General features: G+C 51.6%; 3 protein-coding genes and 1 long non-coding RNA gene across 6 annotated transcripts; 2 read left to right on the forward strand and 2 right to left on the reverse strand.

Annotated features, from left to right (window-relative positions):
- Positions 1-38,802: 38,802 nt before the first annotated feature.
- On the reverse strand, positions 38,803-60,513 carry LOC311593786 (uncharacterized protein; the record flags this gene model as incomplete). The annotated part of the gene is made up of 5 exons (XM_084775209.1): positions 60,330-60,513; positions 53,829-53,941; positions 41,042-41,164; positions 40,530-40,602; positions 38,803-38,939 (listed from the first exon to the last, which is right to left on the reverse strand). Exons 2-5 carry the CDS (start codon positions 53,841-53,843, stop codon positions 38,803-38,805), a joined length of 348 nt encoding a protein of 115 aa, XP_084631335.1. The 5' UTR covers positions 53,844-53,941; positions 60,330-60,513.
- Positions 60,514-60,672: 159 nt separating this feature from the next.
- On the forward strand, positions 60,673-109,891 carry PMEPA1 (prostate transmembrane protein, androgen induced 1). 2 transcript variants are annotated; one of them, XM_084774878.1, is made up of 4 exons: positions 60,673-61,061; positions 102,628-102,782; positions 109,017-109,067; positions 109,309-109,891. In XM_084774878.1, exons 1-4 carry the CDS (start codon positions 60,965-60,967, stop codon positions 109,828-109,830), a joined length of 825 nt encoding a protein of 274 aa, XP_084631004.1. In that variant the 5' UTR covers positions 60,673-60,964; the 3' UTR covers positions 109,831-109,891. The 2 variants fall into 2 exon arrangements, with proteins under 2 accessions (XP_084631004.1, XP_084631005.1); XM_084774879.1 differs by lacking the exon at positions 60,673-61,061 and adding an exon at positions 101,337-101,443.
- Positions 76,416-84,015, reverse strand: LOC311593520. Its single transcript, XR_014777737.1, has 3 exons — positions 82,318-84,015; positions 80,167-80,295; positions 76,416-77,366 (listed from the first exon to the last, which is right to left on the reverse strand). It is a non-coding gene; the product is annotated as an uncharacterized lncRNA (long non-coding RNA).
- A 10,073-nt stretch (positions 109,892-119,964) lies between the features above and the next one.
- ZBP1 (Z-DNA binding protein 1) lies at positions 119,965-130,013 on the forward strand. Of its 2 annotated transcripts, none has more exons than XM_084774645.1 (8): positions 119,965-120,156; positions 121,663-121,899; positions 122,653-122,841; positions 124,941-125,108; positions 126,522-126,686; positions 127,607-127,828; positions 128,921-129,095; positions 129,665-130,013. In XM_084774645.1, the coding sequence occupies exons 1-8, from the start codon at positions 120,123-120,125 to the stop codon at positions 129,693-129,695; spliced, it is 1,221 nt and encodes a 406-aa protein (XP_084630771.1). In that variant the 5' UTR covers positions 119,965-120,122; the 3' UTR covers positions 129,696-130,013. The 2 variants fall into 2 exon arrangements, with proteins under 2 accessions (XP_084630771.1, XP_084630772.1); XM_084774646.1 differs by having other exon boundaries at positions 127,607-127,822.
- Positions 130,014-141,103: the final 11,090 nt, after the last annotated feature.

Raw genomic sequence — 141,103 nt, forward strand, 5'->3', positions numbered from 1 at the left:
CAAGCTAGAAGCCTGGGGCCGAACTGGGAGGGATGCAGAGCTCAGCTGAAGAACATGAGGCATGTGCAAGGGGTGGGGGCTAGACATCTTCTCCCGAGGTGACAGAGCCTCTGCCATGTCGTACAGCACCCTCTTCCCTCCTTTTCAACATCCAGGGAGATGAGTGGAAGAACAGGTTGGGTTCCTTGAGGACGGGAGCTGATGACAGGCACTTCCCAGGCCCACTGATCGCACCCTGTCTCACACACAGCAGGAGTGTTTGCAGAACTTAGGTGAGTGAAATGTGTTCTGTGTGAGAACCAGGGTAAGCCTGTCTCTTTCGTCACTGTCCCATCAGTGCCTGGGCTCTGTCTGGCAGTGTTATTGTCCCCCATGCTATGAAACAACACAGACCTATTTCTGCCTCCCAAGATTAATGGCTAGCTACCCTACCCAGCCCAAGTTACACATGTTTTAATAGCTATGTTATGTGCTTTTTGTTTGTTTGCTTGCTTGCTTGCTTGCTTGCTTGCTTGCTTGCTTTTTTGGCTTTTCGAGACAGGGTTTCTCTGTGTAGCCTTGACTGTCCTGGACTTGCTCTATAGACCAGGCTCGACTCGAACTCACAGAGATCCACCTGCCTCTGCCTCCCGAGTGCTGGGATTAAAGGTGTGCGCCACCACCACCCGGCTAGTTACATGCTTTTAATGTTAGATTCATGGCATATTAAGAACCCGATAGCAGCTGGGCATTGGTGGCGCATGCCTTTAATCCCAGCACTCGGGAGGCAGAGGCAGGAAGATCTCTGTGAGTTCAAGGCCAGCCTAGTCTACAAAGCGAGTCTAGGACAGCCAAGGCTACATAGAGAAACCCTGTCTAAAAAAAAAAAGAAAAGAAAAGAAAAAAAAAAAGAAAGAAAGAAAACAAAAGAAAAGAAAAGAAATGAGAAACAAAACAAAAGAACCAGATAGCAAAGAGGCTCATGGCTTCTTGGAGTCCCGAAGCTCCCCGGCCAACTCCAACCACCCTAGCTCTTTGGAAATGATCCAGGCCAATACCATGCACCCTGAGGGACCCAGGCCCTGGTGTTACTTCCAGCTCAGCCCACAGCCAAGGCAGGTCTGGGGCCAGCAAGCTTCCATTCCAGACTGTAAGGAGCAAACCTTCTTCCTGAAGACCTGAGCCTGTGGAGACATGGAGCAGTTAGAGGTACCAAATGTCACCTTGTGACAGGATGTGTTCTGAGGCGGAGGTCAAGATTGGAGGTGGATGGGAGAAGGGGCAGCCCCCCCCCCCAGCCCTGCTGCAACAGTCATGCTGGCCTTGGGTCTCACAGGCACAGCAGGCCTCCTCTGTGAAGCCTCTTGGAGGAATTGCAGCAGCTGAGCTGAAGTTAGCAAGCAGGAACCCTGAGTCGAAAGGGCACTCTTCCTGATAAGATGGACCTCCAAGGAGGATTTCTACCTCATGCATCCCACAGGCCTCTCTGTTGGCATTCAGACATGCCTGGGACAAGAGGCTGAGGTGCCTGTTTAACCAAAGGGGCCCTGGCCATCAGGTTCTCCCAGCATCCCTCAGTCCCTACCTTTTACAGGGCATGGCTGGCATACCCCACCCTCTACCCTGAACTCTCCAGCCCAGGGGTGGGCCTTCCTTTTCCCCACAGGCTCTTCACTATATAATCCAGATATTTTGGCTCTCTCTCTCTCTGCATTCCGCCCCCCCCCCCCGTCTCTCTGTCTGTCTCTGTCTGTCTCTGTCTCTCTGTCTGTCTGTCTGTCTGTCTGTCTCTATCTGTCTCTCTGTCTGTCTGTCTGTCTGTCTGTCTCTGTGTGTGTGTGTGTGTCTGTGTGTGCGCGCGCGCGCGCGCGCACGCGCGCTTTCCCTCTGCATGGCAACTTCCCTGCCCCCATTCCTTGGGCCTGGTGAACCTGCCCAAGAGCTGCCCCCAGTAAACTTGAATTTATTTACTCTAATTTGGCTTGAATTGGCTCATCTCGTTGGTGGAGAATACCTATCAGTCTCCATCAATCAGACATCTGCCCCAAAGGCCTGGGGATCTGGACTGCCTTACTGGGGCTGAGTAAACTCTGCGGTCAGTCTGCACTTGGATACCTGGATGTGCACTTGAAGGGTCCTGGCATCCACAGAGGCTTCCCTCTCCATCTGCAGTGACTGGTTCTCCCAGGCAAGCCCTCACCCTCACTTACACATCAGCTGCAGCCCAGGCCTCAGGGACTGGTGGTCAGGAGGAAGCAGGCCGAAGGTCAAAGCCAGAGGTGGGTTACGTGTTCAGTGTGAGGAATTCCTAGGGAGTTCAACCACAGGGCAGAAACCATAATGGCCTCCCTGGCCCCAGTGCAAAGTTAGCTAGCAGGGGAGGCTTGTCCTTTAGTGACGTGTTCATAAATCCAACCACAGCAACAGCCTCTCAGAGTTTTCTGGGGTTGTTTGCCTCTCTGATGTCACATTTTGGCTGGGTCTTGGGTATGGACTGGCCTCCAGGCATGAAGGAAAGAAAAAAAAAACCCAACTCTTTCTGAGTGGCCTGATAGAGCCTGCTGCATGAATAAAAATCTATTCCTGGGATAGGACATGCCCCTGGGGAGCTGTGACAGGGTCCCCTGTTTTTGCTGTAGCAAGCCTGGGCCCTTGCCTAGCTTCTGAGGGACACTGACACTGCCAAGACCTTCTTATTCTTCTAGTTTGCATTGTTAAAACAAATCATACAAACCATAGTGGTGAGCACACCTGTAATCCCAGCTCTTGAGAGCTAGAGGTAAGGGGACAGGAGTTCAAGGTCATGCTCAACTTCATAGCAAGTTTGAGGCTAACCTAGGCTACATGAAACCTTGGTCTCAAAACAACAGTGAAATTCAAAATATATAGAGCAAAGTTGGGAGTTGTTTGTTTTAAATCTTATTTTCATTATTATTGATGTTGTTGTTGTTGGAGTAATTCTTTGTTTGTAGGTTGGTTTACTTGTTGTTTTTTGAGACAGGTTTTCTGAGTGCAGCCCTGGCTATCCTGGACTCACTTTTGAAGACCAGGCTAGCCTCAAACTCACAGCTTGCTTCCCTGCCTCCCGAGTGCTGGGATTAAAAGCGTGTGCCACCACGCCCGACTTAAATTTATTTTACTTAATGCACGTGGTGGTTTAAAAGACCATGGCCTCCATAGGCTCATACATTTGAGTACTTGGTCCCCAGCTGGTGGCTGTTTGGGGAAAGTTAAGAGGCGTGTCACCGGGGACAAGCTTGCAGCTTCCTCTGACGCACGTTTTGAGGAGTGAGCTCTTAAGACCCCACATCTTTGCTTCCCCATAGTGCACTCCAACCCTTAGAACCACGAGCCCAACTGGACACTTTCTTTTATAAGTTGCTGTGAGGGCTAAAGTTATGTTTTAAGTTTTAATTACTGTGCTTAAGAGATCAATGAAACAAAAATGCCTCTAACCTGTAAGGGCCGTCGCCTAAGGACAGATGACTTCCGGGAGTACTGGAATGCTATTGCTCAGGTACGACAAGAAGCCACACGTATTTTCACTTCTGTAAACAAGGTTGGTTGCCCCAACTGCACAGGATGTTACGTGATCACATGTAGGTGGGAGGGATGTGGGCAGGAAGTATGCCAGGGTTATGCTTGTCCCCAATTGGACAAGGGCAGGAAGTATTTACTTAGCCTTGGGGGTTTTGCCTTTATAAGCGTAGGACTAACATAATTCATAGGCATTGTCTGGGGAGCCCAGGTATAAACCTGAGCAGTGTTCACGCTCCTAGCCAATTCTCAATGAAGGTTTCTTCCAGTTTGTCTCAGAAATGGTGGTAGTTATTCCCAACCAGTGGGATTTATAGTGACTTCTATCATAGTGTTTTGTTATAGCAGCAGAAAAGTAACTTATACAAATGTGTGAGTGTTTTGCCTGCATGTGTGTCCATGCACCGTGTGCATGCCTGGTGCCCAGAAGTCATCAGAGGGAGTCTGGTTTGGTTTGGTTTTTCGAGACAGGGTTTCTCTGTGTAGCTTTGGCTGTCCTGGACTCGCATTGTAGACCAGGCTGGCCTCTAACTCACCTGCCTCTGCCTCCCAAATGCTGGGATTAAAGGCGTGCGCCACCACCGCCCGGCGGCAGCAAGTTTTATTAACTGTTGAGCCATCTTTCCAGCCCCTCAGTTGGGACTTGTCAATGCATCAGTGTTCTTAGAACAAGGCCAGGAGCTGCCCCAGACATCACATTCAGACCTTATCGCTTCTACCACCAACACCCGTGAGCCACACCAGTGTGCAGACCGTGAGATTCAGCAGCCACGCTAGTCCCAGGCCTCAGCAGTGAGCAGAGGCTGTGGCCTTCCAGCAGCAGAACACAGACAGCCCAGCGAGGAAGAAGCTTCAGCTGTCAAGAGTTGTGATTTGATCCAGGCCTTGTGGTGTGAATCTGTAATCTGAGCACTTGGGAGGATGAGACAGGAGGACTCCCCAGAATGTGAGGCCAGCCTGGGTCACACAGTATGTTCTGAAGGGAAAGGAAGTGTGTAGTTTCTGGTTGGTGCAGCATATTCAGTTGTCCCTTAGCCCTAGCTACATATGTGGCTACTCCACTTCCCGGACTCCAGCCTGGGGACTTTAGGTTGCGGGAGAGTCGATTCAGGATGTTAGAGCGAGGAGGGCTCATGCATAGGGTCAGTAGAGCATGGCCAGTCCCAGTGGCCCCTGCCCAACCTGAAGCCCTGTTCCTGTCCCATCTGCCTGTGTCAACACACACCCTGCACATACACACACTTTGCACAGAGCCAGGACACACACACACACACAACACACACACACACACACACACACACACACACATACACACACACACACACACACACACACACACACCTTGCACACAGCCAGGACACACCCTGCACCTGCACACACACATGCACACACACACACAGTGCACTCTGGCTGTGGTGGTGACTGTTACACCCTTCCACACTCGAGACTGGCTTGTGCGGAGACTGTGACACTTTCCCAAGCTGCCTTCAAGGCAGAACAATAAAAAACTGTTCCTGAACCTCAGCCTGCAGAATTTCTCTCGGCCTCCCGTTTCCTTCCTCTGTCACTCAGCCTCCTTCACCACACCGGAGGCTCTGCAGCCAGACAGCCTGCTCCTCTTCCTGCCAGCTGGCAGAGATGTCTGGACCTAGGTCACTCCACTCAGGGAACTATTCTCTGGCCTGGAGAAAGCTGCAAACAGGGCAGACAGCTGTACTCAGCTCCCTGCTCTCTTTCAACTTCCCCACTGCCATGGGGGAGGTGGGCTGAGAAGGCAGAGGCCAGCAAAACCCAGTACCGAGGACCAGTATCTAAGGTGAAGCTGTTGGAAAATCTTTTTGTGAGTAGCAGCTTGCAACTGCCCTGTCATCCTGGTCAGAATGCCCCCAGTCCCTCTGTCCTTCCCTACGACATCCCACCATCCCAGCACCTCTTGGTACACCAGTGACCTGCTTGTCAGCCCCCTGAAAAGGCATGTGCTGTGAGGAGAAGCAGGTTGGGGACAAATCACGATAACCTTTTCTGGTCCCCATGTTCTGGCTGCACATGGCCCAGGAGGTCCTTCCCTACAGCCTCTGTCTCACTGGCCCTTTCCTTTCCGTCAGACATATCTGGGGATAGAGGTGGGGAGGGCAGTCAGGCCCTTGGCGTGAGTTATCTCCCCATTGGTATTATGAGGATTTGAACACTGACTTCCTTTGCATGTGAATGAGTTCTGTGGCCTCAGGAAGACACACTCCAGGTAACAACCCCACCTGGGGTTTCCAGGCAGCACCTGAGGGGCCTCAGTCCTGTGCCCATGGAAATGTGGCCCAGAGTTCTCCATGCTTAGGATGTGAGAGGCTGGGTTTCATGTCACCTTGCAATCTCCTTCCCACACACAGCAAAGTGACAACATCTCTTGATGTGGGTTTGTAGAGCCCCAAAAGCTAAGTAACATCTACACATGCCCCTGCCTTGGTCCCCAGCCTCTACCTCACTGGATCGGGGTTCTGGAAGGTTCATTGGAATATGAAGGACAGAGCATGCCCTAGAAAGACAGCTTCCAGCTGTTCACATCACTGTGAGCCTGACAGACATACTCAGGGGAATCTGTGTCTCCCACATGGCTATGGAAATCGGAAATCATCTTTAGAAATCAGAAGCACACTTCCCTGAAGGAATAGAGTCTCCTTCATGGGGTCCTGGCCCAGAAAAGAACTTTCTGGAAAGTAGGGAAGCTGGCAGGCTTGTTGTCCTCGGGAGACCATCCCCAGCCGGGTGTGAATCTTCCTGCAGTCGCCCCGAGGTGGCAGACACCCCCTGCTCTGCTCCAGCTGCCTATGCAGCAATTTATTTGTTTACCAAGTGTCTGAAATGTCTAGACAGGTTTTGGGGGTCAGACACTGAAGTCCCCTGGCGGCTTCTGCAGCAACCAAGTGGAAGGCTAGGCTCTGCTGTCTGGAGCGCTCCTGGCTTAGCCGTGTGTTAATTCTCTCCCTTTTTATCAGCTGACAGCTTCCCGCAGATAAAGCGGATTTCATTTAAGCTTATGCTCACCAGGCAAGATGAATATCCCAAATTCCAGTCCTCACCCCAGGGGTGGGAAAAGAAGAGGATGTTTTGGAAATACTGTGGACCCACAGATGCAGATAAATGTCACCAGAGCCCGGGGCGCCCAGTGAGGCAGGCACCCACACACACACAAGGGAATCTGGGGACTAGGGAGAAATGGTCCTGTCCCAGTGAGGATCCAATGCACTTGAGACAATGGTGGCTTTGAAGAGGAAGCCTGGCTGGCTTTTGAAGTAGAGACCAGAAGTAACAAGCAGGCGATAGACACTATGGATTAAACATGAAATTGCCACTTTTTACCTGCGTGCATGGAAGCAGGTCTCCTCGTTTCTCTGTGCCCCACTCTCCTCAGTAGGTCTCCAAGATCAAGGGCAAACACCTCTGGGAAGACCCCTGCCACCAGAGAGGTGTCTGTGTGTGCTGTCTTTCTAAGGCCTGGGAGACCAGAAGTAATTGGAAAACCCTTTTTGCTGAGGCAGGGGCATAAGTCTGAGACACACACCGGAGCTACTGATCTCCCAGAGCCTCTGTGCAGGGGTAAGAGGTCAGCTGAAATGGGGTGGGACATAATAGGATCTGGCCATGAGGCAAATGTTTATCCAGTATCAGGGGCCTACTATAGCTACCAGCTCCAGGTCAGGGCTCCTGAACTCAGTCACACCCTCCTTGCACCTGGCCATCCGGGTGGTACCAGGGCCCTTCCAGTGAGTTGTAAAGCATGGGAACCCCTCAGATCGTATTCTGGCCATCAACACCAACCTGTGAGCCCCACTTGTGTCTTACTTATTTGTTTCTTGGTTGCATGGGTCTCAGACAAGCAGCACATACCTGTGAGGCAGGCGCTGGCCTGGAGTCTTGAGAGCATGATACTAAGCCACTTGCCCCTCCGCCTATGTCCACAGAGGATTCTGAACTCCAGCAGCCTGGGATTCCAGCTCTACCCCAAGTCCAGACAGGCACTGGATGGTAGAATCCAGTAACAGAGAATGGACACACCCATGGTCCATGGGCTAGTGTGCTGGGTAGTGGCTTTGTAAAGCTCAACACAGATTGTCTGAGGGGATGGGACCACAATTAAGAAATGCCTCCATAAGACTGGCCTTTAGGAGACGGGTGTGTTGGCGCATGCCTTTAATCCCAGCACTTGGGAGGCAGAGGCAGGCGGATCACTGTGAGTTCAAGGCCAGCCTGGTCTACAAAGGGAGTCCAGGACAGCCATGGCTACACAGAGAAACCCTGTCTCGAAAAATCAAAAAATCAAAATAAAATAAAATAAGAAAATGGGATGAGCAAGCCGCGAGGAGCCAATAAGCACCATTGCTCAGTGCTCTCTGCTTCCGTTCCTGACCTCCCTCAGTAGTGACCTGAGAGCTGTAAGCTGAATTAAGCCTTTTCCTCCCCAAGTTACTTTTGGTCATGTATTTATCACAGCAACAGGAATATAAGACAGTCCACTTGGCTCTTACCAGGTCCACACAGAATACTTCAAGAGAAACCGTAGAGCTTTTCAGCTGGAGGTGATCTGGCTCCCAGAGTCTTGACTGGGATGGTAGAGAATTGAGCCCACAGGGCAGTCACATGACTTAAAGCCATCCCCATAACACGTATAAGGATTCCCAAGGAAACCAAAAAGATGCAAAGGTGTTATTGGTGGCCTCTCTTAGCTGTGACACCAAAGTACAGCTATGTAGAAAGTTTTCACTGGAGGCACAGAGCAAAGCCCTCACGGCTCACACCGTGTTGGAGGGACACAGGGCAAAGCCCTCACAGTTCACACCGTGTTAGAGGAACACTGCGCAAAGTGCTCACAGCTCACCCCATGTTGTGGGACACAAAACGAAGGGCACACAGCTCATACCATGCTGGGGAACACAGGGCAAAGGGCTTACAGCTCACACTGTGTTGGAGTTTCTTTATTTTTTGGTCTAGAGATCGAATACAGGCAGGGTTTGCCTGTGCTAAGGCATAACATGCAAAAATGAAAATATATAGAATTGAAATGGTTTCAAAAACAGCATAAAGACTTCTGAAGTTAGCCGTCAGATGCTCTTTCATTATTGTGTTTGTTTGTTTGTTTGTTTGTTGAGACAAGGTTTCTCTGTATAGCCTTGACTATGCTGGACTCACTTTGTAGACCAGGCTGGCCTCGAACTCACAGTGATCCGCCTGCCTCTGCCTCCCGAGTGCTGGGATTAAAGACATGTGCCATCACGCCCGGCTTTTTCATTGTTTATTAATGTATTCTACAACTGCAATTTGAACAAGCTTCTTCTAGTCAAGCAATGTGTCTTAATTACTGGTGAGAGGACCAGGTGGCCAGGTGTAGACTGGTCTGTGTCTCCGTTTCTCCCTATGTCTCCATAGCTATCTGTGTGTACCTCTTTCCCTTTCTGTAGTGTTGCTTTTAGGAGGAGGCATGCCACAGGGGACGTCACCTGGGGGCAGACACAGCTGCTTTAACAGGACACCCGACCCATCCTGAGGATGCTTTGAAACAAGTCACACATGTGGGATTACTCTGAATACTAGCAAGTGTCACAACTCCAAGTCACAAGAAGTCACCAATTCATGAAGACCTCAGGCTGCCTGTTCTAGACCCAAGCTTAGTGGCAGGAGTAAGTTCAGCCACAGGACCAGGAATGTCCCACCCCCAGGAGCAAGCACAAAAATGAGGACGAGCATAGGGGATTATAGCCTGGGTTGGGGGTCACAGTCTGGGGGTGCCATAGTGTGGGGGGATCATAGTCTGGAGTAAGGGTCATAGTCTGGGGGTGCCATAGTCTGGGGGTTCATAGTCTGGTGGGTCATAGTCTGGGGGATCATAGTCTGGGGAGGGGATCCTGAGGCCAGAAACATGATGACTGTTGTCTGTATACATCCAAGAGAGCGGAGTGTAGCAATATATAATCCCACATCATAGTCAAGTAAAGATTAGGTTTTTAAGACAGGTGCTTAATATGCACTGGCGCTGTCATAGTTTTTTGTTTGTTTGTTCATTTTGCTTTGAAATCAGCTCAGGGTCCCCTCAGACCGTTTGTCATATTTTCGGGTTGAGAGCTTTTGAAATTCCTTCGCTCACAAATTCAAAACATTCAACTAATGATTGTTGCTCATCGCGTTAGTTATTTTTTAGGGTCTCACTACACAGCCCTGGCTGGCCTGGAACTCACTGTGTAGACCATACTAGCCTCAACCATACAGAGCTCCCCATGCCTCTGCACCCTGAGAACCAAGTGTGCTCTTCTTTTCATTGCTTTGCTCCGATACCCTGTGACAAAAACGAGTGAAGGGAGAAAAGACTTATTTGGGCTCCGGTTTGAGGGACACAGCCCAGCATGATTTGGCAGCAGAAGCATGAGGCAGATGGTCACGTTGCGCCCAGTCAGGAGGCAGGGAGAGGTGAACGATGGTGCACAGCTCACGTCAGCCTTTTTAATTCAAGCCCGTGGAGTGGCGTCATCCAGTACCTTGACTTGGCATCGTTAAAAATTAGTATCTTCCTCCTAAAACCCAAAGGGGAAGTGATCTAGTCAAAGAGGTCCAGTGTCTTCCCTGGGGCAGTGGGTAGAGAAGGCATGAACCCCACCTTGAAGTGAGCACTGGAGGCCTGAAGTGTCCCTAATGCAGAACTGAGCTGCTGTAACCCACCAAGCCTGCTCCATCCCATGCCTCCTTCCTTCTACACCACAGACAGGAATTAAGCTCTGAAAGGATCCATCAGAGAGCAGAGAAAGCTCTAGAAGGCTGCAGAGGATGAGCTGTGGCCCTCATCTAGCACTCCAGAAATGATCAAGAAAACAGCTGACAGGGGCATAGGATGCCCTGGGGTGGGGCCGTCCACCTGGTCCTACCCAGCTCACCCACCCACCCTGGAGTAAGCTGCTCTCTCAATTATTGTGGTAGTTTGAATAGGAAGGGCCCCTATAGGCTCATATATGTGAATGCTTGGTCATTAGTTGACAGGGATTTCCTAATGTGGCCTTATTGGAGCCTACCTTTGGGGCATAGGCTTTAGGGTTTGAAAAGCTCAAGCCAGACCAGTTTTCTCCCCCCCCCCCCCCTCTCTCTCTCTCTCTCTCTCTCTCTCTCTCTCTCTCTCTCTCCTTCCCTTCCCTCCCCCTCCCTCCCTCCCTCTCCTCCCCTCTCCCTCCTTGCAGATCCAGATGTAGAACTCTCAGCTCCTTCTCCAGCACCATGTTTGCCTGTGCATCCCCTTGCTTCCCATCATGCTGATAACGGACTAAATCTCAGAAGAGGTAAACAAGCTCCAGTCACGTGCTTTCCTTTATAAGAGATGCTGCGGTCATGGTGTCTCTTCACAGCAATGGACCACCAGCTAAGACAATTATCCTCAGAGGAACTCAGGCCACTGCACTTCCTTTGAGGAGGTGGGGCCCTGGGTCTGGCTCTTCTTCCACTTCTGCCTATGATGTTTTGGCGATGCCTCCCAGCATTCTGCCAGTCAACAGGTATGGGTACCACTGAGGGCAGACTCCACAAAAGCTTTGAACTTCAGTATCTCCAAGCCCTGACATAGCATGCGCCCCCCCCCCCCCCACACACACACACACATCCCTGGATGATAGGTGTGATAACGGAATGCGTCCATACGGGACTAACTGGATAAAGCAGGGAGTGAGGGAGACAGCTAAGCCGCACCTATAGGGCCTCTCACTATGTGCCCTCCAAAGCAAATCTCGTGGCTGCCAGTGTCCACCAGGCCAGACAAACCCCTGGTTCTGCTCCGAGAGGACTCACTGAAAGTCTTCCCTGCAGCTGAGCAGCAGGGACTGACTTTGAAATCACTTCAGAGCCACTGACCTGAAAGCTAAGGACAATGGGGGTGGGGGAGTTGGTGTGTGTGTGTGGGGGGGGGTATCGGATGGGGATTCTTTTGTATTCAAAAAGGAAGAGAAGAAAGTGCTCCAAGGATTGTTTAATTAGGTCTAGCAATTAACGCAGAAGAATCTAGATGGTGCAGCCAGCAGCTAGGCCACAAAGCAAAATCTCCCAGGAGCTCCAACACCAGGGAAGATGTTGGCTTGGCTTCTTGAGAGAAGGGTGGATTCTTGGCAGCTCCTGATGCAGCCAGAACCAGGAAGGAGAAAGCAGATGGGCAGACAGAGACAAGTGCAATCACGGCATGTTGAGGCAGGAGGACTACAGGTTGGGCCAATGTCCTGCAGCACCTCCCATGTGTTTTCTTCTAGTAGTTTTGTTTGATTTTTTTTGTTGTTGTTGTTGTTTGTTGTTTGTTTTTAGGGGTTTTTTTTGATCCATTTTGAATTGGTATTGGTAACTGGCTAAAGCAGGATATCGTCCTCGCTCTTCTGTGTATAGATATCCATTTCCCCCAATATTATTTCCTGAAGAAACTGTCCATTCCCTGGGCCTCAGCCTGGAACATGACAGGCATGGGCTACCACTCCCGGGTCCAAGGAGAGATGGATGGCCAACAAGCAGGACAGACTGTTCACAGCACCTCCAGTCAGCAGGGAAATGCAGGCTAGAGGCACCATGATAGCCACCTCCCACCTGTGAGGATGGTCATCGTCAAACGCATGGATGGCCAACAGGCACTGATAAGGAAAGAGAGAAAGGAAGAGCATCACACGCTCCTAGTGGAAACAGGAATTGGTGCAGACATGTGTGGAGATAGTGTGGCAGTCTCTGGGGGAAATCCTAAGGTATTACCTCATCATGACCCATCCATTCTCCTGTGCCCAGCCAGGCCCAAGGGCCCTCTCTGAGAAGAGAGAGTCTTCCAGGAGGAGCAAACAGCAAGGTCATGGGGTAAAAGCATGCTGAGTATGCTTGAGAGAAGAGGTTGTGTGGTGGGGGTAACCCGGTGATGGCAGTCACAGACCAGGAGGGACAGGTCTTGGGGCAGTGGTGGGGGAAGGGTCCTAGGTGACTCATGCCTGCCCCTGGAGGCAGAAGGCTCCCTACTCACCCCATCTGCCGCACCCCACACCCCCACCTCCATAGCCACAGGTCTCAGGAAAGCCTAGATTTCAGAGCAATCTGCTCAGTGTGCCCCACCCAGAGGTGTGGCACGTCATTGACCCCAGGGACTTCAAAGTTGTCCCTCTTCCCCACAAAGCCAGTGTGGAGCTCGGAGGATAAGGAGCCTCTTCCAGCCACTGATTATTCAACTCCATCTACGCACATCAATACCTGCTCTACCATATCTCAGATCATCCCAAAGGCCCCAGGCTGCCCTGAATATGCGTGGTAGACAACCTGCTTGGCCCTATTGGATGCCCAAGGACAAGATTCAAAGCCAGGGTCACACTTGTGTGACAACCATCACAGAAGAGACACCAACAGCACCCCTGTAAGCAAAGCTTGGAGCCTTATCTCCAGTCTTATACATGGATATGAGCCCTGCTGGGCAGGCGCTCGGTCCTCTCTGGGAGGCAGAGGTAGGAAGGCAGGCTAAGCTCTCGAGCCTGTGTGGAGCCATCGAGGCCAGGCAAGACAGATGGGACAGAAACATGTGCAAGAATGGGTTGGTATGGCAGTGACCCGCAAGGAACCGTCTTTACGGAAAGCACATGGGAACAGCTTCAAGCTGAATTCTACCTGCCACCTGCCCATCACCCGCCTTTCCTCAGCCCACTTGCTGAGTCCACATTTCTGAATGGCTCCCTCAACTCTAGTGACCTTCAGCACCCAGCTGTGCAGACATCATTTGGAGCTCAGATTTCACAACTTCCAGGCTCTGTGGCACACTGCCACGCCCACTTGTTCCCACCTCTTTACGGATGCTGTCCGGCTCTGCAGCAGCAGAACTGAAACTGGGTCCCAGGCTGTCTAAGCATAAAGCACACAACTCAAACCTCTCTGCTGCCCCACCCCACCCCCCCAGGGCCCAGGTGTGTCTTCTTGTCCTTCCTGCCTTCTAAGTCTTCTGGAGACGTGTGAGTGAGGGAAGGAGCAGATGACACATGGGTAAGCCGTGCTGCCTCCTAGGACTTAGGAAGTTCCCAGGAAGTTGTAAAGCCTGTCTCTACTAGCCCTCAGGCAGCCCTTGAGGGAGGTGTTGGTTGCCATCCCATTTTACTGACAAAGAAATTGTCTTCTAAAGGTGAACCAATTTCCCTGAGGGAGACAGGCAGGACTCTCACACTGAGCCGTCTGGTTCCGGAGCTTCTAACGCTGCAGACAGTTGACCTTTGAACCCTGCAGCCTTGAGAAGGAGCCACCACTCCCGCTACTCCTGTCCAGGAAACTCCTTGGCCCAGCTCTGCCCAGAGATGACTCAGTTTTGAGCCACAAAAACAAACCCAGGGTCACAAGCCTGTCTGGCCCGGCAGCTCTCACTTGACAGCAGGGAGAGGCATGTCCCAGGGACCCGGATCAAAAGGCCCCCGGCCACTGACATCTGTGTCCCTGAGGTGGGGGATAGCAGACGCTCCTGACCCACCCGATCCAGTCTCCCAGGAAGCAGCTACTCAACCTCAAGGGGCCACCCTGCTCTCACCACATTCCGCCTCATGCTAGGTGGCTGAGGCCTCACATATTTTACCAGCTAACTCTCCAGCCCCTGGGGAAACTGGAATCTCAGATAAACAGCCAGTCCTTTCTCAGTGTACCCATGAGCTCAGCGTGTCCCAGGCAAAACTCAGACATGATGACACCAAAGCAGTGTCTGGCGCTTACCTGGCAGTCAGATCCCACGGGAAGCCTGTCTTTTTGCCTGGATCCCACCAGCCACCTCCGACTTTATGCTCCTTGCTTCCCACCCCCATGTGCTCCAGCCCCTACGACCTTTCCATATCTTGTAGAACTTACCTTGCGACTTCTACCGCAGAGCTGTGCGCAGGCTCCTTTGATCTCTAGGGCCCTTCCTTCTTTCCCACCTGGCCGGGGCTCAGCATCAGTCCTCACCTCCCAGGCACACTACACTCCTAAACACACTCACGCGCTCGCACACATGCATGTGCACACACATGCTCACACACACTCCACTCCACTTCTACCCTCAGGTCTGAGGTGAGCGGGCTCACACCCAGCTCACTGACCACAGTCCTACTCTTTGTTTTTGTTTTTTGAGACAAAGTCTCATGTAACCTAGAATAGTCTAGAATTCCTGACCCACCTGCACCGCCTCCCATGTGTTGGGATCACAGGAGTACACTAACATGCCTGCACCTCCCATCTACTGTCTTTTTGCTGATGAGATGGCATCTGAACACCCAACATTAGCCTTGAACTCTCTACAGCCAAAGCTGAGGTTGATCGTGAACTTCTGATCCTCCTGTCTCTGCCACCTGTGTGTTTGGATAACAGATATGGGCCATCTTTTCAGATTTACATGTCTACTCTTTTTTTGTTTGTTTTGTTTTGTTTTGTTTTGTTTTGTTTGAGACAGGGTCTCTCTGTGTAGCCTTGACTGTCCCAGACTGGCTTTGTAGACCAGGCTGGCCTCGAACTCACACCAATCCGCCTGCCTCTGCCTCTCAAGTGCTGGGATTAAAGGCGTGCGCTGCCATCACCACTGGCCCTACATGTCTACTCTTTAAGGCAAGACCCAGAATGTCCTATTTGCTGCTGTGTGAGTCCCCTACACACTGCCAAACTCAGAAACAAGTGCCCACCAAACAGACAACCCAGGCCCTGGGCAGTGGCGACAGGTGAAGACTGATTCCAAATGCTATTGTAAGGCTCTGGCATGCTGCCACCTGACATGCTGCCACCTGTACTTGCTGCCACCTGCACATACTGCCACTTGCATAGGGACATCTAGAACCTTCTCATTGGTAGTGGCCTGGGAAATATCCTGCTTTGCATAGCTGGTCTAGAAAAATAATGTGTGAAAATTCTGCATAAACAGCTGGGTGGTGGTGGCACATACCTTGGTTGGTCTACAGAGTGAGTCTAGGACAGCCAAGGCTAACACAGAGACCCTGTCTCAAAAAAATCCAAAAAACAGAAGAAAAAAAATAAAAATAAATAAAAAAGGAAAAAAGAAAGAAAATAAAGTCAAAGCTAGAGTTTTGAAAAGACTAACAAAGCTAGGCATGGTGCTGCACACCTTTAATCCCAGAACTCAAGAAGCAGAGGCAGGTGGAGCTCTGTGAGTTCAAGGCCAGCCTGGTCTACAAAGTAAGTCTAAGACAGCCAGGGCTACACAGAGAAACCCTGTCTTGAAAAACCAAAAAAAAAAAAAAAAAAAAAAAAAAAAAAAGCCTAACAAAAATAAAGACAGAGCCTGATCACTCGTCCCACAAGCAACCAGGTTGAACACACTGGCTATTTCCAGATCCAGATTTACCAACAGAGAAGAAATAGGCAAATTCCTATTGCAATGTATCTCACCAAAACTGACACTAGAGAGACAGAAAATCCGAAGAGGGATAAAAAGCGCATATCTATGAAGGAAATGAGATTCATTATCAAAAATTTCCCTGCAGAGGTCACAGAACAGAGATGGGGACTAACTAGACACAAACGCCCATTCGCAACCAAGAAGCTCTCTCCAATTAAACATTTAATCCCAGCACTCGGGAGGCAGAGGCAGGCAGATGTCTGTGAGTTCGAGGCCAGCCTGGTCTACAAAGCCAGTCCAGGACAGCCAGGGCTACACCCAGAAACCCTGTCTCAAAACAAACAAACAAACAAACAAACAAAAACAAAAACAAAAACAACCAAAAAGAATTTCTCAAAGGAAAATTCAGTTTCTTCAAGGGAGTCTTACTAGGTATACACACCACATTTAAGAGCCCTCATGCCCAACTGTAGATGGCCAACACAAAATAAACTGAATGATATATTTCTGGATATGTATTTTATATATATTGCTTTGTTTTGGGTTTTTGTTTTGGTTTGTGTTGGGTTTTTTTTGGTTTTTCGTTTTGTTGCTGTTGTTTGTTTGCTTGCCTTACTTGTGTTTTGCTTGAATGCTATGCTTTCCAATTTGGGGGTTTTATGGGGTTTGTGTGCATGTAGGTGTGTGTATGTGTGTGTGCGCACACACATGTGGTTTTTTATGCTTTTTGTTTATTTTTCTTCTTTTTCTGGTTTGTTAATTTATTCCTTTTGTCCTTGTTTGTGGGTGGGGAGGGTCTGAGAAGAGATGAAGGAGAGGAAATGGTAATCAGAATGTATTGTATGGAAATAACTTTACTTTCTCTCTCTCTCTCTCTCTCTTTGTTTTTCAAGACAGGGTTTCTCTGTGTAGCATTATCTGTCCTGGACTTGTCTTTGTAGACCAGGCTGGCCTTGAACTCACAGTGATCTGCCTGCCTCTGCCTCCCAAGTGCTAGGATTAAAGGTGTGCGCCACCACCGACTGGCTACTTCCCCCCCCCCCCAAGACAAGGTTTCTCAGTGTAGCCCTGGCCTACTTGAACTCACTTTGTAGACCAGGATGGCTCAAAACTCACAGCAATCAGCCTGCCTCTGCCTCCTGAGTGCTGGGATTAAAGCACCACAGCTGCTGCCACCACCCAGCAAATTTTACTTCCAATTAAAAACTAAAACAAAAAACCTTCCCCACAGAGTCCTCCTGACTAGAGAACCAAACTGTACCTGGAGCTCTTGACAGGAGCAGCTCTTCAGGGACAATGAGTATAGCAGTTGGTGGCAGAAATCAAACACGATCCTGTTTCCTGCGCCGACCCAGCACACAGCCTCCATCCTCCTAGCCAGCCCAGGAAAGCAGGGCTACTGTTGTTACTCCCTTCACAGGTGAGAAAAATTACCACAGATGTTAAGTGACTTGGCCAAGATGTGTGTGTGTGTGTGTGTGTGTGTGTGTACAAGTGCATGCGGGTGCCCTAGGAGATCAGAAGAGGGCTTAAGAACTCCTGGTCAGAGAAGGACACCAAATCAGATCCCCTGAGCTGAATTTCAAGCCTGACATGACAGCTGGGTACCAAACGCCACTCATTTCACTTCCTCCTCCCGCCTTTTTCTTTTGCAGGACCCACAGCCTCAAGAACATTCCCTCTGCCACAGAGATACCAACCTTCCATAATTTGAAGTTTTAATTCCAAGCCTGGGGCCTCATGAAATGGGCTAGCCTTGAACTCACTTTGTGACTCAGCCTGGCCCTGAGCTTGGAATCATCCTGCCTCAGCCCCTGAAGGACCTAGGGATCACAAGCTTGCACAACCAGGCCCAGCCAGCATGAGACACTTCTCCTCATGCTTCCTCTGGTTTGCAGAGTACAGAAAGTTCTGGAAGTTCAGTGCAGACAAGAAGGCTGCATGGACTCCCGCTGCCTGCTCTCTTCTCAGCCGGTAAGCCACTGACCAACTGACTGTGATTCTCAGCCACCCAGCATGGGAACTCCATGGGTTTTGGTTTTTGTTTTTTTGTTGTTGTTGGGTTTGTTTGTTTGTTTGTTTAGGTTTTTAGAGATAGGGTTTCTCTGTGTTACAGCCCTGGCTGTCCTAGACTTACTTTGTAGTCCAGGATGACCTTGAATTCACAGAAATCCTCTCGCCTCTGCCTCCCAAGTGCTGGGATTAAAGATGTGAGCTACCATACCAGGCTTTAACTTTTTTTTTTTTTAAGATTTATTTACTAAGTCAGGCATGGTGGTGCACGTCTTTAATCCCAGCACTCGGGAGGCAGAGGTGGGTAGATCACTGTGAGTTTGAGGCCAGCCTGGTCTACAAATTGACTCCAGGAAAGCCAAGGCTAGACAGAGAAACCCTGTCTCGAAAAACCACATAAATAAATAAATAAAATATATTTACTTATGTATTTTATGTACATAAATGCCCTGTTGTCATGAACACCAGAAGAGGGCACTAGATCATATTATAGATGGTTGTGAGCCACCATGTGGTTGCTGGGAATTGAACTCAAGACCTCTGGAAGAGCAGCTAGTGCTCTTAACCACTAAGCCATCTCTCCAGTCCTAGGGACCCCGTTCTTTCCATCCATCAGCCCAGGTTACAGCTCTGGCTGAGAGTAAGGCAGGGCCACAGTGACCAGCAGCGTCATGATTTGAATGTGACGTGTCCCCCAAAAGTTCGTGAGTTTTCACCCTTGGTCCCTAACAGGTGGCGATGTTTTTGGGGAGCTTATGGAACTTTTGGAAAGCAAGATCTTCCCAGAGGAAGTAAGTTACTGGGAAGTGAGGCAGGTTGTTCTAAGCCACCCACACATCTGGTCTAGCTCTCTTTGATTTCTGGTCTGCCAAGACGTTAAGGAGTCCAACAACACTCTCACCGCCATGGCCTCCACCACTCCTGCCACGGCAGAGTGAAAATCACAAAGCTGGAGTCCCTCCCTCGTTGCTTCTTGTTAAATATTTGGTTAAGGCAACAAGAAGCCAACTATCGACAGCCATCCATTGTGCTCAGCACTGCCTCCACATGGAAGGAGCCAGGTGTACCCCATTCTCCTCCTCCCACCCCCAAGAGGGACTACATCAGTCCAGAACATGCCAAAGCTGCCCTGAGTCCACAAGTTCAAGTCCTGTAGATGTCCCCTTAAACGGAAACCTTTCCTATGTGGGAGTTGATAATGGGGAAAGAATGTGTTTGCCGTCGCACTGATGGTGTAGACAGGACAGCCACCAAGCCTGTGCTTGCCAGTGTCTTCGGTGGTTTCTCAGGTGACAACAACAGTGACTTCCTAGGGCTGTGCGGGTCAGAGAGGAAGCACCTACAAACACCAGTGCTTGCACATTGCACAGAGACTGTCTACAGAATGCCCCAGATGTCACCTCCTGGGAGGTGACTTTTATGTGGTGACCAGAGATGATGCTGATGCCTTTGGCTCAAAGTTTCTATGCCTAGAGGAAGCTCTAGGCTTTTGCAAGGATGAGCCACCCACACCAAGAGCAGAGGGTCCTGATGGAAGGGATGCTCTCTGCTCAGGCAGGTGCACAGCCTGCAGTCACTCCAAACACGCCCCTGATCCTCCCCTCCCACCTCGGAGCCAGTCCTTTGGAGTCCAGCCTGGACTCCTGGTCTGCTTTTAACAAATGGAATGGGTGGTGGTGACAGAGGGTTGCAGCGACTCTTCTCGTCTCTTCTTGGAGTTCTCTTTGCATCACCTGCCCTGGAGGAAGACCTGCCATGCGGTGAGGACACCAAGCACTTGTGACAGCATGGAGCAGTTCAGGATGCATGTTACACAGTGGAGGTAAGATTTGTACTAAAGCTGGGGCAGTGCTAGGCAGATGCTGAGCCCAGTCTATGCTTTCCGTGCTCCCTGCCCCAGAACATCCTGAGAAAGGCTCATGGATGCACCCAAGAGACGTGATGTCTGGAAACACCATAGGCCACGATGAGGACAGCCAACTGCAGGTGATAACAACAGAAACAGAACAAACTCATCGCCACCGACAAAACAGCCCCTCCTCAGCTCTGCTGCTGTAGATGGGCAATACTCCGGAAAGGCAGAGAGCAAGGAGGATGGCCAGCGCCTAGCTCTGACTGTGCACCCAGCACACTGCCACAGTCACAGAAGAGGAAGTGTCTCCAGGGTTGTTTATCAATAAGAGAAAGAGAAGTGTGAGGCATGGTGGTGCACACCTTTAATCCAAGCCCTTGGGAGGCAGATGCAGATGGATTGCTGTGAGTTCGAGGCCAGCCTGTTCTGGGGGGGGGGGGGGAAGGAAGAGGAAGAAGAAGGAAAGGGATGAGGAAGAAGAGAAGAGAAAAAATGGGAGTTGACAGAGGGAGGGGATGACACTCACATCACTACTCTGAGAGAAAAGGGGCTGAGAACCTAGATTTGCAGCCAGCATGAGACTCCGGAGCCTCAGGGGCCAAGATGACAGTGGGAGTGGGAACCAGACTTCTCCTGGGAGGACATTGTACCGCCTGGAAATGGCAGTGAGAGCACAAGTGAGGCTCCAAGACGGTTACCCATGAGCACACGCATCTGCACACATGGACGAGCAGTCATCAGACTGTACCAGTACAGTTGGTTGGTTCTGCCCTATCTCTGTAAGACCCAAGTCAACGAACACTAAGAAAGCAGACACCGCTGCCCAGACAGCTGGGGTGCCTGTCCTCCCAGGAGCCTCTGGTAAAGGTAACAGCCACCAACCACTGACAGCTACCCTCTCCAGAGCCCCTCTTCCTCCACAGCAGAGATGCCCACATACTGCCACCAGACGGGCCCTTCTATTCCAGACCTTTACACCAGCGAAGCACTGAGGAGAGACCTGGCCGACCTCTGGCTGTACTGTAAGGAGGCTGGACCTGGTGGAACGTCCCTGTACAGGAGCTCTAGCTCATAGAGGAAACTTCAGGAATAGTCTGCACGTTACCCCAGCTCAGGAGGCAGACACAAGTGAAGAGCCTTCCAGAAGATTTCGGGCTGAGTGAACCAATGCCAGACCCTGCAATAATACCAGGTGCAAAATCGTCAGGTTCTGCTAGGGTCTCAACCTAAGGTGTACCCCACCACCACCACCACAACGACCCCAAGTGCTCCCTGGTGGTTTATGGGTACAACTGGTTCAGAAGGATCCTTTCTTCATCCTCGGCTCAATTTGCCTTTGGATCTATAATCAGGCAGTGCTGCTGGGAGACGGTGAAGCTTTGTTGCAGGAAAGGGGTCCCTGGAGCTGAGTGTGTACAAGGTTCTTGTGTCCCTAGCCTCTCCCTGGCTCTCTCTGCTCCTTGGTTGCTTGAGACTGAGCAAGCCTGCTTTATAACGCTCTCCAGTCAGGAAGAGTTTAACCCCAGCCCAGAGCCAGCCACAGGGAAAAACAAAACAAACAAAAAACAAAACACTTCTGAAACCTTGAAACCAAGTTCTTTCCCCTTAAGCTGTCTCTTGGTAACTTTTTCCATCACCCTGACAAAACATCTGAAGGATGTAGCTTACATGGGGCGATGTTTTGTGTGGTAGGAAAGGCGCACAGATGCTGGAGACGCCTCATCTGAGATACTGGGAGTCTGTGGAATTGTCACGTCGATGCATCAGAACACCGGAGAACTGCGGCGGAAGCCAGGAATCAATACTGCCTTGAAGGCCTGCCCCCTAGTTAGCCACCCTTCCTTCAGCTGGGCCCCAAACCTGAAGGTTCCTCAACCTCCCGAAACAGTGCCACTAGCTGGAGACCAAGCGGTCAAACACATGAGCCTTTGGGGGTCATTTTAGATCAAGCCATCGCATGAACACACACACACACATACACACACACACACACACACACACACACACACTCACACACACACACTCACACACACACAACCAGTATCAGCACAGACTGACAGCAGGCCCATGAGAAGACACTCAGCCATGTGATCACTCATTATAGAAAGTAAACAGAGTCCCAGGCAGCCTAGAATTGTGATGTGTGTGTGTGTGTGTGTGTGTGTGTGTGTGTGTGTGTGTGTGTGTGTGTGTTTCTAAGTGCATAAATACACCCTTCTCAGTCCACAGAACGTTACTTGTTTACGTTTTCAGGGCTGACTATTTGGTATTGGGGAACCAGCTGATGTGTTGTTCCCCTAGGGAAGAGTACTTCTCTCAGCAGCCCTGAGTTGCCCGCAGTTCGCTGTGCAGGTCCGAGGCCTCCTGGGCTTTCCTCAGATCATGTTAGCATGTCTCTTGCTGTCCTTGTTCAGGTCATGTTTAGACAGCCTTGCCGGTGAGGCTTCAAGACTGTAGCTGCTGGCGTTCCCAGGAGACACACTCCTGTTTGTGTCAGCAAACTCCCTGCTCCTTGGGCTTTTACAATCTTTCCACTCTCTTTTCTGCAATTATCGCTGAGACTTACACGCAGGAGCTGTTGTAGATGTATCTGTTGGGATCGGGCTCCACCACGCTGCGTTTTGATTGGTTGTGCTTTTCTGTGATGGCGTCTGTCTGTGTCCTTGGTGAGGAGGGAGAGCTATGCTTATACAAGGGCAGTGTAAGAACCTTGTCTGTTGAGAGAGGCCTCTTCCCGGCCTTGGTAGGTTAGCTACCCAGCAAGGCCTCGGGATCTTCCTGCCTCTGTCTCTTGAGTGTCAGGCTTGCAGGCCTCTGTCAACTGGCCCAGCCTAGAGTTCTTTTGAATGGACAGGAAATGCTAGGGAGGGCCTGAAGATGCTGGTTCATTGTACCACATGGGTAAGCATAAAAACAGCCCAGCCACAGTGGAAGCAGCTGGCGGGGCCGGGGGAAAGGTAACTATGGAATGTGGCATGCAGCGGCTCTAGGTGGGATGCCCTGAAAGTCACTGCAGTGTGAGCTAGAAAGTTCATTTGCATATACTAATTGCACTCTAGGTTTTAAAAGTCATAAGGACTCTATAGCTATCCTGAGAAATTAGAGGGAGATTATCAGCCTGGTGAGGACACAGACCCTGCTTAGGCTCATCTCTAAAGCATGGCTGAGGGGGGCCTAACAAGAAGTGAGGTCACTCAGGTTCTTAGGGATACTGGCTCATACCCCCCACACACACACTGAGATGTGCTGTGACATCACAGGGACAAGACAATGAAGTTGAACAGTCAGAGACTGAAATCCCTGAAAGTGCAAATCTTTTTCTGCTTTTAAAGTGTTCCCTGCCTCTCACGAGTTTTGTCACAGCAACATAAAGCTGACCAACACACCTGTTTCTTCTATGATTTATTGCTGGATACTACTGTCTAACAAGGGTTTCGGTCTGCAGCAGTTCTGCAGCTCAGCAACTCTGACACAGGGCAAGAAGAACCTTCTGGAAAGTTATTCACTCACATACTCGGCTCCAGGCCTGGGTCACATGGACTGGACCCAGCTGAGTCTGGGTGCCCAAGCACCTGCCCAGGAACACTCCAGCTCTTGTTTCTTTTTTGGCACGGTGACCCTGGAGCACCCAAGTGTCTAGGCAGAAGCTCTATGCCCACTTAAAGCCCACAACGCAGCTGGCTGGCCTCACTCTGCCAGGCCCATTGCCTGCACACACCGAAGGCCCTTTCTCTTTCTCTGTGGTGGGCATCTGTGTCCTTTATTATCATCATGACTTTATATTACTTAATATCTCTTGTTTTGTGCAGGGGTCACTGAAATATTCTGTGTGGACTTAAAGAGGGGAGCTATTGTTTTATACATAAGAAAAGAGAAGTTCAGAGAAGTTAAGCCCCTTTGACTGAGGTCACACTGCTGGAATGGTTAGAGCAGGGATTTTTTTCTTTAAAATTTTTTAATTTATGTGCATTGGTGTAAGGGTGACAGATCATAGAGTTACAGACAGTTGTAAGCTGCCATGTGGGTGCTGGGAATTGAACCCAGGGTCCTTTGGAAGAGCAGGCAATGCTCTTAACCACTGAGCTATCTCTCCAGTCCACTAGAGCAGGATTTTAACCTGCTGGTCTGGTTCCTCTGTCAGGCTCTGGTCCTCTATGAGCTGCCTTTCTTTCTGCGTATTCACTTACCCTCGGACTCCCAGGCCCTCCCCTCCTCCTCCATCTTGCTCCCTGTCCCCTCCATCTTGCTCCCTGTCCCCTCCTTTGCCCTTTCTTCCCTCTCCCTGCCTTTCCTCCAGAGAGCTCCCAGGCTGGCCTTGAGGAAGGTCAGCTTCCAAGAGCAGACAAAGCTTATTTCGTTGGCTCGGGTTCCTGAAGGCAGCCCTGCTCGCAGAACCTTTAAAATTTATTTATCTAATTAAAAAAAATCTCTCAGCAGCTAACATGCTTAGAGAGTTCATATTTAACCAATAACCCATCAGGCGGGCTGCAAAGTCCAGGAGCATCCCCGCCTGGGCCTTGAGGGGGCGGGGCGACGGAGCGTGCATTCACCCGCAGAGCTGGCTCTAGCCGTGGGCACCCCGGGCAGTGGCAGCCTCTGCAGCCAGCTGCGTTTCCGGCCAATGAACCTGCCGCTCAAAGTCTCTTTTTTAATTAAGTCTATCTCAGGCGGCTGGAGCACGTGGGCAAACTTCTGTCTACTTCACTGCTAAGCCCAAGCATATCCCCACTCCTTTCTAAGAATAGAATCAGGAGACGAGGGGAGGGAGGAAGCTGGAATCTAAAAATGAATTTGAAGCCCAGAGCAAAACAACCCAGCCCAGGAGAAGGGAGAATTAGCAGCATGCAAAAGTGTACACACACACACACACACACACACACACACACACACACACACACACAGCAGGCCCGGCGGGGGCTGTCTGCTGCCATCAGGGTGGGACTGGCAGTCAGGCCTGGCAGCCTGCCCAAGTGTCTGGCAGGGATGGGGGTGGCGGGTGGCGCTGTTCATGCCAGGAGCAGCAGCTGGGGATCCCAGGGGAGTCAGCCGGGGGCTGTCTTCTGGGCTGATTGGTTTCCCCAGACAACAGGGGTGAGTCATGGGCTGGTAGGCTGGGCTCAGGGGTGCCCGACAACAGTTCCAGATGTGGCTCGAAGTTTCAAGGACTCAGAAGCCTAAATGCTTCTAAACATGGGTGGGGCCTCCGACACCAAGAGATCTAGAGGAAAAAGGATCAATCAGCACTGTTCAGGGACACTCAGGGAACAATGGAGTGGCACTGAGCTGGTGATACCATTGAGGGGACTGGGGATGTGAAGTGCTTGCCCAGAATGCAGGAAGTGGTGGTGGTCTGTCCCTGGCACCATATGGAACAGGTGCAGTGGGCAGGTCTGCAATCCCAGCACGTGGGAGGCAGAGGCAAGAGGATCATCCCTTCAAAGTCACACTAGGAGAGGTGACACATACCTGCAACCCCATCGCTCCAGCTGTTGAGGCAGGAGGATCAACTTTTTAAGCTCATCCTCTACCATATATCAAGTTAGAGGCCAGTCTGGGCTACAAGAAGTCCTGCCTCAGCCTGATATGCATACATCTATGTACATATGTGCACATAGACTATTTCAGAAGCAATGCCAATCTTGAGGCTACTGTCTTCAGCAAGTTCAGCTCTGCCAAGCACTGTGCTCTGAATACTTTGTCTCAGCCTCATGGTGTGTCGTTGCATTCTCATTACGACTCTGCTGGTGAGGAAACTGAGGCCTAAGGTTTGTGGCAGGCCCAAGTTCACACTGAGGTACACCAGGGTCTGGACCACTGGCAGTCTGGCCTCAAAGCCTGTGATCATTCTTCTGGTTTGTTTTGTTGTTTTTGGTTTTTTGTTTTGTTTTCCGAGGCAGGGTTTCTCTATGGAGCCTTGGCTGTCCTGGACTCTCTTTGTAGACCAGGCTGGCCTCGAACTCACAGATATCCGCCTGCCTCTGCCTCCCAAGTGCTGGGATTAAAGGCGTGCACCACCACCACCCGGCCTTAGAGGGATTTTCTTAATCAGATTATTCCAAACAGAAAGAGCCACCCCAAATCTGGGCCCCCGCCTTCTGGTGGTGACCCCCAGAAAAGGACACAGAGATTTTGCTTTTTGCCTGTTTGCCCTCCGATCTTTGCAAGTCTATCTTCAGATTCCAACTGAAGTTAAGTAACTCCAGGAATCCTCCCGACTCCTGCACCAGCCTGGGACTGCTGAGCCGTCCAACCTCGTGGGCCAAACACCTGCAGGGTCGTCAGTGTTTCTGTTGTGAGACGGCCATGTTGCACTACACACAGCCTGTGTCTCAGCTGCTTAGTTCCCTTTCCTCCACTCCATACAAAGCCTCACTCCTCGGTGCCTTCACCTGCACACTGGACAATAAACAGGCTGGCACAAGCCCCATAGGATGCTCAGATGCAGCACCAAGCCACTGCATGCTGCACAGACAAAACGGTCCTCCTCTTATCCCCCACTGCTGCCCAGAGAGCATCACTGAATGTCACTCCATTATTACTCCCTGAGTCTTTCTTTGGTTTGGTTTTTTGTTTTGTCTTGTTTTGTTTTCAAGACAGGGTTTCTCTGTGTAGCCTTGGCTGTACTGGACTCGCTTTGTAGACCAGGCTGTCCTGGAACTCACATGGATCCACCTGCCTCTGCCTCCTGAGTGCTGGGATTAAAGGGGTGCGCCACCACTCCCGGCCTCCTCCAGGAGTCCTGAGTCCAAGCCCGGCCCACCTTAACAGCACCGCCCCACACTGTTATCTGTGTCTATCTGTGAGCTTTTCTGTTTGCAGCTCTTCCTTTAATGTGGTTATACAGAGTTCAAAATTTACATCACTAAACTCAAAGATACCTGTGTATAGAGCCATACCATGTCCAGGATTTGTCTCGGAATAATCTGAAATGGCGAGTGAGTGAGAAGAGGAAGTGAGGGCAACCACAGGAGCGAACATATTAAGATAAGCAGAGATCTAACTTCCACATGGCATATTCTGCATTGCTATGGTACACACACGTGTGTCACATGCTCTGTACTTTATACTTTATGATGCAGGCCATATTTTGTAATAACCCTGGGGGTGCTGGTAAGCAAGCACCCAACACTGGCTTTACCTCCAGCACTCCTAAAAACCTTTTCCAATGTTATGCAACATTAAAAAGAAATGTCCTAGAGCAAAGGTTTGTGAGAACTAGGACAGGACGGCGGCTGTGACAGCATGTGTGAAATGGAAATGACAGATTGGGGTGTGTAGTAGGCTGGCAGAAGAGTCATAGGTCAGGACCCCACCTGCTCCTCCTCAGCAGTGTGTGACCCTGGTCTGTCTGCTCTCATCCCTATGGAACTCCAAGGGCAGGGCAGGAAAGCAAGCACGCCCTTCATGGCTTCTGGTGATGTCAAAGAGTTGGCCTGCCCAAATGGGCTCCGTACACATGAGGAATGAACAGGCCCAGAGCTGAGGTCCTTCCCAGGACTGCCTGAAGGCCCTTCTGTGGGGAGGACTCAGGCTGCCTTGTCTGCCCGGAGTCTGGCACCCAGGAGGGTGACCTCGCTCACTGAGCGATTTGGCTAGACGGGCTGGCCTCCCAGCAACACTGGAGTCACTGACACCCTCAGCCACGGCTAGCTTCTGTTAAGATGCTGGGTATTTGAACTCTTAGCCTCTGAGCCATCTTTCAGCCTCTGTGAAATAGCCATTTGCAATGGCTTATTTGACTGCATGTTGAAATAAAAGCATTTTGAATGTGTGTGTGTGTGTGTGTTTGGTTTTTTGTTTTTGTTTTGTTTTGTCTTTTGTCCTTTTTTTTTTTTTTAAAGGTTTTTCAAACCAGGCGTGGTGGCATCCACCTTTAATCCCAGCACTTGGGAGGCAGAGGCAGGCAGGGTCTCTGTGTGTAGCCTTGGCTGTCCTAGACTCACTTTGTAGACCAGGCTGGCCTCGAACTCACAGAGATCCACCCGCCTCTGCCTCCCGAGTGCTGGGTCTTTTGTCTTAATAGAGACAAGTTCCCAGTAAATAGCCCAGGCTGGACTCAAAACTGCTAACTTCCTGCCTCAGTCTCCCTATTACTGGGACTGTAGGTGTTCGTCACCACACCCAGCTCCAAAGCATAACTTTTTTTTTAAAAATTGCTTGTAGAGACCTTCTTCTGTGAAATACAATCTCACAGCCACCTTCCTGGCCTCTGGCTCTTACAATCTTTCTGTCCCTGAGACTTAGGTAAAAGGGTTATACTGTCGATGTAGCCATTGGAGCTAGTCATGTAACAATCAATTGACCTCGGCATTTTGACCAGTTGTGGCTTTCTGTAACGGTCTCGCTGATTAGGGCTGAGAGCTACACTAGTCTGTGGGCATATGCACATGTTTTAGAATGTGATTAGAAATTACGCTGGCTTAGTAACATGCCAGTGGTAGATTCTCCTCTGAGATCCATGACCTCTCTAGCCCACGGGTAGCTGCCCAAGTTCCCAGTGCCATGCCTGATTTCCCTCCGGTTAGACGACTGTAGTTCTGTCAGACAGTTGCTGCTTACTACCAAGATATGGGTGCCGTTATTTCTCCTCAAGGCTGTCTCTCCTTGCTGGGCATCACGGGGTAGGACTATTAGTTGCTCCCTTCCCTTGGGGGCTCACATAGCACCTTCTGGCACTACTAAACTAGCCCTCAAGGAGGAGGCTTTCAGGTCATATCCAGCTTGTCTCCTCCTCCTCCTCCTCCTCCTCCTCCTCCTCCTCCTCCTCCTCAGAGCTCTGTGTCTGAAGCACATGGTGTCTTTAGCAACAGGGAGACCCTCTGGCGGCAACAAGCGAAAGGCAGCAATGGCCTATGTGGTTTGGGAGTTTCTTATGCTACCCTGACCACCAACTTGAAAGGCAGCTGCTTGTGCCTGGTACTCCTTTATTTTTGTTTGTTTGCCTATTAAAGTGTAATTTTAAGGCTGGGCATGGTGGTGCTCACCTGTAATCACAGTACTTGGGAGGCAGAGGCAGGCAGATTTCTGTGAGTTCAAGGCCAGCCTGGTCTACAAATTGAGTCTAGGGCAGCCAGGGCTACACAGAGAAACCTTGTCTCGAAAAACAAAACAAAACAAAACAAAAAACAAACAAACAAAAGAAGCAGAAGAAAAAGAAGCAAACAAACGAACAAAAAAGTGTAATTTTGAAAGGCATTACTAAAATGAATTTCACCTGCTTTTTTTTTTTTAACATGGCCACTGGTATCGTTTAAATGCAAATGTGTCTAGGGCCATGTTGTAGACAAGAACACTGAGGGCACAAAGAATGGGCCAGGATAGGAGGCAGCTCTGGGAACATGTGACCCATGCAGTCACACAGAGGCCAAGCTCAGAAATGCCCGCCCTGTCAGCCTTTCTAAATGCTCAGTAACTCTCCAACAGGGGTCACCACAGCTGCACTTTGCACAGATCCTACGCCTGTGCAGGGAGCGTCCAACAGCTGGTCATGGCCTGGCACCAGGTGGAACACAAGATGATCTCACACCTCTGGAGGAGCCCGGCAGGCAGGAGTTCAGGCCCCGTCCCTTCCCCCACAGCCCTCTCCCTGTGGGGCGCGTGTGCACTTTTCCTCGCCTTTTGATTTGCCCAAACTGACAGCAGCTCCTTGTGTGTTCTAGAACAGTCCATCCGCCTTCTAAGTAGATTCCTCATTCTTTCCTTGGACAAAGCACAGTGAAGCAGCCTAATTAGGAGCCGTCAGTGACGGGCGGGAATAGTATCAGGGCGCCTAAAATGTTCTTAACACCTTCCATGAGCACGTTGTCTAAAAGCCTGTCGCGCCTAATCACCTTAGCCCATTAGAGTTGCATTAGCAGCCACCCTGAGATTTTGCACTGTGAAATATCAACATGTTGAGAACATTCATAAAATACAGCGTCTTAGAAAACACTCCATCGCCTCGGAGTGCCAGCTCAAGTTGGCAGGCCTTGAACCAAAAGGGCACTTCCCTGAGGATGTAGCTAGGCTCCTTGGGTGGGTGCCCAAGGCGGTGGCCTCCGGGTGGCAGAGGCAGAGGCAGCTGCAGCTGGACAGGTATGGAGCCAGCCTGTAGCTTTCATATTTACCAAACATAGGGACAGCTGTAAGGTAAAAACAGGTTTCTCTCTCCCTAAGAGGCCTGGATTGGAATTCCAGATCAGCCCTTAAAGCTGTGCGTCTCAGGGTGGAGACTTTGCCTCTTCAGGCCTTTCCTTCCATGAAAAAAAACTTTCATCTGGTAACTTCAAGAGAACCTCCGTGTCCTTCATAGCCCCTCAAAGCTCACTGAAGGCCAGCTAGGGTTGTTTTGTCTTGAGGATCCAGAGTGTCTGTACCTGTCAAACACACCAGCTTACACGGCTATGCTGTTCACAGTGTCCAGTTTATTCTAATCTTCCTTTTCACCTTTCCCTCCTTCCTAATATCCCTCCCTTCTGCCCTTCCTCCCTCATTCCTTCTGTTTTTGATCTTTCTCCTAAGTAACAGCAGATCTTGGGGCACCTTCCACCTTGGCAGTAATTGTTTTTATTCATTGGTCAGTAAAAAATTTCCGAGAAGGTCAGAGGGCAAATATTTAGCCATTGTAGCATGTTAACTTTCTTTTAAAAATAAAATTAAAAAAATATATATATATACTTTTGAAGTGTGTGTGTGTGTGTGTGTGTGTGTGTGTGTGTGTGTGTGTGTGAGTGTGAGTGCCAGTACCCCCAGAGCCCAGAGACAGGCTTTGGACACCCTGGAGGTAGAGTTATACACAGTTGTGAGCCCCCTAACATGAGTGCTGGGAATAAAACTGGGATCTTCTGGAAGAGTAGCAAGTGCTGTTAACTACTGAGCTATCTCTCCAGCCCCCATGTTACTTTTCCTATGGACACTTGTCACTGCATAACCTACAAGTTAATGAAATTCCATGTAAACAAGTGTGCTTAGTCCTGTGCCAATAAAACTTTATCAACAAAAGTAGGGCAGGGATGTCAGAGCTGAGAGTCACAGCTATGGGGTCAGCTCTAGTCCTGTTCTTGCAGAGAGATTCTAGAGTCCACCCTCCCTTCATCCTGCCACGTAACCATCCACCCGCACACCCTGCTGGTGGACGTTTAGGTCGTTTTCCAAGTCTGGCTTTTCAAATGGGTTTCTAGGACACTGGCCCAGGTGTTAGAACACTTGTGCCAGGGAGATGTGGTTCTCCCACTTGGGTGCTAGGTCATGAGTAGGGCGCCGATGTCATCACGTGATACGGAGGGAGAGCGGCACGGAGCCAGGCAGATGCACCAAACAAGATAAGAGGGATGGGAAAAAATCCGCTGACCTATCTGCTTGGAGCAGACGCCATTCCTGAAATATGGTCTTTTCAAAGTGCCCTTGGGATGTGGTGTGTAGGGAGGAAACAGGCTATATAGTCAGTGTTGACTGACAACTTCACAGAACCCCACAATCACCCAGAGGCAGGCCTCTGCCTATGCCTGTGCTTGTATGAACTGAGTTGGGGGGATAGGGTGGGGAGACCGGCCTACTGTGGGTGGCACCATTCCCTGGCTGGGACCCTGGACTGTTTGTTTGTTTGTTCACTTATTTATTTATTTATTTTAGGCAGGGTCTCTTTGTGTTAGCCTTGGCTGTCCTGGACTCGCTTTGTAGACCAGGCTGGCCTGGAATTCACAGCGATCCACTGCCTCTGCCTCCCGAGTGCTGGGATTAGGCAGCTGGGCAGCAGCGTGTGTCCATCGCTCTCTCCTTCCTGGCTGTGGGCGATGTTGCTTCATGCTCCAACTGCCTTGTCTCCCTCAGTCTCCCTCACCGTGATGAAGCCTCACCCTGGAGCTGTGACCCAGAATAAACCTGTGCTTCCTGAGATTTTTTTATCTGTATATTTTGTCACAGCAACAGCAACGTTAACTAGCACAGGGGCCATGCTTCATGGGGTGGGGGCTGAGTAGGGGGCGTCCAACCTGTCTCCTGTATATTGTCTTAAGTAGCTACAACCATCTGGCTGCATTCCCACAGCTGTGGAGGAGTGGAGAAAGGCCGACTGGGCTCCCAGAGAGTAGCCTAGGGCTGCATCTGGCCCACAGAGCTGGCTCTCTGCACTTGGTTTATTTTAACTTACTTTAAACTGGTTGCCAAAATTGAAATATCAGGACATTTCACATATAAATCAGGATCCAGTCTTCTTTTACATATCCAGAAGGCTGAGAAGTGAGGCTCACCTCCCCGTGATGGGCACGGACTCAGCCACTAAGGCTTGCACCGGAAGCCCTGCTCTGTGCCAAGCAGCCCTGTGGACTCAGACAGGCTACTATGGCTCAGCTTCCCCACAGTCACACGAAAATGCCGAGATTGCATATTTCCACCAGTCACTGGAGCTGATTCCCAAAGGAGACACCTTCTGCCTGAGGTTTTGGTCTCAGCTGAGACGAGGTCATGACCTCAGGGAGACCCTACCAGTCTGACAACACAAAGCGAGACCCCTTCCCTCCTACCCCCTCCCCTGGCTTGGTTGCTCTTTGCTCCATCTCCCTGAATGAATGCTCACATGACCCCACAATAGCCTTTGAGGAAGAGGAGCCAATCCCAGCACTGGGGAGGCAGAGGCAGTGGATGGCTGTGAGTTCAAGGCCAGCCTGGTCTACAAAGTGAGTCTAGAACAGCCAAGGCTACACAGAGAAACCCTGTCTCAAAAAAAAAAAAAAAAGAAAGAAAGAAAGAAAGAAAAAGAAAAGAAAGAAAGGAAAGAAAAGAAAGAAGAGGAGCAAGGATTTGACCCTACTTCTCTCAGTGTCATACCTTTTCCCTCACTGTGGTGGAGAACAGTCTCAACACTGGGCACGGCCCACAGTTCTGCACCAGGTCTTGACACCAGTGTCTCTGGGTTACCTCTCCCTCACCTGCACTCACACAAGAAGTTTATGAGTCAGAATCAAGTAGCAATACCAAGTCCCAAACAGCACACTGTGAAGGGTGATCGCACTGGTGGCCTCCATTGTGCTCTTGTGATTCTCTGACCCTGGCAGGTACCAAGGTCTCCAGCCCTCAGCATCCTAAGTTGATTCCCACTTGTGGACTCCTTGGTGCAACTCAATCAACCCACCCATTTATTTTATTTTATTTTTCCATTTCCGTGTGTGTGTGTGTGTGTGTGTGTGTGTGTGTGTGTGTGTGTGTCTGTATGTGTGTGTGTGGTGTGTGTGTGTAAAGTGCAAGCCAGCTACGGAAGCAAGATTGATTTTGGGAATTTTATTTGATTGATCTTTCCCCTTAGTCACTGAGGCAGGGTCTCTCTATCAAACCCAGAGCTTAATGGTGTAGCTAGTCTCACTGATCAGTTTGCTCTGGGGACCCCTGTCTTCACCTTTCCAGGGCTGGGATACCACACCCACCCTGTATTTATGTAGGTTTTTCAGGACCTGAACTCCGTTTCTCACATTCCCACCACCACAAACGCTGTAACTACTGCGCCATCATCCCTTCCCCAAATCCAGAATGAGATGAAGACCAAGGCTCAGATATGGCAGGAGAAACCTGCCCCAAGACGAGACATGGATGAGACCAGCCCAGACCCATTCCAGGGCCTGGGCTCTAGAACCTCCGTCAGCAGCCTTAGAAGAGGAGGCCTGTTGACATCATCTGAACTCGCCCACCCAAGCCAAGCGCGGGGATGTTCTCTGCCCCATGGCAGGGGTGGCTGCCCTAAGAATCCCTGCTGCCAAATGCACATGTGTCCGCCCTGAAAGATGACTATCTACCTGTGTTCACTGGAGTGGAAAGCTGTGATAGTGGGAAAAAAAGCAATCCACTAACCAGCATTCGTAGTATGGTTCTATTTTTGCCTCAATGTATATTTAAACAGAGAGAGAGAGAGAGAGAGAGAGAGAGAGAGAGAGAGAGAGAGAGAGACCCGTGTGTGCCAAGCTGCATAGAAATGAGCCTGAAGGAAAAAATGCAGCGAAATGTTAAAAGTAGCGTCGTCGCTGGGCAGTGAGATTCTGGATTCTTTCCACTATCTCCTTATAATTTTCTGTTTTGTCTATTTTTTGCCATGAGCATGTACTGCTTTTATCTTTGGGGGCGGGTGGAGATTGAAAAAAAACTTAGCTATTTTCATTTTCAGAAATGTGCAATTCACTTTCTGTACTTAGGACAAATCATGGATCTCCAGAGCCACGGAGCTCAGGCCAGGCCTCCTCCACCTCGGATACTCTGCACTCTGTAACATGGCAGCACCGTCATTTATGTGGTCTGTTGGCTGGAGTTGTGGGGTGGGAGGGGGAAGGGGAGGAGCTGTGAGATGCTTCCCCCATCTAAAGAGGCAAGAGGGTGACTGGGGGCGAGGAGTGGGCAGGGAGGGAGCAGATGGGCGGGTGGGAGGCGTAGGCCTGACTGTGGGGCCTGAATGTGCCAAGCAAGGCCCAAGCAGGAGCTCAGCCCCATGGTTCCTGCCCATCACAGCAGCCCACAGTCCCTACAAGACCAGCGGGCCACTCTAAGACTGCTGGGTCAGGAAAGCCTGTGTTGAGCATTGCTTAATGGCAGCCCCTGTCTTGCATTAAAGCCATGCTGTTCAAGGACGGACACTAGGACCCAGGTACTACTCACACCCTTTGAGCCGGCAGCCATTGTTCCCAGGGTTTCTGTGGGGACTCAGGGTGGTGTAGCTAGATGGTACCCCCACCCCGCAACCCTCCCCATCCCATCCCCCACACACACCCTGCTCAGGGCTTCTGACACTTCATATCAGGTGGCAGACAGACAGGAGCCATCTGGAGACTACACCAAAGTTCAAAGTCTCTTAAAAGACCCAAGGCGGTCTCTTAACTGAACCCTTAAAAATCAGAAAGTAGGTTATGTACTTCCATCACACAGTGGCACAGAAGCCCGTATTTGCATCGCAAAAGAGAGGAACAGGGACAGAACAAGGAAAGATCAGACCAAAGAGGAAACCCAGCAGGACAAGCACCAATCCCCGAAGCTCCATGCCAGCGACTGTAGAGGCACCGTCTGGGCACCGGCGAGCTTGGACAGGACCCTCCCTACCTCAGTGCTGTCACTTCTAGCACGCGGAGTTGTCATGAGCCACACTTGCGGCTCTCCTTAGCAGATATCATGTGGTTCTGGCATCTCCAGCATCTTAGGGTCCTCCCTTGCCACTTCATCTTCACAGCTTCATTCAGTGGCCTCCTAGGACCTCCTGCAGGGATTCCAACCCTGTCCCATAGGGTTGGACCTGAGACACTTTCTGGAACCTTAGTGCAAGTTTCCATGACCCTATTAATCTTGGGGGTTGTCTGTCTGTCTGTTTGTTTGTTGTTGTTTGGTATGTGTGCAAAACCAACACCCCGTGAAAGGCTCTGCTTTCTGCTTGAGATGTAGCCTGGTCCCCTTGGACCACAGCTGCAACAACCTCTGGGTATTGTTAGGAAAGCACTTCCTTGGGTGCCACTTGGGGGGGGGCAGAGAACCCCGTATGGTATTATTCTCATTTGGGGCTCTTTCTTTTCAAATGAATCTACATTTTTTACAGGCAGGAACCTTCCATGGGTAGTTTTGCCCTCATTTATCGTCTCTGTGCAGAATGCAAGGCTTCCCCTTAATCGTTTCTGTTTTCTTAACAATTATAGCTGCCTCACACGCACCCAGGCTGTCTGCCTGCCAAAGATTTCAATATCACTCATGCTCCCTCCCTTCCAAACTGCACACTCTTCACATCTTTCTATAGTGGATCGTCACTGTAAGCCTCGATAAAGCTGGCGAACAGCAGCCACGTCACAGCCTGCACATGATGCTGTCTTTAAACTTCCTGTCAAACAATTTAGCTCGTTTCTTTTGAGCTCAGCCTCAGTCAGATTTTTCAGGAGGTGTCAGCATGTAGCCACCCTCGTTGCCAGAAGTGAGAGGTCTTCATCCGGCATGCCGAGTTCTTGCCGGACCTCCCAACTGCCTTCTCCTCTGCCCATATTGCTCTTGGCATTCTCGACTTCCAAACTCCCACCACAACAGCCATGGTTATCTCTACTAACATAAACACCTTCTCTGGTCCAAATCACCAGACTCCTCCACATACCTCCTATAAACCAGTTCCAAAGGTTAGTTGCAGCAACAACCCCACTCCTAGTAGCAGTTAGTTCCCTCATCGCTGTGACAAAATATCTGACAGAAAGCCGCTTAAGGAAGGATTTTATTTTATTTCATTTCATTCCCCCCCCCCTTAGAGACAGGGTTTCTCTGTGTAGCCTTGGCTTTCCTGGAACTCACTCTGTAAACCAAGCTGACCATAGTGATCTGCCTGCCTCTGCCTACCCGGTGCTGGGATTAAAGGTATGTGCCAATGGACAGAACATTCTCCACAGTAGAGTGGAGAGTGGAATATTACTTTCTCACATATTCTGGTGCCTCACCTTTGGCCATGTCCCCTGGAGGGGGAGACCTGGTGGCACTCAGAGGAAGGACAGCAGGTTACCAAGAAGAGACTTGATACCCTATGAGCATATGCAGGGGGAGGTAATCCCCCTCAGGAACAGTCATAGGAGAGGGGAATAAGGGGAAAATGGGAGGGAGGGAAGAATGGGAGGATACAAGGGATGGGATAACCATTGAGATGTAACAAGAATAAATTAATAAAGGAAAAAAAAAAGGTATGTGCCACCACACCTGGCTAAGGAAAGATTTTATTTTGGCTAGTGAGCTTGAGTATGCAGTCCTCTACAGTGTGACAGGCATGGCAGAATTTACAGCACCAGGAAGGTGAGGCTAGTACTCTTCTATCTGGACAGACCTCAGAAGCAGACAACAGGAAACACTGGTTCATCTCACTTTGCTAGTTTGCTTTGTTTTCAGCCCAGGACCCCAGACCATTGTACCCACCTTCAGGGCGAGTCATTGTCAGCGAAGCATCTCTGGAAGCATCCGGCAGACATCCCCAGAGCTGTGTCTCCTAGGTAACTCCAAGTGCAGTGAAGTTGACAAGGAAGATGGATTGTCGCAGGGTCTAAGAGCGGGGGCCCTCCTGAAGCCTAGCATTCCTGCAAAGTGGCCAATGACATGACCCTGTGACTCAGAAGTTCCCTGGCAGTGAAATGGTAATGAAGAAGAGGGTGGATGGGTGGGTGGGGCAGAAGTAGATGCTGTCTGAGTTAGAGAGCAAGCACAGCTCAGAAGCCCACGCTCTGAAGCTCAGCAGCTGCACAGGGTTTGTAACTGAACTTCAGGCTCCACTTAGAGAGAAAGGAAAATGACTGAGTGGGCCAAGGTGAAAAGGTGAGACACGGCTCTGGGCAGGACAGACACTAAGGAAGGTCTTGCTTCTTGCTGGTCAGACGCCTCTCCCCTGTGGTCATGTGACCTGAGGCTTGCTGGTCACCAGTTGAATGCAGCAATGCTAGGGATGAACATACACTGGGTGTCAGTGAGATCCTGTCTGCTGCACACGTGACCAGCATATCCCGCCCCTCAGTGGCCTTGGATAGGCCAACAGCTACAGGGACAGCATCTTACCAAGAACACAGAGAAGCTGGAGGTTGATTCCTCCCAGTTTTACAGTTCTGTGTCAGGAAAGCCCACAGCCCCAGGCACCATCTTCCTCCACCTGGTAGAAGAGCTTCACCAGCCTGACCCCTGGCCCCTGACTTCACAAGCTCTTAAGGCCACAAGATCATATTCTCTAAGCTGCAAAGTGCATGTAATTTGTTACACAGTAGGAGATAGCTGATACAAACTTATCCTTGAAGATTTGTCTGACATCTCTCTGCTGGATAGGGCTATAAGAGCCAGCCAATAAGAACACACAATGTCCAGTTAGTTAAGGGTTTTGGTTAACAAAGAACTGTATTCAGTACAGCATTTGGTGTGATATTCAACACATATTTATACAAGTAAATTACTAATTGCTTATCTGAGAGTAAATTTTAACTTGGTGTCTGGTGTTTAATAACTTACCACTAGACCTCTTGATAAAGATGCCTAAGAGATGAGAGAGCTAGTCAGCTCTCTCATTGTGTGCCCACAGGGTCTTGTGGGTACTGCCAGGCACCATAAAGACAGCTGTACAGGACACTTCGGGAAAGCGCACCATATCTGTATCTCCATTTGGAATATTCCCTGCACTTTGGATCTCCTAGACTCTTAGCAGATGGTTGATGCCTCCACCCATCCAGCCTCTTGCATCATCTGGGAATAAGGCAGCCCCAGCCACACAGCTGCTGGAGGCCTGCAGCCCCAGCCCTGGGTAGGTAAGATGCCATTATCCTTCACAAGCATAAGACCAGCACAGGTCAGGGAGGGAGAGAAGGAATGAAAAGAACAGAAGGCAGGAAGGACAGAAGGAGAAAGGGAAGGAGAGCCAATGTCCTCTTCTGCATCACCCAGGGCATCATGGGAACTGGACACATACAGGCTGGGAGATGAGCAGAGGCTTCCTGGAGAAAGGGACAAGTAAGCTGCTGCCTTCTTACTCAGGAGAACACAGCAATGTACCAAACGGGTCTCATTCTTCTGGTTTTTGGACTTGCTGGATGGCAAGGTTTAGCGGAATGATACTGTTGAATGCGGGTCACTTAGGGAAGGGGATGGGAGAGTCAACGGCACCTCACAGGCTCTGCAGACAGTGCTTCTGGGCGGGACTCTGCACATGTTGGCAACTGATAACTCAGTGAGGATGGAGCCCTGAGGGCAAGAGCCTTTCAATAAGAGCCCAAGTCACAGCCCGGCGTGATTGCACACATGTTCAATTCCAGCACTTGGGAGGTAGAGGCAGGAGGATTTCAGTGAGTTCAAGGCCAGCCTGGCCTACAAGTCAGTCCAGGACATGTGAGGCTATACAGAGAAACCCTGTCTCAAAAAAACAAAAACAAAAACGAAAGACCCCCAAGTCACACAGGTACTGAGGATTGGAGTCCATGGGCCATGCCTGGACACTGTCTGGCTGGGGTTGGCACCAAGGGCAACAGCAAGACACTGACAGGTGTCTTCAATGTCCCTGTGGCCTAACTTGCAGTTCTACAAGGTTTAATAACCAGAAAAATACAAGCTGAGGTGAATGCACACCTTTGATGCCAGCACTCTCAAGGCCAGCAGATCTCTGTTAGTTTCCAGGCCAGCCAGGGCTCCATAGGGCTGCACCACCATGGCAATTCTGTATGAGAAGTAGACAGGGCTGATGTTCAATGATACTGTGAGACTTCCAGACAGACTCTTCCAGGCAGAGCTGGGACTGTGGGTCTGAGATGCAAATGTGGCTATGAGGTGCAGGATAGTTTAAGGGAAGCCTTCCATCCACCCTTTTTTCTCAGGGACCCCAACCACCGCCATCAGTGTGTTCGGTCCCTGAGGTTAAGCTGGGTCTTGCTCACCACTCCTCCTTTGGAGATCAGCTTGGCTGATCAGAACGCTCTATCTCCACAGCTGGTGACTGGGGGAGGGGGTGTGTGGGTCAATCCAGGCCAGTGCATACCAGTCAGCCTCACTCAGCTCTACCATTCAGAAAGAGGTACCTTTTGGTTCTAGGGAGTGTATGCAAGCTGGCTTTACCTTTTATTGTACTACTAGGTCCTCAGGCTGTCTCCACCAAAACAATTCTTTCCCACTCTGCTGTCCTCATGTGGCTCTCCAAGTAATGCAGAATATGCCCAGAAAGCAAACTTAAAATCAGGAGGAACATTCTAGAACAAGCCTGCCTATGTCCTCCTCTCTGGTAGACTAGTATGTTTTATAACACTTTGTTCAGTAGACCAGGTGGTACCTGGGACACAGAATGAGCAGGGTATTTTCAGACACATGTGCCCTGGGCACATGTGATGGACTGTTCGCTTGGATGCCCAGATGCCCTTTGCTCCTAACACCTGTCTGTGATAAGAAGTGACCTCTAAGCTAGGCATGGTGGTGAACACCTGTGATCCCAGCACTCCAAAGGCAGAGGCAGGCAGATCGCTGTGAGCTGGAGGATAGCCTGGTCTACAAAGCAAGTCCAGGACAGCCAAGGCTACATAGAGAAACCCTGTCTTGAAAAACAAAAACAAAAAAGTGAGCTTGCCTGACCTAGGTGTGCCTTCCTCCTCTCCACACTCTGTGTGTTCACTTCTTGGCTTCTCAAAGTCACAGCTTTCTCAGTTCTGTCAGTACTCACCCCAGCTGACATTTAGTGAGAACGTGAATAAGTGATGATGCTGGACTCTGACGTCAGGGGCTGGCAGCTGGGCTCCGCTCCTCCCCTGGGTTAAGTGGCCTCGGGTGGCCTACAGAGTGATACTAAAACCATGTGCTGTGTGCACAGGAAGTCCCAGGTGTTACAATTCAGAGTGAAAAGTTACCTTGGAATGGGACAGGGATGTCACAGGGTGCTGGTCATGTTGGTTCTGCTTTTAAAATATTTGTATTGCATGTATTTGGGTGTGTCCTTCTATGTATCTTGCTGCTCTAATTGTGTGTGTGTGTGTGTGTGTGTGTGTGTGTGTGTGTTTGTACATGTGTGTACACATGGGTGTGCACACCAATGCATGTGCATGCAGAGGCTAAAAGGACATCGGCGAGCCTCTTTCCCTGCTCTCCGCCTTCCCCTTTGAGATAATGGTCTCTAGGCTGGTGGCCAGCAAGCCCTGGTGATTTTTGTTTCCACTTTCCACCCGATACTGCTGTTAAGGCTCGTGTGGGTGCTCCCAGTTTCCAATGTGGGTGCTGGGGATCCACACTCGGGTCCTTGTGCTTGCATACAAAGCGCTGCTACCCGCTGAGCCGTCTTCCAGCCTCTTGGTGTTGTCGCTTTCTCTGAGCATTAGTTACCTAGGGATGTTTACTTGAAGGAAATCCACTCACCTGGCTGGGTGTGCTGCACATCGTCCTGTATGGATGTTAGACTTGGGTAAATCAGCAGGTGGCTGCAGTATACCTTGCAACAGGAGGAAACGTTGAAATAAAAGTGACAAACACAGCCAGGCGGTGGTGGCACATGCCTTTAATCCCAGCACTTGGGAGGCAGAGAGGCAGGTGGATCTCTGTGAGTTCGAGGTCAGCCTGGTCTACAGAGCGAGTCCAGGACAGCCAAGGCTACACAGAGAAACCCTGTCTCGGAAAAAAAAAAAAAAGGAGAAAAGAGAAATGAGACCCCAAGCAGAGCAAACTGAACAAGCACTTCACTGAACTACAGGGAAATGAAGTCAGCGACAGCTGTGGTGTCACAAGAGTAAACCGGTGGTTGCTGGGAGAATCCTATAATAGGAGAGCAGAGCCATGAAGGATGGAAGGAACCTTCTGGAGGGTACATCAGCATGTGGGGTCACTTTGTGAGGAGGCTGAGTTCATGGGTGTGTGCCTAGACCCGAACTTACCAAACTGTACAGTGCAGAGGTGTACAGGGCCTCAGGAGCGCAGCGTGAGACAGAGGTGAAACGCAGCGTATATAGGCAGGTGGGTGGATTGGGAGCAAAGGAGGTGCCAAAGGGACTGGAGACCTAGGGACAGGGGAAGAGGGTGCTGTCTTAGTCATTGTCCTACTGCTGCGAAGAGGCACATAACCATGGCAACTCTCATGAAAGATAGGGTCTAATTGGGACTTGCTTCATTTCAGAGGTTCAGTCCATTATCATCATGTGGGAAGCATGGCAGCACGCAGGCAGACATGGTGCTGGAGAAGGAGCTGCGATTCTACACCTGCATCTGCAAGCTGCAGGAACAGACACTGGTCCTGGCTTGGGCTTTTGAAATCCCACCCCCAGTGACACACTTCCTCTGATAAGGCCACACCTACCCCAGCAGGACCACACCTCCCAATCCTTCTCAAGAAGTGCCCCTCCATGATGACTAAGCATTCAAGCATAGGAGCCTATGGAGGCCATACTTACTCAAACCACCACAGGGGGTGTCTTTGAACACAGTCCTTATTTATTGCTCTCCTTTCTCTGTTTACCTGAAGACCTGTCACGTTACTCTGTCAGAGGCAGTGCCTGGGTGTACGTTGAATCTCTGTTGTCCCCCAGTGCAGGGCATTTGGACTCTTTGCAGTAAATGCAAATGTTCCACTTATGCACCTACGGGGCTCAGCACACCCTGCCCACTCTTCTTTTTTTTTCCCCCTTCGAGACAGGGTTTCTCTGTGTAGCCTTGGCTGTCCTGGACTCACGCTGAAGAACAGGCTGGCCTCGAACTCACAGCTATCCGCCTGCCTCTACTTCCCAAGTGCTGGGATTAAAGGCATAGGCCACCATGCCCAGTCTTTTTTTTTTTTTTTTAAGATTTATTTATTTATTTATTATACAGTGTTATGCCCGAACCCCAGAAGAGGGCACAGGATCTCATTGTAGATGGTTTTGAGCCACCATGTGGTTTCTGGGAATTGAACTCAGGACCTTTGGAAGAGCAGACAGTGCTCTTAACCTCTGAGCCATCTCTCCAGCCCCCCGCCCCCCCCTCATGTCCATTCTTAAGGTGCTGGTCTGTGTGTATATTTCTGAGTTCAAGTCACCTGAGGCAATCCAGGACAAGAGGCAGAAAAAAGTGGGAAAGAAGAAGAAAGAGGCTACACAGCAGCTCAGTCTGCAACACAGAGGCCGCTAGAGTGTCACCAGAGAACAACAGCTGGCGTTGAGGAGCCCTTCTGCATGGTGTCATACGACCTGCACAGCCCAGGACTGCACAACAAGGTTCCAGGAGAGTACATGCATTTGACAGGAATGGAAACTGAGGCATCGTGGTTAAGAATTCAGGCTCCAACCTACCCAGAAGCCAGAGCCAGCTCTCTACCCCTAGTAGATACTAGCAAATAAAAATACGAGGTACTCAGTGAAACTCAAACTTCAGATAAACAATGGATTGTCTTTGTAGAACAGGTGTGGAACACACTTGGGCTGTATTAATGAATACTAAAAAGCATTTGCTACCTTAAATTCAGATGTAACTAGAGATCTTGTGTTTCCCCACACAGCTATAGCCTCATAGGACCAGTGGTGTGGTATGGAGACATTTTGTTTGTCATACTGGGAAGGGAGACAGAACACAAGGCTTTGGCAGTGAGGAGGATGTCCAGAAAGTAGGTGGTCCTCAACATCGAGAGCACCAAGGTTCAGGCCGGGCATGGTGGCACATGCCTTTAATCCCAGCACTCAGGAGGCAGAGGCAGGTGGATCACTGTGAAAAACCAAAAAAAAAAAAAAAAAAAAAAAAAAGGGCACCAAGGTTCACTGTCATCTCACAGGCTATGGCAGTGAGCATGAGTAATCAGCCTTGGGAGGTGGAGGCAGAGCATCAGGAGTTCAAGGTCATCTTTGCCTACATATCGAGTTTAAGGCTAGCCTGAAATACATGATGGAAAGAGAGAGAGAGAGAGAGAGAGAGAGAGAGAGAGAGAGAGAATGATGGGAAGATGGTCAAACATCTGGGAGCTGACCATGCCTCACTTGTTAGTTACAGGAGCTCGCACGTGAGGGACACAGTGTATGAGCACGTTCAGAGATACCATGCGGGACACACAGGATGGACATACATGACAGACAGATACCATATATGATACACCACACACACAGACACAAGATAACATCCAACACACAAGCAGCACATGTGATGCGATAGACACCTTCACGACACAGAGAACCTATACAGGCACATGGTAACACACTGACATAAAATACCGGAAAAAAAATCACACATGGCCAGGTGCAGTGGTGCACTTGGGAGGTAGAGGCAGGCGAATCTCTGAGTTCAAGGCCAGCCTGGTCTATAAAGCAAGTCCAGGGCAGCCAAAGCCACACAGAGAAATTCTGTCTCCAAAACCCAACCAAAACAAAACAAAACAAAAACAAAAAGCCAACAACAAAAAACAACTCACACACAAGCCAGGTGCAGTAGCACACACCTGTAATCCCAGAACTCAGGGAGGCAGAGGCAGGTTGATCTCTGTGAGTTCAGGACAGTCAAGGCTACACAGAGAAACCCTGTCTCAAAAAAATCAAAAACCAAAATAAACAACAACAAAAACTCTCACTCAGATGACTCAGAGGGTAAGGGCACATGCCTCCAGACCTGCTAACTAGAGTTGGATCCTCTGGCCCCACAGGACGGAAAGAGAAATGACTTTCGCATGCTGTCCTCTGACCTGTCCACGTATGTCATGACAAGCGCGCATGCACACACACACACACACACACACACACACACACACACACACTCTAAATAAATGATGCTGGGGTCTTAAGACAATTAAATAAATACCAGCAAGGCCAGAATTAGCAGATAGATGGTTTTAGCATGGAGACTGGGTACAGTTTGCTCTGGGCGTCCTGGTTTCCTTGGAGATGTTGGCCACACATTAGCTGTCTTGGGCCAAAAATAAAAGATTTGTGAGAGAAGCCACAGGACGTTGCTGTGGCCACTGCTGTACCACTTGTCATTTGCAAAACAGACCATGGTCTCTTATCCTGGAGGCCAAGGGCAGTCATGAGGAGCCCTTGGGTGCACAGACAGCCATGAAGAATGACACAGCCTGGGCCTGCCGAAGTCCTGGGTGACGATTCCAGCCTGAGGTGGTGGTGACAGGGAGGAGGTGATCTCAGACAGCTTGCCTTCTGTGCCTTAGCAAAAGGGAAAGGTCATCCAGCCGAAGGACACTGGAGGTGAGCATTGAACAAGTGTCCAGGATGTGGGAGCCACTTTGACAGAGGTCAGCAGGCAGCCCCACGATCAGCACACAGCGGCTGCAGGCCCACAGTCAGCACACAGCGGCCGCAGGCCCACATGGAGACACCTCCCCGGGCTCATGCTGAGAAGATGGGAGGCCTGAGGCAGGCGTGCCCGCTCACCTGTATGCCCGCCCACCGGCCCACCACACCTGTGTCTGTTCCTGTTCCTCCAGTAACCCCACAGCCCAGGCATCAGTCAGCCTGGCACAGGGTTCAATGTGACACTGATGCCCTGTGTGCACTCTCACCCATGGCAAAGAAGAGCCTTAGCTTCCAGCAGCTTCTGACTAGAGTTTTCCAGACGCTTTTTACACTTCAGGGCCAGGCTGCACCCTTAGTCAAGTAAATAAGACTCTCCTTCCTAGCCAGGTGCGGTGGCACACGCTTTTAATCCCAGCACTTGGGAGACAGAGGCAGGCAGATCACTGTGAGTTTCGAGGCCAGCCTGATCTATAAAGCGAGTCTAGGACAGGCAACACTACACAGAGAAACTGAAAAATGATTTAAAAAAAAAATTCTCCTCCCTGCCCCTGGGCACCAGGCATGGTGACTCCCGTGTGTGGCCACATGTGCCCTGTTGATCTAGCCCTAGAGTGGACAAGGTTTTCTTAAAGGGCCAGAGACTATAAATGTTTTAGGTTCCGAGGGCTGAGATGTCTTTATCACACTGCTCCTCTCTACCACCTAGAAGCTACAGCTGGAGTGAAGATGACACAGGCTCCCCACAGACTAGCCCACAGGCCAATCTCATGGGGGTATTTTCTCAAGTGAGATTCCTCCTTCTCAAATGACTCTAGTTTGTATCAAATTGACATAAAAGCTACCAGCACAGCGTGCTACCAGAATCAGGACACGTCTAAGACAAAGTTTCTACATGGGTTGAAATGGGAAAATCCATCCTGCGTGTAGACAGCAGTTTCCCATGGGCTGGGTCCTGGGTAGAGTTCAAAAGAAAAAGTAAGCCGAGCTCCACATTTATCTCTCTGCTTCCTGACTGTGGGCGCCACGTGACCTGCTGCCTCAAGCTCCAGCTGCCATGATAGGCCAAGTGTGTCCTTCCTTTCCTCAGTGGCTTCTGTCAGGTATCAGGTCAGAGTAATAAAAAAAAAGTTAACTGGTGGGTGGGAGAGATGGTTCAGTGCTAAAGTGCTTACTGCTAGCTGGGTGTGGAGGCTCTCGTCTTTAATCCCAGCACTTGAGAAGCAGAGGCCCGTGGATCTCTGGGAGTTCGAGAACAGCCATAGCTGCATGGTAGTGACACTTTTGTCTCAAAAAGAGAAAACAAAAAACAGACAAAAAAACAGTGGTTCACAGCACTATTGACAAGTGGCTTACAATTGCCTATATCTGTACTTCTGTCCTGTCCTTTACCTGGTAAGGCCATCAGCTAAGAGTCCACTGAAGAACATTCTGGAACATGTGACAATTGTCCACATTTCTGTGCCTTGTTCTGTAAATGAGGTTCTGCTGCAGGCACTGCCTATTTGCTGACATACTGCCTGTGGTGACTCTGAGTAGCTACAGTTCCCACTGAGACCTGGAAGGATACATCAGCTATGGTGCTGGAGGAAGAGACACAGCTCGATAGATTCTGATTTTCGAGACAGGTTTTCTCTGTATAGCCCTGGCTGTCCTGGAACTCATGCTGTGGACCAGGCTGGTCTCGAACTCATAGAAATCCTGCTTCTGCCTCTTGAGTGCTGGGATTAAAGACTCACACCATCAATGCAAGAAGTTCTACATCTTGATCCTCAGACAGCAGGAGCCTGCGATCCACACTGGGCTTAGCTTGGGTGTATAAGACCTCAAAGCCTGCCACACAGTGACTCATTTCCTCCAAGGCCATACCTACTCCAACAAGGCCACACCTTGTGGTAGTGCCACTCCCTATGAGCCAAGCACTATGGTCTATGGGGGCCAAACCTATTCAAACCACCACAGCCATCACCATTGCCCGCAGTGCTCTGGTTCCAAGGACGTCCATGTCTGACTGTATGTATTTATGCATTCATCTTTTTTTTTTTCAGTTTAACCATGACTCCATGCATGCCAACCAAGCACTCTACTAGTGCAGACCACGCCCAGCCACCTCCATAGTTTAACTCCGTTGCTTGATCCTAAGCTTACTCCCCAGGAACAGTCATCAGACCCGCTTCACAGGGATCTGGGAAATCTAAACGGCAGTGCAGGGGAAGGTGTGAAGACAGCACTTGGCACACAGTAGGAACGGACGCCTTTGTGACACAGGCAGCAGACATGTGATGGATGCTGCCCTGGCTCTTCCGTGTGTCCTGGTCAATGTGGAAGCCACTGTTCTTTCCCCTCGTCCTTCCCAGGTCTGTGGACTAAATGCCTCTGGAGCCTTGTCTGTCACTGGCTGTGGATGTGGACGTGGAGAGGTCACACGGCTGTGTGGACTGACACAATGTGCCTTCTACATAGAGAGCCTTCTGGAAGAACCAGGCATACCTCACGCCGCAGAAGGAGCCTTGTCCACCTGTCCCTGCAATGCTGGGTCAATACCCATCAGAACAAACCAAGAAAGCATCGCTGTTGGTGGACTCTGATGCTGATGCCTACCTTTTATACTGTTTGTGACTCTGTCTGTTTTTTTGTTTTGTTTTTTGAGGCAGGGTTTCTCTATGTTATCTTGGCCATCCTGGACTCACTTTGTAGACCAGGCTGGCCTCGAACTCACAGTGATCCGCTTACCTCTACCTCCTGAGTGCTGGGATTAAAGGTATGCGCCACCACGCCCGGCTCTGTTTGTGACTCTGAAAATGAAACCGGAGCTACAAGCACTCTAGGCAAATGCTCAGACACCGAGCTGCAGATCCAGCCTACCTTTTATTTATTTATTTATTTATTTATCTTTAAATTTTATTTGAGACAGGATGTCATTAAGTGGCCCACGTGGGCCTTGAACTTTTGATCCTCCTGCCTTGCCTCCATTGCAGCTGAAATCACAGGCCTGTGCTACCAAACCCATAGTCGCTTCTAGAAAGAATGAGGGCGTTTCCTACCAGAGATACACACGCAGCCCCGCTGACCTTGGACAGCTGTCTCCCATAGCCTCAATCAGGCTGCCCTGGTCACTTTGAACCTGGGACCTCACCAAAAGGGGCCGAAGCAAATGGTGCTGTAAATGTGGCGTGTGACCGTCTACACTCTGGGAAACAATTGCACATGGAGGTGGCAGCCTGAAAGGCTGGTCCCTCTCTTTGGAGGTGGGCTTCTGTTCACCCCACACTCACACACCTCCACTGAGCCTTCTCTGCACTGGGTTGGAAGTTGGGGTGACAACTGAATCAGACAGGTTCTTGTTTCCGTAGGGGCAAAGCTGAGTGAGGAAAGACAGCGGACAAGTGAACAAATACAGGTCCTTCTAGTACCCCAAGGAAAAAGGAGGATGATCCCAAGCCAGTGACCCTTTGAAAGGCTGCTTAAATGAAAACATCCCAGACACTCCAGAGTAGAAGCAAAGGTCTTGGAGAGGAAGCAGGCCACATTCAAGGCTGTGCAGCAATCGTCATTACTTCAGAGGGAAGGCCGGAGGAAATCAGGAGTGGCAGGGTTCTGGCGCCCTGAGCCCTAGGCATGGGGTGGGGACATCACTTAAACCTTAGGGCTCTCTCTAGGTCACCTGGAGATGCTTTGCCTAAAGGAGGTCTTGTCTGCCTCCCAGACGTCAGTCAAGCCTAATTTGTTTCTCAGCAGGGGAAAAGGTGACCTTCTCGTCTGTGGCGAAGAGGTATGGAGTTGCTAGGTGCTTGCTTGGTCAGGTTTGGGGTAAGGAGAAAGAGGCAGGATTTTCCACTGAGTCTAGAGCAGGAAGTTTTAATTTTGTCTGTTTTCTTGACAACTTCTGTTTTCTCAGGAGGACAAAGGCACTGTGTGTGTGTGTGTGTGTGTGTGTGTGTGTGTGTGTGTGTGTGTGTGTGTAGTATGTGTGTGTGTGTGTGTGTGTGTGTGTGTGTGTGTGTGTGTGTGCACTTATGGACTCAGAAATCCCTTCTGATTTGCACAATTAGTTTCAAGACTGATCCTCTCATAATCTGGTGACGGGGTCCTGGGCATTGAAAAACCAAAACATGAGCTGGTCATGGTAGCACACACCTGTAATCCCAGCACTCAAGGGGGCAGAGGCAAGCGAGTCTCTGTGAGTTCGAGGCCAGCCTGGTCTATACAGTTAGTCCAGGACAGCCAAGGCTACACAGAGAAACCTTGTTTTAAAAGAAAGAAAGAAAGAAAGAAAGAAAAAAAAAAAGAAAACCAAAAAATGTTCACAGAAGCTCAGCGGAAGCAGCCAGCCAAGGGTGTGACAAGAGTGGGAACGGTGGCAGGCAGTACAGTCACACAAAGAAATGCACACTCTGGACAGTGAAGAGGCCGCAGATACTGGTACAACAACAGGACCCTCACTTGGGCCTTACAAAGGACCAGAAAGGACACACAGGCAACTGTCTGTGAGGTTCACACATCCACAGGGAAGAGTTTGGAATCCTGACCACTATGGTCTAAGCGTCATGGGTCACAGGAGCTCTCTAGACAGGCAGACGTGTTCCGTGTTTTGATCTGGCTTCAGGTGTTGTTGCACTGTTCACAGTATTTATGTCCCATCACAACAAAATCTAAGGTTGGGAGGGAACCAACCCTGGACATAGATAGCTTTTGGTCCTATAAACCAGGGTTCCCACCTAACCTACAGCCACAGGAACCAAACACTGTGCCATGGTGGTCTCTCTGAGCTCAGGGAAGACAGCCCTCACCCTGTCATACTGCTAGCCCTGCCGAGCCTGTTGTTCTGAAAGGTGTTACCCAAGTATGGAGCAGTGTAGAATCTGCCATCACCCAAGGCTCTGTCCTTAGAAGGGCTGATTCTGTTGTTACCAACTTGAAGTCTTCCCTTCCTCCCTCCCTCCTTCCTTTCCGGACAAGGTCTGGCATCTCCCAGGCTGACATCAAACTCGCTATGTAGCTAAGAATGTCCTTGAACTCCCGATCCTCCTCAGCACTGAGATTAGGGGATGGAGCCCACAGCCTTGTGCATGCTAGCTGAGCATTCTACCACAAAGCCAAGCCCCTAGCCTCATCCCTGCAACTGCTGAAGGAAGGCCAGTTTTTGTTTTTGTTTTTTTTAGTTTACACAAAGCTCCACAAGAGTAATGTTGAGGTAGGCCCTCAGTTTCCAGTGGTGTTCTGTGGAAGAGTGAGACATTTGGGCCTCTAAGAGTTCAAGGTTACAGAAGCTGCCAAGCTCCAGGTAAGGAGAATGTTGGTTTCGAGCATCTTTGCTGCTCAAACCCAGCTGCCTCAAGAGGAAAGATAGGAAGCCACTGTGCAGTGTCTGCTGTGTGCCAGGCTCGGGGCCACACCACCTCTCTCCTCCCAACAAACCAGGAGGACAAAACCAAGACACTAAAAGAGGAACTTCAAGGCTCAGCAGGCTGTTACCCTGCCCAGGGTCCCCAGCATGGGCTGATGCAAAATTCCTGTCACCAGTTACAGCTCTTACACATTCAAGCTGTTGCCTATGCGACACCAGGGCCCAGCGGACATCCAGGAATTCCAGGTCTAGAGGGAGGACAATGTGACAAACTTCTGATAGCTGAAGAGGTGTCTGTGCCACCTGCAGGCTTTTTTCCAGGGTACACCAAGGGGCAGACACAGCCAGAGACTCAGGACAGCTGGGTAAGGAACCAGAAAGTCTCACTGTGTATTCCAGTTAGCCTGGACTCACTCTGTAGACCAGGCCGGCCTCAAAGTCACGGAGATCCACCTGCCTCTGCCTCCCAAATCCTGGGATTAAAGACATGCACCATCACACCCTGCATAGAAAAAGATTTTTTTAAAAAAATCATGCAGGCAAAATGCAAAGCATGTGTGTGTGCAGGCTGTCCTCAGCCACCAGCAGGTGACTGCCAACTGACACTGCCCCTGGTGGGAAGGACAGACTATGTGTCGGTCATGTGTCCAGCCCGGCACAGGCCTGGCCCGTCCGTTCACACTTCCCTGACTTACTACCCATCACTACCAGGCAGTTCCAAGCAGCTGCTTTCCCATGTCTTAGTAGCTAGGGCTTTGCCTAGGGCCTTAAAAAAGAGCAATGCCATGACTAGGATCAAGGGCACAAGCTCGCTGTGTCGGCACTCAAGAGGATCACAAGTTCAAGGCTACAGGAACTACACATAAGAAGGTACTCTGTGAAGGCCAACAGCCAGTTCTGGATCCTCAGAAAACCTTGCTGGTAGAAACAGGCTCAGCCAGGCTGAGTCAGCTGGCTCAGATCCTAGGCCATGCTGGGGGAACGGCACCCTCACTAAGAAGGCACAAAGCCCCCAGCGCTGCCATCACTCCTGCCCTCTTCCTCCTTTGGTCCAGACTACCAGCAACTGTGTCCAATTGGGCTGGCCTCTCTCAGAACCCGAATTTGGGATTGGTCTTCCCACATCATTATGGGTTGTCTATGATGTCATCGGTTTCTTCCCACCCCTCCCAGCCTTTTTTTAAGTTGCTAAAAAAGCCGCAGGGAGAAGAGGTTGTTCTTTAGCAGAGTTAAGCAGCCTGGAGGCTTTTGTTTGCTGTGTCCTGGAATCCTGGTCATCTACCCTCCACCCTCCAAGTGTTAGAATTACAGTTATGTATCACCATGCCAATTTTATGCATTACTGGGGATTGAACCCAGGACTTTGAGCACGCAAGCACTCTAACACATTTATTTAGTGTATTGTTATTATTGTTCCAGCCCAGACTGGCCTAGACCTTGGCATGTAGACCAGGCTGGAACCCAGGCCTTTGTACATGCTAGGCAAACATTCCTTATTTATTTATTTGACATGACCTTACTGTGTAGCCCTTGCTGGCCTACAACTTGTTTTTCAGACTAGGCTGGGCTTAACTCACAGAGTCCTCCTGCCTCTGCCTCTAGAGTACTGAAATTAAAGGCAGGGCCACCATACCCTGCCTACCCTCTGCCATTTTTTAATTAATTAATTAATTTTGTTTTTAGAGACAGGGTTTCTCTGTGCAGCCTAGACTCATTTTGTAGACCAGGTTGGCCTTGAACTCACAGCAATCCACCAGCCTCTGCCTCCTGAATGCTGGAATTAAAGGTGTGCACCACCATGCCCAGCTCAAACTAGTAGAAAACAGAACAAACAGCCAGGTATGGTGCTACATGCCTTTAATCTCAGCACTCAGGGAGGCAGAAGCAGGAGGATCACTGTGAGTTCGAAGCCAGCCTAGTCTACAAAGTTAGTTCAGGAAATTCAAGGCTACTCTGTCTCAAAAAAAAAAAAAAAAAAAAAAAAAAAAACCAAACCAAACCAAAACAAAAAAACCCAGAGCAAACATAACACTTGAAAAACTTGATTCTGATCAGTCGCATTATTTTTTCAAATTTTGTTTTATTTTTCTTGAGACATGATCTTATGTAGCCCAGGTGGGCCTGGAACTTGCTAAGTAGTGGAGGCTGACCTTGAACTCCTGACCCTCTGGCTTCCTCAACCTGACAAGTACTGAATGACAGGTGGGCACCACCACACCCAGCCAGCCAGCTTTATCTTTGACACTCTTTATTCAACTATTTAACAACTGCCTACCCCACCCCATTTCTTGCATTTTTACTTTTATGAATGAATAGAATCAACATTCTTATCTTTTGAGGTAAAAAGAAAGCCGTAGTCATGGCCTCGTCTATACTGCCTTTTCTGGAGGGTGGTTTGAAACAGGGATTCACATGGCATCCCAGGCTGGCCTAGAACTCTCTCTATGTAGGCCAGGCTGACCTCAAACTTATGATAATCCTCCTGCCTCCACCTCTCAAAAACTTGGATTGCTGGCACGTTCGGGCAGGCCTGGCTGCGCGGCACTGCTTTGTGCTAGCGCGGTGAAGAGCCACGTGCGCAGCTGAGGACAAAGCAGATGCTCCTGCCTCTATTTCATATTGCAGCACCAATTTCTTTGTGAAACTGGAGCCTGGACATTCTTTTCCCAAATCCTGCAAGGACCGAGGGCGGTGTTCCTCTGCGGGAGGTTCCTGCTGCAGATTCGAAGTCCCTACAGCCTGGCACGGGGCTGCAGCTGCAGTGCCTGGCATGTTGACAAGGCACCACACTCTTGGGAAAAAGGGGTTGTTTTGGGGTGCTATGGTGCCAGGTTTCTCTGGTATTTGGGAGGCCTTTGGGAATATCTAAGTTGCTATTCCTGGGACCAGATACTAAGGACAGGCAGGGACAGCCAGCTGGGGCTAAAGACAGAGAGCAAAGCCCATATCAAACGCAGGAAACAGTCTGTGAAGAGGGCAACCTGGGCTCAGTGTGTCTTGTATAGAGCTTCAAAGAGACCTTTCTCCCCATGGGGTCCTACCAATGGCCCTGCCAGTAGATGGCACATTTCAGAGCTTATGTTAAAAGAGGAACCTGAGGCCCAACACCCTCAAATCAGGCTACACTATTGTGTGTAATCCCCCTGCCCCCAAGCCTGGTGCAGGGCCTGGGGTACAGTATAGCCTCACCTCATGCTTTGTGACTAGCTGCTTTGGGGCACCAGCTTCCTTCAACACCCATCTACAGAATGCCAGGCCCTAGCCATGCCCTGGCACCCTGTATGCAGGCAATCCTGGCATAGGTGACACTGAGGCAGGAGGATCAAGACTTTGAAAGCAGCCTGGAGACTCTTGTCTCAAACAAAACAAGGGAGAGAGGGAGGGAGGGAGGAAGAAAGGGAGGGAAGGAGGAAAGAAAGACTAAAGCAAGGATGGAAGGGAAGGAGGGAAAGAGGAAGGGAAGCAGTGAGAACCACCACTTTACAATATTAACCAGTGACAAGTATGGTTCTTGACAAGAGACACAGATGCTCTTTGCAGGTACCTCTGACCCATGGAGTCAACCTGAAGACGGGTCTTTGGGGGAGAGCTTCAGACACGGGTCGGACTTCTGGCTCTTCCAGCCAGTCTGAGGCTCAACCTGCGGTATCACGGTGTAGATGCTCTGCGACTGAAGACCCCAAGAAGTCTGGGGGTCTAGAGCCAGGAGGGACGGAGCCTGGGCTCAGCTCTGGTGCCCTTCCTGGGCCTCAGTTTACTCATGAGAAGACAGAGTTGTCTGAAAGGGTTCTTTTCTGTTCCTCCCTTCTCTCTGCTTCCCGCCTTCCTGCTGGGGTTCCAAATCCTGTCCTTTCATTGGGTCAGCTCTCCTCCAGAGTGGGGACCCTGTGAAGGACAGAGCTAGGCAGGTGACATTGTCCTCAGCATGGACGTGATGGCTACTGAGCCTTACTGTTGGGACCTTCAACCACAGTGACATGCGCCCAATGGCTAAGCGCCTGTGTTCACACCTAATACGTGACACACAACCAAGAAAACTCGCTACTCACAGACACACAGGGAACAACACATAGCACGGGCTTGCATACACATCTACACATGAGAGCAACATGTACTCACCAGCTCACCGCACATGCATATAGACACTCTGGATCAATCTAGTACCAGGTCAGTACTTGTTCTCGGTAGGTGCTGAGCAGGCGTCTGGGTACTTGGTGCACAGTAACTGGGAACTGGAGATGAGTGAGCAGGGAAGAGCGTTATTAGCAAGGAATGAAGATCAGGACGCTTCTGTGATCAGACATCCTCAGACTGCTACTCCACAGAGAACACCTACGCCTCTTCTGCTCCACACAGCCTGGTCAAGGCCATGGGGACCTACAGGAAAGAAGAGCCATGGCCTTGTCTTCCTGTGGTGGCCAGACAAGTGCCTCCTACAAGCATGCACAGGATGCTACCTCAGGTTACCACTCTTCACCCTCACTGAGAGAGTCTGTCCCACCGCCACCCAGATCTGGCTAGGTGAGGTCCCTCCCAGGGCATCCAGAAGGGTCTGCCTCTCACCCCACCCCATGGTCTGACATGTTGCTTCTGTAGACACAAACCATTCGGCCTCCTAAATAAATTTGTACGAAGGAGAACCATAAAGAAAGCTGAATGGCCGGGCGTGGTGGGTGCATGCCTTTAATCCCAGCACTCAGGAGGCAGAGGCAGGTGGATCGCTGTGATTTCGAGGCCAGCCTGGTCTACAAAGTGAGAGACCCTGTCTCAAAAAACCAAAAAGAAGAAGAAGAAGGAGAAGGAGGAGGAGGAGGAAAGAAAGAAAGAAAGAAAGGAAAAGAAAGCTCAATGTAGATCTTGGGGGTCCAAGGGGCTGAGGTGGCCTGAGTGTCTGGCACCACTGAGGCAGAAGGTCAGGGGAAGGGGTGCAGAAAGCCACCATTGCTGAGTCCTGGTGTACCTCATTCCACTGTGGTTTCAGACCCAAGCACCTGCCTTCATGTCTCTTCGCAAATTCACCCATCCCTCAGTACCCTTCCCCCCAATCAAATGGGAACTATAATAGCTTGGACTCCAGGATTTGGGGGCCCAGTGTCCTAAGAACTATCTCTCTATGGGACCCCCAGGCATATTTATGGGGTTACAAGGAAGAATGTGACAGGCAGGCAGTTAAGTAGAACAAGAAAGTCTGGAGAGACTAGGCAGGGCTGAATGCATGTGGGGGATGACCTGGGGAAAGGCCTCAGCTGGAAGGACTTTCAAAGGTCATGAGCCAGGAGAAGAGTTGGGTAGGTATGTGACTGAAAGCCTGAGACAGCAGCTCCATCCCCAGGAAGTGGGTGTAGCAAGAGGTGAGGGGGCAGGGCTGGCCCCCAGTGAGTTTTCTCACAGCAGGCTCTTTGTTGATTGAGCCATGACTTTCCACAGCGCCCAGCCATGGGTGGCCAGTGGGCACCACGAACCATTGCCAGCCTCAAAGCCCATGCTGACTCCTACCCACCCTCATCTGGCAGCCGGCTTGGACCTGCATCTGCGCAAGGCTGGCCGCAGGATTTTTTGAGGGCCCTTGCTCAAAAATTATTAATGATCATACAGTTTGAGACTACATTGAGCAGCGGAACAGGGAGCCGAGCCTGAGGCCTCTGGAGTGAGCCCGGGGCCCAGTGAGTATGTGTGGTGCTTGGAAAAGAAGCCTGGCCCCCAGCTGGCGTCTCAGCGCGGCAAAGAGCAAAGCAAAGCCCCTTCAAGGCCAGGACAAGCTCTTTTTCTCTCTGAATGCTCCTCTGGAGCAGATCCAGCCCAGGGGTAGGGCACAGGGCCATGCTGTCTGGAGTCCCTGAAAGGCCTGTCCCGGCAGTTGCCTGGGGACACAAACCCATTTCATAATCCCGTGACTGTAGCTGGGTTGGGAAATAGATCCCAAACTCCAGACTTCCTGAGACCAAGAGGGCCCTTAGCTTCAGGGCCACCCAAGGCTCTAGCCTTGGCGCTCGCTGCCCCTCCCTGTCGTTCATAGTTGGATCCCACCTTCCCAGAAATGCTGTCCCGAATCCTGGTCATAGCCGTCCTTCTGCTGTCTGGGCTTCTATTGCATCTGTCTCTACACATATTCATACATGTACAGCCGGTCTCACCTCCAAACACATGCACCCCAGGAGGGCCAGCTCCCACTTGGCCTTCAGTGGGAGGCCACATAGGTACCCCTTGGGCCTTGGCTTCTGCTTAGGCCCTGTGACTGTTGTCCTAGCTCGTCTGGCTTCTTAGCCCTACGCCAGGGGACCACTTGGAGCCCAGCATAAACTAGCAGGGCCAATTTTTTTGCTTGTTTTGTTTTGTTTGTTTGTTTGTCTAATGAACAAATAAACTAGGCAAGCACGATGGCGTGTTACTGGGGAGGGGGGGGCTGAGGCAGAAGGATTGCAAGTTTAAGGCCATCCTGGGCAACTTAGACCTGTCTCAAAAAAAAAAAAAAAAAAGAAGGCTATGCATGTGGCTCAGGTATGGTGCTGGGGGAGGCTCTAATGGCAACCCCAGGTATCTGGCAAAGGGGAAAAAAAGCAGAGTAGAAAGGAAGGAGGCACGAAGCTCTTTCTCTGACTCTCAGCCTGACGGGGAGAAGCACACCATGTCTCTTAGAAAGAGCGCTCCCACGTCCACTTAGCACCATCTTGACACTCCCTCTGGACAGAAAATGCCCAGTGGGCTGTGACCTTGAAGCTAAGTTCTCAGCAGGGTCAGCAAATGAAAATGACAGCCATCCGGGCGACACTGAACTTCAACTAAGATATGCACCTTAGCACAGGTACGTCCCAGGTGTTGAGGGAGATACTGAACAAGGCTTCTGTGAAATTCAGACTTAATCACGCGTCCTGGGCTTTCTCTGGCAGCTTCCATCTCCTACTGTCTGCCTTAGCCAGAGGCCTGTCCATAGGCCAGCCGTTGTCAGTCTGTTGGCCTGTAAAATGAACTTTAATGACAGCAGCATCCTCCCTTCCCAGGGATGCCCTGGGGTTTCAGGAAGTACAGATTGCTATGCCTTCCCCATAGCACACAGTCTCGCCAGGTCCTGAACTCCTTCCTCCGCACCCTGGCCCCCCCCCCCAGCTGCCCCATTTTGCAGAGTCGGAAAGGTGAAAACACTCAGCTGAGGTCACACAGCCATGCCTACACAGTCTTTGAGCATCCAACAATCATGCTGGACACTCAACTTCACGTCAGACACCATGAAGCTAGGCAGTCTCAAGGGATGGGTCAACATAACAGGGCCCACACTGAGCACCCAGTAAATGGTGGTCCCAGCTGTCACCCAGACAGGTCAACAGGAGGTCAGAACAACAGAAAGGTTGGTTTTTCAACTCACTGAATTAACTGGTTATTTTTACCTGCTACCAGTCAACCTCCACTGTGTAAAAGCTACTTCATGGGCTGGAGAGATGGCACTGATCTGCTAGAAGACCTGAGTTTGGTTTCCAGCACCCTTGTCAGTTTCCAACCGCTTACAACTCCAGCTGTGGAGGCTCTGATGCCCCCTGCTGGACTCCCCAAGTACTCACACACACTTGGCATATACACATTAAAAAAAAAAAAAAAAAAGGCCAGTGAGATGGCTCAGCAGTTAAAGGAACTGGCTGTCAATGAAGCCGGAGGACCTGGGTTCAATCGCTGGGACCCACAGTTGAGAAGACTCAACCCTTGCAAGTCATTTTCTGACCTCCACTCTCACACCAGCACACTGAATAATAATGATGACGGTGGTGGTAGTGATGAAATAAAAAGGGAAGCTGGGTGTGGTGGAGCACGGTAATCCCAGCACTCGAGAGGCAGAGGCAGGTGGATCACTGTGAGTTCCAAGGTCAGCCTGTTCTACAAAGCGAGTCCAGGACAGCCAAGGATACACAGAGAAACCCTGCCTCAAAAACCAACAAAACAAAACAAAATAATAATGAAAAGGAAAGGAAGAACATGACTGCTCCTAGGTATGATGGAAGAGAAAGTTTATTATAGATATGTGGGAGAGCACAGCCAGTGGCAGATGTAGCTGGGAGAGTCCAAAGGGGTCATGACCTTGAACCATGTTGGGAGAGGAGGAGCAGAAGGGAGAGAGAGGGGAACTAAGTACAGCAGCCAGGAGGCCAAAGGCACAGAGAGGTAGGATTATATAGGGAGAGGCTCTGGGGAATGGGCAGCTCAGCTCCTGGGAGGGACAGTTCAGGGCAGAGGGTGGGGTATGCCAGCCATGCCCTGTCAAAGGTAGGGACTGAGGGATGCTGGGAGAACCTGGCAGCTAGGTCTGATTTGAAATGTCAAATAGGCACCTCAGCTGCTTGTCCTGGGTTTGAAACACACACACACACACACACACACACACACACACACACACACACTTGAAAGCTGCCTTATTTCCAATATAACCAAAGTCAAGACATTCCCTGTGGACAGACAAGGCAGAGCCCCTGAGACCTCTTGAGGATAGGAGCTACAGCCCCTGAATTCCTCTGCCAAGGTCCCCAGCTACAGGGGGAGTTTGTTGATGGAATGAGTTACTGAAAGAAGGGTATAGCCACGGCAGTCTCCAATGGCCACACACACACACACACACACACACACACACACACACACACAACTTTATTATTATTTTCTATAAAAGGTAACCTGCCAAGGGCCAATATTCCACAGCCCCCCCCACACACACACACACATTGTAGAAACTTTTATGCAAAGGAATTCAAAGCTTTAAATCCCTCCAACTTAAGATTTTTTAGGCAAATCCCCCCACCTTTTGTTTCTGCAAAGCACTCCCCCTCCACCCCCAACTCTCAGAACTTTACAGTCCCGGGGGAGCTGATCCAGCTTCCTTTCCTTCACGTCCTTTGCCAAGATTCTTTCCAAACTAGCCAATCTTGAAAGACTGAGAGGTTGGACAACCCCCACCCCCCACCCCCATGGGGAAAAGACACAGTTGCCACCTGTGTTAGAATAAGAAACAAGTGAACTCCCTCCCCGGTTTGGGTCATGGCCCAACCTTTTGGGAAAAAAAAATTGGCTTGGGAGTTACTTTCGATTTGTTTCTTTGTGAAATATGGAGGTTATTCAGTTCCAACAGCTAGGGTGAGTAGGCCTGGGGTGATGCCAAGCCAGCCCACCTTCTCCGGTACCCTCCTAGGCAAGATTAGTTAGACTGTTTCCTTCCATTTACAGAGGTGAGGGTCAAATGTCAGCCAGACCTTCCCACACCCTAGACTTGCTGAGGAAATAGTACTGGGACTGAGGTAGCCTCTCCTGATGAATACATGGCCCTGCCCTGGATTGGCTGTGGCTTTAAGACTGAGCTGCCAGCAGGAGTAAGGGCTCCTCCCTTAAGAGTATTTCTCTGTCCTTCCTGAGGACCTGGGTTCAGTTCCTAGCACCCACCTGGTGGCTCACAACCGTATGTAACCCCAGTTCCAGGGTACCTAGCCACGGCCTTCCTCTGGCCTCCAGGGGCATAAAGCGTGCACAGGCAAAGCATCCATACGTATACAAATAAATAAGCAGGTTAAAAAAACAAAACCAAAGCTGAGCTGCTACTTCAAACAAATGGGCTGGGGCATCAGGGGACCTCCCTTTGGCAGGACACTGGGCTCCAGGGTGGATCCTCCTTCCCGGAAAGTCCCTGAAGGCGGGGCAAAGGAACCCATGTTCTGGGCTGCTCTGCAAACTGTACACTATTCTCTCAGCTCAACTTTTTTCCATCCAGTCCATTAAAAATAAAACAACAATAACTTGTAAAAGCTTTCCCCTCTCTAAAGGCAGGAGGGCATGGCCTGAAGAGCCCTAAAGTAGGCTCATGTGCTGGCCGGGACAGGTATCCACCTGCCTGGGCAGACAGAACTCGGGTTCCACCTCTCTGCGCCCTCAACCTGTGCCTCCCTGAACACTTTTTCTGGCTGTAAAATGGAGCCAAATAATGCTTTGTCTCCCCGTCCTCCCCTCCCCCCCCCAAGTTGCTACGGGCGCGCTTCTGGCACACAGTAGGCACACCACACAAGTGGAAGTTTAGGAAGGGATCAAAGACACACACTTTACATTTGAAGAAGCTGGAATTGCGTTAGGGATGGGAAGCCTCTTACGTAACAGTTTAATATCTTTGAAGCCAGAGCATAGGTTCCTGTAATTAATTAAAACTTAATGAACAAAAAGCACACTCTCATGACCCCCTTTCACACTCTGAGCCACACACCCCAGCCAGTGGCCCTTGGGGCAGTAGATAGAGGGTGTGTAACTGCTTGGGTGCCATAGGACAACGACACCCTCCACCTCTGTCCAGGGCACTAATTTACAAGACAAGGGCCCGGGTGTGCTTCTGAGAGTTCTCTACGGGAGCCCCAGCCAAAGGCCCAATTAAAGCGGCGCTAAGGGGTGGGGGTGGGGGTCTTCTGGAACCTCACGTAGCCTCAGAACCAAGACGGAGAGTCTCCTGAGAAATCTGGCAATGGGTGGGTCTTTACCTAGGGCTCTCCATGCTCTGATTTTCATGCACTGAACCCTCCCAAGGCGTCCCAGAAACCTTGTAGTCTTCTGGAGCCCCCATAAAAGCCTGAGCGGAAGACCCCAGGGGCGGAAGTTGGGGGAGGGAAACACCTTAACGTCTCGTCTTGAATCTTGTTCATGGTGGCGGCTGCCGCAGGCCCAGGGGCTCCCGCGGATCTGGCCTGGGGACTCCCGAGGGCGCCGGGTCTACGCAGCGCGAGCGCCGGGTCTATGCGGGCACGGGGCTCGGGCCCTTTAAGAGCCCGCCCCGCGCGCGACGGGCCCGCCCCCCGGGCCGAGGAGGGTGCGGGGGCCGTCGGCGGGGATTGGCGCAGCGCGCGCCCCCTCCGCGGCCCCCGCGCGGTGGGAACCGGCAGCCCCGTCTAGCGCTGACGTCAGACCGTCTGCCTGCCTCCGACCGCGGGCGCGCAGCGCAACCCGATCTCCTTGGACTTGAATGAGGAGCGGGCGGCGGCGCTCAGCTGCGGATCGGCCGGCGCGCAGGCTGAGTCCGGCGGCCCCGCGCCCCGGCCGCCCGCCCGTGCCCCGCACGCCGCCCGCGGCCACGGCTCTCCGCCCCGGGGCTCTCGCTCGGCGGCCGGGGGACTCAGCTCGCCCCGGGGACCTCGGCGGCGCTCGGAGACCGCGCTGCGCCGCTCGCTGTATGCGGGGCCCGAGCCCCGCGCGCCGGCCGGAGCCGCCCCCGCGCCCCGCGCCTCGCGTCCCGCGCCGTTCGTGACCGCTTGATGGGGGTCAACGGCACCGCCGCCGCCGCCGCCGGGCAGCCCAATGTCTCCTGCGCGTGCAACTGCCAGCGCTCTTTGTTCCCCAGCATGGAGATCAGTGAGTGAGCCCTGTCCCCCCGGGACAGTCCCGTGGGATCCCCGGCCCGGGACATCGCGATCGCGTGGGGTCTCGGGGGTCGCGCGCCTGCCTCGCCCAGGCTCCCCGGCTGCGCCCGCCGCGCCCGGGGCGCGCCCTCCCGAAGGCTCGCGGCAGCTGGCGGCCGGCCCGGCTTTGTCCCGCGGCGCTGCGAGCCTGGCACGGTCCCCGCCGCGCGCGCCCCGCCCGGCCCGATTCGGACCCGGGGCTCCGCGGGGACGTCGCGCCTCTCGGGAGGGCCAGACGGACCGTGCCCGGGAAGTTTCCATTCCGTTTTCCCCAGGGGCCGCGGCGATGGAGCAATTAGGCTCTTTATCAACTTTGGGCGGGGGAGCTGGCGGGGGAGACACTGTCTGGCCCGGGAGGTGTCTAGGGCTCCTGGCGTGTGACTGGAGTGGCGGTGGCGATGCGTCCGGGTTTCCGTGCGACTGTAGAGTGCGCTGGTCTGTCTGTCTGAGTCTCGGCGCGTCTCTGAGTGTCTGGGGATCTGAGTCGCGGTCTGAGCTGGCCAAGTGTGGGTCTGATTGTCCCTGCATCGTTGTGTGTCTGATTTGGTGCGTGCGCGTGGAGGGGGTTGGGGGTATGATCTGAATCCAGCCAGATCTAAGGGACCGTTCGTGTCCAGGTGTCTGAATCCAGGGCTCAGCGCTGGCGCGTCTAGCCCACCGCGGATTCCCAGTGTGTGTCATTGTGAATGTCTGTCCCGGACTCCTATAAATAGCCTCTGTCTGGACTGCTTGGCTTACTCTGGCTGGGACGGTGGTTACAAATGAGTCAAAGTTTTGGGGCTGTTTGTGTTGGGACCTCCTTGGAAGTGGTAGACCCAGGGTTGGTGAGTGGCGTGCTTGAACCTTGGGCTGTCGTCAGTACCACCAGAAGTTATGACCAGGGAGCATCTACTCCCTTCTGTGGCCCACCCAGGTAGCTGTTGGGTAGAGTGAAGAATTGAAACCCCTGCCATCTGCCTCTAATCTTTTGCACCCTTCTCGTAACTCCCCCTCTTTTTTGAGGTACCCCTTGCCTCTCTGTTTAGTCGCTCCATCTTACCCCAAAGCACTCCAGGCAAAAGGGCACCCAGCCTTTCCCCTAACCCAGACAGCCTTCCTCTAGTGGAGCCCAGGGGCAACTGCCACAGAACAGGGCAGTCGCTAGGTGACTCATGAGCAGGCAGCTCCGCAGGCAGCTGCCACAGTTTGCACCCCCACCCCAACACCCCAGTATGTACAGGGCAGCACAACGGGTAAAAATAACCTTCGACTTTCCCCACCTGGGCTTGGGTGGTGGGTCCTCATCCTTGCCTTGACTCAACTGGCCCCCCAGTCTGGAATTGAAAGCCCTGTGACAACTGCATCCCATTTCTCCCCAGCTGCCTTGCCTTTCACTGCCCTGAGCTGGGAGGTGTCCAGAAAGCCTGCTAAGAGCCAGTGTTTGTGGTCTTTCCTTGGCATCCCCAGGAGCCCCCCTGTGTGATCTGGAGAGGCTCATGAAACTAAAGGAGGATGCTGTTAAAATAAGTCCTCACATGTCCCTGGAGAGGCTGACCACCCTCAGCACCGTGGATTTGTCTTGTTTCTCTACTCTCATCATTAAGGGGCCCTCCCCACGGAAGTGAGAGACCCACTTCATGTGACACCGCATTCCAAAGTCGAGGCACAGTGTGGCATTCTGGTCTTGTCTTTTCTCTGCTCTCCAGACTTTTGAAAAACACCAAAACCCTTCATTCCTAATGTTGTCCTTTCGTTGAACCAACTCTAGTGCCAGCGAGATGCTGCCAAGCCTGACAACCTAATTTGCCCTAATGATGTCTTGGTTGAGACCAAGGTGGCTTGAAGCTCTTGGTGGTACCTGGGGTTCCCCGCCCCCCCCACCAACAGTGGGATAAGAGCAGTAAGAGGCTCGTCCAGGGTTCGTGCCTGGAAATACCCTGCCACCCACCCTGTCAGTTCAGGGTTGTCCCCACATTGTGTATGCACAGTCTGCTTTCTAAAAGAGAGTAAAGCAGGGAGGGACTCGCTGAAAAAAATGTAACAGTTTATTGGTAGTGTTGCCTAAAAACGGGATTGGAGAAGCCTTAGGCCTGGTGTTTCCTGTAAATTCTTTGTTTCAAAAGGTAGCAATGGGGTGGGAGGAAGGAACCTGAAGCAATTTTACCTAATGGAAAGGAAGTTAGTACCTGCCAGGGCACTCTCCCTGGGCCTTCTCTTTAGGAGACTTCTAGAAGGGGCTTTAAAAAAAAAAGATTTATTTATTATTATGTATATAGAGTTCTGCCTGCATGTACACCTGCAGGCCTAAGGAGTGTATCAGATCACATTATAGATGGTTGTGAGCCATCATGTGGTTGCTGGGAATTGAACTCAGGACCTCTGGAAGAGCAGTCAGTGCTCTTAACCGCTGAACCATCTCTCCAGCCCTAGAAGGGACTTTTAAGCCTTCTTGGGCCTCACTGGACAAGTGATATCCTACCATTGTCACTAAGCTATAGTCTTTGGAATCCATCTCTGTGCTCCAGCAGAGGCTGCAGTGATGGTGGCTTCTCCTGGCCCACCGCTCCGTCCTGCTGTGTACACTTCAGATGTTCCACGTTCAGACCCGGCATGGGCTGAGGGAGCTTGGACGTCCTGTGCTTCAGGAAACGTGAGGAGCTTGGCTTGAGGCCCCCGACTCTTTCTGTCCCTGACCGGAGTTGTTTGTCTTGGACCCCATGTGCTGCTCCTCACATTTGGAACTTGGGTGGCAGAGTGGGCCCACCTTAAGCTAAGAGCCTGAAAGAATTCTTTGGGAACCAGTGTCAGTCCACAGCCCAAGGGCTCACACAGATGTTTTGAGGAGCCTACCCCCTGCCACATATATACATTTTCCTTTCCACCCCTGTTACATCTCAAAGTTGAACCCCTGGCTTTCTACTCCTGCTTTGCCTATGGCTTGCAGAGCAGATAGGCGGTAGCGAGCGCATACCTTCTGAACTGATAGGTGCTAGGGCCACCCAGCCCTGGTCAGTTGGCTTTCATTTTACCAGGGCCCTAGAAGGTGCCCGTGCAAGAACAGCTCAGTGTGTCAACACCTCTGTCTGCCTGGGTCCTTGAGTCACCGGATGATTCCGTCCCCAGCTCTAACCCAAACCATTCCAGGCCTGGGAAGAGAGCTCAGTGGGCAAAGTGCTTACAGTGCACCTGAGGCTGGTGACACACAGTTGAAAGTCGCAGGCCAGTGAGACACCCTGTCTCCAGACTGCTCAGTAGGTAATGGTGATGACTGCCAAGACTGGTGGCCTGAGTTCAAGCCCCCAGGGCCCACATGATGGAATGAGAAAACCAACTCTGAAAAAGTTATATGTGCACTCACATACCCACACACGTGTGCACAGGCACACTATACAGACATAGATCTCTACAGGCCCAGGGACCAATACTCAAGGTTGTTCTCTGTATGCCCATGGGCACTCCCTCCCCCACCCCCCCACCCCATTCTGAACCATTAGCCACCCATAGGACATGCAGTTTTCCCTCCCTTGGTTTCTCTGCACACCATGTGTCTTTAACACTGCTTGAATCCAGGGTGACTAGGCCTCCAGGCCGGGAGGGAGAAGGCTGGCCCATGCAGGTGGCCTCTACCCGCCACATGCCAGTACCTCTCTCCTAGTTGTGACACACAGACTGTCTCTAGCTATCTGCACAGGCCCTGCTGGGAACCACTGCTGGCTTCAAGCAGAGACACTTGGGTGCTAGCAAGGGCCCTTTCAGACATCAACTGCTTGCCCTTGAAGTTGACACCTGCCATTCAGCCACTCAGCTTTTATTGAGCGCCCATTGTATACCACAGGGGAAGGAAGGGAGGCGGCCTCTGGAGGTGTTTGGTGAAGGTTCTGGCTCCAGGGCAGGCGCTGTTTCTGGGTCCAGGGTGAACGGTGCATATTGGCCAGCAACTGCTTTCCTAACCCACAGGCCTCCTGCTGTCTGGGTTTTAGGTCATCAGGCAGCAGCGGAACTGGGTGTTGTGACTGTAGTCTTGAGCCAGACGGGCCAGTTTAGTGTCTGTCAAGGCACAAAATAACTGTTTGTTCGCACACTCCCGAGATCTCACACATGCAGGCCTTCCCTCTGAGGGGGAGAGCAAGGAAGTGCCCCTCATTCCACAAGGTGGACTCTTTTTCCCCCCCCTGCCCTTGTAAAGAGGAGAGCAAGCTGATGTCATGGGGATGTTGAACCCCAAAAGCAGCAGGGGGTTGTGGGGAGGGAGGGGCAGAGGCTGGCAAATCCAGAGAGCCCTCCCTGGCTTGGATGTGCCAGACAACCAATTGTTAAAAGTAAGACACTGTCCTTGAGGCAGGTGCTGTGTAGGGTGGCTTTCTCTCTGTGGGTGTCACCATCCACAGGCAGGCCTGGGAGTCTTACGGTGGAACTTGGGAGGTTGAGGATCTGTCGTCCTTCCTCCTCCTTATCCCCGCACCCCACCCCCACCCCCAGCATCAGCTTCTTTGAAGATGCCCAAACTGAGGGCAGGAGCCCAAAGCCAAGCCTCCAGTTTGCTTTCTGAAAGTCATATGACACAGGCAGGGCCTATACACATGTGGAGCTACATGTCTGCTCTCTGTGTGCCCTGGGGAACCCTGAAGAAGGTACCATGTTGTGCTGTCCCTCAAGGGAGGGGCTTTCAGAAGCCAGTGTAGCTCAGTTGAGGGCCTTAACAGTCACTCTGCGGTGCCCTCAGGGAGCTAGGGAGCTGGCAAGATCTCCCTCAGGCCACCATGGATTAGAAGTGCTGCTCAGTGGTAGAACACTAGCCTGCTGTGTGAGGCTGTGGGCTCTGTCTCCAGCACTACAAGATAAACACATAATTAATTAATAGGAAGGCTTCCCCCTTCCACTCAGCCCACCCTTAGCACATGGGCATGTCCATATGGACCAGACCTTTCAGTTACAGAGGGTCTGGGTGGTGAAATGGTGGTGTCAAAACTCGTAGATTGATTAACGGGTTGATTTTTCTGGGCTGAGGGTAGAGCCCACAGCCTCGTGGGGCAAGGGCCCTACCCGGCCAGACCACACAGCTTCTGCTGTTCCTGGCTTCTAACTGATTTATTTTTCCTCTTTCACCAAAGAAACCTACAAAACCCACCCACAGACATAGTCTACCACTGAAGGACCTGTCCTGCAGGTCACCAAGTGTCAGAAGGACAGAGAAGCCCAAAGGTGGTGCTGCCTTGTCTTCTGTCATGTGACCTGTCTGAATGATGTCAAAGCACTCCTGTACTGGACCAGGAAAGGGTCTGGAGTTCGTTGTCTGGCACGGTGGTCTCTTCTGGGGTGGGGATGAGGGTGGGCCCCGGTTAGATGTGACTATTTTGCCCCGTCCACTGCTGGTTACAACCTGGCACCCTGCCGTATTTAGAAAGCTTTTGCTGAGGGTAGGTTTCCCCTTCCTCAGACCAGCTGGGAACGTTGGAATCTACAGGCCCACCCGGGATGCTGACCTTGAAAGTGGGTAATTGAATATTGGTGTCATAATCCCCGTCTTTGCCAGGCCCACCGCAGACAAAGCTGGCGGAAACCCCAGCATGCCTGCCCTGGCGCAGGAGGCCCAGACAGTGTCTTAGGCCTTGCCAGCAAGGTCTTTTAGTCGCAGCAGCATTGGGGTACAGGTGCTGGGGGCGGAAGCAGTGACAAGGCACTAACTTGAGCCCTGAAGTTAACACCCCCACCCCCCCACCCCACCCTTGTCACTTCCAGAGACTGAGTCTGGGTCACAAGACTGGCACCCTAAGGGGCAGATAAGAGGCCCACATTTTGGGAGCTCAGGGTTCTTCCTTAGGTCTCAGTACAAAGGACCAGTCCTCAGTGTCACTCCCCAGCTCTTGTGGGCTGTGCCCCTTCAAGAAGCCATGGCAACTCAAAGCACCAACAGCCTTGTGTTCCTGTCGGGTGACACTACAGAGCTAAGCCCTGACACCTCTGCTGGGAGTGGGGTGGTCCCTCCAGGGTCTTATCAGTCACTGGCAGAAACCATTGTCAGCAGGCTGGGGGAAATTCCCCAGTAGCTTGCTCATAACACCATGACGGGGGGGGGGGGGGCGGCGCGGGGGTTAGAACCTGCAAAAGTTTGGGGTGTCAGCGTTTTCTTGGGAGCTGCAGAATGGCTCCCCTCCTCTGTTCCCAGGGTGACTGGTAGATGTTTACTTCTTTTCCTTTTGCTAGTTGGATCTGGAAGAGATTTTTGTGTGCAGGTACTAGTGACGCATTTTTTTTCCCCTCCCCACTCAGTCTTAAAAACAATCTGGTGGGAGAGCTATTGTTACTACCAGTCTGCAGGTAGAAAAAATGGGATCGGAGAGGGGAGGACACTTGTCTACTAAAACTCCAACCCAAGTCGCTGATGCTCACTCACACTTTCTACCTCCCACACCACACCCAGTGTTCTTTGCAAGGTTTACCGTTGCCGCAGTGGTTCATTAACGCTAGGATTGCAAGCTTCTGTTGTACTATTTGTTGGGTGACAGTACCAGCCAATCAGCTACCACTTAGTCTACTTAGCCAGGCCCGGACATTCCCTGGAAATGTGTTTGCCCCTTGGGGTGTGTGGAGAGCCAGTCTCTGCTGGAACCCCAGCACTAGCATGTGTTATGGCGGGGTTTGACATGTGACTGACAAATGTCCCCAGAGGGACCAAATCCAGACATTATTGGGGACATCACAGGACACAGAATGCCTTCTGGCATTTAATAGCATTTGTCCCACGCTTGTGCCCTGCGTCATTCAGGTGAAGTGACATCTGGGGACAGTGCAAGAGCTGCTGCTGAACGGTCCACTTAGGAGCCTTTTCCTGGAGCTGAGTTTGAGGGAGCCCTGGCTGGGTTTCCAGCCCTGGTCGTTTCTCTTTGAACCTTCACATCTGCCCTGGCGTGCAATGGATGTTTGTGCAGTAGTCATTTGGTGTCTGTTTTTGCCTTCAATCACCAATCTCAGAGGCTGGGGCCTCTATCTGTTCACTGTAATGTTTGCGAGCCTGAGGGGCAATCTCATAGGCATTGGTTAGGCAGTGGGAGGATGTGCCGAGTGATGCTCTATAAAGAGTGGCAGATGCTGGGGTCTGCCCTACTGCTGTCACCAGTAGTTTGTCACTGAATCCTATTAATCAGGGATACAGAGTCTGTGTTGGCCCTGATGTTTCTAGAGGCCGAGGTGTTTATTCCTACCCGTTTGAGTATTTCAGGCAGGTCAGGATGTGGTGAGTGTACAGGCTTGCGCTTTCCCTCACACACACACACACATTATCTCACACACACACACACACACACACACACACACACACACACACACACATTCTCTCTCTCTCTCTCTCTCTCTCTCTCTCTCTCTCTCTCTCTCTCTCTCTCTCTCTCTCTTTCTCTCTCCTTCTCTCCTTTTTGGTTTTTTGAGACTGTCCTGGACTCACTTTGTAGACCAGGCTGGCCTCAAACTCACAGAGATGCCCCTGCCTCTGCCTCCCGAGTGCCTGGCTAACGTACAGGCTTTGAAGGAAAACCTTCTGTTTCAAGGCAAGCTGAGATGCCTCTGCATTTCTACCTACCCTCCATAAGATGGAAAGAGGCATGACACCCACTCTGTGGGGCTGTGGAGACAGTTGCTGAGCTGAGCAAGTTCCTGGCACAAGCTATTTCTAATGCTCACAAGCTCCTAGTCTTTGGAGCAGGAAGCTGTGCCCCGGCCTCCTACCCGCTGGCTCAGAAATTTCAAAATGAGTCAAGGTGCAGGAGCTGAAATTGGTGCCGGTGCCTTCCTACCACAGCCCAGATGTCTCCCAACCTGGGGTTAGCCAGCGGTTGTTGTAGCCCTGCTAAGGGTGTCACAATGACAAAAATACAATACTGTCTTGTTCATGAAGACCCTGGGAGAAGACTTGGAGAGCCACTGACTTTCTGGGGGCAATGCAGGTAAAGTTGGTTCCTGCACAATGTGGCTGGAAGAAAGTTTTGGAGTTGGGCCTGGCAACTCACACCGTTAATCCAAGCACTCAGGAGGTAGAGGCAGGCAGATCCCTATGAGTTGGACGAAAGTTTTGTTTTGTTTTTGTTCTTTTTGCGAGGGGTGGTGGGCGGGGGGGGGCGAGGAGGGGGTGCGCAGGCGGGGCAGTTTGAGACAGTTTCCCTGTGTAGCCTTGACTGTCCTGGACTTGCTTTGCAGGCGTGACTTACTTAAGGGTTTTAAGTGGTGACCACAAACACTACCACTGAGCTACATTTCCGAGCCCATTTACTTTTGAGACAGCATCTCACTGTGTTGTGCAGGGTGGCCTCGTAGCCTAGACTTGCTTTGAGCTTGTAGTCTTTCTGCCTTAGCCTTCTGAGTAGCTGAGTCCTGTGTCATTAGGCTCAGCTTTTTCACAGGCATTTGTTTTGAGAATCTTAATGGTTCCTCTGTCCTGTCCCCTTTGCTAGCACTGGCCTCCTCCATGGATGGACAGACGCATGATCTGGAGAGTCACATGGCTTGGTTTGTAGAAACTGCTGTTATCGTGCCCATTCCTAATACCCATATTTGGGGTGGCAGTATGCTGTGCTTAACCCTTATTAAGCAGGTACACCCCACGATTGAGTCTGGTACAGAGATGGCAACGGATAACCCGCTGAGGGGTGGGTTTGCACTGGTCACCAGCTTTCCCATGGCTGCCAGGAGAATGGGGCAGTGTTCTGCAAAGGGGTCATGCTGGGGTCGGCCCGTGCAGCTGTCGCCTCTCCTGCTACCCATAGTTTCCCATATTTCAGGCCCATACGAGTTCTGTTGGTCCCTAAGGGATCCAGGAAGGAAGGTGCATCCGTGGCTTTGAGAGTGTCCGGTGGAAGTGATGGGTCTAGATACGGGCTTGTGTGGGTGTCCAGGGCCAACGCTATACAAATACACATCTTAAAGCATTTTTATTTTTTGTGTGTATGAGTGTGCCTGTCACTGCACCTGTGTGGAAATCCACGGACAGCTTGAGGAAGGCTGTTCTGACCTTATCCTCCCACGGTCCCAAGGAATTGAACTCAAGGTGTTGAGGCTTGGTGTCAAGTAGCACCTTCCCCTGCTGAGCCTCACAGTGACATATCTTCCTGTCTATAAACAATCCTAAAGACATTATAATGTTTATATACATATGTTGTCTGTTTAAAAGCATATTAATTCCCCCACAAGGGGCGGGGTTCAGTGAAATCAAATCCCTTGCTTGGTTCCTGCCAGGGCCTGAGCGTTCCTCCTTCTTGAATTGCCTTAAGCTTTGGGCAAGGAAAGTTGGCTTCAAGGCTGTCTGTCCTGTGGGGAAGGGCAATGGGAAGCCAAACCCAGCTTTTAGAAAATATGGGCAAAACTCTCTGTCCTTCCCCTGAGAGGTCCCTCTAACCCCAGTGGTCATGGCTACCTGGTCACCCGCTACCCACCAAAACTAGATTCCAAGAGAGGCCCTGTGTACTCACGTTGAGGTGAGGGTATCCCACAGAACAGAGCTCTCCAGCAGTCTCCAACCATGGAGGTGGGGGTGTCTTTGGTTCCCCCTGCCTTGCTATAGCTCCAGCTGTTGTGAGGTCCTCCTTGTTTCTGTTCTGAAGTGATTAGAGTAGTCCTCCCGTCCATTAGGCTCCTCAGCAAGAAGTCGGCGCTCAGTGAGTGATGTGGGAGTGCCAGCACTAATGCCAAGTAAGATTCTGTCTGGGAGCAGGAGACCCCTTCCTTTTTTTTTTTTTTTTTAAAGATTTATTTATTATGTATTCAGTATTCTGCCTGCATGTACACCTGAACTCCGAAAGAGGGCACCAGATCTCATTATAGATGGTTGTGAGCCACCATGTGGTTGCTGGGAATTGAACTCATGACCTCTGGAAGAGCAGTCCCTTTCTAATGGACAGGCTCCACAGCAGATATGATGCTTTGATTCAAACCACTCCATGTGGGTTTGGTGTTTTAGCCTTCCAACCAAACGCCTGAACTCTGCATGGAAGTTCTGACTTCCTGTACATTCCAGGTGGCTGTCTGCTCACATACAGAACTTAAGATAGACAGCGAAAGGGGAGGGGGCTCCCCAAACCTGGAAGCCTCCAGGAATGTGCACACGCACCCCCATTTCCCCAGTTTCCCAGCTCCCTGGCTGACGAGCCGCATCTGGTCATAGCTCTAATTGCCCTTCCACAAACAATTTAGTTGGTAATAATTCTGTGAACCTATGAATCAACTTTGCGCAAACACCCTGAGTAATTTCTTTGTTCTTCCCTTTCTACTTGGTAATTGGTGTCTGCAGAAGCCAAAGGTTTGGTCTTACGGAAGGTGTGATTCATTTATTGGTGTCTGCACCTCCTCCTTACCGTTCGGTCGCTTGGGAATGCAGTCTCGGTGAGCCACCAAGTGATTCATGCAGGGCCAAACTCAGTGGCCCTGGGGTCCCAGCCGTAGGAGGGAGCTGTTTCTCTAATCTACTTATGGGATGGGAGACAGAGGTGGGAGTAGGAAAGAAAGTGTGTTGGGTATGTTTGGGCACCATAACGTACCACACAGCCAGGCCTTGACCACTGCAGCTGTCTTAGCTAGGATGGTGAAGACTCACTAAATGTGGATCTGGAGCTGTGTGGCCCCTGTGATAGAAGCCACCACTCGCCTGTCCCATTTCTCTCCTGATCATTATTGGATGTACACTGTGGCAGGGTCCTTGTCAGGCATGTGAACTTCCATGTGGTGCTGTTGCTGTCTAATTTTACTAGTTGCTCTGGGCTCTAGATTAAAATGGTCACTTTGGTCCCATCTAGGAGGTAATTAGAGCTGCTTGCCACGTGGCCCAGAGGTGTAATTATACAGCCGGCTTCCAATGGCCCTAAATCGAGATTTCAAGTGTTAAGTTTGGATCCAAGAGTTGATAATTACCTGATTTTTTTTTACCTGATTGTTTGATTTTTTTTTCCCCCTGGCTGACCTTCTCTTGGGATTATGCATCGGCACACCTCTTGCTGGGTTGCCCTCTCTGTGCAGCGTATATTCCTGGCTTGGCTAATTCTCCAGTCTCCAGCTCCTAGGCCACGCATGGAGCATGTCAGCAGTGTCTGTCCAATTACTGGCCTGGTAGCACAAGAAAGTTCCCTGAAGACTTGCTGGTTATTTTATTGACCTGCCTTGTGACTTTTCAAAGTATAGATTGGGGCTGTATCATTCCTGCCATTCGATTAAGTACTCCACTTGCTGCTTATGGCAGACATTGCTAATCAATTGCAGCACCCTCTTGCCAGGCTCAGGTCCTTATTCAAGTGGTAACCCTGGTGTGCCCCAGAGCCAGGGTGGTCCAGAAGCAGTAGAGGCTGCAGCGTCCTGGCAGGATGAGGTATGGCTCCCACTAGAAGCCTCTGAACATCTTCTCCTTGTTAATGTAATGTAGAGTCTCCTGGGCTACTTAACAAATCATCGTCTGTCCTTTGCCGAATCTCTGAGCTGTAGGTGACACAGCCCTACTTTCAGCTCTCGGGTCTTCCAGACCCTCAATATATATTAGAGACCTGTTCCAAGCTTACACTTGGAGTAAGACACCAAGTGAAACAGTCCCCTGATAACACTTTGTTTGCCTTTCTTTAAAACCAGCACCCGAAACCTCAGCCCATATAGAAGCTTCTGGTTTATCTTGCCGGCTTCTCTCGTAGATGCTGAGTTCTACCCTAAGCACCTTTACACTCTAGAGAGCGGTGTGGGGCCTTTTCTCTGGAATCGGCTCAGAGATGGGGGAGGGAGGTGTAGGGGAGTGTTTCAGAAATAAGAGCAAGAAAGGAGAGACCCTGGGAGACCTCGTCAGGATTCAAGGAACAAAACCTGACAGACACCTCACAGCTCTGTCGGCTTGAAGATTGTTCACCGGGCACTCCCTCCACAGCGAGTGGTGGCTTTTTAAAGCCCTAGCAGTGGCAGATGCTCACAGCACTCGGCATGCCCCATCTCGTTAATCCTCATGGCAACCTCAGTGCACTGCACACGAGGAGGTGGAGCCAAGGCACTTGCCAAAGATCACTCAGCACAGAGTTGCGAGGCAGACTTGAACCTGGGCTGAGGGTTCCCGAAGCCTGGGCTTAGCCTGCCCAGACAGAGCCAAGCTCTGGAGCCACCTGTCACGGTGTCGGGTGTGGCTGATTTTGAGTCCCCCTCTCTCCCTTTGCCCTCTCAGACTTGTCCAGCTGGGTCTGTGTGTGTGTCCCTTTTTTGGCTGGCCGGGGAACCTTCCCCTCCACCACACCCTTCCCTTCTTGGAAGGGTCACTGGGCCAGCGGGCAGTGATCCCTGAGGCTCCAAGAATGAGAGAACAGGAACCGTCCAGTGTTGGGTTGCAACCGGAGGAAAAAGGGGTCACTGTGACCAACAAGGTTGCTAGGACAAGGAGCAGCAGTCAGGGTGCTGGAAGTTTGGAGATACGGCAGAAGCAGGACCCGAGTCCAGGCTTTTACTGCCCCACCCCGCTCCCCATCTTCTCCCTCTCCTTCCTAATTTCCTTCTCTGTCAGCATTTGGAAGGCTGTATCCTCTCTCTGCAGAGTAAACTCCTTGAGGGTGAGGGGACGGGCAACAGGGGGGGACTTCAGCCTGAGCCCCTGATGTGGCACTTACCCTGGTAGGATGTGCAGATACTAGGAAACTCCACATCTTTGTCTCTCCCAAGGCCCCTACCCCCATCTCCTTCTGCACCTGTTCCCAGAGGCTGCCGTGCTGTGGGCTCCAGGGTCCTACAGTCAGCATCCTTGTCGGCTCACTCACAGTACCTCCTGACTTTGAGACCATGGCATTGAAGTGTGGATGACCCGGGGAACAGCCACGTTGGACATCGCAGAAGGGCTACCTGGGCCAGGCTGGGACTCCAGGAAATGGACTCAGTAGAATTCCACATGAGAGAGACACTTTGCAGCCTGCATCTGAGCTCCCCCTCCCCTCCTTCCACCACCCACCACGTCTGAGGCCAAGACCTCCATCTCAGGAGGACTCAAGGGGCAGACAGAGCCCTGTAGTCATGGTAGGTTTGGCCCTTCTGGGACTGTGTGGCCCCCGAAGGCCCAGAGCGCCTCTGCCTGCACCCGCCTCACCTGGCCCGCGTGCCTCTGCAGGGAATGAGGATGTGGGTGACCCCAGACAGGTGTGAGTCATGTCTCGAGGAGGCGGTTACTCAGAGGTGGTGAACTCAGAGGCTGCCGTGCTCCCAGACAGCCTAGACCGCAGGACGGAGCTGCCCATCTTATGGGGGTTGGGCTGCCGCACGGCCGTCCAAGTGAATAGCTAGATAGTCCAGGGAACTGAGGAGTGGGTGAGGCTGACGGGCCATGGTCTCCTCCCCTGTACTCCTTAGGAGGAAATGACTGTAGCACTGTGGCCTCAGGGTAAGGGCACGTGGCTTCACATGTGTGTTCCTGTGAAAGGAACATGCTGATCCTTTGTCATGTTGGTCCTTTGTTGTCCCACCACCCACAGGGTCCACAGGGCTGTGTAGATAGCAACGCTGCCTGCTTCCTTGATGTGCTCAGTGCCTGCTGTGTGCAAGGCACGGTGTTACATGCTACCCCAGCATTGCCCCCTAAATCCACTGTACAGATGGGGAGACTGAGCCTCAGAGGAGAAGTGTACATGGCTAGTGATTGGCTAGGCTGGCTCCAAGAGATTTCAGGTATCCAGCTTACCAAGAAAGTCCCCTGAGGCCTTAGGAGACATGACAGCCTGCTCCCTATAGGGAAACTGTGATGCTGCGGCACAAGGGGGATTGACCAATGTCTAATAGACCTGTGCTCGGGGTGATGCTTGTCACTGCGTGCAAGTTAAACATGGCCCACACAGGCTTTGTGAGGCACCAGATTTTAAGGGAAAACTGAAGGGTAAAAACAAGTTGGAGAGCTGGGCGTGCCACTCAGTTGGCAGAGCGCTTGCCTGGTGTGCGATGGTCCTGAGTTCCATTCCCAGCGCTGGAAAAAGAATCTAACTGTGAGCAGCGACTGTAGCTCAGTTAAGAGCGCTTGCCCAGCATGCATGAAACCCTGGGTTCCATGCCTAGCCCTGCATAAACTGAGCGTGGCGTAGGGATGTGTGCCTCACGAGAGGCAGGGGGATCAGGAGTTCAAGATCACCCTCCTCTACATAGCTTGGGCCATATGAGACCCTGTCTCAAAACAAAACAAGTAAACATGAATAGTTTTTCCAGTTGGGAGATATTAAGTGATTTTAACTCCTTTCATAGTATATTTGGAAATGGCAAAAAATTGAGAGGAATGGGAATGACATCTGCAGGACATGTCCAGGATGCCACGCCCCTCCCTGTCTTTAAGAAGCACCTACTTTAAGCCCAGCACCTGGGGGGCCGAGACAGGCAGATCTCTGTGGCTCAAGGCCAATTGGGGTTACTCAGATAGAACCCCGTCCCAGAACATAGTACTTGCAAACCAAGGCTCCCTTTAAAAGACCCCCTTAAAAGGAAGGTTTGCTATTTGGCGTTCTCGGGTCCCTCGGCCATGTGAAAGTCATTAGGTCAGATCCTGGGGGAATGGTTGTGGTTTGTGTCCGGGAGCAGTGAAGGTGGGAAGGGGCCCAGGCCCGGGCCATACAATGGGACAAGGGGCTGCTGCAGACTCCTGCGGACGTGGGGTTGGTGTGAGACTTCCTGTACCTGTAGAGGGACAGCATAGTCACTTCCTCCAGATGCTGGGGTCACCTTAATCTCAGGGTGCCACAGCAGGCTCTCACTGCACCCTAGCATGCGGGCTTGCCATAATTGCCCCCATAATGGGGCTATGTAAGGTCCCAAGTTCTTCTCCCTGGAATAATAGAAAACGTGCATTCCCTGTGCTAGGGTCTGAGTGGCTTCCTGGCCGGCAAGCGTGCCTTGCTGGCTAGCCTCCTTGAGCAAGAGAGGCCCATTAAGAAGAAGAGAAGCAGAAGCCTGTATGGCCCTGGAGCTTCAGGTGGACAGCATGGCAGGTTTAGCCTAGACTCCACCTCCGCTACTCAGTCCAGAACCAGAGGAGCACCCAGGCGGGCAACAGACACCCCTAGCCCTTGTGGTCTGAGGAGGGAGTTCCCACACTTCCCCACCTCCCCGCTTATCCTGCTCTGGCTTCCCGACCTGACTACCTGTCTAGGAATTTTTATTGCAGCCCACGGGGCCACTGAGGCCGGCCGACTGGAATGCCAACATGCCTGGAACTGGCAGGCGTGGAGCCGACTTGGGGTAGGCCGATGTTGGCCCCGGGCCGAAATAGAGGCTGAGGGCCGCTGGCCTGCTCCCAGGCACAGTAGGGGCATCCTGGGTGTGCTGCCCAGGGCTGTCTGGGGGCCGTGACACTGTGTTGTGCTTTGATTTTTTTTTTTTTGTCTGGTGAATTCTGATTTCAGTTTGGTTTAATTACTTACTAGGAAGACATTGAGCATCATGGAGAGCTGTGCTGAAGAGCTAGCCATGATAAGCTTTGAAGTCCGAGACAGTGGTTGGCAGCCCCTTGGGTTGCTGAGACATAGCCGAGCATCGTGTATTTAGGGGTGCTTGATTCCAGCCATTTCTGGCGGTTCTCAGTGTCGGGGCCGGGTGTCCCCTCCTACCGGCTGTGGACATTGATGCTTGGGAGGTGTTTGCGTGATGCCTCGTGCCTGGTAGGTGGCAGAGCCCCCACAGTTCAGCCCCAGCACCCTCCCTCTCATCTTTGCAGGAGTGGCCTACATACTCGGTCAGTGGACAGTCCCATGTTGAAGTGACCATAGCAGCCAGTGTTGGTCTGGATAGAGGTGGTGGCTCGGGACACCTTGGAGACGACAACGTGGGGTTTTCTTCTCTCTAGCCAGGAGTGCTGTGGCAGGGTTTGTTGGAGAGACGCAGGCTAGACTGACTCCTCTTCCTCCTCCTCCTCTTCCTGTGGGCCAGAGATGCTAAGCCAGGGTTCCAGAACAGCTGTTTTCTTTTCTTCCCCACCAAAGAGGCCATCTCCCTGCCACAGGCCTTGTGTGGTCTGGTGCCTTCCGAGGAACACGTCTGCTGTCCATACAAGGCCAGGTGCAGGGGTTCCAGGCACCAATGCGCTCCACAGCTCCATGGTTCTACCAGTGTCACCAGCTTCTCCATACACCCACAGCTTCTCCATACACCCACAGCTTCTCCATACACCCACAGCTTCTCCATACACCCACAGCTTCTCCATAAACCCACAGCTTCTCCATACACCCACAGCTTCTCCATACACCCAGACACCACCTTCTGAAGTCCTTGAGTTGTGCTACTTATTTAATACCTACTGTGTGCTAGACAGCAGGATCTGAAAGTACATATAGTGTGACAGTCAGGAAGCCAACAAGGACATGAGTGAGGGTCCTAGGTCTGCCCCTCTACAGATGCTGCCCCGCCCCCCACTGGCCATGAGTATTGTAAGCTGGAGTCTAGATTGTGGCGGGGCGGGGGGATGTACCACCGTTTGGGGATGCTCAGCTGCCCCTCCCCCCACATATTCTACCCCCCCCCCCCCAGTGCCCATGCAGGTAGAAATCATTTGAAAGTGTGAGCTGGTGATCCTGTACAGACTCGTCCTTGTCATTGTCCCCTGAACAGTAGGTCAGAGTTACACATGCACTCCCTACATTGGGCTAGATCAATGCTGGAGAGATGAAATTTGGGTACCCTGGATCTTAGAGGTGCTCTACCCTTGACCTCCTCCCCAAGCCCCTCTCTGCTGAGGTGTGTGTTATATAAGTCGCCTAGAGGGGACTGAAAAAAGAACCCAGAGTTTTATGCTGTGGACATGGGCACAGTGTATCTCAGTGACCATTCAGAGGACAGACTGCAGACAGAGCCAGCTGGTGTGTTTCTCGGCTCATGGTGACAATAGTCTGATTCTTAAGGCCAGAGAGACAGCAGAGTGTTCCTTATTTGACTCCAAATTCAAAGAATTTGATGGACAATAAGGGAAAAAGTCAAAGTGTCCCTGTCCTGGGGCTGTTCTACACACGACATTCTCAGGTGTGGCTGCCCAGGTCTGGAGGAGGACAGGTGGCGAGGATTGGGAGTTCTGGGAGTTGGCGTGAGAGTGAGGGACCATAGGGTGTGCACCATACTTGAGTTGCCACATGGTATGGGTGGCCATGGAGTAAGTAACCGTGGGGAGTGGGTGGCCATGGGGAAGCAGGCTGTCCCCTGAGTGTTGTTGGGAGCAGGCAGCCACATGAGCCACCACAGAGAGCGGTTGGCCACAGGGAAATGGGCTTCCATAGGAGCCGCCGTGGAGAATGAGTGATCTTAGGCACTGAGCGGTCACATGGGAGGCCATAGGGAAATAGGGCTGCCCCTTGCATCAGGACAAATGAACTGCCATGGGGTTTAAGTGACCATGGAAACAGGGAGCCACTGGGAATGAACACAAGCCTACCTCTCCCTGTGGCCATTGCTTAAACCGGTAAGGACATGTCCCCACCAAGCTGTCGGTGAGCCAGACGCCACTGCTCCTCTGGAGTGTTGGAGGTTCCCCAGGGACTTCTGTGTATCCACTGTCTGCTGGGTCTGGTATGGGAGCAGGGTGGGGTGAAGCTTCAGCCATCCCAGAAGGCTGGCTTGGACCTCAGCCTTCTCTGGCACATGTGTGATGCCAGGTGTCCAGACTTGGGCTGCTGGGAAGGGAGTGACTATCACGTTTAAAGCAGCTGGGGAGATCTCAGCTGCTGCTGGGCATGACGTGGTTCCTCATCTTCTAGGAGCCCCTCTGAACCTGAGGTAGGCCTTCATCCTAAGCCAAAGGCTTGTAGAACACGCGAGAGCGCCGCCATGTGGTCCTAGTCGCTACAGATCAGATTCTCGAGGCCCAGAGAGGGTCAGTAGGAGCCAGAGATCATATAGCATGTGGCCTCCTTCCCTGATTCAAATCAGGTTCAGGAAGACCCCTGGTCTGGCCTGTCACCCTGGCCTGGCTGCACTTAACTGACTAGGGTAAGAGTGACCGTTTGTGAGAGCATGGATACTGTCCTGAGTACTGACCTGTGGCAGACAGAGGGTTCCAGGCTTCCAAGTTCACAGAGACCCAAGCCAGAGTCCTTACGCTGGGTTAGGGCTGTGTCTCTGCCCTGGAAGGGATAGGCCATGTGTGGTGTCCCAGAAGTGTCTCCTATGATGCCAGGCTCCCTAACCAGCATTTCTCCCTGGGGAGATCAGATCCTGTCCCCACCACACAAAGCTTTGCCTCACATTGAGCCTGGCATTGAACCTTTGCTCCCTTGAGTTCTGAAGGGTGAGGCTTTGGGGAAGAGCCAAAGTGAGATTTGGCCTTAGACAAGAAAGGGAGCTTCAAAAAAAAAAAAAAAAAAAGGCAGCCCAGCATACGACCAGCCCACTACGGAAACCCAGGCTGTTCCCCACAGAGACACCCCTGCCCGCCCAGTCCAGCTGACACCCACTGGGTTTGTGTGCCCAGCTTTAGTTGACACTGGCTAAATAAAACCCCATTGCCTGTGCCAGTAAGTCTGGGGCAGGCTGCCAGTGGAGACAAAGGCCCAGAGGCAGTGTCGGGCCAAGGCTGTGCCAGAGGAACTCCAGGCACTCCGTGCCTGCCTCTGCCCAGTCAGGGGAGGCCAGGATGTCTGAGGTCTTGGCAAGAGAGGGGCGATTGGAAAAAGTCCCCAGTGAGACAGGAACCTCAGCTGTGTGCCGAGTCACCATGCCCATTGGTGACAAGAAGGTCTAGCATGTACCAAGCAAGAGCCGCATCTGGCCAGGGAGAGGCTGGCTCCCCAGCTCTAGTTTTTCATCAGGAGGGTCCTCCCTGCGTGGAGCCTCAGTTGCCTTTCTAGGACCACGATGCTTTGAGCTTTGGTAATGTCTGCAGACTCCTTTCAAAAAGTACGAGTGTGTGGAGGGTGTTAGTGGCACTCAATGGTAGAACCTGGGACACGGCTGAACTTTCCACAATCCCTTCTGCCCCCCCACCCACCCACCGGCTACTGCCACCGCCACCACATACACAGTGCTAAGGACAGTCATCCTAGGAAATGGGGTTCAGTGCATCCCACCCAGGCCCAGAGACCTCATCCCCAATGAGATGCCGTCATAATTAAAAGAGGCGAAGGCAGACTTACTGGTTCAAGCTAGGCAGGAGAATGGAGAGGCTACCTGGTGAGGAAGATCAGCAGCCCTCAGATAGGTTCTGAGGGCTCAGCGTCATGGCCAGCTGCCCTTAGAGTGGCTCCCGAAAGTGAAGGGGCCACCTGGATGCAGAGGGTGGTAAGAAACCAGTGAAGTCAGGTGCAGTGGTGCATGCCTGTAATCCCAGCACTCGGGGGATGCAGAGGCAGGCCTGGTTTACAAAGCAAGTCCAGGACAGCCCAGGCTACCCAGAGAAACCCTGTCTGGAAAAACTGGTGGTGGTGAGACAGCAGAGACAGAGCAAGCGAGCGAGCGAGAGAACCAGTGGTACTCAGCTGAGCTGTGGCTACCTGCTATGTGATGTCCCCAGTGATCTGTCTTCTCATGACACCTGTCCTTTTGATGCTTTCTGTGCCCAGGAGAAGCCCCCAGGGCTGGAGTCACAGGGCCTTGTCACCAGCTAAGCCAGTAGTCAGGGTTGGAGAGATGGCTCAAGAGGTTAAGAGCATCAACTGCTTTTTCAAAGGTCCTGAGTTCAATTCCCAGCAACCACATGGTGGCTCACAACCATCTGTAATGAGATCTGGTACCCTCTCCTGGTGTGCATGTAAGCAAAACACTGTATACTTAGTAAATAAATAAATCTTAAAAAAAAAAAGTCATTAGTCTTGGGGTGGAGCTTTCCTGGACTTTGGGAGGAACAGGTGCCTTAAGTGCTGGGGGATTTTTGTGGGATTCAGAGCAAAAGAGGGTAGCAGGCCAGTGAATCTTCAACAGTTGCGGTGTGGGGGTGGAGGGCAGAGAGAGGTCACTCATCCAGCTCCAAGATACCGGTGATGGGTGGCTGGGCCACTTGAAGGGGGCAAACTTGAGATTATGGTGAAGGTAGAGACCACAGAGAGACAGACCTGGCTGCCCAGGGTAACGTGCCTAGTGTTTGTGGATGACAGCCAGAGCCCGGGTGGGTATGAGGTGAGAGACCTGGCTACCCAGGGTAACGTGCCTAGTGTTTGTGGATGACAGCCAGAGCCCTGGTGGGTATGAGGTGAGAGACTCGTCCCTGGAAAGAACCTACAGTGTGTGTGTGTGTTGGGGGGGTGAGAGACGGCAGAAGAGGCCCTTCTTGACAGTGGTGCAGTGGGGATGGTGAACGGCTCCTGGGACCCACTGCCTCATTTGCTCCGGAAGTGAGCCCTGAACCCCGTCTCGGTTTTTCCTATTTCTTCTGAATAATTCAACATTCCCTTCAGGCCAGAGACCCTGTGTTGGAGAACAGCCCTGCCAGACAGCTTTTTTTTTTTAACCTGATTGGCCAGGAGCTTTTCAGGACCTTGGGGAGGGTTAGCTTCTGTGGCCAGGCCTGGGCTGTTTGAGAAAGGTGTGGTAATTGATTAGTTTTGTCTGCTCTGGTGACAAGTGGGTGTATGTAGTGGGAGCTCTAGATGCAGAAGCTAAGTGAGTTCTTTCTCCTCCTGCCCTGGGCGCCCTGGGCAAGGCCCTGTTCTGGCTTCAGGCTCAGGTGCTGAGTGGCAGGCAGGCTGTGGTAGCTGGTTTCTCTGAAGAGCCTGGGGCAAGTCCAGCCTGGATAAGAAGGAAGTCCCTAACAAAAGAACGCCTTGTTCCAGGGCCTGGTGTGTGCCCGTCCCAAGCAGATGCTCTGGGGACCTGCGTATCTGTCTAGATAAACTTGAATGTTTCCCCGGACAGATGAGCCATGGTTGTTGCTACATAGGCACATAGCAGGAACAGCCATTAAAAATGAGAGCGTGGGAGTCCAACGCCCAGAAAAGTGCTTGAGGCTCAGTCCCAGAACACTGAGGCCGTGGCTCTCCAGAAGACATCCCCTGGGTGTCCCTAGGACTGTCAAGGCCTCCCTCACCAGTGGCTTGTGTAATCAATCTCTCCTGGGGATCCTGTACGTGGGGCTGGGAAGTCCTCCAAGCAGTCACTGTGTTCAGCACTTCAGTCACTGTGCCCAGCACTTCAGTCACTGTGCCCAGCACTTCAGTCACTGTGCCCAGCACTTCACCTCCCATGATCAGCACTATACTCCCCCCCCCCCCCGCCCCGAGTTGCTCCCACCCCACTGAGTTGCTCCCGCCCCACATCCTCCTGCCTCAGGGTAGGTACTTCGTGTCACCTACCTTACATGTGACCCCAAGCCAGGGTTGAGTGCCTGGTTCTAGAAGGAGGTCAGCAAGTTGTTGCTTCCTGTGCAGGGCTGGCCATATGAGGGCAGTAGTTGTGACGACAGTCTGGTGGTGGTTGGAACTAAGCCTCACTGTTGGGGAGGTTGAAGAAGCGTGAAGAACACTGACCTTGGACCACAGCCTCTGAGTGGCGGAGTGGGGCTTCGGCCTGTGATTACGGTCCCATGTCTGCATGCCAGCCTCTGAGGAGTGAGGGAGAAGAGGAAGGAGCACAGACATGGCCCACAGGCCACTTCCTGTAGACTACCATGTGGCTGGCACGTGGCAAATGACGCCCTTCAGGCACCTGCCAGGGGCCCATAACGCCAAGGGAACCCTGTCCCTGCTCACTGCCAAGTTATTACATAGGAGGTGATGGTACAAGGCCAGTGCTGGAGCCCAGTTCCTCCAGGGTGTGGTGCCAGCTCCTCTCGAACTAGCATGAGTAACAGGAGCTTAGGGTCACCCTGAGTCTGTCCCTATGGACACAGCGGAGCCACCCCCTTTTTGGGAACTGAGGATAACCCTTTTCCTAGTGACTCTGCAGACAACAGAACAAGGGCTCCATCTGCACAATGCAAAGTGGAAGGTGCACCCCAAAGGTCCCTCTCAACCCACCCCACCCTGGGTCAAATAAGCGCTCTCCTATGCTTTCTAACGGAACCCTTTGCCTAATACCACTTCTGAGTAAACATCAACCCCCCCATCCCCCCACCCCAACATTGTGGCTTCTAGGTGGGAGAGCCCTCAAGAACATCCCAGAGAGCAGCTCAGTCAGGTGACTTTTTTTTTCCTATTTCTTTCCAGCCCCCTTCCCCTCCCTGTCCACCAGCAGACCAAAACCAGACCCATAACTTAGCATTTTCATTTAAGTCCATCTGACAAATTGTAGCCAGAGAAAGCAACCAGGGTCTGTAAATGGCTACTTTGTCAGTGCGTCTCTGTGAGCTGTAAAAAGTCTTTTGTTGTGTGTCTAGACTGCACGCCAGCAGAATATTTGGTCTGTGTGAGGGGAGAGACCTGGTTGGGTTCATTTACCGGCTTACTTCAAGTGGGATTTCAAAACACTGGCTCATAAAGCATCGTGGGCCCTGCCTGCTCCAGCCCACGCCAGCCTTTCTTCTTTCTGTCTTTTTTTTTTTTTTTTTTTTTTTTTTTTTTTTTGCCTGCTTGGGCAGTTAGCAACGCGTGCAGCGGTGCCCTGGCAAAGGCCAAGGGACCGCACTGTACAGCGTCTTTCTTGTGTAATTGTCCTCTTTATGACTGTCTAGACATCCCACAGATGCGTGTTCTCCGGGGAAATGGCTTTTCCCTCTGCCTGCGCTAAGTGGGAAGGTTGCAGACTCCTCGCTTCCCGGTGGACCGCCTGCCCCTCCCCGGAATGTTCTCTCCTTACCCCCTTAAATTAAAGCACTTTGCCTCCTGGCAGGGTCTTTGTGTTTATAACACATTTACTTGACTGTGCTAATTTTATACCAGGGGTGGGGGGCGGGGCATGCTAGGACATTCGGTCTCCTTTCTAAGGGTGAGCAGGGCCTACATTCCCTTCTGCAACTTGTTTCACTAGTTCTTTTTGCCTTTCTTCTGTATTCTCTCTCTCTCTCCCCCCTCTTCTCCCCCTCCCTCCCTCCCTCCTCCCCTTTCCTCCTTGCACAGAGACCAGAAAGTGGCTTCTAAAGGAAGTAAATATTGGGGCTACTTAAATGGGCCCCGAGGCTTTGTTCTACCAAATAAAGTCATTAATTAGCCTCATCGCCATAGCTACTGGGCCATTGTTGCTAGGGATAAAGAGGGGGTGAATGGTTTGGTGGAGAAGCTCTAGGTCCCCCCATCCACCCATTCCCACAGGAACTGAGATACCAGTCAGGTCCCTCAAATCCACAACAGCCAGAGTGGCACCTCCCTCACAGCCTTCTCCCCCAACTCTCTCCAGGCCCTCCCCTCCTTGTGAGGCAGCCACAGCCTGTGGACTTGGGAACCCAGTGGGAACCCAGTGGAGCTGAGGCCCAGCTGTCTGTCTAGGCCCAGGGCTGGGGTTGTAAGAGGCTCTGCAGCCTCTTCCAGAGTGAGGCTAAGGACAGAGTCCAGCCTTGTCCTGGCCAGCTCCAGCCAGACCTTCATTCCGCTCCCCAAACTGTCCTCACAGCAGTGAAGCATACATCGTCACCCCTTCCCGGGCAGCGTCCTTTTTACACAGTTGGGGGACATACAAAGTGGGAAGGGATAAGGGTTTTTGACTCATCAGATGTCTCCAGGGGTCCCCCTGGGCTGATCTTCTTTCTACCACATGAAGACAGTGGTCCCCTTTGGGCCTGAGCCCTCCATATGTACCCCAATACTCAGGATCTCAGGCAGCAGGCAGTTGCTCACTGTCCAGGTGTGAGTGTGACTTGGGGGAGGGGGTGAGCAGCTCCAGCATGCTTGTCACAGCTGAGGCCCTTCCTCCTCCTCCTCTTCCTCCTCCTCCTCTTCCTCCTCTTCCTCCTCCTCCTCCTCCTCCTCCTCTCTTTCCTCATTCCCCCAGCCCAAAGGCCAGTAGACTCCCAAGCAGCACTGAGGATGGGCTTGCCATAGAGATGTCACTGAGTTTTTTCTCCTGGTCCTTAGGGCGAAAACTCCAAAAGGAGGTATCTGAGGGGAAGAGACTTAAGGAACAACTCAGGAGAGACAGACAGCAAACCTGCTAGTCTGTAAAGTATGCGTGTGCCCTCACTCTGTCCCTGCTTCCCAGGACACCCGTGGGCATGTGCCGCCACGAGAAGCTGGGCCACACATGAAGTTCTAGGTCCTCCATTGGCAGCCATAGCTGTGCCGTGATTGGGTCTGTCCTAAAGGGATGAGTAGGGCAGGATGACAGTGACGGGTCACCGAGCCATCGTGGGATAGTGTGCCTTGTCTCTCCCTAAATTGGCCTTGCTCACCACATCAAAACAAACAAACAAACAAACAAAAACGCACCCTCAGGCGGGCAAGACATTTCAGCAGGTAAAGACACATCGCCAAGTTTGACACCGTCTCAGGACACACAGGTGAAAAGAGGACTGACTCTCAGTTGTCTTTTGACCTCCACCTGCATGCGTGCCATTGCAGCTCCCCCCACCCCCAATAAAATGAGTAAAATGTTTTAAAATGTCATGTGCTCTCCCCTAGAGTTGGGAGGTTGGAGGGATTCTTGTTATTATTGTTTTGTTTTGTTTTTTTTGCATTTTTAAAATAATAATCATGTCTAGTGACCTCTTTCTAAGTGGCAAGGGACCCCTGCTCACTGTAACTTGCAGTCTCTCCTTGTTCAAGGAGAGCTGAAGGCCGCTCACAGCACAGACACCCAGGAGAGGAGTTGGGGTAAAGTCTGAGATGACTGGGCTTTCCCCCCCCCTCCTTCTCCCCTCCCTCCCCCTTCTCCCTCTGTAGTTGAGAACTGGAGCTGGCTCTGGGCACTGCCGTATTTAGGAGGCGAATTGCTGCTCATGTGTCAGGCAAAACAGATGTGGCGGGGAGACAACATCTATTTTCATAATTCGGAACAAATCTGGCGAGCCGCCTCCCTTTCCAGCGGAGCCTGCTCATGCAGAAAGCCCGACTCCCCAGCAGCTTTAGCTGAAGTATTTATAGCTCCATTGAGCCTGCCTTCCTCCGGGATGGGGTGTGTTGGTTTGGGGACCTGGGCTCTAGATGGTGGGGAGGCGGGGGCTGCTTTGAGAACATCTCAGAAATCAACATGGGCCACACCCCTCAATCCTTTCATTTTCTGGGTCGTGGGGTGTCAGCTGGAAGTCGATCTTGGGGCAAACAACTTAGCAAGCATCCTGCTCTCATCATCCAGGAGAGATACAGGTCTGAACCACCCTAGTTCAGACTGTGCTGAGGTTGGGAGGGGATGTGGCTGGTGCTTCCCTCTTCCTGTGAGAACAGCCAGGGTGGCATGCCTGAGGTCCCACGGTGGTCTGATGGCCAAGCATCACCCTTGTAACACCGGAACCTCTGCTTCTGCCTAACCATGCCTGGCCGTGGGTGTCTGCGTGCCAGGGAAAGGAAAGAGGGTGGCATTGGGAGACTGGGCCATTGCATTGTTTGCTTGTTGATTAAGTGAACCCCTGGGTGCTGCTTAAGGGGCTGGCAATGGGCTGGTGGTGAAGGAGCCTTGTCCCTAAGCAGCTAAGACCTGGAGGTAGAGGAAAGTCTTGGATGCTCTGATGATTGAAGGTCATACAACTCATGAAGTAGTTGTGGGTAGGAGTGAGGGATGAGGAAGCAATGTCAGGGTAGGTAGCAGCTGGCGTGGCAAGATCTAGGGAAGAGTCTCCCACCGAGGGAGATGCCACAAGCGAGGGAGTCTCTTGACGCTCTTGTGACAGTGCCCAAGCCTCAACTGGCTGTGTCAGCTTAGAGAGGACCCTCCTTTGTAAAGCACAGAGTGTCTTAAGAGCATGGGAATTTGGAGTTCGTCTGAGGCAGTCTCTAGATGCGGGTGGAGTGGTTAACATCTGCCCAGCTGGTCCCTGTCTGTCCAGCGCAGGTCTTAAGGAGGAGTTGCCCAGAGACTGGCAGTGCCGGGTGCAGTGTCTTGCACTGGCATCTTCTGAGCAGAAGCCCTACCTGGGTTCCCTGGTATGAGCCAGATTCTGTGCTATGTGCAAGCGTGGATCCCAGCATGGGCATCCTGTATCTAAGATCCGGCTCTGCCTGCTGAGCCCTTCTCTTCTCTGGCCTCCTGATATCCTCTGACTCCAGAGACTCCGGGCATAGCGGAAGCGTGTACTTACCTGAGATCTCGGAAGGATTTTGGAGCTGCCTAATGCCAGCTGGTCACAGCGTTTCCTCTTATATTTGAGCTGGAGGAAGAGGAGCCTGATGGGGCCCAGCCAGGCTGCAGCAGTCATCCGAGGGGGGTGGGGGTTGGCTTTGGATGTGGGACTTCTAGCAGTGTTGAGCTGTAAGCGAGACTCAGGCTCACATTGCAAAGCCCTTGCTGGTTTCTAGCTCCACTGTCTGTGCTGCCTGTGCCTTGGGACTGCCACTTCCCGCTGGGACGCCCTGATGCTGTCTCCCCGACCCCTCAGCAACTGCCGACCCCTCAGCAACTGCAGTCTCATCCCAGGCGCAGGAGCAACCGCCTTCTTTTCCTTAGATGAGACCAGCGCTCCTGCCTCAGGTCATTTGCACGTCTAGTCTGAAGTCAGTTCGCTTCCCATTCGGCCTCATCTTTCACCAGCCCGGAGAGGCCACCCTGATGACTCCCAGTGCGGACGCCCTTCTCTCTCCCCAGTGCTCGCTCGCTCACACAGCTGGAGCCTGTCCTGAGAGATGCCTTGGAATCTGTCCCTGGAGGGTGTGCAAGGGCTCTCTGAGTCACTTGGGTTGCTGCTTGTGCTGGGGCTACACTGATAGTTCATTGTGCCACTTTGTACATTTTGCCACACGGTGCTGTAACTGGTGCAGCTTAGAGCCCACGAACACTGGACACATCAGGAAGTACTTTGCGCGGCTGATGCACTGATGCTTAGCTTTGGCTCTGAGAGTACTTGGTTGCATCCGGGGTGCAATGGCTTGGGGAGGCACACACTCTTCTCCCTCCCCAGGCTGCTGTTCACCTTTAGGAATGACTTTGAAGGGTCTTTTCTCATGAGGGAGATAACAGGAGCCACCACCTCCAGGTGACTTGGGATTTTCTCTCCGTTTCTAAATTTTAAATGCGTGTTTAGAATGAAATCTTCAAAACTGGGAGCCAGACTTCTACTTGAAGGGGTGGCAGCCGGGGGCTGGTTCCATGTGGTTGACGGCAGCAGCCAGATGGCAGGGGCGGGGGTGGGGGCTGCGGGGGGTGAGGGCTGGGGTGGAAAGAGGGGGAGGCTGGGGTACAGAGTAGGAAGAAACTGGAGATTGGGAAGAGTAGAAGCTGGGACCCAGGGGTTGAGAATGAGATGAGAAAAGGGAGGGAGGGAGAGAGAGGGAGAGAGAGGCTGGGGTTGGGGAAGGGGCTTCAGTTTGCCATTTGTTCTCTTCCGGTAGCACAGCGCTATCCTGAGGGTTGTCTGGGTTGTGCCCCAGGGGGATGCCCTCTGCAGGGTGGTCCCAGTGACATGGAGGGGCAGTGCCTTCCTAGACCATTCACTTAGGGGGGAACCCCCAAAATCTTTGAGATGGCCATGGCACCTCGCTTCCAGCACTTTCTGTGATTACAGCACTGAGGCCAGGGCCCACCATTGCAGCTCTCCACTGAGAAGCTGACCTTTGAGGCCTGCATGTTCATCCTGTGCCCTTTAATCTCATGTGGATTTGTGTGACCTCCACAGCTGAGCCCCCAACAGTCCCATCCACGAGATTCAGCGTCCTTCCCTTTATAGCCACCTCCTCCTCTCCTGACAACGTCTAATCTGCTCTCCATCTCTATAATTTTGTCACTTCAGGAATGTTATATAAATGGGATCATAATGGTGTATAGCTTTCTGAGATTTCTTTTTTCACTCAGCAATTCCCTGAAATGTACCCAGGTTGCCAGGCAGAGCTGTAGCTGGTTCCTTTTAATTGCCAAGTAGTATTCCAGGGTGTGACTCTAGGACACTTATCTGACCCCACCCTGTTGAAGGGACCTCAGTGCCAGCTTCAGATACAGCTTCGGTGATTATTTAGTTGGCCCAGGGTTTGGGGTGAATGGAAGCTGCTGTCTGCTGGGATCAGTGGCCAGGAGTTCTTTGCTTTAGAAAGACCCTTACCTTCTCCAACCCATGCCCTTCTGGGCTTCTGGTGCGTGGACTTTGGAGGTGGAACCCTTCGAATGTCAAGTGGCACTCTGTGTGGCCTTTGATGCTTAGCACGGTGGGTACAGTATGTGTGAAACCGATAGGGGCCCTCCCAAAGTGCCTCCCAGCAGGTGATATTACAAACACCAGTAACCTGGCAGGCAGGTGGATAAAGAGCATTCTCCTGGCCGGCTCCTGGTGAGCTGTTGCCTGAACCTCCCTCTGTGCTGGCTGCTCTCAGGCTATTTGGCAGTCCTCCTTGCAAGCCAAGAGACTCAGCTGCTATTAGGACCAGGAAGGAGGGAGTTTAGAGACTGAGAAGCTCCAGAGTCGACATTGTGAAGCCCTTCCTAACCAAAACAGACCTTATACTGATTCAAAGGGGTGAGATTTAGCTGGGATGAGAGACCTAGTGAGGGTGCTCTTAGCAGGCAAAACCACATATAAAGGTCTCCGGGGGGTCAGGGCAACGACCACGCTATGAGGGCTGGAAAATGCAAGCAGTAGAGGATCTGAGAAGTGCAGTGAGAGGAAAGAGGCAAGCCTTGCAGGGTTTTACTGTGCTCTGAGGAGTCATCAACAAACCCCTGTAGTGCTGGGGTCAGAACAGTGGAGGGAGGGGGCGGCGAGAGAGCAGGAAGTGGGAGGTGCAACAGAGAAAGCAGGATGACAAAGACTTGTAGATAAACCCTGTGAGGGTTGATCAGACAGTCTCTGTGGCCTCGGCCCCTCCTGATCCCTAAGCCACGACTAGGGCATAGGGCGATTGTGATTGGATGAGCAGCTCTGAGTTCTGAGTTCAGGAAGGGCTGCCTCAGCATTTGCGGCCACTGCTGGGCCCCTGTGGGTCTGTCCTGAGATGGAATGTTTTAGTTCTTGGTTTCTGTCACTTTTTCTTCCTTGCTTTCCATTTACCTGCATTTGCCTGCACCAGCCACAGCAGGTCATTTATAAACATGTGGCTGACATCTTTGTCACATTATGCCCCCTCTGGGCCAGTCAAGCCATTCAGTGGCTACCCACAGTTCCTGGGGTGGGTGATACCCATGTCTGCGTTTGAACCCAGAGCTGGGCCACCTGCTAGCACTGCTCACTGCCCCCTCCCCCCACAGCCTCAGGGCTCAGAAGCAAGGCTTCTCTGAGCCCCCCCCCCCCCCTGCTTTCCTTGGCGACGCTATCAGAGCCTTCCTTGCCCTTCCTGGGATGGAGGCTTTTTACTTAGGGGGGTTCCCTGGTAAGGAAGCAGCAGCTGGGGCTAGAAGAAAGAGCCTGCTCTAGGAAACTCAGTTGGGGCAGCTGGGGAACTGCACTGCCTCCTTGGGGTTTGCTTTGCACGGTGAGTGGAAAGGAACAGGAAGCGACATAGACAGTTGGAGGTGTTGGGGAGGGCCCCACGGGGCCAGACAGAGCTAAGTGGGCAGAGCAGCCTCTGGGAGGGAGGGACGGACCCACAGACTCCGGAAACCCTCCCATGTGATCTGTGGCTGGTATCTGAGGCCACCAGCCCAGCCATGCCTCTTCCTGTATGTAGCACCACTCACTCATCTCCTTGATGGCTAGCCGTAATATAGGGAACACTTTTTCCAGGGGACCCTGCTTACATAACTGCCAAACAGCCTGAAAGGGCTAATCTAGGCCCCAGGCTCTTCCTCAGACTGGCTCAGCAGGTTATCCTGAGGACATGTGTCACCATGATCTGGCCTTTCATTGCCATAAGCCCCTTGAACTGGGGCCTCTGCCCTCCGGCTACTACTTCTAGAGACTGAGGTGGGAAAGCCAGGGGAGAGGCTGTCCCGCGAGTTATCACTGAGGCCACTTCCTGCAGGCACCAATAAGCCTTGTCTTACCCACCTATAGAGCGTCTGCCTGCATCACCGGGTCCCTGTGTCCCCTGTGGAGGGGATGTCCATCCCTACCCATTAAACTGTGTGAGAAATCACTATAGATCTTTAAGTCTCAGACTTAAAGGCCTGTCCTGGAGAGCTGCAGGGACAATTGTGAAATGACAGTGCCCCCTGCACCTGCCTGTTCGACTCTGCATGTTGTCAGTAGCTGTAAAAAGATTCTAGATCACTGACTGTATGTCCAAATAAGTCTAAGCAGAAGTGGGGCATTCTGGGGGTGGGGGGGTAGGGGCTCGAAACTTTGAGTCACCATGCTCTGGGGCCTGGCAGCAGGTCAGCGCGACTCAGATGAGTCTGTGGCGCAGTCAGGGCTCCAAGGTAAGACCCGTCAACAGCAAAAAGTCACTCATGTGGCATAGTTCTTTGTGTCCGTGCATGCAGGAAGTCGGTTGCTGACATCCCCTGTCCCCCAAGAGGAGCCACTAACTTGCATCAGTCCACCTCCCAGTGTAGAGGCTCCTACATCCGCAGCTCAGCCAAAGGCTGACTTTCTGTCTGTACCAGTCACCTCGGGCCACTAGAGCAATACCCAGGGGACTGTGACTCAGACAGCAGACAAGTATCTTCTTGAGCTATTGGGAACAGAGGCGCTTACAACTGGGACACTGGCACATTGGGGCTAGGTGAGGGCTGCCTTCTGGCTTGTTCTATACCTATGTCCTCACTTTTCTGTGGTGTGCACAGATGAGAGGCAAGGAAAGAAGAGCTGAGTCCCCTGGGATCTCTGTGAAGGTGCTAAGCCTGTTAGGTAGATCAGCCCCCCCCCCTCCCCGGAACACTAGAAGCTCCAAATAAAGTTGCACACTGGGGCAGGGGGTGGACACACGTGTACAAATGTTAGAAAGATGCAGGATTGTGTGACGATCCTCGGTCTCCTTTCCTAGCAATAAGCTGTGTCCTGTAAGTTTTTTGTGAGCGAGGCAGCATGCAATCCGTTTTTTTTTTCCCCCCTGTGGGATTCTCACGCCTACTGAATGAGGGTAGCACCATTTGGTCGTGGGGCCTGGAGGCTGGGAAGCCCCAGCTTTGTAAACTGTGGGCCGTCACCCCATCTGGGGCTGCATAACTGGATTTCGGGGTTGTGAAGAATCTGGCCACGGGCACAGGTTTCCGAATGCGCCGAAAGCAAAATGTGACGCCGTCAAGTTGTAAGAAGTCTCGGGTGTTGCTCACGGTTGCCGGTCCGAGTTGCCTCGCTCAGCCTTACCCCAGCTGTGACTCCGAACACGGAACATGTGCTCTTCGCACTGGGCATGCCATCCATCACACACCACATGTCGCCAGTGGACAGACGCTGCCTCGAAGTGCCTCAGCTCAGTTCTGAGACTATCTCGTATGTCATGGATTGCAGTGCTTTGCTGAACATAGCTGTTTTCTGCTCTGATTGAAAGAGGATGGCTTAATTATGGAAAACAAAGACCTTAGCTTAATTATGGAAAACCAAGACTTAATATTTCCTTACCACCATTCTTCAGCACGTATCAGATTGGGCTGCATTGTGTTAAATTTTAAAATACTTGCCTTTATTTTGTATGTGTGAGTATTCTGCCTGTGCGTAGGCATGGCTTTATTTGCATGCAGTGCTATGGAGACCAGAAGCGGGGGTCACGTCCTTTCTTCCCAAGAACTTCCCAAGAACTACTGCAGGTGTCCTCTGGTATGCACCGTGCCACAGCCACCAAATAAATGAAATGCAATCAAACTTTCTCCTAAAAGAGGGTCAAGGGTGGAAGGTGTCTTACACTGGGGAAAACAAGCCCTTGAAGGTGAGGCAGCCAGTCACGCTCTCACAGAGAGAAAAGCAGCGTCAAGTTAGGACAGGGGTGTGGCCTGTGAGGTCCTTGCTGCTTGACTGGCCACGTGTGGCTACACTGCAGGCGTCCTTGCTGTATGAACACCACTGTACACCAACCCCGAGGAGAGACTGGCAACGGAACTCTTGAGAGTCTCTCTGCAATGGCCTGGTGTTGCACCCTGGTGGTTATAGGTGGCAACTCTTTGGTGCTGGGCTTTGAGGGGTGATAGGTAGGAGGCCATGCTCATGCCAACTGTGGGTGCCTTCTGGACTGGGCTACATCTGACAGAGTCCACCAGACAGGCCGAGAGGCTGTCGCTCTTGACTCAACCATTTTCTTAGACGACCTAGCAGATGGGACCAGGTGGTGTTTGCAGAATCAAGCCCTTCACGGAAGAGCTTAAAGTTGCCAGGAAAACAAAACAAAACAGGGAGGTAGATGGCTTCCAGTACAGGGCGAGAGGGTCAGCAGGGAGGGGTAGCTCAGGCTGCACGAGAGAGGTCACAGGTGGTAAATAGTGGCCCTCAAGGGCCTGCCCTCACTAGGCAGACACTGGGCAGGTATGGTAGGCCTGCCTTCCCAGTGGTCCTCACTAAGGGCAGCTGACTTTATGTGCTCCGTTCCTTGCACTTAAAAAGAGGTTGGTTCCTCCCTCTGTGCGTGTATGTCTGTGTATATGTGTGTGAATACCCTGGGAGATCAAAAGAGGGTGTCAGGTCCCCTGGAGCTGGAGTTACAGGTAGTTGTGAGCCTGCCTAAGTGAGTACTGGGAGTGGAACTTGGGGTCCCCTGCGAGAGCAGCACTGTTTGTAACCTTAACTGTGGAGCTGCCCTTCAGTCCCACATTGCACTTATATACTTGTTGACTCCATCAGCGCTGTAGCCTCACAGAGAAAGAGCTTGGGGGTTTCTGCTTTTCCCAAAGTGGAAACTAAGGCACAGAGAAGGAGCCTGCACACCGCAATATCAGGCACTTGGCCACCGGGAGAGATCTAGGCTTGAGACGCAGGCAGGCCCTCATCGCCGCCCCACCCCAGCCTCCCTCCTCTGTCCCAGGCAGGGCCAAGCATAGCGGCCACCCCTCCCTGGGCCTGAAAGGCAGAGCAGTCCCTATCCCCGGGCCCCTGGGTCCCTGGGCGAGCTCTGAGACTCCTCCTAGCTGACCCTTGGCTCCTCAGCACGCGGCAGGCGTCAGTGAGGGCCCTAGTGCTGAATGAAGGGCCATTGAGAAGAGGCTCAATGCCCACTGCATTGTGCCCCGGCTTCAGAGCCTTTTGTCCCAGAGCCTTGGAAACAGAGCCCCAGTTCACTTCCCTTCTCCTGGGTGCTGAAGTCCTGACTCCTGTTGGGAAATACCAGGCCCTTGAAGATTAGTAATTGAGGGAAATACATGCTGGTTTCCAGGGAACACAGGCACCTCCCAGGGTGCAAGGGCATGCCGCGCGGTGTTGGCCAACGCTCAGAAACTCCTCACATGCAAACAGACGTGGAGTTCGTGCAAGGGGTCTTTTGAGTATGTCGTTAAGATCTCTTAAGATGATGACCGTAGACGGGCATGGTGGCTCAGGCCTTGAATCCCAGCATTTAGGAGGCAAGTGGATCTCTGTAAGTTTGAGGCCAGCCTGATCTATGTAGTGAGACCCTGTCTCAAAAGGTAAAAAAATAAATAAGGCAAACGATAGGCGTTAAGAATGAGGACCTGACATAAAAAGTCGGACACCTAGATTCAAGATTACTTGCACTCACGTGTGAGCGTGTGTGTGTGTGTGTGTGTGTGGTGTGTGTACTACATACACTAATGCAAACAACAGAGAAATACACAAGATAAAAATACAGTCTTGTTCTTTCAGACGTCATCATTTTCAATTTGGTTTTTGTTTTGTTGTTGTTGTTTCTTTGTTTTTTTCCCCCATTTTCTATGAAATGGGTCTCTGTTGTGTGTCCCTTTCTTCCTGTCGGACCCTAACTGACTCCTTCCCTTGGCAGCAGGCCTGTGAGCCATCAGCTCTCAGCCAGAGTGACCTTTGCCCAGGGCACATAGGAAAACATCTGGAACGACATCCAGATTTTACAAAGGAGTAGACTGTACAGCTCAGGAAACCTGCTGAGCACCCCTAAATATACAGAGCCGTCCCACAGTGGGGACTGCAGAGCCCCAGACATTTCTCACACCGAGGCTGAGTGACAGAGATCGTCTTTTGACAGCGCTGACTCCTGTAATGACATATATCAGGTTGGTTGGGTGACGTTGGGACTTCTAGCTGTCCATTTCAGAAATGCTCTACGCAGTGGGGCTCCCCCCCACCGCACCCCCACACACCCATGTATGCTGTCAGCAGGGCACGCTGATGTTAAATCTGTCACCTGCAACTCTGGAAGTTAGAATTGCAGGGTTGAAAGGTTACCAGCATGCTTGGTTTTTAAATTTTTTTTTTTCCAAACAGGGTTTCTCTGTGTAGTCTTGGCTGGCCTGGCCTAGGTTCTGTAGACCTAGGCTGGCCTCAAACTCACAAAGATCCTCCTGCCTCTGCCTCCCGGAGTGCTGGGATTGCAAGCATGCAGTCACCGCACCCAGCAGCACGCTTGATTTTAAGTCACTACCGGCACGCTCTTCCAAAGCAGTGGCCATCCACACTGCTACCTGCAGACAGGCTCCCGTCCTGGGTCCTCCTACTACCTTTGCTCAATAAACTGGCTCCATCTGACTTATTTTAAATATCTTCTTGGGTACGGCCCCAGTCACATGGATGGAAGCGCTCTCTCACTGTGAATTCTCTCTGCCCTGCCAATAACTCACGAACAGGATTGACTGTGCTGACAGCGGGTGTTTAAAAGATGTTCGATGCTGGTGACAATAGAGAAAAGGCCCATTATTTCTTACCATTTGGGTAATAGCGAGGAAGATAAAAAGGTGCGGCTTTGCCTTCCCTTATTGAAGCAGCGTTTAATCACGAGGCTCTCAAGTGATTAGACAGGCCTGCCACCTTCCTGGGACTCCGTATTTCACAGGCCCTGCACGGGCATGATGGCTCAGTGCGTGGTGCTCAGTGCTGGCCTCCTGTGTGGCCACAACAGCTTAGCCTGGAGGTGGAACTGTGGTCTGCAGTTTCTCTCTCTGCTATGAGCAGGGAGAAGCCAGCCCACCCCCACCTGGCAGTCCTCTGCCAAGCCAGCTCAAGGCAGCAAACCAGGGGAGAAGCACGCAAAAACCTGGCTGGTGCTGGTAGTGGGCTGAGACCGCCACCTCAGCTCCTCAGTGCCTGTCCCTCCTTCAGTGGGGAGACCCCTGCGGAGCCTGCACAGTTGGCTTGGGGGGGGGGCGGTGCCTGACCCTGTTCCTGCCCAGGGAAGAGGTAGCCCAACGCTCTCCAGTCAACTCTGGGAGCTTGATGAGCACACTGAGCCTTGATGTGTGCAGGGATCTAACAGGGCTTCTTAGGGCCCAGAGTGTCAGTCTTGATCCCAGCAAGGAGAAGAAGGTGGATGGAGAATGGGTGAGGCCCTGCCTAGGTGGATGGTTGGACGATAGACAGATGTAAACATGGATTCATGGGTGAATAGGTGGATGAGGATGGATGGGTGGGTGGATACACAGACGCACGCACGCACGCACACACGCACGCATGCACACGGAGGAAACAGTGCTGAGCTATGAGGAGGCCAGGTGGGTCCCCGACCATGAGAAATATGGTGGGGAAGAAGTGCTCCTGGGGGGCCTCCTCATCCTCATTGCTACACAGTATGTGAAGGCCCAGAGAGAGCACCTTTGTCTCTGGAGTCCTGATGTTGAGGAGAGGCCATGGGCCATAGGCTGTCACAGCTGGTGATGTGGGTGTGGCCACGGGTCCTCTTCCTCTTCCGCATAAAGAGGAAAGGCCTAAAGGCCTAAAGGAATGGTGAGCTGACTGTCTCGTGGAACCTGGGGAATGCCTAGTACCCCTCCCTGCCTCGTGGAGGGTATACACAGTGCAGTGGCTAGCCTGTGCTCCCACCTCCAATCCCAGACAGTGCCCCCGAAAGTCCTTGTCACACATGGTGAGTGATAGTCTCAGCAGAGAAACTCCCTGAGTGTCTTGTCTTGTTACAAGTTCGGTTGCTCTGGAAATGGACATGTTTCTTAATTCCACCCAGTTTTTTTTTACTATAAATATTACTAAAAATATAATAATTGTATATGTTCGTAACTGTCATATATAGAAGTGTTCTTATGGAAGAGACATACCCTTTCCTGGGTGGGGCAAAGTTTGCTCTGGGTCCTTATGGTTGTCATCTTGCATGTACCTGCTGATCCCCATGTTATATGCACTCTACTGAATATTGAGGACACCACAGAGTGTAGATAAGCTCAGACCAATGTCCTAGAGACAGGTGCAAGGCGTGAACTGTTGGGTTATATAGAGAATTCTGGATGAATGCTACAGAAATAAACTAAAGGATGGGGTCCTAGGACTGTTTTGGACAGTGTGCCCCAGGGACAAATTCCACTGGTGCTGGAGCTGGTGCTAGAGCAAAGACCAGGAAGGACTGTGGGGACAAGCATGTGAGTGTCAAGGAAATAAAAAACCCCAAACATTCCTAGAGGCAGTGAGGGTCCTGGTTGGGACATGGTGGCTGCCATGAGGAACAGTCATCAGAGGACAGAGCCCTGGGGCTGAGTGTCGGCTGGAGTGGATGTGAGAGTAACTCCCAGAGCAATCTTTGAATATCATCCACTGAGATTGCCACTTCCCCCTGCATAATAAGTGACAGGGCTAGGATTAGAACCTGAGACCTTGGGGTATGGACCTCATTCCCTATGCCTGGCTTCATGTCTGCCATCTCAGTGGGAGGTAGAGGCAGGTTATCAGAAGTTCAAAACTAACCTTGGCTGTGTACTGAGTTTGAGGCTAGCCTTGGCTACATAAACAACTGCCTCAAGGGGCTGGAGAGATGGCTCAGTGGTTAAGAGCGCCACCTACTCTTCCAGAGGTCCTGAGTTCGATTCCCAGCAACTACATGGTGGTTCACAACCATCTATAATGAGATCTGCTGCCCTCGTCTGAAAGCACTTATATGCAATAAATAAAGTAAATAAATCTTTAAAAAAAAAAAAAAACCTGCCTCAAAACAAGCCGGGCATAACATAGCCATTGGCCCCAGTACTTGGGAAGCAGAAGCAGGGTAATTTCTGTGAATTTGGAGGCTAGCCTGGTCTACATAGTGAGTTTCAAGACAGCCTGAGTGACATCCTGTCATGAAAGGAAAACATAAAAACAAAATAAAACCCCCAAACAGACAAAACTACCAAAAATGGAAGGGCCCTTCCTAACCCTCATGAGACAGGTCTCCCTTTGCTTTCAGGGTAGCAGTGACTGGAGGTACAGGGCCGTGGGAAGTCTCACCTAGTCTTTCAAAGTCACCTGGCCAGAGCTAGGTACCTAGCAGAAGCTGGCAGCTCTCTGAAAACCTGTCTGTCTGTCCTAAAAACCAGAAACATCAGCACCACCTGCTGCTCGTTCCTCAATCCTTCAGAGGAAAAGCAAATTTTTAAAAAAAATCATAAAAGTTCTTACGCTAGGAAATAAATGCGCCCTCGGGGGTGTTTGAAATGGCACCCGAGATGACAAAGTTATTCCTTTGACGTCTGGTCTAATTTTACTTGAATTCAAGGGCATGGGGGAGCCAGTTCATGTTCAAATACAAGAGGCAGTGGGGGAGGGATGTTGCTGGAGTGGCCGGAACCCCAGCGACTAGGGCTCCTCAGAATGACAGTGAGGCCGCCTGCCGAGTCTCCACCAGGCAGGCCTAACGAGATTAGATTTTCATAAATTTCAGACAGTGCCAATTCCTAATTCCTCCGTGTGCGGCCAGGAGGCCAGACAGGGCCTGGTGCAGGCTGCTTGTTAACCAAGGAGGACGCTGCTGCCGTCCCCTGAGGCACAGGCTTTGTGGGGGTGGGGGTGGGAGTGGGGATGATCTGGTCTAGGAAAACCCTCACCGTGGCTAGAGGGAGCCAGGTGGATTTGCCCAGCCCTCCAGCCCCAAATTGCACTCCACTCTTAACTGGAGGCCTGGGGGCAGGGCAGCATGTCTATCCTGACACACACACACACACACACACACACACACCAATCTGCAAAGGGAAGGAGTGGCAGGTTGGGATTCAAACCCAGTGCCGTCTCAAGAGCAGGCCCCAAAAGACGATGACAGGGATGTCACCTTATCCTTAACAGCCCGAAACTGACTTGCCACCTCCTTGGCACAAATGCAAGCTCTGCCCCATGCTGGCATTTTAAGGTGTGTGCCGCTACACCCACCTTGCGTTGTTTTGAGACAGGTTCTCATGGCCATCATCGCTAGGGACCAGCCATGGCACTCTCCCGTCTTGCCACACAGAACGGCTCCCTTCTTGGCACAGGCTTGATAACTGCTAGGATGTCACTGGACTCCTTATTTATTGAAAAGGTCTCACCTCATGGACCATTGTATAGATCAGGCTGCCCCTTGACCTGGCAACAGCTCTCCTGCCTTACCCTCCCAGATAAGGGGATGACAGACATGAACTGTGAGCCTGGCTTCACTTCACTTTAAACCTATATTTTTCTCACAAGCATTCTCAGCTCTGCTGCGGGCTACGTGGTCTGTACACTGGCTTTGCCTGTCCGCCCAGGCTTGCCTGGGGTGGGTCCAGCTGTACCTGGCCTGTGTGAAATACGGAGGAAGCTGTCCTCCAGATTGTCCGTGTGTCTGTCTGCCTTGGAGGTACTGGGAGTCTTTTGTAGCCTCTCTTGTTACTGTACTACCCTCCTCTGCTTCAGTGGATGTTGGGCACCCTGCAGACCCCTACAAGAGCAGTGCTGTGGGCATTTCCTGTCCTGGTCAATGGTCAGCCATGTTCAACACAAAGCCTTTGCTATATAACTCTGTGGAGTCTGTTTCTCATTTTGAATCCTTTTCCTGGCTTATAAGTTTTCTGGGCCTTTGTCTTGCAAAAGTTGGTAGTTGTGGAACCCCGTTGCCAAATTTGTGTGTACAGACTCCTCCCCTCACTTGGGGGAAGCAATTTTCCCACTTTCTGGACACAGGAACCCAGACTTGTCAACGGCATCTGGGCCTGCAGGACTGTTGCCTGTTGTCCCCACATCCTGTCAGCTTCTGCCATTCCTGGCTGCCTCAGCTCCTGTCTCGCCAGCCTTCCCAGGGCCCCAGACCACCCTCAGGAGGAGTGTGGCAGCCTCTCCAGTCAGTCCCTCTGGCTGCCAGAGGACAGGAACAAAGGCCGCCTACATCTCCTCCTCCCTTTAGGCCTGATGTGGGCAGAAGCCCCAGAGAAAGCCCGAGGGGGTGTCTCAGGCCAGGGCGAGGAGTGCAGAGTTGAGCTGGACGGAGTTGCGGGCCCTTTGGAGGAGTGTGGGTGTTGCACAAAGCCTGCCCTGTGTTCCTTGAATGCAGGGCTTTATCCTGGCTCCCGACAGCCAGACTTGAGTGCCTGGCACATTCAGGGCAAGCTGTCCAGCCCTGGACCCGCCTCTCCCGGGGAGACGGGAGCAAGCATGGCTGCAGCGACCTCATCTTGACCTCACCCTGACCCCACTCAGGTTCTGTGTATATGGTGCTTGAGTCCCCAGTAGAAGGGGTCCCATAGGTGACTCTCAACAGAGCCCTGTAGCTCGTCACTTCTGCGCTGTCCTAGCCTGGCTCCTCCAGGGTGAGGTGGGCCTGGTTCAGAAACTCCCAATTGCAGCCCACGCTTGGGGCCTTAGACGTTGTGATCCTCCCTTCTGAGAAAGCACTTATGTCAGGGGAAGGACACTGCACGTCTCACAGGACTTGATGGGGCCATTCTGCTGTGGGAGATGAGTCCTGCAGGCCGAGATTTTGGTAGCATAGTGGGCCCTGCCTGAGTGTGGCTGTAGCACACGCAGAGGCCCAGTGGTGTGAGGGACCTGTGGGGAGCCGGAGAGGAGGGCATTGCAGAGACTGGCTGGGGCTGAGGGATCTCCTGGGACAGTGAGGTGGGGGCGAGAGGCTCTGTGAGCTTCTGCTGAGTCATCACAGTAAAGCGCCCATCTTGGGTGTGCTGTCCTGTCCAAGGCACTGAGGAAACCATGGCGGTAGCCAGACAGGGTCAGTCCTGCTTAGGTTTGAGGTTTGGGCCCAGGGTGGCTTTCAGGCCCTCTTGAGTTCCTGTCACTGGTAAGCACAGAGCTGAGTCAACCACCTTGCAACTGAACTTGTAGCCTTGGGGGCCCTGTGAGCAGATCTTCCCCCAAGGCCTGGGGGTGCTCATCACACTGTGCCTCCCTCCACCTCCGGCAAGGCTGCTGTCCCTCTGCCTGCTCAGTCCAGTACCTTGCATGGCCTCTGACATCCTGCCTGTTGCTGGGGTCTCTACTGGCACCAGCTGCGGCCAGCTGCTGCGCCTCGGCCACCTAGAGTCAGCTGAACCACCCGCTTACACAGTATCAAAATAGCGCCTTCCCTTCCAAGCACTCGAAGGCTTTTCCTGCTTCTAGGAGAGAAATAAACCAAAACCGAAAACGAGGTGCCTGTGGGGGGGGGGGGAGTGTAGACTGAAACAAATGAAAATCACAACCTGTGCAGCACCTGGCTTGTGTCTGAGTCTGTCACTAGGAGGGGCCTCTAACCATGACCCTGTGTGGTGAGTCTAAGCTTTTGTGCCTGTAAGGTGTGTGTTCTAATACATTATCAGTGTGGCTCTGTGTGTGTGTGTGTGTGTGTGTGTGTGTGTGTGTGTGTGTGTGTGTGTGTGTGTGCGCACCCCCCACACACATGTGCACATTTGCTTTTGTGGTATGTCTGTGTGTGTGCTTGTGAGTTGGCTTGTGTTTCCTGGGGTGTCTGAGGTATGTCGCAGGTTAGTCCTGTTGCTTGCTGAGGTATTTGGGGGAGTGTCAGTATTGAGAGTGATTTCAGGGGTGCATGTGGAAGTGCTGAGGTATGTAGGAATGGTGGGGCTGTTTTGAGGGGGTGTAGAAGGGCTTTGGGGTGTTTGAGATTTAAGAGTGTCGGCCCCAACATGAGGGTGTTGGGGTATACAGGATGTATGTATTTCAAGCTGTTGTTCTGCAGAGTGGGAGGGTTGGAAAGTTATGCGACGAACACTGGGGTGTATGGCTGTTATTTTGGGGTGTATAGGAGGGTTTGGGTGTTAGTGTGTGAGAGTGTTGAGATAGGAGCACAGGGCTGTTTGGCGAATGAAGAAGGGTTGGACAGTTGGGCTGTTTGGGGGGATGTGTAGGAGGGCTGGGATGCTATTGGGGAGTTGGGGTGTGTAGGGGTACTGGGATGTTCTTTTGGGGATATACAGGCGGGCTGCAATGTTGTTGGTAGGCAGGATCGAGTGTTGCTGGTGTGAGGGAGGGCTGGGGAGTAGAACATCAGTTGGGCCGTTGTTTGGGGCGTAGGAAAGTTGAAACATCGCTTGCTGGGGTGTGTGAGTGTTAGGATAACGGGGAGCCCTGCACTGGGCTGGTCTTACGTACACGCATGCCCGTGTATTACCTCTGTCTACAGCCCACTCCAGCCCATATGAGCCCCCTCCTTCTCCCACCACTGCCCTTCTCCAGGAGTCACAAGTGAAAGGACCCTGGCCACAGGGATACAAAACACAAGTTCCTCTCTGAGAGCCCAGCCATGCTTGGCATCTCTGAGGGCCGAGACTGGGTCTTCATGCATGCCCGTGGTTGGAGCTGGGCCGCGTCCGGGTCTCTGAGCTGAGCCCTTACCCCACCCTCACCCCACCCCACCCCACCCCTGTAGGTTCTGTAGATGGGAGCTTTTGGAGGCCGGCCCTGAAGTCTCACGTGTCCCTCTGCCCCACAGCGGAGCTGGAGTTCGTGCAGATAGTGGTCATTGTGGTCGTGATGATGGTGATGGTGGTGATGATTACGTGCCTGCTGAGCCACTACAAGCTGTCAGCCCGCTCCTTCATCAGCCGACACAGCCAGGCCAGGAGGAGAGACGACGGACTGTCCTCGGTGAGTGACCGTTGGGGCTGCAGACCAGGTTTCCAGCTCCATGCTATACTCTGACTGAACATGTGTGACACGTAGTCCTGGAAGCCTGTGGCTTTCCCTCCCCGCCCCCCAGTCCCTCTGGCCCCCCTCCCCCCAGTCAGCAAAACAGGAACTGATGCTCTGAGGTTCGGGAGGCCCAGAGGCACATTGAGTTTTTAGCTGTAGGAAAGCTGGGAATTTGCACTTTCAGGGCAGAAGTGAGGATGTGCTGGGCTCTGCGCCCCGCCCCCCCCCCAACAACAGCAGCAGAGAAGTTTCTGCTGTCTTTCCAGAGGGAACCCAGGCCTCAGGTGTGACTCTGTGGGTGCCGAGGAGCCTCTCCAACGAGCCCCACTGTGCTAATCTCTACTGCTACAGGCTGAGTGGGCATCGCGTTGGGGGAGCTGGGAGTCAGGAGGGCAGTTCAGGGGAGACGGCTAGGGCATGCGGTGGCACGTCATGCCTCCTAAGGCCATTGAGAAGCTACATGAGACAAAGCAATGAGACAGCAGCTGGTGCTTAACCCGGTGCCCACCAGGACAGAGGTGTGGGAAAGATGTCCCCAGTCTTGGGCTGTGACCTAGATAGAAGGAAGTGGCAGTGCTACCCTCTTGCCAACGTGCCACCAGCACTTGGGCCATGTAGTTCACGTGCCCTGGAAGCAATAGGACACCCGGGAGTCCTCTCCCAGGGTCCCAGTCTCTTCTGGCTCCTCAGGTGTATGAGCCAGCAAGGGCACCTCCTGGGTAATCCAGGCTTGACATAGTAAGCTAGCCATCTCTGGCTGGAAGGCAACCTCATCCACCAGCTGCCTCACCCGCCACCTCTCTGCTGAATGCTCCCTGTGTGCCCAAGCTGCCTGGACACAGAAGACAACAGGCAGGAGCTCCATCCTAGGACTGTGAGTAGCAAGAGTCATACAGGCAGGGCCTCCACACAGAGGGCTTCCAACTTTGGGGATAAGCATCTCTGAGGTCCAGCCTCACAGTTGGAGACATGACACTCTCAAAGAGGGAGGGAGGGCCAAATACAGCTAGCCTTGGCATCGGAGTTCAGTGTCCTGGGGCTCAGCCATCCTCAGAGCCCAAGATGCAAGTGTTCCCATGTGTGCTGGGCCCCGTGTTAGCCTACGTGAGACTGTGTGACTAGTCCCAGGTCATTTACATCCCAAGAGCAGTCACCTAAAGTAACTTAGTGCAAGCAAGCAAGTGTATATGCACGCACACACACACACACATACATACACACACAAATGTGCAAATGAAAGCCTTGAGCAAAACTGGTCTTGGTACCCCTGAGGAACCTAAAACTGCCATCTGTGTCCCTGAGGACCAACCAACGTGCCAGAGGGTTCCCCGGCTGACATTATAAGCTTATGGTTTGATGTGTTAGCACTGTGAGCATTGGGGACTTCCTGGGAACCCAACTCAGGATTCCAGAGTCAAGGTGTAGGTGGGACTAGCCCCTCCTGACTGTGTACATCAGGCCCCCTTGGGGAGCTCTATCCTGCCCTCAGTGGGGTGAAGGAAGACATAGTCTCTCTGTGGCTCACAGTGCGGGATAGCAAGCCACTCTCCTGACAGGCAGGCAATGGCAGGAGGGAGCTAGCACAAGCACATGTGCAGCCCTAGGAGGCAGTCCGCCTCTAGCGTGGCTCAGCAGGTGCAGGGAGGCTAGGAGGATGGGCACGCTGGGCACAGTGCCCGGTTTTGGGGGATGTCCCAAGCTGGCAGAGGCAGCTAGAGTATAAGGGCTAAGCCAAGACAGAGCTGGCCGTTGCCCGAGAAGCAGAGCTGTTCCTGGCAGGTTTGGGCGTCTCTGCTTGCGTCAGGCTCAGTTTCAGTGCGTCACCAGTTCATCAGGGCAAGAGCCGTGACACAGGCACAGGCACTCCTGACTGAAGCCCAAGACACATCCTGAGGGCAAAGCCGGCACCTGCTTTATAGGAATCCTGCCTGCCATGCCCTGGCGCACCTGGCTCATTTGTTATCTCCGTTACCTAGCAACAGGCACTGCCAGCTACCTGGCAAGTGTTCTCCACACAGCACCAGCTTACTCCTTCACAGAGAAGAAACTAGGGCTCATAGAGGTGGAGCACTTGCCTGAGGCAGACAGCTCTCGTGGGTGCTGTTGTCGTCGTGTGGAGGTCTCACTGCCCATTGTGGCACCGGTGTGGTTAGCCAAGAGTAGACGAAAAGACAGAGGCTCTGGGTACAGATGGCAGCGGGAGAGCAACTCTTTCTATATGGGCACCTGCGCTCAGCTGCTGAGACAGACACGATTCTGGCCCTCCTCCTCAGACACTGAGCTTCAAAGAGAGCGTCTCCTTTGCTGTCTCTCCTGTGCCACCTGGCTGGATAAACAGGGAGCCCAGGGGAGGCCTGGAGCAGGAGGTGACAGCTGCCCTGGGACTCCCTCTCTTTCCGACATAGCGTGTTTTGAGGTGTCTCCAGGCCTTGAGGCCTCCCAGAGAGACCTAGATACAGCTGTTGTCTGCCTGGGCTCAGTGTGTCACACTAGGCTTACCTGCCCATCCAGGCCTGGCCCTTTAGATGTCTCTGGGAACTGGGGTGAGAGTTCTACCTGTATATGAATAAGCCACAGTTCCACCTCAGCACACCTGCCTTTGGGAAGATCACCTCTCCCCAGACCCGGAACAGGAAGAGCAGGTGAGAGCCTGCCAGGGTGAAGCCAGCTCTCACCCTCCCCTTGGTGTTCTCTCTCTCTCTCTCTCTCTCTCTCTCTCTCTCTCTCTCTCTCTCTCTCTCTCTCTCATCTCTGTCTCTCTCGCCTCTCTTGTCTGTCTCTCTGTCTCTCTCGCTCCTCTCTGTGTGTCTCTCTGTGTCTCTCATCTTTCTGTCTCTCTGTCTCTCTCTGTCTTTCTCCTCTCTCTTGTCTCTCTCTCTCTCTCTCTCTCTGTCTCTCTGAGATACATTTTCCCTGTGATAAACAGTAAGAAAAGTGATTGATGGGAGGTCAGGTGCAGGGAAGGACCCACATGCCCTCTCCTAAGCATCCACTAACTTCAGGCGCTTGGTCCCTGCCTTGACTTCCTGTCCACCCCTCACAGCCTGCGTCTGCGACTGTTGCTGTTGGACTGGCTGTATCACCCATTAGTGGCTCCTTGGGGGAATATGGCCTGTCAACAAGGTCACCTCTGACCAGGAGCTTAGCTGGGGCCTGGGATAGGGTCATGCTTTATCTTCTTCGGATCAACGCTTGGCCTAGGCCTTCTAGTACCCATGGGAACACAGCCTGCCAAGAGTCCGAGTTCTGAGGCCCTAAAGGCAAAACCGTAGTAAAACCAGATGCCCAGGTTAGCCAGAATGGGAGCCAGGGCCTGGATCCATCAGACCTTTCTCAGCCTGGGGCAGGGTGGGTCCCAGCTTCCCACCTCTAGAGGTTTGCTTTACAGAATTTGATGGTGGCCACTTGGGCATGAGGAGGGAATGATTGTCACTATGGAGTTGAGAGGACAAGCAGAGCCCTGTATGGAAGCAGCCGGAAGGGATTTTCCAAGCAAGGGATTTCCCAAGTAGTAGCTGTAATCTGGAGTTGAAGCCAGGTGGGCATTATCAGGCCTCAACAAATTGGTTGGCCCAAGAGCTGTATGCCTGGGCTTATAAATAAAGTTTTATTGGCATACAACCATGCCTGTTAGTGTTTGTGAGGATTAGGGTTTAGCAAAGCAGAAACTTTTTGGAGTTTTTTGTTTTTGTTTTTTTTCTGGTATAAGGTTTCTGGTTATTCTTTGAGAGCTCATGCTGTGGGGAGAGTTCATGTTGTGGAAATGGTTGGCAGGCTCCTGCTTCGGGGGAGGTCCAGAGGGAGGGGCTGTAGAGAAGCCACGGGGAGCTCAGGCATTTCAACTGAGAAGTGATCCCATGACAGGGGCCAGCACCTGAGGCAGTGTGGACAGAGCAAGGAGGAGCCTCAACGTCATCGGTAGGGTCAAGGGACACAGTGCCATACGAAGGGAGAGAGGGGCTGTCCCCACTGCCGTCTGTGGCTGGCAGCATTGGCTACAGGATTGATTCCTGTCCTCCACTTCCCAACAGTGGCTGCCTGAAACTCCAGGGCTAAGGTACACTAAATGAAGGCTAAGTGATAGGCCGTTGTAGCCTAAGCACGTGCTATGAACCACACTAGACGCTAGGCATAGGGGGATGTGGTAGTCCCTTCCGGCACAGCTGCAGCTCTGCAGGGAGAATGAGGCATGCAGACTGGGTATTCTGAGCAAAGATGAGACTGTGTGTAGAAGAGGAGGGGCTAGTGTTGTAGTTCACTTGCCCGGGGCTGTGCTAAAGCGTCATGAACAAAGGCAGCTTTGGTGAGGAAGGGGGGTTATTTATACCCAGCTTACACTTCCAGGTCAGTTTATCACTGAGGGACGTTAGCGGGGGACCTGGGGCAGAAAGTGGCAGAGCGTTGCTTGTCGTCTTCACGCTCAGCCAGCTTTCTTATGTAGCTCAGGCCAGGCTGCCCAAGGGTGGTGCCGCCCACAGTGGGCTGAGCCTTCCTTATCAATCATCAGCAGAAACAGCATCTCCCCAACGGGCGGCAATAGGCCAGTCTGATTCAGGCAGTTCTTCGGTTGAGATTCCCTCTTCTAGGACATGTCTCTGGGTCATGTCAAACTGACAGTAAATGTTCACTGGGACAGCTGGGATCGGAGGCAGGGGAGTCGTGCATGCATTGTGCATGCTTTAGACACGGGACCACGTGTGAAGGCTTCAAGGTTTGCTGGGGTGGTGGTGGGGGGGAGGGGCTAGATTCTAAAGAATCTAAGCAGATTTGGGGGAGGGTGTGAGTAGGAAGAAGTGGGCCCCGTGGGAGGGGGCAGAGCCAGAGTAGGCAGGACCCGGGGGGGGGCGGGGGGGTGCAGCATATGAAGCCTGTTTGAGGCTCCTTGCATGCCCAGCTGCCTCCCTTCCAGAAGCCAGTGTATACTTGATTTACCTGCAAGGCAGGGCTGGAGGCCAGCTCAGTCCTACACCGGCCAGCAGGCAGAAGTGCCCAGGCAAGGTAGACTGGGTGGCTGTGTAGGGGAGAGAGAACTAAGAGAGGCTCCAGTGGGTGGCATGAGGACAGCGGGGAGAGCTGGCAGGAGACACCTGTGGGTCTGGCTTGTATAATTTAAAGGCAGCCTGGACCATTATGCAGAGATAATCTCCACCTGCAGATGAAGAATCTCCGCCTAGTGGCCAATGGGCGAACTGCAGGCTGCTCCAGCACCTGGCGGGACTTCTTCCTCAAACTTCATAGCCGGGGCTGCCCAGAACAATTTTAGAGTGATGGGAGGATGTGTCTTTCTTTACCTGGATTGTGGTGACAGGATGTTGGTACCTGACCAAATTGTAGGCTTTGAATGTCCAAGTGTATTGCTCCTGTAGGTACATAACAAGACAAAATTAACACAGCTTTTCGGCAAGCCTGTGGCTACACTAGGGCAGTTCAGGGTAGCTCAGAGCTACTGGCCCTAGCAAGGAAATCCTCTTTCCTGGGAGAGTTTGCTTTCCTCTTGGGACCCCACAGCTGAGGACATGATCCTCCTGAGTGATAGTCATCCCACAAACGACTGCATGTCTGCTTATTGATAAAGATGTCTGAGTTTCTAAGCGATAAAGTCTATTGGCACACAGGCACTGAATACCAACAGGAAACTAGCCGCGGTGGAGTGGCCAGTCCAAAGGCCCTGTGGCCACGCTTAGTGTGCTGAGACCTGTCAGACGTGGCTTCTGTGGGAGAGAGAGGGGTCAGCTGATTGTGACGAGTCAACATTAAATTCACTGCCTTCTTTAGCCAAGTGTATGTGTCCACATGTTCAGGTGCTAAACCTGCGAGGTCAAGGGTAAAACATTTTGGGCACGGTCATGCAGAGAGCGAGCCTACGAGGCAGAGAAGGCGGAGGCAGGTAGACCATGCTGGGCTTCCTGATAAGCCAGTTAGGGGTCTGCTCTAGTGCCCAGGGAAGCTGCCTGCAGGCTTTGAGAGATCAGATATGTGCTTTGGAAAGCCTGACAGGACAGCAGCAGGAGCCTTGAGGGAGCAGCAAACAAGGCCAGTCAATGTCTTTGACACACACAGATGTGGCAAGGGCGGAGGACGAGAAATGGATAGGGCCCAAGACTTCACACCAGGGTGAAAAGATTGCATCTGGGATAGGCGGAAACTTACGTCACCAGCTCTGACTCCATATCCCTTTCTACCCTACAGGAAGGATGCCTCTGGCCCTCAGAGAGTACAGTGTCAGGCGGAATGGCAGAGGTAAGACCAAACTCCACCTTTCCTCCTGCGGTACCCCCTGCTCTCAGTGGCTGGGCCTTGTCCAGGATCACACACACACTCCCTGACTCGGGGGAGCCTCCACAGCAGCATCTCCAGCCAGCTCTGTTTCCTGGGGTTTACCTGGGGCAGCCCCTCCTGACCCCACACAGCTCAGTCTCTGAATCTGGGGGACCCAATCTGAGCCTGCCTTCCCTCCATGACCCTACCCTGTCCTCTGCAGCCACAGGTCTATGCCCCACCTCGGCCCACTGACCGCCTGGCTGTGCCCCCCTTCGTCCAGCGGAGCCGTTTCCAGCCCACGTACCCCTACCTGCAGCATGAGATCGCCCTGCCACCTACCATCTCACTGTCCGACGGGGAGGAGCCCCCACCCTACCAGGGCCCCTGCACCCTCCAGCTACGGGACCCTGAGCAACAGCTGGAACTGAACCGCGAGTCTGTGCGTGCACCCCCCAACCGGACCATCTTCGACAGCGACCTTATGGACAGCACCATGCTGGGAGGCCCCTGTCCCCCCAGCAGTAACTCGGGCATCAGCGCTACCTGCTATAGCAGTGGTGGGCGCATGGAGGGGCCGCCTCCCACCTACAATGAGGTCATCGGTCACTACCCAGGGTCCTCCTTCCAGCACCAGCAAAGTAACGGGCCACCCTCCCTGCTAGAGGGGACCCGGCTCCATCACCCTCACATTGCCCCCCTGGAGAACAAGGAAAAAGAGAAACAGAAAGGCCACCCCCTCTAGGAGTGGGGCCTAGGGGCACCAGTAGGCAAAACCGCAAAAAAAAACAAAAAACAAAAAAACACTCCGCACTTCTTACGAGAGAAGAGAGGAAGGAAGGTAGGGGACACGCAGGCCATATGGCATGTGTCAGTTATCCTTCCTGTGTATAAATATTTACATGTTCTGTGTGGTCTGAATGCAAAAGCTCAGAAAGCTTGCAAAACAAAAAAACAAAACAAAACAAAAAAAACCACGTTTCTTTGTTGAGCCGTGTCTTGAAGGCAAAAGAGAAAATCATCCACTAGTCTTTTTTTTTTCCTCCATTGTTCTTAGTTGAGCTCCGTGCGTGAATGCTTAATTTCTTTTGTTTATGATGGTTTCACTTAACTTTAAAGACATATTTGCACAAAAACCTTTGTTTAAGATCTGCAATATTATATATATAAATATATATAAAATAAGAGACACTGTATGTGGGAGAGCAGGAGTATTTTTGTATTAGAAGAGGCCTATTAAAAAAAAAAAGTTGTTTTCTGAACTAGAAGAGAAAAAAAAATGGCAATTTTTTGAGTGCCAACTCCGAAAGTGTGTATTACCTTGTAAAGAAAAAAAAAAAACCTACAAAGCAGGGGTTTAGAGCTATTTATATAAATGTTGAGATTTTGCACTATTTTTTAATATAATATATCAGTGCTTGTTTGATGGAAACTTCTAGAGAGTGTGTTGAGACTTGAAGGAGAAATATCAAGAGTTGCAGTCTAAACAGAGCGTCGGGGGTGTCCCCATGGGTCTCAGAGGCCCCCCCACCCCTGTGCAGGAAGGCTGGGCCCCCCAGGTCCACGCACCTGCAAGCGGATACCTCCCCCCCACTCCCCCATCCTCCCACCCCCATGCAGGAAGGCCAGGGCCCCCAGGTCCACGCGCCTGCCAGCCGATAGACGTTTCTGTTCAGACAGGCTGTGGACAATTACACATTCCCTGCCGAAGGGGACCCATGTGTCCCTCTGGGTTACAGCTGAGTCAGGACCGCCCCCATAGAGGCACCCAGTTCCAGATGCCTTTCCCAATATGAAAATAAACTGTTACTGAAGGAATCTTATTTTTTTTTCTTCCTCTTTAAAACACAAAAGCTATGAAGGTTCAGGGGAGGGGGCAAGGTGTGCCCCCAAAGCTAAAGCGACTCCCTGCATTCGGTGCTGGGGGTTCAGCGGCTCACTTCTTGCAGAAGAGGCCTGGAGTCCAGCAATCCGAGGCTGGGGTGTGTGCAGTGCTACAGCGGCAAGTGGGAAAGGCCCAGGGTGTTAGCTGTGTGACCTCAGACCCTCTATTTCCCCTCCATATTGATTTTCACTTCAAGAAGCCAGTTAACAGTCAACCCAAGATTGAAAGGGACAAGCCCAAGTGTTCCCCCAGGAAGCCCAAAAGGGTTAGAAAAAACGACCACCAACACCAGCCCGTACATCAGCCTCCAGAATGACTTTCCTTCTCCCTTCCCTGGCACCATCCCCTTCAACCCGGAAACAGTTGGTTTTGATCTGATCACTTGTCTGTTTTTTTTACTTCTTTGTGGGGGTTGGTTGGGAGGCCTCATTTCCCGGGGTATGATGGGATTCCTAGGGGGCTTGCTGTTCTGTCTTATGTGGATACAAGAGGAAAAGAGAGGTGTGTGTGTGTGTGTGTGTGTGTGTGTGTGTGTGTGTGTGTGTGTAGTGTGATCTCTATGGATTTGGTTTATTAGGGGCAGAGGACCCTTCTTCATGTGACTCTGCAGGAACTCAGGGAGCAACCCCCATCTCACCCTCCCATCCCTGAGGTGTTTTCATTTTCTGCAGAAACCCAACAAGTAAACGAGACAAGAGGCCATACCTTGTACACAGCACTTGAAAGTCTTCTGGAGTTCAGGCCCTCATGTCTGTCTATACACACGATGTTTTAAGTGTGTGCCCCGCTGCCCCTGAGCCTGGAGCTCTGCAGATCCGCTCTGCCAGAACATTCCTGGGAGACCCACTTCGCCAGGAAGGGTTGACCTGAAACCAACTCCTCTCTCAGAGAAGAGAGACATCTGAGTTTGCTGTCACTAAGATGTCCCATGACGCTTGTGTGCACAATATCCGATGCCTTACTGAGGAAGAGCGCTCCCTCAGGCCTCAGGGTGAGGGGACCCCTACTGTACAACGTCTCACTCTTGGGGCCAGCCCACCAAGAGCTTACCTGCCCTCACCATTTCCTCCCCACAGTGAATGTGTCCTGCTTGGTGAGGTCCCCTAGCATCCCTGCAGCCTTCTGCATGTGGCTCCTGTCCAGGAGGGAAATCTAGACAAGCAAAACCTCATTTGTGTATGTGACTTCAGCCGAAAGCCAGGCTGGTGTGCCCACTGTCCTCGGGAGCCAAACTGTCTTTGCTTTTTTATTATGGGTTGTTATGGGAGCTTGCTGACCTCATCTGGCTTAGGGCCAGACCTTCTCCCTCAGGTAAGAACCCTGGGCTGAAAAGAGGAGTCCCTTGAAGGGAAGGGCTTGGCATAGGCAGGTACCTCATGTCCTGAGCAGACCAACCAACTCCTGCACACTGCAGGGCCCCCTGAGCTCTTGCCATGCTCTCTAGATGCGGGTCGACACTATCTTCCAGCAGCAAGTTAGGCAGGCCCTGATGGGAGAGGGCCTGACCTGGTTGGCCTGGGGGAAGGGGGTTACTGCCCCATGAGGTCATGAGAAAGGTCTTGGTTCCCTCTGCCCCACATTCTCATCGAAGGCATTTGCTCCAGAGCGGTCATTTCCACTGCAGAGCTTGAGGCCGTGTGAGGCATACAGGCTTCGCAGAGCTGGGGTCTTCAGGACTTTGCCTGCTGCAAAAGAACCTTCTATTGCCTTAGCAAACAGTTAAGATGTGACTCCCCCCCCATCTCCCCCATGTCAGGGCCAGGCAGAAAGCAGATCCCTTCTCTGTTCTTGGTCCGCGGAGTGGCCTGCGTGACTGACTTCTGTGCCCCTCAGCTCTCAGAACCATGGAATATTACAGTGATAAGTGAAATAAATGTTCCTATCTGTGCTCTGGACTTCAGAGCCCAGCCCTACCCTGAGATGCCACTGCCCTCTGTCTCATGGGCCACAGCACCTGTGTCACTTGTCACCCCTTCCCCCGGCACACTGTCCTGGGGCTGGGTTTTGGGATGCTGTCCTTTGCAGCTGTCCCCCCAACCCTCCTCCCATTCTGGGATTTCTCCTCCATTCCTGGAGCCCGCTGCTGTGGGAGGCCATGCCCAGGCCTGAAGAAGCTGTTCTTTATGCACCTACAACCTTGGGTACCAATGATGGCGTGCTGAAAAGCCACAATACACAATAAATCTTACAGTTCTTTGGAGAGTGGAATTTCTCCCTTTTTTCTTTTCTTTGTCTTTCTTTTTTTCTTTTTTCTTTTTTCTTTCTTTTCTTTTCTTTTCTTTTTTTTTCTGTGTAGCTCTCCCTTCCTGTCTGTCCACTCCTATCCTGTGCAACAACCCAGGACACATGGAGGAAAGACAGAGGCTACAATAGCTCCTGGGGACCTTTAGACAGCTTTTCAACCTCTATTTCAGTTCCTGTGGTACTGGAGCGTCAGAGGGAACCCTTGCTTCCACAAGTGGCCCCAATAAAGGAGGGCTGTTAACAGACAAAGGACATGCCCAGACATTAATGACCTTTCTTCCCTCTTGGGAAATAATCGCTCATCATTACCTGAGGAAACTCAAGTAAGGTCTTCAGAAGTCAACTCTGAGACACAGGCTGTGTGTGAGAGGTTTAATGTTACCCCTTGACCCCGGAGGAGGGGATAGCAAGCTGTTTGTTTGCTGGTGAAGGAAGCCCAACCACAGGTGGACACCAGGGAGGCCTTTCAGGTGAGCCAGCGCCAGGTCCTGGTCCTCTGCCCAAAAGTGGAAAAGAGAGACGGGTCCTATCAAGACATGGATGCCCACCCCTGTGTGCTAGGCCTATAACACAAGGCTCTTGGAAGCTGGGGGTGGGACTCACAGACCCCCCACAAAAGAGATCCAAGGTGGGTTTATCATTGCCCCTAACACACACACACACACACACACTCACTCACATTACCCGGTACATAGTCTGTTTACTTCATATAGAACTGTCTTTAAGGCCCAAGGTTGTTGTTTTTTAAAATTAATTAATTAGTTAGTTAATTATTATGTATACAGTGCTCTGCCTCCATGTATACCTGCAGGCCAGAAGAGGGCATCAGATCACATTACAGATGGTTGTGAGCCACCATGTGGTTGCTGGGAATTGAACTCAGGACCTCTGGAAGAGCAGTCAGCGCTCCTAACTTCTGAGCCATCCCTCCAGGCCAAGGAAGGCCCAAGGTTTTAAAAACCTTCAGTCAATACAGAGGTGGAGGCTGCCATCTGGCCTCAGCTTGGGGTTACCTAAGCTTGCCAGCTGGACGAGGAGCACTTGTCTTCCCACCTTCTATACAAGCTTCCTGGTGGCAGACTCCAAACATTATAGAGGTTGCTTCCCCAACCACTTTTGGGGTGCTACCTGCACAGCCCCCCTCCCCGTCCCAGCTTGCTCCTGGGACACACCTTCTCCAGGGTCACCTCCACAAAGCATCTGTGGAAGCGGTTGATGGCAGGTCACTGGGGCCTGGTGTCCACACACATCAGCCACCCCTACCAGCACCCTGAGCTTCTGAGGTTCCTTGGAACCAGGTGCCTCTTGAGCCTCTGCATCACTCACACAGAGAGCCACCAGTTCCTAAGGCAGAGCCAGAATCCAGCCCAGACAAGAACAGCCAGTGCTGGCTGTGTGCGTCCCAGGTGCCCAACTCAGACTGAGTGCTGGCGGCACCCAACAGGTGAGGGTCTGATAGTGTGAAGGAAAGTGAAGAGTTGCGGCCTCAAACTATGGGGAGAAAGAAAGAAAAATACCACCTTAAATGTTTAATTAAATGTCTGGAAACCCAAGCATCGTGTCAAATGCATTAATCGCCCCGTTTAGCTGTCATGAAAATTTCATGATACTTCGCTATAGCTGAAGAGAGTTTATAGTGAAATATTCTAACCCGCTAAGCATTCCCAGTGTGACACTTGGCGAGGAGACCGTGGCTGGCTCTGACTGATGAAGTTTCTTGTGTTTTTAAAGTCTAGGGAGATGGTTCAGTGGTAAAGCATCTACCATGCAAGCTTAAGGACCCAAGTTCAAATCCCCAGCACCCACATAAAAGCCAGATGTGGCAGGCAGCTCCTATCTGCAGGTCCAACACTCTAGTGCTGGGGCTGCCAGAACCTGGCAATCCTGGGGCTTGCTGACCCGCCAGTCTGGCCTGATTAGTGAGCTCCATGGTCCATGACTAAAAAAATACAGTGGAGAAGTATAGAGGAAGACACTTGGCACTCTGTGTATGCAAATGTGCGTGCGCGCACACACACACACACACACGCGCACACACACACACACACACACACACACACACACACACACACACCACAGACACCGTGAAGTCCAGCCATGCATGCCTGTAATCCCAGCACTCTGGAGGCTGAGGTAGGAGATTTGGTGCCAATCTGAGGCTAGCCTGGAAAAGAGTGAGGCCTCTGCTTAAACAAAACAAAACAAAAACTGAAGTTGGTAAAACACAATGTTGCAACTATAAAATTCAAAAGAAGGTGTGAATTGAGCCCAGGGCAGTTGTCTAAATGTAGGAAAAGCAATTCTGAAACAGGTGGCTCAGAGGGAAGGACACCACAGTTGACCAGTGGCGGTCTTCCCTGGCCTCTGGCCTACTTCCTGATGACGGCCAGCCCCAAATCAATATAGGCTACCTTTCCCAAACCCCAGCTGGAAAGGTGGAAGGTTTCTCTGAGGGCCTGGGCGGGTACCTAGCCTTCTAACCCAACCTTGGACTGATATCACACACCACTTAGACACACCAGGTGTCTAAACTGTTTGGTGAATGACTAGGATGACAAATGAGATGGCTTTGTCACATAGAGGGGCAGCTGGGGACAGCGGCAAAAAGATAAGCAGCCTGCAACACATGCTCAGCTCTCTGAAGGGACCTTCATTGCAGTCACACCTGGGTTAAGAACTGTGGACTGAGACCATAAAGAACAAGGCTTTCATCAAGGTCCAAGGCCAACAAGTGGAGATGCCCAAGTGTGCCTGACTCTAGTGGACAGGGGGACATTGAGGTCCACTGATTGCTCTGCCTTACAGAACCCATACCTCTAGGGAAGAGGAAGCTTGTCACCCCAACACGCCTGCCATAAACACTCATTTTTCTTTTCTCTAGGTGGGGACTTGAGACACCTGGGATCCCCTTGCTGTCGCCAGCCACCTCCCATCTCTGACCGACGCTACCTCTCAGCCTCCCCAGGGTCTTACATCACAGTCCTGCTTATGGGGAGGGAAAGGAGATAGGTTTTGCCAACATGGTAAAAATATATCTCTTTTCAAAGAGAGATCACAAAACCTGGAGCCTCGAGATCAGTAACATGTAATTATCCCCTACTTTGGGAGAAGAGTTCTAGTAGTTTCCAGAAAAACATAAAGCGCTCTCTCCAGGATAAAAAAGAGACCAGCTTGGCATGCCATCTTGTACCTCTGGGCCCTTCCTATCCTGGAAGAGGAAGCACGCACCTTCCTTCCCTCCCCATTGGCCTTGAACACAGCAGAGGCTCTGAGGCTGCAGACACAGCTTCTTTAGACCCCACACAGCATCTGCTCGAGAAAGAGGCTGGGAGGTGCATGGTGACACAGGGGACGGACAACCTCAACACTTAGACACAAAGGCAATGTCCTTGCTCTCTCGTTGAGGAAGGGCCTTGAATTGGCAAGGATACCTAGGTCTCTGCCAGTATCTACTGGGATAGATATGGCTATGATCTGAAGTAGCACAGCCCCAATTTTATCTGGGTGCAAGTGACCCAGAATGTAGGCCACCTTTCCCAGCATTCCATGGAGGTCGGAACCGTAAGACTAAGTTCTGTCTGATAGGTTATTAGTAGAAAGCGTGTGCAGCCCACAAGATGCGTTCTTCAAAGTGGGGGGCGGGTGTCTACTGTGTTCGCTTAGTTTTGCTGCTGCATTAAAACATTTGGGTGTAAAAAAAAACCCACAATAAACAAACAAAAACAGTTATTTCAGCTTATATTTCACAGCCCATCACAGAGAGAAGTGATACAAGAACCTGAAGCAGAGATCGTGAAAGAATGCTGCTTACTGGCGTGTGGTTGACCAGTTGTCTCATATACAGGCCAGGACACCAGCCTAGAAATGATGCTGCCCACAGTGGTCCGGGTCCTTCCCTATATCAATCATTGACATGTTACTGTCTCACAGACATGTCCACAGCCAGTTGGACCTGGGCAACCCTCCCAGCTGAGACTCCCTCAGGTTGCTCTGTATTTAGCCGACAGCCGGAGCTGTCTAGGACACCCACCCTTCCTGTGCGAAGGAATGCGCGTGTGATGGGTGAAACTCCAGCAACTGTTCTGAGAGTTAAGGCAAACCCCCAAAAGAGGCTACTAATGGCAGAGCAGCAGGATAAAAAGAACCCGGGTGACTGCACCAAATCTGGGGTGCCTGCCAACGATTGCAAGCAACAACAACAATGAGGACAACAGGTCCATCTGCACAGTCTAATCTACTGCTGCAGAGGCGAAAGATAGTCCGGATGTTGAAAATCAGCTTGACATCTTTATAAATCTTTCTTTTTTACATTTATCTTAAACAAAGATAAAGGTTATAAGATACTGCAAACCTTTAGAGGTAAGAATCCCAGTACACATTATGACATAGTCTTGACACTCAGGAAACAACAGTGTGATGGTCAGGAAACAGAAGGCAAGCTTGGCTACACAGCGGGACCCTGTCTCAAACATTAAAAAGAAAAAAAAAAGAGTCGTGAATGCTGAGCTGTCCATGGCAGAGTCACAGCATTAAGCTTCTGACATGGTGGAATGCTGGGAAGGTCAGGGCATTCATGAACCTAACTTCCTTTCCTGTTTCCAGAAAACACCAAACATGTTTTCTGCTTACACAAATGCTGTGAGCGCATGTGAGGTGTGGGATAGAAATGCCTTTCTTGCTTGTTATCTCTGTCTTTCTAGTTAAGGAAACTGAGGTTTAGGTGCCCATAGCAACAAAGGAGTGGGTCCCACTCCAGCCTGCTTTTGTTTTGTTTTGTTTTTGGGAAGGGTTTCTCTGTGTAGCCTTGGCTGTCCTGGACTCTGTAAACCAGGCCGGCCTCGAACTCACAGCGATCCACCTGCCTCTACCTCCCAAGTGCTGGGATTAAAGGCGTGAGCCACCACTGCCTGGCTCCAGCCTGCTTTGGAAGGAGGCTGGGACCACTCCCAGGCCATCCCATGTGTGTCCTGGCCTTCCCCCACCCCACCCTGCTGTGGGTTCTGATGCTGATTCCCAGAAACATCTCAGGGAAACACAGTGAGGCATGGTGTGGCTTCATGATGGTGACCTCAGAGACAGGAAGGGACCCTCCTCACATTGCTCATGAATGAAGTCCTCGACAAACACAGAGGTAACCCCGCCGGGCTGGGCCTTGGAGCATAGGGGTGGAGGGAGCTCAGCATGCAGAGGCCGTCATCAAGCAAGCGCAGAGCTGAGGGAATGCAACCGGATGGGACCAAAGTCCATCAGCGAACTGACTTCTAAGGCTGACCAGAAAAACCACCAAAAAAAAAAAAAAAAAAGCCAGTGGTTTTCAACCTGTGGGTCACAACTCCTATGGGACCTGTGGGTCACAGCTCCTATGGGGATCAAGTGGTCACCTCAGACCACTAGAAAACATATTTACATTACAATTCATAACAATAGCAAAATTACAGTTATGAAGTAGCAATGAAAATGATTTTATGGCTGGGGGTCACCACAACACGATGAACTGTATTAAAGGGATCACAGCATTAGGAAGGCTGAGAACCACTGACCTAGGCTCTGACTCCTTTCAGGACAGCTAATATAAAGAAGAGAAAGGAGGGGAAATAAAAGACGCTGAAAAAAGAGGTGAGGAGAGCAAGGGTGACCAGAAGCCTATCTATCTAAGCATGGAGCTACCACAGCCGGGGACCAAGACCACCCTCTGGGCAAAAGGCAATTGATGGGTGGGCGCCACCTTGTGGCCAGTCTCCAAATGGCACCTCTAGGGAGCGCTGCTGAGAGCTCATTTAAAAGGTGACATTTATTTTGGATAGCAATGGGCAGTACAATTTGCTTTTTTCCTTGGCTGATTCTACAGGCTATGCCCCGCCCCTCAAAGAAATGATAAAAAAAAAATCACTGTCCAGTGGACTTCTCAAGCTCTGTAAGGTGAAGCTGTCTGGGGACCTGACACTTGCAGCTTGTTTGCAGACATTTTGCAGGCACTTTACCTCCTTTACCGTTTCCTCCTCCTGCCCTGACCTGTGTACCAAAGCTACTGAACAGGGGTCCCAAGGTCCTGCCCTCTGCTCCTCACCCACAACCTGTAGCTGGGACCCAGACTCAGGCACATTTTAGGCTGAGTTGTGGGCACAAGGCCATCTCTGTGTGCTTCTGTAATTTGGAACAGAGTGATGTCTGAACTGTTGGAGGATCACTCACCTTTGAATGTTTATGGAAATGAAGGCCTCTTTTTCTTTCTTCTTTCTTTCTTTCTCTCTTTTTTTCTTTTCTTTCTTTCTTTCTTTTTTTTTAATGTGCATTGATGCGAGTGTGTCAGATCCCTTGGAACTGAAGTTACAAGCTTTGAGGTGGATGCTGGGAATTGAACCCAAGTCCTTTGGAAGAGCAGACAGTGCCTTTAAGCACTGACCCATCTCTCCAGCCTGAGGGGCTCTTTTTCTAGAAGGAATCTGGGTAGACAGCGCTAGCCCTGCCCTGTGGACAAGTAGAGGAGGCACAGGAGGTGCCTTTTCATTAGGTCACCATCTCCATCCTCACAGAACTCTCAGAGGGTGCTCCTTAAGGTCTCGCTCTCCAAGCGGGGGGTCCAGGTGGGCGTTCCCACGCCAGAGGCCAAGGCTCGCCTCTCCTACATCACACCATGCAACTAACTCCAGATTGCTCGCCTACCCTACCACGATTTCGACATCGTTTCTTTCAAGAACCACCCCAAAGTTTCATTTTCTCTTTCTCCAGAAAGCTGCTGGAGAGGGTGGGGATGGAGCCAGTTTGGTATTTGTTTCCGGGGTGGAAACAGCTGATGTCTGCAGGCCTACAAAGCCATCCCTTTCCTGTGGACTCGGAGCCTCAGGCTTGGCTACAGTGCCGGAGCCTGCCTCCCCCAGCCCCAAAGCTGTCCTGAGGCTGCTGTGAGCATGGCTGAAGCTCCAGCTGACCTGAGCGCAGGAGGTAAGCTGTGGTCCCCTGTGGGGGGTGTCTATGGCTCCTAGCCTTTCCCTAGGAGCAGTTCTCAGGGACAGCAGGCAAGGCTCTCAGGAAGAGGGCACCACAGGGAAGCCAGCTTACGGTCAGGGATCCCTCACCTCACAACCCTCACATCATGCGTTGACCCTTGACCTGGAGGAGGTCACCGAGACCTGTGACAGGCCTCAGGCTCAGCACGGCCATTGTGAGAGATGACTTGGCTTGGATAAAGGAGGTGTGGCTTTGGTTCTGTAGTCATGGTCCAGTCCCGACCTTGTAGAATCTTTGCTGTAATCCCTGGGCTCTGTCTGGGGGCCACAAGGCTGCAGGGCACTGGGCTGTGGGGTGGGACCTAGTTTACTGCTTTTCTTTCCTTCTTTCCTTCTTTTTAAATCACTTCTTACTTCAGTCCTCACAATATACTAGACATTATTATTCAAAAGCTATCAGGGAGGGGCCAGGCCAGGTGGCAGATTCAGGGCCAGGCTGAGAAGACCAGGAACTAAAGTTCACTTGGATCCTGGGGATTTTCTAACCCTAACCTTTCTAGCCCGTCACCTCCAGCCCTCTATTTCCTAAACTGCCAAGTTCAGACCCTGCATCCATCCAGTCAGTCCTTCAAGCTCACCCTTTGGAGATGCCTCTGCGTGCCCTGTGTACCCTTAGGGCCAGTGGTCAGTGGTGGGAGAGAGTGCAGGAGAGCCTACAGGACACATTCCCCCAGCAAAGTTTTTCACAAGACAAGGCAAAGCCAAAGCAGGAATAGATGTTCAGTCTTATAACCTCAGCACTGGGGGTGGAGGTGGTGCTGAAGCAGGAGGATTGCTGTCAGTTCCAGGCTAGCTTGAGCTATATGGTGAGACTTTGTCGGGGGGGGGGGGCGGCTAAGGTAAAAGCAGGTGCATGGAAAAGCAGACAGGTGTGTTGAAAGGAGCTTGAGGTGGAGCTTGGGTGGCCCTCAGGGTCAGGCACGGAGGAGGCTGGATGGTGGCCATCTGCGAGACTAGTGGAGCATTGAGGCTGGGGACGTGGGGGATATTTGAGCTGGGCTTTCAGGGCTCCTTCTTCATCAGGCATGGGAGAGGGAGCCATGTGTGTCTCGTGTCTGTTGGGTCCTGACCTGGGAATACCCATGCCATCAATGTGGGTGCTGAGCTGGAGAGCAAGGGACTGACTCCTTAGGCATGCTGGAAGAGGCACTGGGGCACCATAGAGGCATTTTGGGGGCCAGACTTGGTTTCATGCCTCTCCCACTTGCTCCATCTTCTGAGAGTGAGGGTCCCTACCTGTTTGGGGTTCCACACCAGCACACAACCTGACTGGCACCCTTGTCTCTGAGTGGTGCCCTCGCTGCTGTCTGCTTGGCCCAGGTCACAGGTGCCTTCTCTACTCTGGGCTCTCTTGGGAGATCTCTCTCGCCTCTGGAGCATGGATGCCAGCAGCCTATGGGGATCAAGCTTGACTCAGCTCTTCTCTCTGTTCCTCCCTGAGATGATTTGGAGCAAAAGATCCTGCGGGTGTTGAGCGATGCTGGTGGCCCTGTGAGGATTGCCCAGCTGGTGAAGAAGTGCCAAGAGCCCAAGAAAACACTCAATCAAGTCCTTTACCGCCTGAAGAGAGAGGCCAAAGTGTCCTTGGAAGCCCCTGCCACATGGCGCTTAGGCGAGGATGCTTCTGCAGATGGGACCCCTGCCATCCCCGAGGACCCCACCACGCAGCCCAACCTCGGTACTCTGTCCATGTAGGGGAGGAGCAGAGGCCCCCAGCTTAAGCGCCATCTTGACAATGGGCAAGCCCAGATTTAGGTTTGGCTTCAAATCTGAGCTCTGCCATCCTCCCTGTCTCTTGATTTCTTCTGGCCAATGGAGGTAACGTTGAGCCGGAGGCCTGTGTATAGTAGGTGTGCAACAGACTCTAGCAGTAGTGAAGACACAGTCCAAACAGCAGTTACAATGATGGTGAGGGCTGGTGGTAAGGGCTCCCTCGGAGCCGTCAGGCGACTTTGATAGCCACTGAGCAGAAAGGACTCACATTCCAAGAGCTGATGCTGTACCCAAGGCTACCTGCCTTCACCCAGCCTCACAGATGGAGACAGGAAGGGAAGCAGTCTCAGGACCCCAAAACTGTGACCCAAGCAGATGGGTAGCCTTTGAACCCCAGCCCAATGTGTCCCTAAGAGAAATGGGATTGTGCCAACCACAGAGGCTCCACAGGGCTCTCAGAGGCCAGACTCACACTTAGAAGACAAGGGCTCTAAATGGCCACGATGTGGGCACTGCGGTGCCAGCCTGAGCCAGCCTCTAGGGCTAACGCCTCCTTTACATATCTGGTCTCCACTTGACCACTGTACTCAGTATGATGACCCTGTGCTTCTGACGGGCCATGCTCCTGGGCTTCAGTAAGTGTCCCAGGCCACAGCCAGTGGGGGGTCAGCAGATGCAAGACCCTCCTCCTGTTAAAAGCCTGCTTCCCACCTTGCAGATGAAAGAATCTTCCAATTCCTAGAGGCCAACGGGCCCTGCAGGGCCCTGCACATCTCCAAGGCTCTGGGGATGAAGACGGCCAAAGACGTGAACCCACGGCTGTATGCCATGAGGAACAGCCACCGTCTGAGCTATGATGGCCAGACATGGAAAATCTATGGCTCAAGTCGGGAAAGTCAAGAGCTAGGTATGAGAGGTCAAAGTCAGTTTGGGGAGGTCAAGGGTCAAGGGTGGGTGGTCAAGGGTCAGGTTGGGAAGGTCAAAGTTCATGTCAGGAAGGTCAACGATCAGGAGAGGGTCATCCAGGGTCAGGTTGAAAAGTCAAGGCTAAGGATTGGATGGTCTAGGGTCAGATTTTTTTGTTTTGTCTTGTTTTTAGATTTGTTTTATTTTATGTGTATGAGTGTTTTGCCTGCATATATGTGTATGCATCACATGCATGCAGTGCCTGCAGAGACTAAAGGAAGGAATTGGGTCTCCTGGCTAGAACTGGAGTTTCAGATGGGCTGTGAGCCACCATGTGGGTGCTGTGTGCTGGGCCCTCTGGAAGAGCAGCAAGTGCTCTAACCACTCAGCCACCTTTCTAGCCTCAGGATCCGATTTTACTGATCCGCTTTTGGGAGGGGTTCCAGGGTGGGGGCTGCTGGCAGGACTAAAGAGGAGGGGGGGCTGTCCTGCTTCTGGCCTTGGCTGGTGTGGGCCGGCCTGCCTACCTCACTTACAGAGCCCATAGCATTTTCGGCCACAAGAGGAAGACAAGTGATAGTGTAGATGGCAGCTGGATTTTAAACACAAGGACACACACAAATCTTTAATAAAGTCAGTGGGAACCAGCAAAACATACAAGGTTTCTTGTAGCCATTGCTGAGGAGAGAGGAGCCTGGGGTTCTGCAGAGGACGCTAAGAGCTACACAGGCAGAAGGTGGAGGAAGGGACACGCTGGCATCGCTCAGCCTGGACACAGGGTCAAGGGTCGGCCTGAAGGTGACAATGACTCTCTGTGAGCATTTTGTCCATCTTGGGCATTTTAGTCACTTGAAGCCAGGCATGACACTGCAGGGCACGTATCCCAGCACACAGGAGGGGGCAGAGGAAAGAGAACTGCAAGTTCAAGACTAGCCTGAACCCTAAAACTCCCCCACAAAACCTAAACTGATAAATGAGTGGGATTGTTTAAAGGGAGTGCTGGGCTGGGCTTGCATAGAAGCCTGGAGGCCCCAGGAGATCCCTAGATGTAGTGGTACTGTGTTTGAGGTCCAGTGATCTCAGGGACCCCCTAAGTGTTCTTTTTAAATGTCTGTGTGTGTGTGTGTGTGTGTGTGTGTGTGTGTGTGTGTGTGTGTCTGTATGTGTGTGTAGCCCTGGCTGTCCTGGAGCTCACCATGTAGACCAGGCTAGTCTTGAACTCACAGAGATCTGCCTGCCTCTCCCTAACAAATTCTGGAATTAAAGGCATGTACCACTACACCTGGAAAAAGTATCTTTTAAAGCCAGAAAAAGAAATGAACATTTAAAGAATGTATATTTAAAATGTCCCAGCCTAAGTATGTTCATTTTACAGAAACGTAATTAGGAAAAAAAAATGTTGTTTTGGGTTTTGTTTGTTTGATTTGGTTTGGTTTTCTTTCTTTCTTTTTTTTTTTTAAAGATTTATTATTTATTTATTATTATGTATATAGTGCTCTGGCTGCATGTACCCCTGCAGGCCTGTAGAGGGCATCAAATCACACTACAGATGGTTGTGAGCCACCATGTGGATGCTGGGAATTGAACCCAGGACCTTTGGAAGAGCAGTCAGTGCTCTTAACCTCTGAGCCATCTCTCCAACCCCGGGTGGCTGCTTTTAAACACAAGGACATATCTAAATCTTCAATAGTGTCAATAGAGCATGGCAAAACACAGGAGGCATTTTCTAGCCATTGCCGAAGTGGGAGGAGCCTGGGGCTCAGCACTGAGGGGTCTGAGAGCAGGGACAGGGCGAGGTGGGAGTGGCCACCATCTTTTGCCATGAGCCACTGTGGCTAGGATACACAGCTAAGGTACCTGCTGCAGGGACCTGAGGTCATGCTCCAGCTGAGGCTCCACTGTGTCCATCAGACAGGAGGAAGGAAGGCTGGGCTCAGGCCCAGGCAGCTTCTGAATCTTACCTTGCGCCCGCTTTCTTGAGCCCCAGATGGAGTCTGGGCTCTTGCTATAGCAAGCTCCCAGGGAAGTTTGGGTTTGCCCATAGGAGAGAGAGAGCCCAATGCCCTTGAGACAACAAATCAATGGAATATTATCCTGTAGCTCATTCTGGAGTCCGACAAGAGTCCCCTGCAGTTATGTATCAGCAGAATCCAATCAACGTGATCTGCCAACAAGGACCCCACAGCCACATCTCCATCACCAAATCAGAAGCCATCCAGATCGGGCACAGGAACGTCATGCAAATGCAGGGAGCATGTGGTGAATCCGGTAAGAGCAGGGTCCTGGCCGGGTCACCTGCTGTACCTGGGTCGGGAAAGAAATGGAAAGGGGACTTGGTCCTTTGAGGGGAAGGCAACTTCCTTATCCCTGGGGCCTTAGGCACGGCCTTTCTCAGAATGAGGAGCAGGGATCACACTAGTCCATCTGCATGAGAGAATTCAGCTCCCCCTCTCTCAACTGGGCATGGTGGGAGCTACACTTCTCTTCTCTGGACACATGGCTCACTCTCAAATTATGCCTTGAAAAATTGGGGTCATCTTGCACTCAGTGGCTTCTTATCTGTCTATGAATCTATCTACTTATGTGTGTGTGTGTGTGTGTGTTGCATGCATGTGTGTATGTTTGTGTACCTATGTATATGTGTTTGTGTGTGTATGTTTATGTATGTGTGTGTGTGTTTGTGTGTATGGGCATATGTTTGTGTGTTGCATGTGTGTGTATCTTTGTGTATGTGTGTGCATGTTTGTGTGTATGGTGTGTGTGTCTACATGTGTGTGTATGTTTGTGTATTTGTGTGTGTGTGTGTGTGTGTGTGTGTGTGTGTGTGTGTGTGTGTTTACTGAAGCCTGTTCAGAACCAGAAGATGATGTCAGGTGTCCTGTCCTGTCAAGGTGTCCCACTGAACCTGTAGCAAGACTTGCAGGCAGGAAGCCCCAGCTATCCTCCTGTCTCGGTGCCACCCAGCACTAGGGTACAGGTGCGTTCAGCTACCCCGGCTCTTTATGTGAATGCTGGGATCCATACCCAGGTCCTCCTGCTTGCACGGCTATGCTCTTACCCGTTCCCAGCTGTGCCCCAGCCTCAGCATCCTGGTTTAGAAAGTCGGTGCTGTCCAGTGAGTGTTTCCTCTGTAATAAGCATATGAGGGTGTGGGGACCTCACACTCTGGCCCAGTCACTCATGCACAAAACTGTTAGTCCCAAACCCAGATTCTCCCCCATGCCCTTGGGAGAAATCTGTTCTACTACAGGCCTGTTTCCCCGACTGTGGCTATTTTAATTATGGATGTTAAATGGCTCACCTTTTTTTTTTTTTTTCAGATCTAAATGTGTTTGAAAGTTTTTGCATTTCTTTAATGTGAAAATTATAAAAATGAACCTAAAACTGAGCACACAGGAAATAAACCCAGGGCAGACCTGAGCTTTCTTGTCAAGAGGCACGGAGGACTTTTTCCCACTCAAGGGGCTTTCTTTTGATGGGGTCAAAGGTTGAGGACAGCCAGGAGACAGGTGCCCCAACAGTACCCGGAGCCCAGCTGGGAATGCTGTGGACCGCATGACTCCAGCTGCCTCTGGTGTCCTGAGCTTTAGGACAGAGCCATCTAGAGTCTCTAGCAAATCCTTAGTGCTCTGCCCCTCCCGGGTCCCAGGATGCCCCATCATCCTTCTCTCCCTGTGCCAGAGGACCCCTCTGCTCAGGGCATCCCACCTGATGCCTGTGGAGCTCAGCACATCCACTTGGAGAAGACCATGCTCCGACGCGTGCAGCTGGGCCATGGCAATGAGATGACCCTCCCGAGGGATCCAGTGGAGCACTCTGCTTATAGCTTTAGTGGCAGTCCCCCAGGTACCGTGACCTCCACCACCTCACATATCTAGAAAAGACCTGAAGCCAGTGTCTTTGTGAGAAGAGAAGTAAGATGGAAAATTTTTTTTTCTGCCCTGATCCCTGGGAAGGGTTTCTGAATAGCATGTTGAGGTTTTAGATCTGGCTCTCGGGGTCCCCAGTCTCCAAGCATCCACATGCAGCAAACTCCAGTCATCACCCACAAAGTGGAGCCTGAGAGGGAGGAAGCCAGGTCATAGGGACAAGCAGAGGCCTACATGGTGGCCTAAGGAAGCAGAGAGGGAGACCAGCACAGTGAACTGTACTAACAGTGCTCAGTGACTTGAGGAAGCTGGCCAGAGGCCTGGCGGGAACTGGCCTCAGGGGGAACTAACAGAGCCTGGGAGAAGTGTCTCCAGAGAGAAAATGGTCAGTGAGTAGGAGAATAGCAAACAGGGCTCTGAGGTGGCCTTCTGTGACAGTCTCTGGGAGTGAAGGGAGCTTTTGAGCATGGACACTCCTTGCCTTTTTGAGTGCAGAATTGAAGAGGAGCCCAGGGGATTCTGGGAGTCAGTCGGGGGTCTAGGGGGTTCTGGGGTGAAGCTGGGGCTGGAAGAGGAAAGGTGTGAACCATATTTGGTTAGCAGGTCCTTGATCTGCCATCTGTCCAGGAACTGGCCGCAGAGAAGAGGGAGGGAGGGCTCAGAGGCTGGGAGGAAAACGCTGAGGCCAGAGAGGTTTTGCTGAGCTTCAGGGTAAGAGGTGGTTCCCAGGCTTGTGGAGACATGTGCCAGGACACCGAGGTGGGGTGGCAAGACAAAGGCTTACCAGGTCACTGGTGAGAGTCAGCTGTGGGGATGGGACAGCCAGCCTAGAGAAAGGTGCCAGGTCCCCGTGCAACTGTTCACTTCTCCCGGCTTCTCTCTTTGATTTACTTAAAGTCTCAGCCACCACTGCTGACCCAGGAACTTCATTCAATGTGCAAACACCTGAGGCAGGCTGTCATCCTGAGGGGGACATAGCCCAGAGAGTCCACATCAAATCCTGCTTGCTGGAGGATGCCACCATTGGCAACAACAACAAGATGACCATCCACCCTGGGTCAAAGGATGGAGTCGCGGAGTCTGGAGAGAGGGAAGAACCAAAAGAAGACGCAGGTGTCTGTGTGTACCCCGCCTCCCTCATCCACCCTGCCCCTGACCATCCGGCAATAACTGCTGCAAGGACACAAGGGTCTGGAAGGCAGGGAGCAGACCAAAAGTTAGTGTGTAGCTCCAGGCTGCAGGGAAATGTAGGAGTTTACACCAAGGCAATTGGGAGCTGCAGAAGGGCTTTGAGCAGGACAGAAGCAGAAACTTCTTGGATTTGGAGTAAGAGAACCATACACAAATAGTCCCACGCATGGTTATGTTAGGATCAGCATGGAGGGGCCAGAATGTCCAGGTCTCTAGTGGACCCCACACCCCGATGGTGAAATGCTGTATGGCTCACTCAGGGAAAACAGGCCATGGGCCGTGGGTCACTGTCACTGAGCCCAGGGAAGGGACACTTCAGGATGGATAAGTCATGGCTGCTCCCAGATGGGGGAAGTGTGAGCCCTGCAATCAAGGTGTATCTGTGAGAAAACTGAAACAGGGGGCCCAACAGGGACCTGCCAACAAATCCTGGGGAGGGGCTGCAAGTGTAAAAAAAATATGGCAATTGCCAATGCCCTGACGTGGGAGCAGTATAGGGACAGTATTCTGGAAATCGAGAGGGGCTGTCACCCATGAGCCCAAAGCTTTGGTGGGTGCCCAGCCTTTCAGAGGTTGAAGGCACATGTAAAATGCCTCCAGCCCATTTAAAATGAGCTGGGGGACCTATAAGGTGTGAACGGAGGCCTGTGATGTAGAATTTAAGTTCTCCTGGGCCAGTGAGATGGATTTGCTGCTAAGATTGAGAAGGCATTTGCTGCTAAGTCTGAGTTTGATGCCTAGAACCCGCATGGTTGAAGGAGAGACTCAACTCCCACCCAATGCCATCTGACCTCTGCGCGCACACACACACACACACACACACACACACACACACACACACACTTTGAGAACAAAGCCATGGAGCACGTGGGCAAGTAGAAACCTACCGCAGTGGTTGTGGGCATACACTTTGGAGGAGTCTGCAGCATGCCTGCAACCCCTAGAGAACTAAACAGCACAAAGACCTGTGACTTCCCTTCCTCCTTCACTGTCCTTTTCTCTTCCCCACCCACCCTCCAGGTGCAAGTTCTAAAGCCACGCCCCTCGGAAGCACCTTCCACACCCCCAGCGACTCCATGATGCTCACCTCTGAGCTGAGAGCTATGACTGTTGAAGACAGCAGCCCTCAGCCCACAGAACCTGTGCTTAGAGAGGACGGAGTCCCAGACACAGAGCTGTCAGACTTAGGAGTGAGGTGAGAGGCCGAGAGAGCACAGGCAGGCAGCTTGTGGGACAGCCCCTGCACGCAGGGCTCCGAGTAGATTTTTTTGAGATTTGGATGTGATATAATACTCCCTGGAAAGACCAAGGTATTGACAGCTTGGCCCTGGGCTAGGACTGATCATTGTGAAGTCATTCCGAGGGCTCCGAGATCATCCACATGCCAGTCTCCAGATGGATTTGCTTTCTAAGGACATTACCGGAAGGGGTAGAGACTTTGGGAGGGCGGAGGAAAAGAGTCACTGAAGACAGCAGGGTTTCATGTGGTCCAGACTGGCTTTGATTCACTGTGTAGCCAAGGATGACCTTGAGTTTCTGGTCTTCTGGCCTCCACATCCTCAGTGCTAGGATTATAAGCATGTGCCACCAAATTCAGCTTATGAGATGCTAAGGACAGAGCTTCATGCATGCTTTACAGGGCTCTACCAACACAGCTCCAGTCCTGGCCTGGGCCGTCTCCCCTGTGGTCTCTATCTATCCCTTCTTCCTGCCTGCCCTGAAGCGAGCATCCTTCCTCTGCCACGCCCTTCTATTCTGCTACAGGCCAGAAAACAATGGAGTCGTGGGACCATAAGCTGACACCTGACACTATGAGCCAAAACCAGCCTTTCCCGCCTCAAGATCAATCCATCGATCATATGAGCCAGTCCTATCATTTCCTGGGTGTTAACCAGAAGGGAAAAGTCAACAGAGCACAGATACCTGCCCATCCATGTAGACTCTGTGCTGTCCCCAGCAGCGAAGACATGGAACCACCCTTGCTGTCCAACAGTAAAAGAAGGGTAAAGGATGTGTGGCGTATGCACACAGCCACACAAAAGAATGAGGTCATGTCACTTGCTGGGAAAGGGCTGCAGGGCCCACCATGCTAAGTGAATAAAAGACATCTCAAAAAGACAAGCATCATGTTTTCTCTCATTTGTGGCATAGGTTCATTAAAAAAAAAAATCACATACATAGAAGTGACATATGAAAGTAGAATTGAAACCAGTCAGGGGAATAAAAGAGACCAACAGGAGGACGGAGGGAACACTGGGGTGGGGGTGTCACGGTTGGCTTGCCATACATCTGTACAAAGGGGCACCTCTGAAAATCAGTACCACGTTCCGTACCTTAGAAGAAGCCATAGCCAGCACCCCCACAGCTAGTGTCTCATCGGACTAAAGAGCATCAAGGCACTCCGAAAACTGACTTTAAAAATCAATGCAGGGGCCAGTGAGATGGTCAGTGGTAAAGGGATTGCCTCTTAGCTTCAGGTCCCAGGACGCAGGACGCCCTCCTGCACCCGGTTAATACCCTAATCGAAGCTTTCCTTCCACTATGTAGCTGTGCATCGCTAGACCCTGAACCTGTCAGCGTGACCTTAGCCCTTCAGGATTCACACATTGTGAGCAACTTTTTGCCATCATAACACACCCAAGCCAGGAGTGGGCAGGGGGCCCCACGCTCTTCTCTCTCAAGGTGCACCAAGTCCACCTTACTTCTCTAGCATCCGTCCCTTCTGTCCTTGCTCCTCCCAGGGGGAATGATTAGCTGGCTCATGTGTCAATCAACTGGCCTTGGCCAATCAGCAAGCAAGGGTTACTCTATGCCCCGCTCTGGCCTTGGTGAGGTGATGTCATCAGATGCAGGGGGCATGGTCACTGTAACATTTCCAGCACCTTGGGGTTCTGAGTGCTTGGGGAAGGCCAGTGGAACTTTGAGGATGGAGACATGTGCAGCCTCCCAGTGGCGAGAGCATTCTTCCCCTTTGCTCTGCCTCCCCTGTGAGGTGTAGGATGCCACGCCCAGAAACCATTCCCTGGGCCAATCTATGACGGTGGAGGGGTGCGGCTCAGTACAGGGTCTCAGAGGGAATCTTGACGTCCTCCCCAGCCCAGCCAGGTGTGTTGCATGCAACACTCAGATGGGATGCCCTGTCGTTGCAGGAAGTGCTGTGATGTGGTGTCTGTTCCTGGTTCCAGCCACTCCTGAGCTAATCCTGCACTTGCCGCTTAGAAAATCTTAGTGCTGAAGTTGGACATCCAGTGTAGTGCATCCTCTCGTCTCTCTAACGCACCCACGATGCCTTTGAAGCCTCTGGGGCATCTCCACTCATTCTGTCTACTATTCTGCCTCCATCCCCTGCATGCTCTCTCCCAGCCTCCACCCACCCTGCATGCTCTCTCCCAGCCTCCACCCTGTATGCTCTCTCCCAGTCTCCACCCTGCATGCTCTCTCCCACCTTCCACCCACCCTGCTTGCTCTCTCCCAGCCTCCACCCTGCATACTCTCTCCCAGTCTCCACCCTGCATGCTCTCTCCCAGTCTCCACCCTGCTTGCTCTCTCCCAGCCTCCACCCTGCATGCTCTCTCCCAGCCTCCACCCTGTATGCTCTCTCCCACCTTCCACCCACCCTGCATGCTCTCTCCCAGCCTCCACCCTGCATGCTCTCTCCCAGCCTCCACCCTGCATGCTCTCTCCCAGCCTCCACCCTGCATGCTCTCTCCCAGCCTCCACCCTGTATGCTCTCTCCCACCTTCCACCCACCCTGCTTGCTCTCTCCCAGTCTCCACCCTGCATGCTCTCTCCCAGTCTCCACCCTGCATGCTCTCTCCCAGACTCCACCCTGCATGCTCTCTCCCAGTCTCCACCCTGCATGCTCTCTCCCAGTCTCCACCCTGCATGCTCTCTCCCAGCCTCCACCCTGTATGCTCTCTCCCAGCCTCCACCCTGCATGCTCTCTCCCAGCCTCCACCCTGCATGCTCTCTCCCAGCCTCCATCCTTTCTACACATGCCCCCCATCCTTGCTGTCTACTCTCCTCCAGCTAGGCTCACCACTCAGCTCTCCAGATAACCAGACCGACTTGCTTGTTGGTGACAGAAAGCTGTGATGTGTGTGTGTGTGTGTGTGTGTGTGTGTGTGTGTGTGTGTGTGTGTGTACAACAAGGGACAAGATGTTGCTTCTAAGTGTAAGTAGAGTGTTGCAGGCTTAGCTCCTGCTTCAGGGATATGTGCACCCAGGGATTTGGCTGACCCAGAACCTCCACTCCCCTTCTTTTTTCTGCGTCTGTCTGTACTGGTGAAGATGGTTCCTGGCCACCCAGACCCTGTGCCCCAATATGGCTGCCTGAGTAGGGAGACCTCCTTCCCAACAATGAAAGGCACATATGACAGCTTTGAGTAATGTGTTATCTCTAACCAGGCATGGGCCTGAGCAATAAGATGCTTTCCTGATTGGCTACTAGTGTTCAAAGGCTACACCTGGAGCCAGAGAGCCACTACAATCACAGAAGCTAAGGCTGTGGAAGGTGGAGGGCAGAGATGGGCCAAGGGTGGATGGACAGATCTCTGAAGCATTCAGGAAAGAGTTGCCAGTCAGGCAAGAGCCTCAGGAACAATGGCTTATAGTGTGGTTTCCTCACTCTCAATCATCTGGGGCCTCTGGGGTCTCGGCAAACACTGGGCCCTGGGACTACAGAGAAGGAAGCTTGGCAACAGGGAGTTGGACATCAGTGGTCCACCTCAGCAGGGATGGTGGCAGTGGTAACGGAGTGTGGGACCCGGGTCAGCAGCTCCTGGGCACCAGAGCCACACTGGGGAGCTAAAGACCTCTGAGGTCAGGTGAGGGAGGAAGCCTGGGATCTGAACCATACTTTATGGGGACCTGATCTGACCAGAGCATGGAGCCCAGAGTATGGCAACAGAGATGAGGGGGCACTTTGGGACGAAAGGAAGCCAAGAGCAAAGGAAATGGAGAAGGAGTCAAGGCCAGAGGTTGTTTGCACAAGTCTTAGCCACAAGCCAGCCGATCCTCAAATGTGTTCCTTGGGAGCTGGGCAGTAGGGCTCTGTTGGAGGAGGGTTTCAGATGCTGGTTTCAGTGCCCTGAGATCTGGTTACTGAATGTTGAACCATCTCCTGTACCCACGTGATGTAAGGAATGTTCCCCAATTATCCCTAAATAAAGATGCTGAAGATTGGGCCTCAGGCAGAAGTGAGAGGCAGAAGGAAGCTGAGCCACCAAGGGCTAGCAGAGAGAGCAGCACAGGGCTGGACAGTGGGGATGAGGGGAAACAGCCCAGATAAGAAGCGTGTGCAAGTGTTTATGGATTTATATGTGGGAAGTAGCCCAAACACAAATGATTAGAGCAATTGGCATAGGCTGTCGGGCTGGGAGATAAAGGGTGGCTTGAGGCGGGGGATGGGGGGTGTGGGGGGGGTGTGGGGGGTGGGGGGGTGTGTGGGGTGGGGTGGGGGTGGTTAGTATCTGCCCTGACCCTACTGAAATGAGGCTTATAAAAATCCATCCAGTGTCTGGATCTTTTGTTGTGATATGATAACGGGGTAAATAATATCACCATGATAATTACAGGTTTTAAAAATAAACACTGTTAGCTATACTCATATTTTCGACAACAAGGCTCGCTGTGGACTGGGATCCTGTGCCACCACACAGTGGGGTGCTGCAGTCTCCAGAGCAGGCTGCTTTGGGACGTCCCATTGTCAGTGCGAGCTAAGTGCTGGGGTGGCTGGCTCTCCTAATCATCCTCCTCCGCCCAGCTGAAAGCCGGAGGCAGATCTCAGAGCTGGCCTAAGTGAGGTCCATAGTCAAGGGCCCGGTGTCTACCGGGAGCAGAGTGCAGCTCCGGAGCTTGCCCGAGCAGAGTCCTTGCTGCCCGGCGCCGTTTCCTCCTCTGCAGCTAATTTGTCATAAATGAGCTGACAAAGCACTGCATGGCTAATGGAGGCTGGAGGTGAAGGGCGAAGCCATCTCTCAGGAGAGGAAATTAACGAGGCGCCATTAAAAACAAGAAGTGATTGAGTCAGCCCGTCCTCCGCCCTCATCTCTCCAGCCCACCTGCCCCCTCCCTCAGGGTGAGGAGTAAACTTGGCCTTTGGATGGGGGATGAGCCATCCACTCACCCTGAAATGGCTTCTCTTTCCAGTTGTTCAAGGGGCCCTTCAACCTGTACTTTCAACAGATGCCCGCTAACACGAAGATGAGAGTTGTTTCACTTACTCGCCAGTCATGGGGGCGCATGCCTTTAATCCCAGCACTCAGGAGCAGAGGCAGGAGGATCACTGTGAGTTCGAGGCCAGCTTGGTCTACAAAGAGAGTCCACGACAGCCAGAGCTGTTACACAGAGAAACCCTGTCTCGAATAAAATAAAATAAAATAAAATAAAATAAAATAAAATAAAATAAAACAATAAAAAGTTTTATTTACTCAGGTGTCAACAAAAGGGGACTGGCTCCAGAGGTCGTAGGATTCTAGACCTCAGGAATGGCTGTATCCAGGCGCTCAAACTCTATGCTCAGCCTTTGTCCTGACCAGCTCACTTCCTGTGTGACTGCCAGCCACCTACAACTGAGCTCCACCTGTTACCAGACTTCAAGTGGAAAACAAAAACAAAACAGGAGGAAAAAACATGCCCCCACAGAGGATTCTGATTGGTTGGTTGGTAACTGGTCACATGCTGATCCTTGAACCAATCAGAGTCCAGAACAATGAATGGTAGCTGTGGAGCCAAATTCACTCCCTGGCGGTAAGAAGAGGTGAGGTTTCCTTGAGAAGTGTGCCCCCCGCCCCGGGAAAGAGGGAAGCAATTTTAGGCTAACAGAAACCAGCGCCCATTCCAGCCACAGCTGCAGATGTTTATAGACACTCTGAAAGTACAGCAAAAAAAAAATTTTTTTTAAAGATTTATTTATTTGTTATTTATACAGTGTTCTACCTGCATGTACACCTGCCCACCAGAAGAGGGCACTAGACCTCATTGTAGATGGTTGTGAGCCACCATGTGGTTCCTGGGATTTGAACTCAGGACCTTTGGAAGAGCAGACAGTGTTCTTAACCTCTGAACCATCTCGCCAGCAAAACTTTCTTAAAGGAAGGAAAAAAATATCTTCACTCGAAAGCCGTGGGGGAGAGGGAGCTCTCTGAGGAGTGGCAAAGATTCAGGCTCAGCCAAAGCCTCCCTGTAGATCCAGGGCTGCAGCGCCCTTACACAGAAAAGACAAGAGGTGCCCGAGACACAGTAGCTCGGAGAACAGCTTCCTGTGACCGTTGCCCTTTCTCGGTCTCTCACACCTCTTGTTCCACACCAGAACTTCCTCTTCTGTACCCTCTGCAGAGTGCCAGGGGTTGTGATGACATTTGGGTGAGGGTTTGGTTTCTACACAGGTGCTTGTGCATGCTAGGCAGACAGTCTGACATGCAACTGCAGTTTTACACTGAGCACAGCGTAAGCACAGTGAAGAGCTCAGGTGAGTGGCCTGAACATTGCAGAAAATCCTACTCCAAAAGAGAGAGTATTTTTTTTTTAATCTTAATTTTTTCCCGATGATCCAAAAGAGTATTTCTTTTTAAAAAGCGATTCCAGAAAAGCTCAGAATATGAAGGTTAGAGGCAAAGTTGAGATATTACAAAGAGGAATGACAGAGAGCACACAGTGAATAGCGGAAAAAGACTTCTGAGCTGTTGTGTCAGCGCCTCTGGGGGAGGGTGACACCTTTGAACAGGCAGTCAGAGTGGCACAGAATGCCTAGGGGACAAGGATGGGAGCCTGTGTGTCACAGTGCAGAAGAGGACATAAGAGCTGGAAGCAATGATTTACAAAAGGCTTGTGGGACTGTACCCTGCTGGATACTTTAACTGCTTAACACTATACAACTTAGAATCACCTCAGGGAGAATCTCAGTGGGCATTACCTAGGTCAGTTTGACCTGGGAGCATGGCTGTGATGGATAACCTTAAATTAAGAGAAAAACCCAACTCACTGTGGGCAGCACCATTCCCTATACATGGCACGTTGAACTGTGTGAGAGTCGAGAAATCTAGCGGCACAAGCAAACACGCTCGCATTTGTTTCTCTCTGTTCTTGAGTGTGGATGTGATGTCACTGGTTACTTCCGGCTCCTGCCTTGACGTCCTCATAATGATAGGCTATAATACCCTCCTCCTAAATAGTTTTCAGGGTATTTTGTCACACGAACAGAAGTGAAAGTAGGACAACTGGTAAATAAGGTTTTACCTGTAAGATGGATAACAATAGGTGAGAGTGGGGATGGGGTAGGGGTGTGTGTATATGTGTGTGTGTGTGTGTATGTGTGTGTGTGTGTGTGTGTGTGTGTGTGTGTGTGTGTGTAAGTTTCTAGGGGCTCAGATTTCTAGGGTCTCTTAAGCACAAAGTGTAGAAAGGGGGAAACTGTCCAGCCCACTGAATTATATTTTAAAAGGTTTTTTTATTTCCCCAAATGGGGAGCTATGAATTTCTAGAGGAAATACTCTACCGTCTGATTGGTTCAAAGATCAGCATGTGACCCATGCTTGACCAAGCAGAACCCTCGGTGGGACATTTTCCAACAGGGTTCTCCTTAGAGAAGTCTTAACCTGATGACCTTGAGTTGGGTGAAACCCCCAGCCCAGAGATAAGGACGAGTTGGGGGCTGGAGAGATGAATTGGTGATTAAGAGCACTTGTCGTTCCTGTAAAGAACTGGGCTGGTACCCAGCACCCGCATATCTTCCAAAAGTCATCCATAGCACCAATCCCGGGGAAGCCATGACTTCTGACCTCTGCAGGCACCAGGCATGCACACGATGCAAAGACATACATGTAAGCAAAACATCTCATACACATAAAATAAAATAAACCATCATTTGAGAAAGACTTTAGGGAAACTAAAAAGGTCATGCACAAGAAGTTGTGGGATTCAGATGGTATCCACAGACACAGGGTGTCACTCGCTTCCCTGCTCTGGCCCCCTGCGGAGGACTGGGGGCTGGGTTGGACCTGTGATTGAGATGCTTTACCAGGACAGGCCTGTGCTTCTGTCATGGAAGCATCTGGAGGGAAAGGAAGGTGCCACCGTGTGGGAAGGCAGATGCTCTATGGAGACTGAGAAAAGCTGTTGGCGTGGTGACAGGGTGAATGTGGAAAGAAACGTGTGCAGGTTATCATCTATGTATCTGTCAACTTGGCCAGTAGGCAAGCCTGCAGGGCAAGTTCTTAACTGTTGATTGGTGTGCGAGGGTCCAGCCTGGGCAAGTCGACCCTGGGGTGGATAAGAAAGCAGGCTGAGCAAGCCAAGGGGAGCAAGACAGTAAGCAGCATTCTCCCATGGTCTCTACTTCAGTGCCTGCCTTCATTCCTGCCTTCAGTTCCCGCCTCAGCTGCCCTGGATGACAGCTGACTGCTGACTACCTTCGAACCAATAACCTTTTCTCCTTAGCTCACTTTCAGCCGTGGCCTTGTATCATAACAACAGAAAGCAAGCAAACTACGGCAGAAGGCTTCTCCATTTTTCGAAAAATGGAAGCAAATAATTCAATTTTTGCTTCATTCTTGTACATGTGATTTTATTTTTTTATAACAAGATAAAATATAATAAGGTAAAATAGAAACCATCACATTGAAGTTGGAGGAAGTAAACCAACAGAAGGAAAAAGAGGCCCCAAGAAAAGGCATAAAAAATCAGAGACCCACTCCCTCACACACTCAGGTGTCCCATAGGACCACTGACCTGGAAGCCATAATACAGAGGACCTGGTACAACCCTGTGTCAGCCCTGTGCAATGCTGCTTCCATCTCTATGACATCACATGGGTTTTGCTCAGTTGATTCAGAGGGCCTTGTCTTCCCTCTCTGGCTCCTCCTCTTGTAAAAGGCTCCTTGAGCTATGAGAAGAGGGATTTGATGGAGATATTCCATTTAGAGCTGTGTGTTCCCAGGTCTTCCCTTCCCCCACCTCTCTCTTCTCTCCTCTCTCCTTCTCTCTCTCTCTCTCTCTCTCTCTCTCTCTCTCTCTCTCTCTCTCCCTCCTTCCCTCCCTCCCTCCCCCCTGTCTATAATGTCTGGCTGTGGGTCTCTGTACTTGTTCCCATCTGCTACAGGAAGAAGCATCTCTGGTGACGGCTGAATAAGGCACTGATTTATGACCATAGCAAAAAGGCATTATGAGTCATTTTACATTTTTTTCTTTTTAGACCAGTAGTACTTGGTTTTACCCTAGGTATTTGGGATGTCTAGGCTCTAATGCTTGGTCACCCAAGTAGAGTTGGTTACGGGTTCCATCTTGTGGAGTGAGACTTAAGTCAAATCAGGCATTGGTTGGTTACTCCCACGAGCTTTGTGCCACCATTGCCCTAGCATAATTTTCCAGCAGGTCACGTTGTAGATCAAAGGTTTTGTGGCTGGGTTGGTGTTTACATCTCTCTTCTGGTAGCCTGAATGGTACCTTCCTCCACCAAAGGCATTAGAAGAGTGGGGTAAAGAGTCTACATAGGCACCAGCTTGATCTTCCCATGTTCAGTGAGTTGTGTGGGTGTTATGTCCAGCAATGGGGCCTTGCTGTCAGCTTGTGAAAAGCAACCTATTGTCTTGGAAGCAACAGACTGTGTCGTTTGGGAGTTTTTCATGGGACACCTTTGGCCAACAAGTCAATTGGATGTAACCCAGTCCTGGTACAGGAAGCTTCATTTAGTGACAAGAGATGGCCAGTTGGGGCTCCCTTTCCCTCATTATTTGAAGACTTCATTAGGATTCCCTTCACTTATTCTAGAAAGTTTCCCACTGCACTAGGTTCCCATACCACCCCCCATATGACCCTCACCTCTAGCTGTCTCTCCCCACATTCCCTCCCGGAACCCCATCTCTCCTCCCAACCTGATCCAACCCTTCTGCCCACTGCCTCCAGTTCACCCATAAAATCTATTCCCCCCCCCTCCCATCGAGATCCAAGTGTCCCTCATGGTCCCTTCCTCTATACCTAACCTCTCTGGGCCTATGGATTATAGACTGGCGCCTTAGGGTTTCTATCGCTGCTAAGCGACGCTGTGGCCATGGCAACTCTTATAAAGGAAAGAGTTTAACTGGGGACTGGCATAGAGTTCAGAGCTTTAGTCCATTATGGCAGGAAGCATGGCAGAGTGCAGGCAGACATGGTGCTGAAGAGGTAGCTGGGAGTTCTACATCTGGATCAGGCAGCAGGAAGAAAGAGTGGGTCACCAGGACTGGCTCGAACTTCTGACACCTCAAAGCCCATCTTAGTGACCGGCTTCCTCCAACAGGCCACACCTACTCCAACAAGAACACACCTCCTAATAGTGCTGCTCCTTATGTGCCTATGGGAGCCATTTTTAATTCAAACCACCACACATTCTTATCATTTATTTAATGGTTAATATCCACATATAAGTGAATACTTCACTCAGGATTATTTTTTCTAGTTCCATCCATTTATCTGCAAATTTCATGATGTCATTTTTTTTAACAGCTGAGAAATACTCCATTGTGTAAATGTACTACATTTTCTTTATCTATTATTCTGTTGAGGGACATCTAGGTTGTTTCCAACTTCTGGTTATTATGACTACAGCAGCAGCAAACATAGTTGAGCAAGTGCCCTTGTGGTAGGATGGAGCCTTCTTCAGGTATACGCACAAGAGTGCTATAGATGGGCCTTGAGGTAGATCAATTCCCATCTTTCTGAAAAACTGCCATACTGATTTCAATAGTGGATATACAAATTTGCTCTCCCACCATCAATGGAAGAGAGTACCCCTTATGACCACATCATCACTACCAAGAGCTGTCACTTTTGTTATTGACCTTCGCCACTCTGACAGGTGTAAGATGGAATCTCAAAGAAGTTCTGATTTGCATTTCCTTGATGCTAAGGATATTGAACACTTCTTTATGTGTTTCTTAGCCATTTATGATTCCTCTACTGAGAATTCTGTTTAGATCTGTATCTCATTTTTAATTAGATTATTTGGTTTTTTAATATCTAGTTTCTTGAGTTCTTTATATATTTCAGATATTAGTCCTTTATCAGATACGAAGTTGGTTAAAAAAATAAAAATAAAAAACCTTTACCATGCTGTAGGATGCTGTTTTGTCCAAAAGATGGTGTCCATTGGCTTACAGAAGCTTTTCAGTTTCATGAGGTGCTATTTTTTTTCTTTTTCTTTTTTTGTTTTGTTTTTTTGTTTTTTTTGTTTTGTTTTTTGAGACAGGGTCTTTCTGTGTTTGCCTTGGCTGCCTTGAACTCACAGCAATCCACCTGCCTCTGCCTACCAAATGCTGGTATTAAAGGCATGCACCACCATGCCCAGCTCATGAGATCCTATTTATTGTTGATTTTAGTGCCTGATATATCGGTGTTTTGTTCAGAAAGTCTTCTCCTGTGCCAATGTGTTCAAGGATATTTCCCACTTTCTCTTCTATGAGGTTCAGTGTATTTGGTTTTGTGTTTAGATCTTTGATCAATTTGGAGTTAAGTTTTGTGCAGGGTGATAAGTATGGATCTATTTGCATGCTTCTACATGCAGATAACCAGTTTGATCAGCACCATTTGTTGGAAGATGGTGTCTTCTTTCCAGTGTATATTTCTGGCTTCTTTATCGAAATCAAGGGTCCATAGGTGTGTGGATTTACGTCTGGGCTTTCAACTCAATTCCATTGACCAGTGTGTCTGTTTTTATGCCAGTACCACATGGATTTTATTACTATATCTCTATAGTACAATTTGAAATCCAAAATGGGGAGACCTCCATCAGTTCTTTTATTATTCAGGATTGTTTTAGCTACCTTGGGCTTTTGGTTTGATTTTTCATGTGAAACTAAGAATTGTCCTTTCAAACTCCATGAAGAATTGTGTTGGAATTGTGATAGGGATTGCATTGATTCTGTAGATTTCTTTTGTAGGATGGTCATTTACGTTAATCCTACCGATCCATGAGCAAGGAAAATCTTTCCAAGTTCTGGTATCTTCCCTAATTTCTTTCTTCAATGACTTGAATCTTTTATCATACAAGTCTTTCACTTGCTTGGTTAGAGTTACCTCAAGGTACTTTATATTATTTGAGGCTATTATGAAAGGGGTTGTTTCCCTGATTTCTTTGTCATTTGTACGTAGGAAGACTACTGCTTTTTGTGAGTTTTGTATCCAGATACTTTTCTGAAAGTGTCTATCAGCTGTAGGAGTTCTCTGGTA

This window comes from Acomys minous (genome assembly GCF_964271855.1).
Source record: "Acomys minous genome assembly, chromosome: 3".
Classification (NCBI taxonomy): Eukaryota; Metazoa; Chordata; class Mammalia; order Rodentia; family Muridae; genus Acomys; species Acomys minous.

Bases quoted from the DNA above. Each gene is read 5' to 3' on its own strand.
- ZBP1 (XM_084774645.1), top strand. From the start codon at position 120,123: ATGGCTGAAGCTCCAGCTGACCTGAGCGCAGGAG. The intron at 125,109-126,521 runs GTAAGAGCAGGG...TCCCTGTGCCAG, and splicing joins GGGAGCATGTGGTGAATCCG to AGGACCCCTCTGCTCAGGGC. The intron at 126,687-127,606 runs GTACCGTGACCT...ATTTACTTAAAG, and splicing joins CTTTAGTGGCAGTCCCCCAG to TCTCAGCCACCACTGCTGAC.
- PMEPA1 (XM_084774878.1), top strand. From the start codon at position 60,965: ATGGGGGTCAACGGCACCGCCGCCGCCGCCGCCGGGCAGCCCAATGTC. The intron at 61,062-102,627 runs GTGAGTGAGCCC...TCTGCCCCACAG, and splicing joins GTTCCCCAGCATGGAGATCA to CGGAGCTGGAGTTCGTGCAG. The intron at 102,783-109,016 runs GTGAGTGACCGT...TCTACCCTACAG, and splicing joins GAGACGACGGACTGTCCTCG to GAAGGATGCCTCTGGCCCTC.